The following is a 112,252-nucleotide window of genomic DNA, read 5'->3' on the forward strand; positions in this document are numbered from 1 at the left end:
CAGTCTGGTGGGTCCCCTATGGGCCACAGGTCCTGCCAGAATGGTCTCTGGGCAGTCTTTAGAAACAGTCCTGAGAGTGCAGCCATGCACCCTTCTGGCTCCCTGCCAGTGGTGGAGAAAGCTGCCTGGAAGGACAAATAAGTTGCATCCGACATTTCAGGTTGGTTCAGTGTGGCATGTAGGGCTGTATATAAAGATGCCCCTTTGAGCAGAAGAGGAGATAAAATTCAGGAGCTTTAAGCAGTGACAAGTTCAGCAGCTGAGAGTATCCATGTCAGAGATTTAAAATGAGTGGGCAGAGAAAATAAATACCAAAAATATTTCCACATGTGGAAGAGAGGGGGTATCTCACCTCTTAGACAAACCTCTTCTGGAAACATTTGAAAACTATTTAGTAGAGTTGCAACCTGAAAGAGGAGGAGAATTGCAGTTGAAATGGAGCAAGGAGTGCAGAGCATTAACATTTCTCTCTTGTGCCATTGATTGAACAAACATTTAAATAAACTACATTCTGACAGATTGGCTTCTAGCAATGGATTTAGAGGAAACGGAAAAAGAGAGAATCGTGACAAAACATTTATTTTGCATTTGCTTTGCAAAATGAGAAAACTATGTAGCAGTTTAATAAAACATAGTTTTCCGTTATTATTAACTTAGCTTCATTTACATTACAATACAGTGCAGCTTGAACACTCTGCATATATCCTAAAGATTTCCTGAGAAGACCAGCTTTTAATCAGCTGAGGTATAAAGCTCTACAGTTACACTGAACCAAAGTTACATTGCCAAGGCCACTCAGTGGAAGTTTTCTGAATGTCATTCCTATTACTCATTCATTAAAAATCATTGGCTTTCATTAGAAGCAGGATTGAGCAAAGCACTTCAAAAACCAGAACTCTGATGATTCAATCTGAGGGATCAAAGTATCAGAATTTCTTAAGCTTTGCTTGCATTATCTCAACAAAAGTTGAGTTTGTCAATTTAGTTTAGAAAATCAATACTTTTTAATTTTATTTTATTTTTTCAAACAAAGCAGAAATATGTGTGGTTAAATTCTGGGTGGTTGATCTTATGAAGAATCTCAGCAAACAAAATAATAGGAGCAAGACAGCTGCTGTGACTCACTAGTTTAAAAAGCATTCCCACCTTAAACGCAGTGAGAAAAAGAGGGGAAAACCAAAATGCCCCCCAGAAGAAATATAATAGTAAAAACCTGATTATAAAAGGTGCTTCTTGAATATGTTCTCAAGCTAACACAGCTGGTGGAAAAACTCTGTTTGAAAAAATATTGGAAATGTGATGTGATTAGACAGAATCCATGTGGGTATTTTTTGCTTCTTTTTTGCAGAAGGGTATTCCAATATAGGTTTACCTTACCTTAACAAGATCTCCACTTTGAAACTTCTAAATAAAAAGACTGGTTAGAAAAACTACTGGAAAGGTTGTGCTTCATGATATTAGATTTAGTTTCAGTTTTGAAATTATGACTAAATAGCTTTTAAATTAATGAAAAAAAGACAATCTATTTTTAAAATACACTGCCTTTTTCTGACAATATTGTTTTCACTGTGCTCTTTCTTACTCTGTGGCTGACTTCTCAGAAAAGACAAGATTAGAAGAGGAGAATGGAAGCTGAATAACAGCACATCTTGTTCTTTGGGAAAGATCAGTGAACAAACAGTTATAGACTAGCTACAAGGATAGGGAGAGAAAAATTGTCAGGATTGTGCAAAAATCTATAGCAAAATTAATACAATTTAAGAAATGTTATGAAATTAATCAAACTTTATATCTTTTTTTTCAATTTATGCTAGGTAATAGTTTGTAATTGGAAAATTATTTATTATGGTGACAATTGGGCACAAACAAAAAGCAACACAATGTACTGGTGAAGTGACAGTGCTGTTGTTGTGTTTCCAGGCAAATTAAAGGTCTTTGATGAAGAGCTCTGCATCTTATGCAGTTGATGTGAGTTCTTGGAAAGTAAAGTCATACTGAAGTTGTCTTTCCCTGCTCAAAACCCTGCACCTGCCTACCTGCAGTGCTCGTGTGGAAACCTCTCTTTGGAGGCTAGCAACTGTGTAACAGTAGCATGGTGGCAGGGAAAGGGTTAAGAGGCAGGACTTTCTGATGTCCATGCTGAGATGCTTCACAGTTTCACAGATGGAGGCTGAGATGCCTTTCATAGCTGTCCAAGAACAGAAAAGATTTCCTGTCTCATCAGAGGAAGTGTTATGTCAGATATGTGCAGTAAATGGACTGACTGCAGGTAGAGCAGAGAATCTATGACAGGCACAGTTTTATCTGTCAAGAGTACATTAAGTAGTATTAAAAGGTGCTTCCAAATATTTTAATGATGGGTTTTGTTGGATTTCTCGGATGGTTAATTGATCTCTCTCTCTCTTTCTACAGTGTTTATTACTGTTTTAAATTCAAATAGTAGATGGAGACATTAAGAAAGATTTATATGTGTAAAACCTAGTGAAAAAATGTATTAATGTGTGTCTAAAGCCATATCCATAGCACTAGAAAACATGCTGTTTTTTGCAGGATGGAATTGTCACCCTACTCAATTTTTTGGGAAGTTTTCCATACATTTCAGAAGGCCCTTTAGCTTTTTTTTTTGTTGTTAGAAGGAAATCAATATTTTAATTCTAGTTCTCCTATGAGATGTAGGTTTAAAAAAAAAAAAAAAAAAAAAAAAAAGAAAAATATCCAAATCCTTACCCATGAAAAGATCCAGAAGAAGGATGAGGCAGTTTGCACAAAGAAAGAAGACCTAGATGGTGTCATGGATTAAAATAGCTTTTTTTTGAAAGAGGAAATGAAGTCATTATGAAAAAGATTCTGGGTAGCATAAAACACATGTTCAAAGATGGAGGATTTTCAAATAGAATTTACAGCTTGGGTGTGAACCTGGAAGTTTGCTCTATCTAGATTTTGACCCAGCATGTGAATGGAAAAGCTCTAAATTGAGTAAATTTGAAGTGAATTGCCAAAGACGGAAGAGGAATTAGGAAAGCACGTCCCTTTCAGTGCATGACAGAGAAATTCAATAAATGAGGATTACTAGACTGTCATATTTTTGCTCTCAGCAACATTCCCTCTAAAAATCAAACAGTTCTATAATGATCCCTAATATCTCTGTGCTGCTTCTCGGTGAAAACTGTCAAATATGCCCATAGGTTGCAGCATTTAAATAGAATGGCATCACATTTAAAATGTGTCCTGAGGTACAGCTGAAGAAAATAACAATAATGTTCTTGGTATTAGAAAATAAAACACTATTTATTAAATTAAAATCAGATGCATAAGGTATGTCCTACTTGCAAGAAGGTTAACTGCTGAGTATAGTGTCACTTCACCTGATAATTTCAATCCTGTTAGGACTGCCAAGCACAGACCATTTTTACAGCTCAGTATGAATAATAAATGGGTGGTAAAAAGCCCCAGATGAGGGCACAGCAAATCTCATTGTCTTCTCTTTGCCGTGTGTTGTTTTGTGCAGCTGTTCAGAGCATGTAAAAATAGCTACTGTGCCGTGTTGTGTTGTACATCACTTCTGCTGCGGTGCTGTAAAAATGGGCTGATCAAAGCACCAACTGGTGGAGAGGTAATGTCTGATAGCTGAAGTGTGAACCTTTCTGTTCATTGCAAAAGCTCTTCAGAATGCTGCCCTGGGTTCTTTACAGGGTTGCACACAAGGCTGTGGGCTTTGGTGGCCGAAGTTCTCTAGATTCGCCCACTGAATGAAGCAAATTTTGATGAAATAATTTTAAAATCTGGCTTGTCGTAATTGCAGCTGGAATGAGTTAACTAGAGAAGTACCTAGCATTGAGCAGATGGGCAAAATTGCCATGAATGTATTGGTCTTTAGCTAATTGTTCACAAAAAAACTGAAAACTTGCTAATCCTGCAACTACTTGGTCCTTATTGTTCTTTAATATCAATATCAATATCAAGATCACTGATTTTAGCTGGTATTGGAATAGTAGCTTAAAAACCTTCTGAAGTGAATTTAATATTAAAGTATAGGAAGAGCTGCCAACGGAAATCTTACTTAGAGCCTAGTTCTGCTCTGAAACACCCCCATTCTGGCATCCTTAGGTGTAGTGTCTTGGAGGGGAAAAGGTTGTTCATTTCATATGACTTACATGGAGCAGGATGAGCTTTCCTTAACTGCAACCAGAACAGCAAGGTAATTGCAAACATTTTCAGACAGGCTTGTGAAGAACATAGTTTTTGTTCCCTTTTAAACTTCACTGAGTTTAAGGAATTCACATATACCTGTGTTCTTCAACTTCTAAGGGATCAGTGGGAGTACTGAGCAAAGCAAAGCTATCAGCAGAGGCTGAAATTCACTGAAGACAGTACACAGCTTCACTGGGAAACTCTTATGGGGTCTTCTAACTGAAAAATACCAGTGACTTACATCAAAGACCAGAAAACATTTTCTCCTTCTGGCCATTTCTCATTTGATTCATAGAGTTCTGCTTTATTTCTGTGCGAAGGAGGCTGTGTGCTCAGATTCTTTATATAACTGAGTCTGAAACTCATTTTATGACTCACACTTTGATGCTGACCTCTGCAGCTGCTTGGATTCTCAGCATTTAGAGAGGGAGTATGAGTCAAAAGGCTTTCATTGCAAAGATGCTGTCACATTATCATAGACTCAGGCTGAAACTAATTTAATGAATGAGGATGCTCTCTGTATCAAAGATTACTTCCCATGGTCAGATACATCACCTTTCATCACCAAAGACCAGCAGCAGCTGCTAGTTTTGCTAAGCTAAAACTTACATATATGTGTATGTATATGAAAATGGCAAGGAAAACCCTCTGGTCTCTCTTGAGCAGAGAGCAGGCCTCCAGCAACACATAGGAGGTGCTTTTGCATTTATCTTAATAAATGGAAATTACCTAGTGGCTGTGGAGGCCTGTCAAGTTATCTGTGGGAAATATCTCAGCCTGTGCCAGCCCTGTGGGGTGTTTTGCAGACTCCAGGACATCTAGACAGCTGGTTCATACTGCTGAGGTGATAAAAATGCGTGCATCATTAAGGGGTACTCTGAAGAGCCACAACTTTCCAGGAACAAAGCAGCATCTGTCTCTTCAGTCTGGCATAAAGAAATTAGCATGATTTTTCCTCCATTTTCCTTTCTCTATTACTTTCTATTTAAATTTTGCCCTGGAATTAGAAAAAAAAAGCCCTACAAAAAATGGATGAACCACATGCCAATAGACAGGTCTCCTATCCCCACAGCAAGAAAAATTTATTCCTAAACCCTTCCTGATGGATGTTTCATTAGCTGAACTAGAAAAACCCCTGGGATGGGCTTACATTACATCCCCAGGCAATCTGTCTCAGAGATTTCCATTGCCTTATAACTAGAGAAGGTTTTTGTCCCTAATGTCCACCTTAATCATTGCTGCAGTTTGTGTCCCTCAGTCATATTCCTTCCCATGCTGATGGATTTGAAGACTGGTTCTGTGTCTTTCTTCACTCACTTCCTCTCCTGATTAAACTGTTCTTTTATGTCTTTGCAGAGGCCACATGCCCTAAGAGTTTGATCATTTTTACTATTACAGGTTTTTGTCTTAAATCAGTGAAAAGGGAATTATTTGTATAAAATAATCATGCTAAATATTGTAAAGACCTGACCCTCATGGCTTGATGACAAAGCTTTTTTAATGAAAGTGATGATGCTTAAGTATTACTTAAGGCAATGCAAATGCATTCACACACAGAATACACATAAAGAATTCCACACATATGAAAATCACAGGCAGTCTGCAAAGATAGAGACCCAATGTATATATTCAATATTTCATTCCTGACTGTCTTGAATTGTGGCCCTAGAAAGGCATGAAAATGATGGGTAAAGAAGAACAGCTTATCTGTAACAGCTCTTAGATATATTTAAGTCTCCTAAAGCAGTTTTTCACGAGCAAAAGCACTTTACTAGAAGGTGAAAAATGAATGCTTACAGGAATGCCACTTATGCAATCTGAAAGGAATGCTAATAGAGTTTATTTTGTCAGTGATATTTGTTGTTATCAACTGAGATGTGCCTATGTGTTTGATGGCTTTATGAATTTCCCTGAAAACATTGTTTATCCTGTAGACTTGGATGGAAGTCACCATAAATGTCATCCTCCTTTAGATCCTGACTCTGCAGAACATTTAAGAACATACTTAATTCTGAATAAAAGTTCACTACTTCAGTGAGAAACAAATATGTACTTAGCATTAAGCACATCTTAAAGGACTTTTGCTAAATCACAGTGTTATTTTCAGGTAGTTTCATTTACTTTAGCATTCAATGATTCAGTGCTGTATGATTTATTTCTTGTTACAGTGCATCTTTCATCACTACCTTTCCTGCTCCTTTGTTGTTCAGATGTGCATTGCTGCTATAAATAATGCTGTTGTGTGAATATGAAAAAAGAGTTTCCTCCAGCAACTATCATTGTATACTGTCACAAAGTTTGTGAAGGTTAAAGATTAATGCTTAAATAAGGTACTTAATACTGTTCACATTATATACCATATATCTTCTATGCACTGGCATTATTTTTTCCTCCTTTGCTAAGGGAAGATGTGTTATTGAATAATAATGGTTGCAATAGCTATTTGAAAACACTGAACAGTTGTTTTATAGCTGCAAATGATGCAGACCTTTAAAGTTTGGATCATTTACTGAAGAGATGATGGGTTTGTCTTGCTTTGCTCCTGTCTATTACATAAATTATCTAGATGGAGAATTCATCTTGCTCTGTGCTAATGCTCTGATGCTTTCCCACACCTAAAGGAGGGACTGCAAGTTTTAAGTTTCTTGGAGCTGAGAATACGTAAATGTAGCTGAAGGTTTAAGCAGCACAAAAAAGTGCTCAGTTAGCTGAGCTCAATTTTCTGTCATTTTGTTTGTTGACTTTTAAGATCTTTGCTCTAAGAACCTATGTCTTCTGTCACAAACCATGTGGATCTTACCTGCCGAAATCTGTGCTCTCTGCTCTCCTAGGTGGGTGTCACAATGGCTGATGGAGAGCAGCAGTGCAAAGTCCTCTTGTGAGTTTGTAATTGCTCTGACAAATTGCTGCACTGAGTAGTATCCTTCTATAGATGAGAAGATGTTTCCAGCAAACCCCTGGTAGGAGATTTAGGAGACACTGCCTTTTATGGCATTGACATCTTATGGACAGTAAAAAGAATCATTACTGACTGACAGGCAGAACTTGACAAAACAGCTGCTAGTAAAGTAGGAGGTACGATTCTCTTTCATTGAAAGACAGTGATTTTTTTGAAGTGCTGGATCTCACACACATCAGGCTTAGTGTGTGTTTTCTGAATCCCAGGCAGTTCCAGCAGAGCCGTGCCTGAGCTTGCAGTGTCTCTGTTTGAGTTCAGGAAATCGAAAGCTCATTAACTTCTGGCTCTCAACAGACAGCTGCTCACAGAAGAGCCCTCTCAGATCTTTGGCTTGTCAATTTGTACAAGAGTTTGGAAACAGGAAGTGGAAGAATAGGTACTTGGGGAGTGAAGGGAAGAAAGTTTCCACGAGCTAGAAATCCTGCTTTTTATCTTCCTCCATTTCTAGCTAGGATAATGAAACATGTCTGTGCAGCAGCTACAAACACTTGAAGGTGTAGGTATGCCCATGGATACATGGAAAATTCAATGATGTGGGAGGACTAGGTGTGCAGTAGTGTGACATGCTGTGGTGAGCTTTATGTAATTTGTCAGCTGTGTCCTTCTTTCACCTTTTGGCTGGAGCCATCTGGAACCACCATGATCGGTGTGTCAGTAACCTGTAATCACCTTGAGAAACCCACCCCGCTGTCTTCTGCATCTCTGGGGTATTTTCTTCTGGTTCCAATGGGCAGCATATAGGGCTTCTGTTGGAGATACTGAGGATGAGTGCTGTTGCTGATTTTTAAACATCAGCAGAGACAGTTGTCCTTTATCTTTTTCACAGGTAAAACTCATGGAGTACCTGCTCTTTCTGCTGTCACTGATGGTCTGTCAAGCCTCTATTAGCCTTTCAAAACAACCCATCAATGTTTAGCTGGTTTTCATATGCTGGATTGGTCCTCAAAATTTCACCTGAGTTTGAAAACAAGCATGATGCCTCACACATAGGGAGCAGCTGATTTCTGCCTTTTAAAATGCAGACCCTGTACTGTGTGCCTAATTTTCAGAGAATGCACAGAGTTAAAATGGAAAGCCATGGAGGGAAAAAAGTGTCATGATACTGCAAAGTGCTAGAAACTGATCAGCCACTTGCAAGCTGCTGGATCCAATGTTTCATATGCCTGATTGTGGTATTGGGCTTCTGAGAAAATTGGTTTTGGTAGCATCAATGTACTTTACAATAAAGGCAGGCCATAGGACAGCTGTGTCTATTGATTTTTTAAATATAATCATGGCACAATGATTGTGCACAAATGAAATTGCATCTTGTTTCTTCAGGTTAAGGAACAAACTAAGTTTTCACTGTAAAATGGGAAAAAAAAATCACATTTTCTTTAGTCTCCAAAAGAAATGTAGGTGTCAAGAGGTGGGAAGCTTCATTTTAAAATCATGCTAGTCACAAGCAGCCTTTTTCCCACTGCACAGGTGTAGGGGATTCACCAGGGCAAGTTTGACAATTCCCCTCCTTCAGGTGATTTGGTTTGTTTGCTCCTGCAAGCACGTTCCACGTCCCCAGAGAGTTTTTCCTGCTGCAGCTGAAACCCTGACATCAGAAATCAAATGCAAATGTGTTAATTAATGAGGAGTCTTTATGAAGTGAAGTATATCACCAGAATGTTGGCACTCAGGCAGTGTGGTCACTTTATAACCTGGCTCCACTAGCAGGTATTACCTTGGGTGGCTTTCAGATTGCTCCATGCTGTAAAATTAACTGTTGCTCACCCCTTTCCTTTTAATTGCTGTGTCAGTGAAGGTGCAGAAAGCACTGATAGCTGAACTCATTATTTATCCACTTTATAGTGTTCAGGAGGGACAGTCTGTGGTTTAATGGTCTCTGCTATAAAAAAGCATTTAAAAACTCAGTCACTACATTGCTGCTGCAGGTACTGGACAGAAACCTTAACTTATATGCCATTGGAACTATATACCTCACTTTGCATGACTCTGTTCCCTCAGCTGGGAACTTGAGCCTCCTGGGGAACCCCAAAGTCTGGAGTAGAGCTGTGTTACTTGGGCAAAGGGGCTGAGCCCAGATGAGAAAGGCAGGAGGATGCTCCCTCCCTGTTATCCAGCTCTTCTTACCACCCACCAACTTCTTACCTGGATGACACCAGGAACAGAGGAGAGGAGGAAAAATATTCTGCCTCTGTCCTGAACTGAAGGGTGCTGCTCTTGAGTGATGACACACAAATAAGATCTGAGTTCATCTGCAGGCAAACCACTACAAACCAGTAAGAGGCCAGTGTGATAAAATATTAATGGTGGTTTTGCTTCCACAAGCAGTGCTCAAATTAGCAAAGACTTTCAGCTAAAATAACAACTCAGAGAAATTTCAACTTCAGCACTTTCTCTGTGGAATATTTAATTTTCTTCATTTTACAATTTTTGAAACACTATAGCTTCATCTACTTGTAACGAAACTAAAAAAAGCTGGTACCTGAACTAAAGCAATATAGCTGAAATTTTCTATTTTCATTTCATTATGAGTGAGCTCACACCTCCTGTCCTCATTACTTATTAGCACAGTTGCAAAAACTAGTGCAGAAGAAAAGGTACAGAAGGTGAAATGCATACCTAGTCTCAGCTAGACAGAGCTAAGGATATGCTATGATGTGGTACAGGCTCAGGTTAATTTTGGGCAGGTACCACAATGATTTCACTGTAATTTATTTAATGTGATTGCTGACTTAGTATTCATTATCTAGAGAGTCTGGGATGAATTAATAAAACTTTTTTTTTTTTCAATTACAAAAATGGAATGAGAAGTTTAACATATATATTATACATATGTATAATTTACTGTTCTGTCTTTGAAGTCTAATCTATTTGATAGCCTGGAACACTGATTTTAAATTCAGCTATGCCTAATTATTTGATCTTCTCCTCTGACTCTCTCTTCTTCTCCAAACAGAAGAGATTTATCTTTGGGACAATGTTGGGATTTGAACAGAACAAATTAGATGTTGACTGGACTTTTTTTAAGCATAATTAAAATGCAGGACCAAGTCACACTTCCATGCCTTTAAGAAAACTTTTTATTACATTAAATATTTAATGCTCAGATAGTTAATCCATACTAATCATTCAGAACCATGCAGTGACTGTAAAATTGCAGGCCATCAATCCTTTCCTGAGTTCCTTGGATCTACGATAAACATATGGGCTAAGACTGCCTTATAAAGTTCAGGCAAACACTCCTTGAAGTTGAGCCATGTTTAAAACAGTAGACCAGATCATCCAAGTCTGTTCCCTGCTCCATCCAAGAGATGCTGTTCCCCGCTATTCTATTTGGTAATTACTGGAGTGTGCTCATCAGGAGGGATCACCTGCTCTTTTTGTCCTTACCCGTGCTCTGATGCAGGGCAGGGGCCTTGACCGCTTGAGCAAAGGACACTGATGCTCACCAAACAGGGCAGCAGAAGTGGACAAGCCTTTGCCTTAGACTTCCTGCATGCTGGGACTCAAGAAATGAGACTGGATTTTATGAAAGATGAGATCAAAATTGGATTTTATGAGAGGTGAGACGAAAGACAAAAAAGTCCAATTGAGGTCAAAGACTTTTAAGGACAGAAGCTGTAGAAGAAAATGTGTAAAGTTCTCCAGCAGAGCCTTTGTTTTTGTTTCCTTCTGTAGCTCTTACTTTCAGTTTGTCATCATTGCTTCTTACTTTCCTACACTTCTGGCATGGGTTATGCACCTATTACACAGATTTTTGTGTGATCGGGGTTTTTTTTGGTTTTATTTTGGTTTGGGTTTTTTGTTTCTTTGCTTCATTGTGTTTAGGTTTCTTTAATTTTTGTTTTGTTTTGTTTGGTTTGGTTTTTGTGTTTGTTTTTTTTTTAACTAACTACCCATTCATTATGTGTCAATGATTTTCAGTACAGGAAGCTCTGAAATTTAGCCTGAGTAATTTAAATTTCAACTATCTATCTATCTATCTATCTATCTATCTATCTATCTATCTATCTATCTATCTATCTAGATATTCATATGTGTGTATAAATTTATGTCAATTTACCAGATATTTCATTTTTACAAATGGTACAGTTAAAGGATCACAGGTGTCAAACTCCTAATAAAAGGGAAGGTTAGTTTTGATTAAAAAGTTAAGAATCATAGCTTTTCTACTCTTGATGGCTCAAAAAGAATATTTTTAACATTTTTTTTAACTTACATTTGTTCAGTAAAAAAAAAATCCATTTCATTTTTATCAGTGCTGGAGGGAATTCAGACATGTCTACTGGCATTTTTACCATGAAACAAATAGTGCAAGATTTAAATTTTTTTTTTCACTGAAACTGTCATGGATTTCTGCTTTATAGAGAGAAAGAGATTGGAGAGGGCCAGGCACCAGCAGGTATCCTGTGAGATGCTCTAATTTGTGTCGTTCCTTTCTCAAGGTGGTGAAAGACATTTCCAAACTTTCATACCCTGAGGCAGGGCCAGATTACTTGGATTTTTATCCAAGTTCCCTAAAACACCAGCTGCTAAGGTCTGCAAATAAACAAAAAAACCCAATTGTGTGTGTGCATGCTTCAGTTTTTTGATGACAATCAAGGTCTTTTGTGGAAAGAGAAGTAAAACTTTTCACAGAATGATCATGAAATTAAAAATGCAGCTAGGTCTATCGCTAGCCAGTAGACTTTGTAACCAATTTCACTGTTAAGCCGGTGAAATATGTAGCAAAAGGACAGATTCTTAGTGATGTTCAAGCAGTATTTCTTCAGCTGCTAAGAGCAGATTTTCAAAGTTTTCTAAAGGGGACTCCCATTATTCAATTTTTTTTTTTTTTTTTGACATTTTGAAAGCATGTTAAAATCCTTTCAGCTAGTCCTATGAATAAAAATATAAAATTATTCCTTTTTTTGAAGAAAAAGATATGAAATGAGAAGTCACCAAATACATTTCATTTCTGTAGAGAAAAAAATTCAAAAGCTCTGTATGCATATGAAATTATTTTGCTCATCACCTTCCCAAAGAAGACAGATTTTAATTAATCCTTTCTCTGAGAAAGATATTAAATCCTCATCTAATCCCCGAGCAGCAGTTCATATAAAGTCTGGAATCTTTTTTGCATGTTCGTAACCACAGAAAACATTATTTTCTCCTGAAGCGAATTGTGCTACAAAGGCTTTGAACGCTTTGAGCGTAGAGACATTTTCCTTTTCCTTCATTTAATCTCTCGCTGGCTTGATACATGTGGATGCATAACAATAATTTTTTTTCCCTTCCAATTTTCTTTCTGTTCCAAAGATAAAACCTTAGGAACTCTTCAACAATTTTGCCCTTTTTAAAAGTTCTGAAAACTTAGCTCTGAGCAGCAGGTGCAACGAATGTCTCCCACACTGATTTCTGGTTTGCTTCTAATGACTTCAGCAAATTGGGTATTGTATTTGCTACTTCATATATTCCGCCCACACCTCTGTTATGCACTTGAAACTTCTCGCACTCCTGCTTCCTAGATGATACTTATTATTTTGTCCTGTATTCCTTTAGTACAAGAACAATATTACCTGTTTCAGAGGTATGTTTGGACAGGCACTGGAAATTTCTCAGCTAACTAAAGGAGATGTTGTTTTATCTGTATAGACAGTAAATCATCTCTGCTTATGCATATACGCATATGTGAGAAGAATCCACAGCTTACCTCCCAAAAGCAGCAAGCCAGATCAGCTGCTCACATGCTTGGGCACAACCTGTGAGCTGGAAAGGGCTGAGCCCATTTATTTGCAAGAAGATCTGCTGCTGCTGGTTCTCAGCTTACTGCACATAAAGCAGGGTCCTCAGCTAGCTAGTGAGGGCTGCCTGTGTGCAATGCCATCGTGAGGGAAATCATGCCTACTCCAGAAACATCACCCTAGTTCACATTTCTCCCAGCATTTGTATCATTAAACTCACATTTACAATGGTGAGCAAAGAACCATTAGCATGAGATATCCACATCACTGTCACTTTATTCAAATGCAGATGATCTAAGAGACACAACAGTTTCAAAATACGGGATCATAAAAATGCTGGATTGAGTTTATTTGCCTAGTTAGAATTTGCTGCCTGTTTGGTTGCTGGGGATGTGAACACTTACAGCAACTGTATCCACAACGTTTAAGTGGTTGCTAAATTTTGTATTTTTCTTCAGACAGTCTTGTTTCTTTGAACTGTGCTTTCTGTGTTCAAGTCAGAGGCAGTCCCGTTTCACTCCTTCATTGGATTGGAACCGTAATTGAGTGGTTTTACTTGTGCAGAAATGGAAATGCTAGCAGTTAATTTCCACATCTTTAATGAAAATATATTTCACAGTGTGATCAGGAACATCAATGTACTGTTAAGGAATATCAGAAAATATATGAAGAAGTATGCCTGAAAAATATATTAGCAAAAGACTCTGTTACTTTGGAAATGAAGGTCTGTATCACACCGGACTAATCTACATCTACATTATAGTCTAAAAATAGCTGGTTCACAGAAGACTACTTTTTTTATCTACAAAATATATTTCACAGAAATTTTATACATATTTTTTGCTCCTGATGAATCTTTTTTTTTAATTATTTGCCAAACATTAATGAAATAAAAATTTTACAAAGAAATTTTTTTATGGCACTTGTTTTTCTGGCAAATGAAGTTTTCAAACACCCTGCTTATGCCAGTGTGCAGTGACAGATAAGCATGAACAAAGCCTGGGAGATTTGAGCCATGCTGAGACAGTTTCTTAGGTGGGTTTTTCTTCACTTCTTTCTGGTTCCTGTTCCTTTCCACTGCCCTGTAGTTCAGTGAATTCAAAATAAGTGCTGGAACAAAGCTGCTGGTGTTTGAATAGCTCATCCCTTTTGCTGCCTGAAAATATACATAATCTCTCTTCATGGAGATGACCTGGGATGCAATTGTATATTATGGCAAATATTATCTCCCCCCCCCCCCCGCCCCTCCCCCACATAGTATTTCTGACTTGGGTCATGTCATTTCATGTGTTTATTTTCTGTCTGCACACTGGTTTTGTATGAGAGAGCAGGTGGTAAAGTGTATATTCTTCTGGAGATGGTAAAAAACTGAGCCTCAGTACTTGAGGGTGTTACATTGTCCAAACTGTTCTTCAGGTGCAGTAATGATAGCAGTACAGTGCATTTATTTTACTCAACCTTAGTCTTTTTTAAAGGGAAATTGGGTGTGACTTGCTCCCCTTCCATACAATGACTTTTTAAATTTCTCTGTGTGTGTTTGTGTGTGTGTGTGTGTGTGTGTGTGTGTGTGTAAGGCAGTGAGAAAGAAGCCTGCTACTGAAGAACACTTTTAGTCTGCTCTGTGTAATTACTTCAGCCTTTTTATAAGTGGAATTAAGCCAAAGATCAGTAAGAATTCAACTGGCTGCTCCTGTATTTAATAAATAATAACCCTGCCATGAAATTGCAATTGGTAATAAAAGGTCCTGCAATTCATCTAATGGCTTTCTACCTCTGTTGTAAATCTGTAATTCCACTCTGCTGCTCATCGCTGCAAGACAGAGTGTATTCATTACTCCAGGTACAACTTCTTCTATAGAAAGGAAGAGCAGGGATGCCTGCATTTAAATTTTCTTCTTCCCACACTTGCTTTTCTTCCCAGTACTTCTCTATGGGCACACTTTTTGACCTACATTGTGGTTTGTGCTGGTCTTTTCCCAAGGTTTTAGTGCTGATGGATTAGACCAGTTCCTTTTGTTGTCCTCTTCTTCTCTGTAGCATCTGCAGCACTATTTGATCAGAGATTAAAGGCGGCAGCGTAGTCTGAAAACATGTTCTTATGTATTAATTGCAATCTTTTTGCTATGTTTGGAACTTCAATTTTAAACTTCACCTAGACTTGCAGTTTTTTAACACCTTCTGCTTGTGCTCGGCACAGTTTCAGTTACTGCTGATTTCACTGGCTCCAATCTGGCACTTTAGGACCAATGGTGTGGTCTGATGTGAATGAGGCCTTTTATTTAATTTGACAAACCTAGCTTCCCCAGCTAGCCATGTGTTCCAGGTACCACTTGAAGTTGCAGCACTCACTTCCAGGAGCTGGTAGGCGAGATCACCATCCTTCAGGTTGCCTGCCTATAGTTACAAGTTACAACTTAACTCTAAAAACAAGAAACCTTTTAACCCTTAGAACTGTCAGAGAAAAACCCAACTACTAGAAAAACAATCTGTAAACAGAAAAAAGTGGAAAAAAATTTATAAACAAATGAAGTCCTTGTATGAACTGTCACTTCAAGAGTCCCAGATTTCCATGAGATAGGTGAACAATTGTTCTGGTTACTGCTCCATACACAGCTCTGTGATGACTGTTGACACAGACACTGTGGTCCCAAGCAGGACATAGTGCAGGCTGGACATGTCTGGCAGGTATCCAATGTCCATTGAAATGCACGCATATCCCCGTCCCCAGGTAATAGGATCCCGAGGAGCCCCACCATGTAAGGGTGAAGAGGTCTCTCACCATTACCTTGGGCTAGCTGAACATCACAGGATGATTATAGTGATAAAAAGTGATTCAAAATAACTGGGTTCTGGGACTTTTCTAATACTGTTAAATGGTTCAAAGCATATACAGCTTTTGCTACTCTGCTCTGTGGGGTTTCACCACACATTCCCCTTTTTTGTCGATCTAAGATACATTTTAAAGTGCCACGTGCCCTCTCTAAAATGGCCTGTCCAGCTGCTAAATGGGGAATACCAGTTTGGTGTGACAAACCCCAGAGTTGTAGAAACTGTCTGGCTTTCTGTGTATGCAGGGCCATTGTCTGTTCTGATGATGTGAGGGATGCCCAAAGCCACAAAAGCTGATCTCCCATGTGCAATGGCATCCTGACCTTTTTCTCTTGTGTGTACTGTACCTTATATTGCTGATGAAAAGGTATCAATTGAGACATGTGCATATTTTAAGCGGCCAAATTCAGGGATGTGTGTGACATCAGTTTGCCAGATTTGCAAAGCACGCGGTCCACGAGGGTTTACCACCATCTGCAGTGGTGCAGTGTGACCTTGGCAGCCAGCACAGGTGCTAACAATATTACGAGCCTCTGTGTTTGACAGCTGAAATTGCTGCTCTAAGGCTCAAACACCTTGGTGAAAAAAAACATGTGATGCCTTTGCTTGTGCTAGTATATCTGGTTGTGGTGCTGTTCAAGCAGGGCTGGTGTTGCCCTCTGTGATAAAACCTGGTAAATTTGTGTGACTCCTGATGTGTAAGATATAATAAGGGCAAGTTCTGGCTTGGATAGTAAGGCATGGAGTTTTTACTAAGCTAAATAGTTGTGCATTATCATTTTCCTTTAGTAGTGCTTGGTCTAATCTTTGCGTGATGTCAGCCACATTTGCACAATCAATTACAACACTTAGCAGAGTGTGGGGAAAATGCTGGATAGCCATAGCTACAGCCTGTAGCTCTACTATTTGAGGTGATCCATTCTCATACCCCTCCAATGTTTGCCACTCACCTTCCTCTTTCCAAATGGCCTTTTCTGTTTTCCCAGAATCATCAGTAAACACTGTAACACCTTTTGAGGGTGTTCGACTGTTTAGAGGTTTCAGAGATAGTGCAGTTTCACCACTTAACTTTAGTAATATATGGCTTGGTAAGTGGTAAGTGATTTGTCCTGAAAAATTTTGCACGGCACTTTGCAAGGCTGTACAGCTGGCCAAACACCATTCAGACTGCTCTTGTGTCACAGGAATAATGATTTGTGAAGGATCTCTAGCATTCAGTTATAAACACCTGTGATGACATTTGATGATTAACTCAATTAGCTCAAAGATGGTGGGTCTTTTTTGGTTGGTGAGGTAAAAACGCCCACTCTAGAATGTGCAAAGGGTCAGGCCAGGGTGTAGTCTACTGTCCAATAATACCAATAGGATTAAGATTAACAATAAGAATGAGCACAGTGATAGACACCTCTGGGCATATCCAGTGGACTTGTCTGTTGGTGATAGCTTGCTCTACTGTTTCAAGAGCAGCTTTTGCCTCTGGGGTTAATTTCCTGGGGGAAGTTAATTTAGGATGACCTTTTAGAAGGTCAAATAAGGGTGCTAATTGTAAATTGGTTAATTCTAGATACGATCTGACCCAGTTGATAGTACCCAAATTTTTTGGGCATCATTTAGAGTTTGAATTTTGGTTGAAAATTTAATTGCTTGTGGCTGAGCAGTTTGGTTCATTATTTTGAGTCCCAAATATTTCCAGGGTGCTTGCTGCTGCACCTTCTCTGGCGCTACCTGCAACCCAAATGTTCTTAATGCTTGCATCAGGCTTGGCTGGATCTGTGAGGGTTCCTTTTTTGTTCAGGTTGCAATCAAAATGTCATCCATTAGTGATACCAGTAGGCCCCTGGAAACTGCTCTCTCACCGATGAGAGTGCTTGTGCAACACATCACTGACAGATTGTAGGGCTGTTTCTTGGGGAAGAACTTGCCATTGGTAGCTGTGTGCTGGTGCTGTGTTATTGATGGAAGGCAAACTTTGGGGTATCATCTGGGTGCAGAGAAATAGTGAGAAAACAATCCTGCAGGTCCACAATCAGCGCCTGTGCCCTCCATCACAGAGTTGATTTTTCTTAAGTCATGGAGCAAACTCCATTTACCAAGGGCTCATAGATGGCTCTATGTATCCTTGAGCTAGCTGTTCTTGTACTAATGATTTTAGGGCATCTAGTTTCTCTTTCTCAAGGGGCCACAGTGGTATCCACACAGGCTGAGTGTAAGCCCTTTCAGAGCTGGTGTGAGATACCTTACACACTTTAACACAGTTAAAAATCCATTTTGTTTAAAATGGCCTCTGTTAAAAATCCATTCCCATCCGCACTCCCCATGCAGAAAAAAACATCCCTCCCCCCCAGGTTCAGTGGTGCAGCAGTGATGTAAGGCCGGATTGTAGCTGTTTGGCCCTCAGGATTTTTCACCAACACAGGATTGCTGCTCAAGCAGCTCTGTGTGGTCCCTCCGAGGCCAGCAGAGGGATGGCAGATCCTGCAGGTGTAGTAGGCAATGATGAAGGCCAAATGTTGGCAGACTGATGTCTGCCCCGTGCCAATCATTCCACTGACCTTTATCTGCAAAGGGTTTGCCTCAGGCATTGTAACAGTTCAAACCATAATAGGTCTTGGATCACCCACTACCTGAATTGTAGTTTATAACATTAGTGGCTTCTGTCATCACGAATGGAGGCTGTGGCAAGTATATCTCAGACAGTCCTCTCCCAGGTTAATGAGTTTGGGGACGTTCTTTCACACATCCGAGTTTGCGGCTTTTGTACCACGTGAACAGAGCCCGCTTGTCATAATCCTTTGTTTTTTAAGAAAGAAAGTCCATATTTTCAGAATGGGGTCTTCTGGTGTAGAGGTCCATGCTCCCATGGTCCCGATGGTGATCCCAATCCACAAAGTGGGGTTTGAAACCACACGGCACACTCTGCTGCCTACGGCCGGGATTTCATTGCCATTTTCCACTGCCCACAGCGATGCCCACTGATTTTCTGCTGTCCCACTGCCTGTTTGCAGCAATTATTCTGCTGCCTGCAGCACTATTCCACTGCAGTTCCTGTCTCCCTGCAATACTGTGGTTGCTTGTTGTAAATGGCTGAGTCGGATCCTCACATGGGGCACCAGGTGTTACATGGAGTGGGTGGTTGGAGACAGAGAAAACACACCCCCCAGGATTCTCAAGTGACAGCAGCCTGTTTTGTTGTCCTCACCCTCCTTAAATAGGAGGATTTGAATCTCCCAGTCCAGAAAGCTCACTGGCTTGGCTTAAACACTACCCAGCTCCTGTGCCAGTGAGACGTCTGCAGCTTAGGGTGGAACAGGATTGGGTGAAGTCCCTGTATGTATTCAAATCCATCCTATCATAGCTCAACCCAGGGGCCAGTTTATGGAACCAGGCTGGATTTCTTATTTATAACTGAATTAATTGCTCAGCCACAGACCAGCTGTGATATATACCCAGAGCTAGGGATAACTGTGCAGGCAGGAGCATCCAGGTGAATGGGGAATGACATCCAGAAGGGCCTGAGTTTCTTTTACATGTTTGATTTCCTAAGCTCTTTTGTATGGGACGGGAGATCTCTTGGTCAGGGTCAGAATGGGAATGTGCAAAAGAGCAAGGTTCTTACTATCTTCCCTGAACTCCAAGCCTGAGTCAGCCACTGGATCATCCCCTGCAGAAGAAAAGAGAGGTTTATCAGATCCGGGCATCCTCTGAAATCTAACAGGGGAGTAATTCCTAGATCACTGCAGGCTTGAATGGGAATAATGGAAGTTACCTCTTGGTGCACTCACCAAAGGTAGCAGAAAGAAGGGTAAAGAGTGGGAGAAGAGGAGTATTTCTCTCCCAAAGCAGTTATGATGTGGTTATCCATAGTCTGTAGCTTAAGATGAATTAAGACCCTGTACAGAAGTGACCAGACTAAACTATTTTCAGCTGGAGGGAACCTACAATGATCGTCTTGTCCAACAGCCTGTTAAATTGGTTTTGGTTCAATTAAAAATGGAAAAGGAAAGAAAATTTATTCTAAGCAACAATGTGAAAACAGAATTGAAAAGGAATCCTATTAATGGATATTAAATGCATTATGTGTCAGAAGTAGCTAAGAAGTTGGCTTGTGGAAATCCTAAAGCCAGTTTTCCTCCAATGACCTTCCTGTACTGTGGAAAACAGAGCTTTGGACTGCTGAGGCTCGGGCTTGTGGCTCAGGAGATTTTACAACAAGCTGCTGATGCCAGCTGTAGACAAAATAGGATCTAGGACCTGTGTCTGCACAGCCTCTCGGCCCCCCTCTCAAGGTGCATTGGTGCTCATTGTAGTTAAATGGGACCTTAAGCAGAGGGAGGAGCGGGGCAGGACAAGCATATGGCTGGTGTTTTGTTCCCTGCAGTTGCCTCGTTAATGAGCATACGGTGTGCCGGGCAGTGCAGCCGGACAGGCTGGCTGCATTCCTGCCGGCTGTGCTGGGAGCTGGCCTGGGCTCACCTGAAGCCACCTTTCTCTTTTGGCAGCTTAGCTTGATTTCTGTGCTCTTTTGCCTTTCCAGCTGCAGTGCTTTGAGAAGGGCAGACAGTACCTTGGCAATTGGAAGTGGAAGATTTTGAAGGAAAAATCTTTCTGGTGGTGATGTGAGCTGTGAATTTATTCTACCTACGTACTGGCACCTGTACACATAACTACATGCCAGCACCTGATGGATGCCATACATTTTGGCCACCTGCTCAGCTCCTGAAAAGTTAGAACACTCCAAGTGACTATGTTGACTGTCTCAATATTTTATAGGAATACACATTCATCAGGCATCTGTTTCAGTTCATGGGGCTTGGCTCATTTTTTGTGGAAGCTACTTGCCATTCTAGTCACAGAACAAGAAGAAATTCTGCTCTGCAACACACTAAATGAATAGAGAATCAAGCCCTTGCAAAATATATGATTTTCTTGATGGCAATATTGAGGGGAACAGAGTTAAGGGATTTGAAATCTCAGGGTGTCTGACAGTTCCACTAACACAATATTCATATTTAATGACATTCATCTCCATGTTTTCTTTATCTGCTTGCTTCTTTTCAAAGATAATCCCTTAAGGATTCCTCATTCTTCTGCAAAAGTTTCTTAACAAGAAATGAGAAATGGCTGTATATCCCTTTTGCAAAATGAACCAATCTGGAATAAGACAACAAAGAGTAATAAAGATGGGGGAAAATCTCCTCTTAAAAAAAAATTGTTTAAATTATATAGCAAAGAGAAACAACCAACTTGCATTTTATTATTTATTATAAAAATGCTCAGTGATTTTTGCAACTCTAGTGTTTTACTATGGGTAAAATCTAAGCATTTGCAAAAGATCTAGTTCAAAACCGACATTAAGAGGAAAATTCAACTTTCTGTCAGTTTGGGGATATGATTCAAAGCTAGATAGTGACTTGACAGGTGAGACAGCTCAGCCTGGAGCCCAGCAGAGAACAGTTATCTCATTCTGTGAGATATTTTAATATTTCCAAATTAAGTTTATACAGATTCTGGATGAAAATCAAACTCAAATTTTTCCATCAAAGAGAAGGGCTTTTCAGCTGTAGTTGCTAGCCTCTAACTCCAGAACCAAGAAATTTTGGAATGCAATGAACACAGTGTGGTGTTAGTTGGCCCTGTGGCCCAAGGTGATCCATGTGGTGCAGATGGGACAGGGTCACAACCCTGGAGTCTCTGCAGAGTGTAGCTGAAATTCACACCTCACAAAGAGCATCCTGGGAATGGCTAAGTTTGGCAGTTTCAACATGCTTCTACCAGGTCCTGCTTTGGGATGCAGATCCTGAAACTAAATGCTTGGGAGGAGGTTAAAACCAGCTTCTGAAAGCTTACTTTGACTCCCAAATTTTTAAATCCTAGTTACAGCCACTTCATTCTGGAGGATGGATGTTAGGGGTTTCTGTCTAGAAAATCCAATAACTGTTTATTTAACCTATAAAATACAATTTCTGTTTCAAGTCTTGAAGATTTAGAAATTTGATGTCATCTCCACCTGGAGGGGCTCAAAAATGGTATAAATGTGAGTGCAAATGTGTGGTGGAATACTTGCATCCTAAGTAAGGCACACATGAAACCCTCTGTTTCACACACAGCAATGACCTACAAGAGTCCAGAAACATGGGCATCCCTTCCCAGCTTCATCCCAGGCACTGGGACCACATGGAGATGTTTTTGGTTCCAGATTTGAGGCAATCAATCCAGCCTGTTTGGGTATTGCTTACCTGGGGTGCCCAGGTCTGCATCCCTCTGGATGCATGGTGCCAAAGGAACCCAAAGCACGTGCTGAGCAGCTTGTTAAGTCAAAGGAGAATGAGTTTCTGACAGACAACAGGAACTGTGTCACTAGTGTGTCAGTTCTGCTCTCCCGTGCAGCAGGGATGAGGGCACACCGCTGTAAAGTGGTGCTGTGCTGCCAGAGCCAGCAGCTGAGTCCCTCTGAATTGCCCCAAATGTTTAGCTTTTGGGGAGGAGCTAAGCATTGGGTAGAGCAGGATAAATTTCCTCTTCCAAAGCTGGCATATAAAGATTTGGATAAGCATGTTTTTTTTACAGAAAAGCAATTAACTTGCTGCTCTTTTAGAAGTAAGAAATATCTCATTCTCTTTCTTCCTAAGTCTGATACCATCATTTGTTCTTTGCATTTAATATGATTATGCCTAACTACTCCAGGGTGCCAGAGCTCCAAAGAGTAGAAAACCAAATATTTTTTCAATTTTACTCTGAATGATGCCTAAACACAAAAAAAAGAAATCTACCATAAAGTCTCAGTAAAAAATAACATACACTTGAGCAGACCTTTTCTCTGCCCATTTCAGATGTACCTAATATTTTTAGAAATTTGACACATTAGAAAATTTACACTGTCTGACTTTTGGCAGGTTATCTGCATCATGCACAAAAATGCTGCCACACAGCAGTTTCTGCCAGGGAAGTCAAGATACAGAAAGAGATAGCATAGGAGGAACCAGATATTCCTGCATAGTCCCTCCTCCTACTGCTGCTGAGTTTTGGAGTGTAACATCCTCTGTGATGGCACCTCTGCCTGCCATGGAGCATCTGCAGTGTTGTGCACAAAATCAACCATCTCCACCTATTGCATTTCACAGCTGCTGTGCAGGGAAGACCAGAATTTTTGCATGAGGAATATCAGGCTTAAATAAGCAAAATCACTACTTTTTTACCTGATCTTTAAAAACTTTGATTCATTGATTCTTGTTTCTCCTTTTCTTTTTTTTACCTTTTCTTTCCAGAGTTGCCTACCTACATCTACCACATCACATCACATCAATCACATCAATCTCCCAGTTTTACTTTCTGCAGTTGCACAGGGTTTCCTCTTCTTTCCAGAGGGGAGTGCCATGCCACTCTGGGGAGATAAAAGATAGGCATTGCACATCTGCCCCCATGTTTCTGCACATGCAGTTTTGCTGCACACAGCAACCACCGAATACTCTCTTCACTTTTCAGTGGAACCACTTATGCTCTTAGGTTTTCTGCTCCTTTGCTTCAAGGCTTTATTTAAGAAAACAAAATGTGTGTAGCTTCTGAAACTGAGATAAAGGCAATGGCAAATGAAGAGGCCTCTAAAGCAAGTCCTCTCTATTCTTCTTTCAAATAATCCTTTATTATTGCTTATGGATTTTTAAAATATCTTTCCAACTTACAAAGCATGCTGTGGTGCAGTACTACAATACAGTAACTTTTTTTTAAGAAGTCACTCTAAAGATTGAGAAGGAATAAGAATATTTTATTGTACATTAGATAAAAAACTGTCTTACAATAATAATTGGACAGCATTTTACATTAAGGCAGAGAGAAGACTGGATTTCTCTCCTTGTAAAACTGTCTCAATCTCTTAAAACATTGAAAGCTCTCAGAGACTTTCAAGGTCCCAACTCAGGAAAAAACAAAGTGAGTTACTGGAATCAATCAGCTATTCCTTCAGCACAGAGGAGTTTCTAGGATTTGATCTTGCCTTTTGTAAGTTTCTGAGATTCAATCATAAAATATTTTATTTTGCCATTCATTTCAGAATTTGCTTAATATCACCATGGAGAGTGGGGTGGGGAAAAAAGTTTGAAAACCAAATTTCAAAGAGTTGTTAATGACTTGTAGTGGTTTAAAACCAAAGTATTTTATTCTGGAGAATTAGCTTAATTCTAGATGTGATACCACAGACAGCCCTCGGCTTCAAAGTCTGTGACTAAACAGCATTTTGACAAAACCAGCCCTCAACAAAACACGGCAGTGACAGTAACTGAGAAATACTCATGGGCAGAAAAGCTAATAGTGATGGAAAATCTGAATTAGCCCTCTGTAGACTAGAGAGTACTGGAGCAAGGCATGGTATAACCTTTTGCAGCACCATAAGCACCACTTAGAGAAAGAAGCTGGCAAAGCCACAAGACAAGTCACTCTAGGTTAGCCCTGAGAGCTGGCATGTGGGGTAGATTCTGAGAAGCCTCTTAGTGCCTGTAATATGCTTGAGCTTAACAGCTCTGTAGGAAGGAAAGTGCAAAAAACCCACCAAACCCAAAAGTTCAGTGTAATAAATTTTAACTAGCAAAGAGAATTCTGTAAATATAAGAAAGAAATTTTAGAAGAAGGAAGAAGAGGGCTAAAAAAATGGTAAAATATTTTCAAGAATCTTAGATGCTATCTAAATACTTCTCAGCAGAGTTTCAAAGTCAATCTGTACAATCAGTCAGAAAAAAAAAGCAAAAATATTTCCCCTCTCTTTTATATAATATATATATGAGCATTTCCCCAGTGGCTTTCATCAAAAAATGCCGTGCTTCTATAATATTTCCTTTTATCTTTTTTCTTTATAATGTTTATTTTTTATCTGTTTCATGTTTCCAACCCATGAATCATTTGTCACTGTTAAATATTGATCACTGGTGCATATTAGTCACAGTTTATCGCCTTGTGACTGGTACTGATTATCTGTATTGGCTTAGACTGATTCCCTCCTCTAAATGACTCTGCTGAATGACTCTGATGACTCCAGCATCTTCTGGAGAGTCTGATTATTGCTCAGACACTCAGAGGTTTCTGCAGTCTCTAGAACAGCCTGGTCCAAAGCCCTGGATCCAGGCATGTCCTAACTTGAGAGGGATTAGAGTAAAATTTGGAGCTGAATTTCCCTAAATTTCCCCTATTATTACAGGGTCTGGGAGCTGGAGGGCCCTTTAGTAACCCCCTCTCTTGCTGCTCATGTAGGCAGGGATAGGCACAGTCCCAAGAAGATGAAGGATATGGATGATATGGGCATGTTGTGGAGATTCCTGCTCCAGCACCTGGGGAAAGGGTGTGCTGTGCTAGCAAGAGAGAGGAGTTCAAAGACTCCTGAGCTCACCCATGGCCATCTGTACCTACATAAACATGGGGCTGGGCTTTGCCATGAGCAGGTAAGGAGAGATTGACTTGGTGGGGTGTGAGTGTGAAACGCATCAAGTTCTGCTTAGGATTGCACTGTCACTGAGGCAGAGCATCCTCACAAAGCTGAACAAGTGCTGTATTTACAAGTGACTTTGAGCTCTGGCCAGGGAAGGTGAGTGCACTCTCATCTGTCACCTTGGTGTACAGCTAGCCTGATGCCACTGGAGATGAGCAAAAACATCTGAATAAACAGAGGGTGTATGGGATCAGTGCCCAGAAAATCTGTGAATAGAGAGATAATTGATTACCTCATTCTGAAGAGTCTTGAGCCTCTAAGTATTTAGGAGCTGTGCCTTTCCAGACAGGTTTTCTGTATGGTGAAGAAAGCTCTGCCATCCCGGATGTGCAGCACACTCCAGCTCTTTGCAGAGGTGAGGGAGAGGTCTGTTTATGAAGTCAGGTAGATATTGACAGGTCCCTTAAGACTACAAACTTAATAGGGCTTTGTTAATATGGGAGAGCATGTTGGTGTTTGTTTATGGATATACCATAAGACTGAAGGTAATCAACATCATACTGAGCTCAGCTAAGGTAAGTAAGCAATGCTGCTGAGTGGAATACCCAGGCTCTTGGGCTTGGTGCAGGAAGGAGCTCCATGCTTTTACAGGTGTTCCTGACCCCAAAGCTAACAGCTTGGGGTGCAAGGTAATCCTGAGTCGACAAAGCACATGGCTGGGTCCATGTGTACTGACTTTGTTACTGGCTGTTGCTGTTGGGAAGAACATGTGGATGGCTGTTGTCAGAGTTGTACCAAAAGAAAGCTCAAAGGAATGCCAGCTTGGCTTTGTTTTTTCTTTTTTTTTTTTTTTCTGTCACTCAGCTGCACTGAAGCCCGACACCTCTGGTAGCCAGTGAGAAGCTGGTTTTGTGCTGTGCTTTTACAGGAGAAGCCTGGCTGCATTAACTCTTACTAAAACCAGCACCTAGACAACTTCAGCAAAATCCAGTGATGGAGGTCAACTCCACAGAAGCCAGCAGCAGCTCCCAGGGAGGCACCGGCTGTCTGGATCTTACCCTTGTCACTTTCACTGAAACGGTGACTTACACAGAAGTGGTGGCAGAAGAGGAATGGGGATCCTTTTACTATTCCTTTAAGGTATTACTTTAAGGGGTGCATTACTTTTCTCAAATGCTTGCAGCTTTGGAGCATTTTCAGCATGTGGGGAGGCAACTAAGATTCTTTAACTTTTTTCCCCAGATATTGGTAGGGTTTTTTTTCCTTGCAAAGACAGCTGACAGCATGTGTGAGGCATTTACTGAAAAGCAAAATACTTGTAGGAATTGGACTTCAGATTTACATGCTTAGCTAACTCTATCCCCTTCCAAGAGAGGACAGTACTGATTTTCTGTAGAGGTATTGTAATTATACATGCATCTTTAGTCAAAAGCTTGCATTATTTTAACACATTTTTAATGTAATTTCTTTGATGCATCATCTTGACATAAGGGATTTCTTTTCAATTTTCCAGCTGTAACAAACATTGTACACAAGTGAGACAGGGTTTTTGTTGTTTGGGGTTATTTTAATCATGAGGGACAGGTTCTAATTTGTTTGGTTTTTTGTTTGTTTGTTTGTTTGTTGGTGAGTTGAGTGGGGGTTGCAGTGTCTATTAAATTCTGTTGTGAAGAATAAATCAGATGAGTCATTCAGTAGTGAATGCTGTTGAATTGAATGGGAAGTATATTCAGTCATCTCCAAAACATCACCCTAGCAATATGTAAATGTAGGAAAAAGATTGGAGAAGTTCTGAAGCTCATATTTCCTTCAGATTTCTATGCCTGTTCCTACTACTTAATTTTGTTCTGAATGCCATGTGTCTCTTTATTTTTATGGTATGTTGTACAAGTTCAAGTCATTAAAAAGTCTAGTTAGGACTGCCCTTCTGGACCTCAGCACCAAAGAGATCAAGTTCAGCTGGAAAGATCCAGGCATTTATATTACTTGACAACTTGTGAGGTAAAAGGGGATATATTCAGCATCAATTTTTTTATCTGTGAGAATGGTAGTGCTCTGACACAATCCTAGTGGAATTGGTGGAATTACAGCAGGTTCCCAGCCCTGATTAAGAAAGAGATGATCCATAGTGCCAGTCTTAATTAGTGAGGGTCTCTTTTAATATGCTGCTTCTAATTGCTAAGGTAAAACTTCCTACCTAGGATTTCAACGGTGAAAATTATTTTTTATTCCTTTTTTCCCCCCTCTCCATGTTAGACTCCTAAAATGCTCTTGAAAAAAATCACAAGGGATGAGAAAAATATTTTAACAACTTTCTCTTTATCTCCTGTCTTCTTTTCTCAGTTAGGGCTGTAAATCTGAACAATGTCATGGGAGCAGTATTTTATAATGGTAAAAGTGACAATTAATTCCATGATTAAAAAGTCCCCAGGCAGAAAAATGCTCGTTAATAGGAGAGATTGAGTAAATTACAATAATTAGGGAACCAAGGATAGTCATGCATGCTCATCCATAGCTAAAGGAAACCATTCTGTAGCTGAGGGCTTCTCATTAGACTTGCTCTTGAGTGTCTGCCGGATGCCTGGCTCTGGCACATGCAGCATGAACTTTGCAAGGAGACTCACTGATTTCACATCAATTACTAGCTGTTGATAGGCATGGAAATATTTTGACTCTAGAGACAAGTGACAGCTGGTGCAGCTGTAGGAAAGGAAGGAGAAAGCACCTGCTCTGATGATTACAGTGCAGGGAAGACAGGGCTTCCTGCCAGCAATTTCAGCACTCTGTAAAACCCACATGTGGAAGGTGCTGCTGATACCTGTTGACTGCTGGCTGTCCTCCCCCAGCTCTGCCCTTGTTGTGGCTGCATCCTTGCCCACTCCAGCAAGCCAAGCATCATCGTCTTCCTCTTTACAATGCTGTAGTTAAGCATCTAAAACAATTTAGGTTTCAGTTTGGAACAGGCTGAATGAATTTGAAAAACAGAGTTCAGTGTTCAAAATGCGGCTTACAAATAGGATTTGGATTTTCAAACACACTGTAGCCTGTGGCTGGCTGTGAAGGCAGGGTGGGTGAGCGGTCACTACACAGGTTGAGGCCAGAGCCTGTGTGCAGACATAGCACACAAGCTATTTCTGCTTGGAAAAGGCAGGTGTAACCTACCTTAGCAAAGCAGTCATAGGAAAACATGATCTAAACTGATAAAAGGAGACTAGGGAGTGACACCCCGTAACTGTGTTGATGACTTTTTAATGATTTTACCTAATGACAGCTGCCAGGGTATCTCACATGCTGCTCAAATTACATGAGCATGTGCTGGTGTCTTCTTTTCCTCCTGAGCTGCAAAAAGATGGCCAGTACCCCCCCCAGGTAGTGTCTGTGTTATACTGTGGTGGCAACATGACAAAAGTAAAATAATGTGCATTAGAGTATTTCAGTGCCAGAACGGCTGAGCTGTGAATGCTTCTCTTCCAGAAAAATTTGCACTTCTGTCTGTTCCTCTGCTTAACAACTAAACCTTGTTGTTAAGCCTAAACAGAAACCTGAACAGTTTCAGATTAGAGAATCTTTTGCCAGTTCAGGTTTTGTTGTCTTTTGGGGGGGAAGGTTGAAGGGAATTTTATTGGTTTATTTTATCTCAAAAATTGAATATTTCCTCCACTTAGAGGAATTTAGATTTTCTTCTGGTAGTCATTATTACAGAAGGGCCAGCTGCTTATCAAAGCTTTGCTAATGAAGTCTAATTTGGGGCCATGTGGGCTAACTAAACTGACTCTTGGCATACAGAATGGCAGCTTTTGGGACAGGACTGGGTGTATCCAGGACAATGCATCACTCAGCATTCAAGATGAGCTGGTGCTTTTCATGGCAAAGGCACTGCCTCATTCCCACTGCCATCTAGGTCTCGCTGCTGTGTTATGACAAATTGTCCCTGAAAACCCAGATCATCTTTCTTCTTGGGTGCCTTCCTGTGGGGTATCCAGGTAGGTTACTGACTTAAACTACAAGGAATTCTGCTGGCTGTTTCAGCACCTAATTCAGAACAGATATGCAAATTGGTATTAATTACAGCTCCAAGCTCCCAAGCCAAAGGAGAGTTCATTACAATCCTTTACAATCTTCTTCATATGTGTTCAATCCATGTGTAAAAGGGCTCTAAATATCAATAGCACCTGCCAAATAGAGTAGTCCAGAAAGAGCAGAAATCATCTAAATACCTGTAACTTTAGGACCTTCTTAACTCTGCAAACCTGACCGAGTACAAGCCAGAAACCTGCCTGGAGAAAAGGTGGAATCTCAGAATAGGTTTGGCCCGATTTTGCACAAGGTTTGGGAGGCTTTGTCAAGGTTGGAGGAAGCATCTCCTCCTGCCAGATACTAAACAGCCCAGAAGTTTTCACAATGGTAGGATCATGTGCTTGTCCTCAGAAAGATTGGGTAGGGATCATCTCTGTTTTAAGAGCTCTGCTGAGAAAGAAGATGCCCTGCTTTTACGCAGGAAAGTAAAGGTTAGAGTGCTCAAAAAGAGAAAAAAGCAGCAACTGTGTGTTTTCTCAGCGGGACTGTGTTCCCACCATCATATCCTACCTCCCAGCAGAGATGGGAATCCATCAAGTAGTACTTTTTTTTCCTGCTGTGTAGAGTCTCCACCTGTACAGCCGGACACAAAGGTTTTGTTGTTTACATCCAAGGTTGCTGGGAACCCCAGTGTCCCCCCCTTGCCAAGTGGGAGCCCCAATCACTGGTCCAAATGTTGACACACTCCTGCCTCTCCTCCATGACCCCTGGTCCCTGTGCCATGCAGCAATAGCCCAGCAGTGACACTGAGTTGTTACAGCGTTCAGGAGGAACTGTGTGCCTATCAAAACCATCACAAATTATTTTAAATGTATGAATTTGACTGTACTCCCCCAACATTGCAGCATTCCCTGTACCTGCATGTTTTAGCCCATGTAGCTCAGATATTAAACAGGACAGGACAACCTAGCACAAGCAAGCACTACTCTAAGAACATGGGCTGCTTATTCCTGGAGCTAATGCTCTTTACAAGGCTTGGGGTTTTTAGCATCACCAGCAAAGAGCTGAGGAGACCGACATGCTGAGAGGTTTTGTGGGACTGCCCAGTTACATGGATTTGGCTCCAGGTGTTCTCAGAAACTGCTGAAGTCACAGTCTAATGTCCCTATCCCTTCATCCAAATGTAGGAGTCGCTTTATCTCTTAAAAGTATTTGCTTATGCTATTGCTCACTCTGATTTTCAAGCAAATATCACAGAGCATCCCATCATTGAATACATAATAGGAAAATAATAATGGGTGCTGTCAAATTTCTGGAGTAATCTCTGCAAATGCAATCACACATTTTAGAAAATAGACATATCAAATAATTCAGAGGTAACTTTGCAATCTTTCAGTGGGGGAAAGGAGGAGGATTAAGTTTACAAATAAGGTGTCAGAGACTCCTGAACACAGCCTCTGCAATATGCTGTAATGACTATTGCTATTCCTGAGATGAGAATGATCTCCTTGGGAGACTGCTGCTGCAGTGCTGTTGGCCAGGCTGGCCTCATCCAGTGGCTTAAACACAGCACAGAAGGGCCTGGCAGTATGACAGCCCAACAGGGAGCAACTCTGAGCCAGCTGATTTGGGCTGTTCTACACTAGCAAACCTCATACTATTGTCCCTGTGCTCCACACAGGCACATGTGTGTTTGCACCTGTCTGCATCTCCTACATAAATGTGCCTAGAAAATATAATTTTTTTTACATTTTTTTGAGATATTTAAATTTTACCGATTAGGCAGACGTAATAATTTTAAGTGATTAAGAAAAACAACACTTTGGAGTTTTAATTAGGGATGTCAAAAATCATAAGATTATGAATAGACCTTTGAGTAGTCTAATATTATCTTTCTACATTGAAAATATTCTACAAAAAAAGACATGTACACCATTAAGAATTAATGTTTCCTGATGACATTTAAATCAGGAATATCTGTCTAATTCTGTGGAATTTTCCTAGAGTGCAATGGGTAAAACATCCAGCAATAACTGAGCAGTACTGCCCCATTTATTATCTGTCTTGTACCAAATCACAACAGAATGGCAAATAAGAACTATTTGGTGATAGAACTGATTTGAATTAATCACATTTGTTACTGACTGTCACCACCACACCTATAGAGAATTTTGGGACAGAGTGGAGGCTTGTTCAGCTGCTGAGGTTGGAAAGATCATTGCAATGATCATGCATAAGATTGTGTGCACTGAAGGGACCCTGCTCATCCATGGTGATGAAGTCAGAGCTAAGAAATAGGGTTTAAAACCTAAAACCTAGGTTTAAAAAAAACAGAGGTTCACAAAAAACCCCAAACAATTACTAGATTTCAAAAAGATGAGAAAGTTATCTTGATAACAAAATTGCCCCTTTCCATGAGGAACTGTCCAGATTTAGTGAACAGTGAATTTAGTAAATATCTCAGCTTGTCTGTTTCCCTAAGTCAAAAAGGAAGAAAATATTGTACATCTTTCCCCTGTGTAACACATAAATATAACATATGAGTGGAACACCATATCGACACAAACTCATACAAAACTGCATCTCAAGTTCAACAAAACAGAAAAAATCAACTTGTGTTCCTTCCAGCTGTGTGCTTTTTCCAGCGATAAGGACTCCTTGGGAAGTGACTGTAGCCAGCATATTTGATGTACTGGTGAAGGTTTCATGCAGCAGTGCATCCCAGCTTTGCCAGAATGTTCCATAACCTTGGGCTGGGAGGATAACCCAACTAATCAGTTAGAAGGCAGCCTCTGCACAGGGGATAGGAGGCCTATCAAGCACAACCAGTAGCATTTAAATGAGAAAGCAGCAGTCCCAGAGTCAAACCTGAGGCTGAACTGGTGTTTATGCACTTTGAATCAGGCTCCATTCCAGGCCACACTAATTAAAAAAAACCCAGAAAACTCCCAGAGGGCTTGTTGCCTGCTGAAATGTGTTTCTCTCAAATTCAATCATAATGGAAGCACTTTCAATGACAAAATACAAAACTTAGCTTTGAACTTTCTTTTCTCCCAGTCTTTCTTACCTTCACATGAGTTTTCTCTGGGTTTTTAAGTGTCAATCAAAATGTTTTCCCAAAATTTTCAGGAATATCTTGTGTGAAATCTGAGTAGAAACATCTTCTCAGTTTTGCCTTGCTGGATGGAGAATCTTCTTTCGAAACATATTTGTATTACAGGGGTGGACAACACAACTTCTTGCTGCTTGTGACAGCTATGGCTGAAGATTCCAGTGACCTTCCAGTTTTATGTTTCTTTCTTATTAAGACAAAGCCTATCAGCAAACAAATCAAGATGTTTTCAGCCTTTTTTCCCAGCTTTTTTTTCTTCAGCATTAGGAGATGACATGAATTAGTCATCTGAATCTTCACGTTCAGATCATTAGCATTTGCTGTGTGAAGCTTAGTTCTAGCCCAAGTATCCTGTTTGTTGTGTCTCTTCTTGTAAGATATTTGGTGCCCCCTACTTTTTTTCCTTCTTGACAGTTAGAAATGTTGTCTACAATTAAAGTATACACAATGTACCTACAGCTTTTCTTTAAGGAGATTGCTTTTATGTTGTGGGTTTTTTCAAACCCAACTTGTGTAGAAAGTTTCAGCACGGGAAAAAATATGGATGTTTCCTTGGAATTTTAACCAAGCTTATTATTTTTTTTGTGTGTATTAAAGAACCTTGATCTTGTAGGTGGTGAGCAAAACCATAGTCATGACGCCTTCAGTGGCATCACACGTCATTTCTGGAAGCCCAAAGTTTAAGCTGATAACACCTGGCAGAAATTCTTCATCTCAGGACTTCAAGTAAATATATGGAAAAGGACTCTCAAAGTCCTTCTTAAGATAATTATGTTTTTGCCATTTCCATGCCAGTAGCCTTTACAGCCATACTCATTAGTTGCAGAGCAAATTTTAATTTATGTAAAGATTCCCAGAAAGATCTGAGCTGTTGTTTCTTTGATACAATAAATAATATACAACCTGTGCAAAGCACTAATCTGATTATGTCTAAGTATCTTCTAGTTTTAAGAATATTTGTTTAGGAAATAGGTATATGCATACTTGTGTGTGTGCATAATAATTGAATTAGAGAAGGACTTCTGGAGGTAGCCTGAACGAACCACTTGAAAGCAAATCCAAATTATGCCAGATTTTTCAAGGCAGTGTCTATTTAAATTCTGATTATCTCTAGGGATGGAAATCTCACAACCTTTCTGGGTTCCCATCCTGGTGCTTGCCAACGCTCATGAAGAAACTTTCCTCATAGTGTCATACCAAGATGTCTCATGTTGCAACCCTTGTTTGTGGACTCTTGCCCTTTCATGGTGCACATCTGAGAAGAATCTGGCTCCATCTTCTCTGCACCCTCCTGCCAAATAATTGTAGGCAGCACTTCAACCTCAGAAGGCTCCTCTAGGATTTCTGCTGTGTAGGAATCTGTCAGTATGGAAAAGAGGTGTTTTATTATTTTTGCTTTGTTTGCTTATTTAAAAATCCAGTGAATTGTATCAGAGGTTTAGCCAGTACCTTTAAAACTCCCTAATTAGGTTAATGGATGTATTTCTTTTATTCCCTTCAGTGTTGCAGTCCAAAGTGCAATTTGCCTTAGAGATAAGCTGATTAAAAATCCCTGACAGAAATCAGTCAAACTGCATGGCACCTGTTTGCCTCTAGAAAATTAATTCTGCTGAGTTTTGGTGGGTTTTGGGGTTGGTTTTTTTGTTTGTTTGTTTGTTTGTTTGTTTGTTTTTTGTGGGTTTTTTGGGGGGGTTTTTATCATTGTTTGGTTTTTTTGGTTTTGGTTTTTTTTTTAAGGGCCTTAAGTTTCCATCCTAAATGGGAGATGTTAAAATAGCAAAAACGTCCTGAACATTTTCAGTTTTCAATGTTCAAGATTTCAGATCTTCTACAGTAGGATAAAAAAAATTGCTAATCTAGACTGCTCCATTTTTCTACATGGTCTGCAATTAATGTGATTATTTTAGAGAATGAGAAAAGATTTTTCTCTTTTTTTCTCTCCTTCAAGAAAGTGCAATGCAATCTACTAGTGGTGAACTTGACCAAAAGCATGACAGTTACCCAATTTAACAAGGGGATTTATATATTCTTCTTATGTGTTAAGAGCACTCTTGCAAAATTGCTTGGCTTGCTTCATGATTACAGCTCTCTTACAATCTCAATTGCTGCTACACTAACCCCATAGTTTTTAAAATATACCAAAGGCAAGATCATTTGTGTATTCCCAGAGTTTATCAACTGTCAAGAAAAAGCTGTTCAGAGACTTAAGCTGCTACTGGCTTGTGATATGAGGGATCATGCTTCTTCACCCAGGAGACCAAGAAGATGGTGCAGAAAGACACCAGGTCAGAAGGACCAAGAAGTTACCACAGGCCTGCTATCCTCATATTAAGAGGCCAGTCAGCCACTCAAGTCGTGGAGTTTCTCTCCTTCTCTTATTCTCTTTGCTAATTTCTCACCTGAAACCTATTTTTTTTCCAGGTTGTTTCCCCAACAGCTTCAGCAGCTAGAGCTAAATTGTTTTAGATTGGGCCCCCGTTCAGGCATAAATAATCGTTGTCCATTGCTAGTTGAACTTCCCTTTCTATTAGGCAACTTCTGTAATATCAGACAAAGGCTTTTGCACCTCAAGACATGAGGAACAGCACCTCCACTGGAATGGGCTGTCAGGGATATCCCCATTCCACGGTCACAGCTGGTGCTCCCCAGCAAGAGGGATACAAATCCTGAGGGAAGACTGAGCAAGGAGGTTGGTTGGGGAACACTGGAAGGAGGGATGGCATTGCGGTACCAAAATGCCACCCAACATCTCCAAAAGTATTTAACTATGGTCTTGATTAAAGAGGTTTGCAGGGGTTATCTCTGCCTCAAATATAAAACAGAATATACCTCTTGTTAGACTTATTCCAGCCTCTGGATTCAGAAATTTTATCAGAGAAAGAAAATGACAAGCCTTTTTTTAGCCAAAGAAAAGTGCACTCAATCTTCAGACAGGTTTTCTGGCTTACATTTCACCCATGAAGAGGCATTTTCTTTATTGACTAAACCTGGTTTTAATCTTGGAGCAACATAGCAAAACCCAAAAATGCTCTCTGGATGTTGAGCACTTCCGTGCTCCAAACACAGCAGCCTGGTGGAACAGCAGCATGTGCAATGGTTCGAATCAAACCAAGGAAGTCCTCTTGACTTTCATTTGTTGGTGACCTTAATAATGTCAACAGCATCTCTAGCTTTTCTAACCTGAAATAACTGCTGTATGACACTAGTCTCTCACAACACTCTCATCTAGTGTAATTATCAATGCCCATTTCAAAAGAAGCCCTTGTCTTGGGGAGGTTTGGGAGATATTATTATCTTCCTTTTTATCAGAATGCTTCTGATGTCTGCACAACATATTATTGAGGTATGTTTTGTAAGTTAACTTGTTCAGGACTGTTATTAAGAAATGATTTTTGTTTGATGAACAAGACATGAAACTAAACACTTCTATGTCTAAACAATCTGAAGATGATGAATAAAACTAAGGAAAATTCATCTGAAGTGACATTCAAAGATCCATCAGCTATCTCTCTAATCTAATAACTATTTTTAAGGGCTTCACAGATGTCTTCAATGGCTCAATCAGTCTCTATCTATGATATATTTTAAAGCCTTCTTTTTATTTTTAAATTTTCATCCTGAATTCTGTACTGCAGTTTTGATTTTTTTGTCCAGTCCACAGTAGATCTAAAAAAGAGATTAGTCTTTTACCTTTTTACATAGTCTTTTTGTGTCCTCAAGGCTATGTTCATCTTTTCCTGCAGTTGGCTTTTCCTGGATTTAGCAGCTTGATTCATTCAGTCGTTTTGCCTGACTACATCCTTTATGTCAACTCATTTGTGTTTCTCTCTTGAAGTACCCAGGACTGGGTATGGCCCAGTGGAAAGATCAGAGCAGAGGCACATGAGCCTGGTGTTGATTCCAAAGTGGTGGTGGCTGTTGCTTGCATGGTAGGGTAATGCCATGATATTCTGGGCACTTTGCATGTGTGTTGTGTGTGAGGATTGATGTTTGGAAGGCTGGTCCGACCAAGTGTGATTGCACTCACTACACTGCAGTCCTGCACTTCTCTTTGTTGGACAGCATGTTGCTTTTTTCCCAGAACACGTTTCCAATTCATGAAGATAATTTTGAATTCCAGTCCTAGCCTCTGCAAAGGCCTTTATCACAGTGGGCATCCCATTAATAACCATGGAAGTTTTCAATCTGCAAGTTAACAGAGACTGAGAGAGGCTGCAGTGATTTAAGTTGCCTATTGTTATGGCTCCTTAATCCTCAGGAATGAGATCTTTTCTCTTTTTGTCAGAATGGCAGCTCGCACAAATAGATTAATAGAAATTTTGGCTTTTTTTCTTTGCCTACGCCTCTTCCAGACTTGCCTCTATTTTCAGTGTTTGCATTTTTAAGTTATCTTTGCAGTCTGGTTCAATGTCTGGAGTCTAACATTGTTTAATTGTTAGGCATTGCTTTTAAATTGGCAGAAGGGATGGGATTTAATCCGACCATTTGTACTGTGCTCTTATCCTTCTAACACAGACTCTGATGCTCCATAGCTTTTTCTTCTGTGGGAATCATAAGAAGGTTTGAGTGTCAGATCCTTCTTCTGTTCCTATCTATATCAGTATAATACAGGAATATATTTCCTTTTAAGAAAATGCTCTTCTGATTTTATACCAAGGAAAATGGGAACAAGTCTAGTCCCTTAGTTTTCTTCATGTGAGAAATATGTTTTCTGAAATGGAAAAGCCAAAACAAACCCTGAGGAGAAATCATTGATTTCAAGGACAAAAGTGATGTGAAATCTTATCTTTTATGATTTTATTGTCTTCCAAAAAGACATTTCCTTCCAATTCCTGTACTAAGAAAAGCATCCCCGTAAAGATAGTTTCCACCATATCCCTGCCACACATTTTTAAGGAAATTTGTCTCCAAGAAATTCCAGAGATTTGCAGGTACCCCAAAAAGATGGATTTTTTTTTTTTTTTTTAATCTAAAAGCTAAGTATCTAGCCCACACAGGTTATCTCATCTAGGTCACTCTATATTCAGTGGAGACAACCCATCCCAAGGTAGGTGAGATGAGTGGTGACTCATCTCTGAGACACTGCTATTACCTAGACAATACTAAGACAATTTAGAATATTTGTGCCTCTTTAGAACTTTAAAGTTAGGTGAGATGACATGAATTGTAGATTATGTTGGTGAAAATCATCATGCTGGGAAAAGTGAAATCCTCTCTATGCAGCCTTCATTGTTTGCTTAAACTAATCTCTGGGCTCAGGCACAGGGTGCAACATCAAATTGCTCCTCATCAAGTCTTGCTTTCCTTACATGACCCTGTGATCCACAAGGTAGTGTGGTTCCCTACCTGGAGCAATGCTGAGGCTGGTTCCCAGGAGAGGCTGCTCAGTGGGGGCAGCCCGCTGGGAGGGACAAGGAGGGACAATGGCTGCTGGCCAGGAGTGGGGCTAGTGCTGAGAAGGGACTAAGGCTAATTATAAAGCAGGAACTCCAAGTCGCTGCTCCATTCCTTTCATTTCACCTTCCCCCCACCCATGCTCACAGTGAGCTATTTTCTTTGCAAGCAGAAGGAGCTCTGGTTTCTGCTCACCATAGTGGCTTACAAATGCTTTTAATGAGTGCTCTCCCTGGCTTCTGCTCTACTATCAGCCTAGTCATGTAGCTGGGGTCTTACTGACAGCATCCTTCCCCCAGCCTGCTGAGGCCACATCTGTAGGGCCAGCATGGGGCACCCCTCCTCAGCTGCAGCCCTTACCTGCCTTCTCTATCTTCCCCTAACTCCCATGTTGTGGGTTTGCTGTCTTGAATGGAAAGATCCCAAACGACTGCATTGGCAAAACCTGAAACATTTGCTAGGATGTAAAGATTGGTTGTGCACTCACCAAACAAACAAACGTGGACACACATACAGTGTTGATCCTGTAGCCAGAGCATCCTGATCCTTTGAGAGCACCAAAAGCTTTCTTACCTTGTTTTCTTTGTACACACACCACTAGGGGACGTTTTGTCATCACGTTTCAGTCTCTACACAAGTATACTTTTCTTTAGTGGGTCATGCTTCCTTTTCAGTCTTGGTGCACATCTAGATCATGGAGTGGATGTCTGAATTTCATTAGGGCTTGTGAATGACCCAGACTCACTGAAGTTGGGGAAGAGAGAAGTATTTATTTCCTCCACTTCTCCAAAGGAGCCCATCTATCAACATTCCTTATGAAGTGAGGCAGCTGGTTATTTCACAGCTTGCTGGAGCAGCACAAGAAAGCTGAGAGCTGACTCTCGTTTTAGCACTAAGTGCAGAATACAGACACTGCTAGTGGTTTTGTGAAGAGAGAAGTAATATACAGCCACTGCAAACCAAACTGAAATGAACATCACCAGCAGTGATGCATGTTAAGTATTTTCTGAAAAACAGCAAAAATGTCTTTTAGACTAAATAGTTGAAATCAATTGGCAAAACTCAAATTTCACCCCTGTTTTCCACTCTCATCTCATTTTTCTGAGGATAAGTGACTGTCCATCCACCCATCAGTATGTTTTTTTCCTTTCCTTCCATTGCAGACAGAGCAGCTGGTGACTCTTTGGATTCTCTTTATTGTCACAATTGCTGGAAATGCCATCGTGCTCTTCTCTACCTGGAGGAGGAAGCGGAAATCTCGAATGACCTACTTTGTTACTCAGCTGGCAATCACAGGTAGTGTATGGGAGGGGAAAGGGCACCTGGCCTGCACAGGAATCACCATTAAAATGACGAATAAGAAAATGTGACTTGAGTGGTGAAAAATTCAGTTGCCACCTAATGTCCAGTTGCAGTTTGCCATAAAGCAAATGGATGGCTACTTATCCTAGGGCTCAGTCTGAGTCTGATCTAAAACGATGTTGCTAGATGTAGTAGTCTGCAGCAGCTGCAACGCATTGGTGTCACTGAATCTTATCTTCCAGTCTGAGTTTGCATCTGCATTTCCCAGAAGCTATGTCTCCAGCTGTTGTCATGGAACTGCTTAAATTAAACTAGTTTAAGATGAATCTCTTGTGTTTTTCTACTAAAACTACTCCATCAATATGCTCCTGCAGTGAAGAGTGAAAATAACTTAATGTTGTCCGGTTTAATGAAGTAAAGGAAATATAACAATATAAAGGTGGAGAGGAATGCATTTAGATTTTTTTTTTTTTTAATGGACAAAAGGATGCTGATCCAAGGACCTTGCAGTTTTTAAACAGAATGTGAAATGTACAGAAGCCTGGTTTGTAAAATGTCAGCCTCAGCAAGAAGGAAAGGAAATGAGCATAAGCAGCACATTGTTTCTCTGTGGTCTTGAATGGACTACATTTGTGGGGGTTTAAGTTTCCCAAGGGAAAATATGTGCTGTTTCTATAACAGTGTCCTGCTACTAATCCCTGCTTACAAGACATCTGTGTTGTACTGTTTGTGTATATAGGATATATTTATATGCTTCTATTGCTTTTTTTTTTCTTCCCCTAAGCTATGGTAGGAATTATAGCACTTTTTCACTAAAGAACCATTTAATATATGATTTCCCAACAATATTGCTTCCTCCTTTGTTATCTGTTGTACCTGTGTTTAAACTGGAAAGACAAAGCACTACACTGCCCAATTTTCAACATGCATTTTCGTAAATAAATGAACTCCGTGGTCTCAGCCATGTCTGCTCAGGAGCATGTTCAGTTTGAAGAACTGCTCTTAGCTGAAAGAGACCAGGGTGTGCAAATTGATGCAAAGAGGCAGGCCTGTGACAGGTGTTGGAAGAATCCTTGCAAGGTGAGGAGGTGAAGTTTTGCAGTGACTTCTTTTCTGAAGTGCTGACAGCTGGTTTTCCTGTTTGCCTGAGTCATCTGTAATAAACGGTTTTACTTCTTATCTCAGTCGTGACCTTTATGCCACTTCCTTCATGAGCCAGCAGTATTTTCCATCAGGTAAGGCAGGTCAATACAGCCTCACCCCACAGCCTGGAAGCATCAATCACAGATCAAGCATTAGAGTGTTCACAGAAGTTTCAAAATAAACAGTCTCTGCTCAATGGGTTCCCGATCCCAGATGAATGGAATGTACTCAGGCAGCCAAGCAGAAGTACAGGCAAAGAGAGAAGAGCAGAGAAAGCCCTAGGTGGACATCATCCATTTCATACTTACTACTGGGAGGAGTCTGAGTGGGAATTTTTCCATTTTGTACCCATAGGAAACAGGATTTTTTGTATTAGAGTGGAGGTCCATGAAGAACTATTCACTAGGGGTTTAAGTACTGTCAGCATGAAGGGGAGAGGAAGGCATGGCAAGTGCAGTTTTGAGGGAGCTGAAAGAATCAGTGACAGTGGCAAAGATAACAAGGCAAATATACCATTAGATGTGGGCAGCAAATAGTGCTATACAGCTGATGCTATAATTTGACTGAGATTCGTGTGTTCCACTTGCTCATTCTTCTGACTTCCCCTTCCCTGAAATTATCCTTGACTTTTAAAATTGCCTGAGTTCAACAGTCATTTCATATTACAAAAATTCACATAGAAAACTCACTTGACATTCACATCTGCAACGTTAAAAGAAGTAACTTCAGCTCAAACAGCAAGGCTCCTTTCAAGCAATGTCGATTTCTTTTTTGTGATGCAAGAGTCAGAACTCTAATTTATCTTCCCGCACCAAGACTGCTTGTCAGTATTTTGGCACAAGAAAATGACTTAATTCCTGAAATGGAGCCATTTCACTTTCTTATCTTTAAAAATATTATTAAGAACAAAGCAAGCTGGCAACAGCCATCATCCTTTCACAACAAGTTATGAGGTAGACGCAGAACATGATGAAAACACTTGTCACATTGCTTTGACATGCCAAGCATATTTAAATCCTACCAACTAAGGCCTAATCTCCTGGCAAACAGTTTCTGCTTAGTCAATATTACTACTTCCATCTATTCTGAAGTCCTTAAAATATTTATTATTTCTGCCCAGTAGCAGAAGGAAGAATAATGGATATAGCTTTATCAATGCAGGCATTTCAAAGCCATTTAAAAACTTTTTGTCTATTGATCTATGGCTCAATAGTTGAGTGGTGCCCTCAATTCTCACATTTTTCCACTGATGTAGTACCAAAAATGAAATTAAAATTCAGCCTTTGTGTTAGAATAAACAAGGTATTCAAAGCAAAATTGTGCATAATACATGAATAGGAAGTGAGTGCTGTTGTTCTTCTTGACTGGTTGCCAAGCCAGATGCAGATGAGAAGTAACTGATTGAGGCTTCTTTCAACACTGACAGAATTCAGTGGTTCAACCCACTCCACAAATCTAGAGAATGTTCTTACTGATCCTTTACTACATCATAATTCAACATGGTGCTCAAGGTTGCAGGGATCTGTAGGAAAGTGAGTAATCCCTTCAACTTCAGAATGCTTAAGGATGTTGCTGAAGCCTGGATTCACAATATTTCACATTAAATATACACTTAGACAATGCTTGTGTCAGTACCACATCTAAGTCTATGTCTGACTCTCAGTTCATGCATAAATCTCTTTGAAATTATCTGGGAATTAAGCACTAGGAAATCAGCTAAGAGTTAACAGCTGAGCTGAACAATAGTACTAATCACTCAGCATCAGCTAATTTAACCAAGAGTAATATTGCCATATTTGCCTTGTGTTCACTTTTCAGTTTGCCTTCGGGCATATTCCTCTCCTATAAAAATGTTGTTCTTAGAAACAAGTTTGTCTGTGCAGACTGAAACTAAAGCTAGGTTTCCTACAGATTTCTATCTCCGAGGTAATTTAGTTTCTCAGAAAGAGCAAGCTCTGAAGATTACCCTGTGAGGAGGGTATTTCTAAGCACTTTTCCCCAAACACTTTTCTTCTGAGCTTAGCACAAGTTATGCTTATGGCATAGGTATCTCTCCTGGCAGGAAATCTCTCACATCTTCCCCTACCCGATGGCATTTCACATAACTTCAGTGTCTTAGTGTATTTAAGATGTTTGCCTCCGACTGAAATCACCAAGTGGTTCAAGATCAAAGACTGGGATGAGTTCACAGGCACTGTACAAAGCTGGAAGTATTGAAGTGAAATATTGTTGTTTTCAGAAAAGATGGTTTGTCCACACATTTATATCTGTATAGATCAGCTTACCCAGCTCTACCAAATGAAGGCCTTCTTAAGTTTACTCTCAAAATGTAAAAGCAGAGGACATGAGGCATATATCAAATTATTTGAGTAGTAGTGGATAAGAAATATTATATATGGGCCAAAGAGTTAGTACTTTGTAACAGTAAGAACTGCTATTATTTGACCAATTCCAAAACCAATCAAGCAATACATTAAAAAGTCTATATTTGAATGAAAAGAAATTAATTTATTGGAATGAATGAAAAGAAAGAATTTTCCTTCTCATTATTTTCCATTCAACTTTAACTACTACTGACAGAGGAATGTATTTAAGTTCCTTTTATTGATGAGAAGTAGGTAGTTTATTTAGATCTTTTCCTCCAACATTACCATCCTGAAGTTTGGAACTTGAAATGTCATGACCTTTAGCTCAGTGTGCTTCCATTCCAAGATTTAGCAGAAATAAGTAATTTAGGAACAGTGTTACATTTTGTTCATTGTTAGGGGTAGAAATACATGTAGGCACTTCACTGCATGCCAAATTTTAAGCTATAGTCTGACAGCCTTATTTGGAAATGTGAGCTCACATATGTATTGCTGTGGCTGTAATGAAGAGAGAAAGTAGAAAGAACATCACCTAACTTCTATGGTAGCCTACATATAGACAGGAAAACAAAAGATCTTCTGTAAAGATATGCAGCTGTACAGTCCATATTATGGTATAAATACCAAATCCTGAGGGATGACTTGAGAATTACATTAAAAAGACAAGGAGGTAATTTAAAAAGTGATATAAAGATATTTGTATCATTACCTTCCTTGATTGCTCCCAGAAAGTTGAAGGCCTTGGTCCTCACGAGCTGCACTCATTTTGTTCAGTGTTGGGTAAAAAAGCCAATACACTGAGAACCTGCTATGAGGGCAATGCAAGTGTATATGTGGAAATGGACCCTGCCAAAGCAAAGAGTGCTGCTTTATTTCTGTGCTGCTTCTGCCCAGAGAGAGCATGACTGAGACTGAAACCAGCTGGGCTCAATCACCGACTTCTAGGGGGACTTTGGATTAGATGACTGAAGGCAGAGACTAATTTTCCAGTTAAATGCACTAAATGAGTGCATCTAACTGTGCAACTCCAAGCGCTAAACATGAAGAAATTTTGTCCTTCTTCTCTTCTTTTTTTTTTTTTTTTCCCCCTACATAAAACCAGTAGGGTACTGGATACTGACTGCTTTAATGCACTGTGCCTGTCCTTTAATAATTTTCTTCATTGTTCTATATGACTTGAAGGAATGAAGATGACTTGTTACTCCATGATCTGTAGAAAAGCTTAATATAATAACACCATTACCAAAATTAACATGTAGAACATCATTAACAGATAATGGTCTCTGTTCCAGCTTTTCATCGGGAAAATGATACTTGGAATATTTCTGCACTTTAGAGAAATCATACATACAAATTCATCAGTTTTACAAGTACCTTAGACATCACAGTGATTATGAGCCTTGGAAGTTAATTGCACAGGGCCAATTAGCAGCTAAATCAGCAAGTCACCTTAATGGAGTTGGACTGTTGGCGGCCAAAAAGTCCGAAGAGTTTCCAGTTATACTGGAAAACTTGTCTATCCTGCCAGCTGGGTCTTGGCTGGAACCTGCCAATATGATTTACATGATTTTCCACCTAAGGCACAGAAACTTAATGCACAAAACTGAACTAATTCCCAGAAATTTGTCTTCCTCCTCTTTCCACACTAATTGTCTGCTATTTGTAGGAAAAATATGAAGGCTGAATAAAGGTGAGAGATTTCATCATCCTACCTGAAGAAAACTTAGAGGAAGTTACAATCATACTGCAGAATTTATTGCTAAAATTGAGAGAAGGACATGTGCATTTCTTAGATTCATTATGTCCTAAAACCTCTTGAAAGTGTAATTAATGTAAGGAGACTGTCTCTGCTAATGGATCGTCTGTGTTCTGCACTGTATGCTCCCAACACTGCTGAAAAAGGTTTGTCAAGATTGGGAAGAAAGAGTGTAATTTGTTAATATTTCCTCAGGTACAGACACAGAAATTTTACAGAATACCCAAAGGCATCCAAATTTCCCACTTTTGCGAGCAGCTTGATTCCCAAACACCTATCTGGAAGTCTAAGAACTCTGCAAATCACCTGACTGCACACACGGCTTGAAAAATAGGGAGAGAAATAGATTACATCCACCTTTCCTCTGTAGGCTATGGAAATGATAGCATTTAGTACAACTTTCATTTTGCATTTACAGACTAAATGTGCTTCAATTTACCAAGAGCAAAAATGGTCTCTGGGAGTAAACACAGCAATATTAGTATTGCTTATTCAATGCATCCCATGAAACGATGTGAATTAAAAAAATTGTTGCATGGCTGCATTAGCTGCCTGGAAAAGCAACAATCATTTTTCTATGCTGATTCTGCCAAGAAGATGAATTCAGTAAGAGGAAAGCAACATGGGACTTTAAGAGAGGTATGTATTAGCGTGCCCCCACAAGCTGAAACATAATGCAGGATAAGATAAATGTGATCACAGCCTGCAGTACCCTGTGGCAGCATGAAGCAAAACAGATTTGCTACCCATTGCCATTCCTTGTGATTCAATAACATCTAGGAGAGACTTGAATTCTCCTTTGAACTTTTACTCAGATTTGAAGATGAATCATAGTTCCCTAGTTTGTAATATGCAACTTGGACACTGGTGCTGTACAATTCCAGCTTGATATTATGAATCATCTTTTACTATACTCTAATATTTCTTATGTAAAGAGCCATAAGTATTTCTGCATGTCTGTATGTATTCAATTATCTCTGCATAAATGGTTAGTCAAAACATAGTTTCTATTTTCCCAAGGAAAATATCCAATACATGCATCCCTCTTAAAATGCATTTTCTCCCAAACCAGTCCTGAAGTAGATGGGGTAAAAAGTGGAATATCCTCAGAAAGTAGGAAAGGAAACCAGAAGTGAACTTCAGCATCAAAACTGAGAGACAGGAAGAAGCTTTATGTGAAGGAGATATGTCCTCTTTAGGGGTATCAGGGCCTCTATTTCACAGTGTTTGGCCAGCCAGCCAAAGGAAAATGCTCACAGAAATCAGAGTGGATTTTATGTTTTAGAGGTGAAATCATGAAGCAAGAGGTCTGACATAGAAAACTTGGTATCCTGAAAATACGTTGTTCCAGTCCAGTCTAGTAGTGTAGGAACATTGAATTTGGGACTAGTGCTCAAACAATCCAGGGAGTTACTCTACTTCCCTGTGAGATCTTATTAGACGTTATCCACTGGAGCTCACTGCAGTAGGAAACAGCAGCACTAGCACAAAAAAAAAAAAAAAAAAAAAAAAAAAAAAAAAAAAAAGCTGATGTACAGTAACTACAGGAATAGAATGCAGTGTCCCTCCCATTAGTGGCAATATAAAGGTAATTTGCTACTGGAAGCAAGCATGATCATCCCCTTAAAAACCCTGTAATGACTTTTATTTATACAGCCTACTTTAATCTTACAAATGCAGGAACAAGATGTCCATGATTCATGATTTGTAATTAATGCAATCACAACCCACTAGGCAGACATCCTTAAACAAGTGGTTTTTTGTCTATTTTCTGTGAACAGTGGTCTTCAGATCCCTTTCAGGTAGCAAAAATCACTCTGCAGCTTAAACCCAAGTACAGAGCTGACGTTCAAAGAGGCAAGGAGAACTCATGAAAAAAGTATTTTCTTTCCTTAAAGTACAGTACCTAAATGCTGCACTAAATTGTTCTAGAAGGGGACAGTTTGTGTGTTCATCGTACATAGGAACTCAGTGTGGAATTTTAGGAGCGCCTAGGGATAGAAACTGTACCTTCCTCTGCAAATGCAAAACAGCAGACACTCTCTCTGTGCTTGTCAGTAGTTCCAGTACCATGTTTAGTGTAGGATATGGTCATGTGGGTTTTTTTCACATTCCAGTGGACCACCTGGGACCTGAGAATTTAGCAACAAAGATGATATGCCCTCATTTCATCTGCATCTCAATCACTTTAACACTCTGAAGCCAGACATATCCTTTTTAATTTTTTTTTTTTTGAGTTATGAAGTATTTTCAGTAGATGTGTTGATTCTTGTACAAAGATATGGAGTATTTCCTTATGCATCTTTTAGGGACTATGCGTCTAATAGGCTTCAGTTCATTAACCCTCTTGCTTCTAAAGCAGGGGAAAACCTAACTACAACAGGCCTATAAATATGCAATACAGTGTCCAATGATTATTCCTTTGCAGCATATGTGTATGTTTAAAATCACAAGCAGGCACCAGACTTCTGTTCCTAAGCCAACTGGGAGTCTTTCTGAATGCCATCCCTAAGGTTTGAGGCCCTGTACATCCCCAGAAAGGAAATAAGAAATATCAATATAACATCTCAGTGACAATCCTATCTTCCCAAATTCACCCTAGATCATGCAATTTTAAACTAAGATGGAATCAGTTGTTCTGTTTGCTTTTCCTGGCCAATAAGTCACTTCTGAAAGGATTAAAAGTAATGAATGGACCTTACATGTCCTATCTTTAACAAAGGTACTGTTTTCTCATTTCAACAGACACACACAGCCTGAACTTGATTCCACTTACTCACCCACAGATTTCTGCATAGGAGGTCCACATTTACCATTTCTATTCTTTCAAAAGAAGCTCATTCCTTCATTCCTTCAGATCTTTGCATGCAAATGTTTTGCCTGACATCTGTGTGACTAAAATGAAAGCATTTCCTTTCAGCTGTTTTTTTTTTTTTTTTTCAAGTAGCTTTTTACTCTCCACTTTAACCTGCAATATAATTTCTCTAACCCTCTGCTGACACTTGCACTGTGCAGCTAAGTTACTGCACTGTCACAGCTCTGCTGATACCAGTAAGTCTGTGTGGAGATTATAAAGGTTTGAATGGGTAACTACAGCACTTCAAGGGCTGTAAGACAAATGCAGTATGGTCTGGGCTCATACGCCAGAGCAGCCAAGTGGTATTTAAAAGACCAACAAAATTCTAATCTTGGTAACTTTTCTAGTCAGCCAAGTGAAATAGGCAAGTATTTTCAGATACCTTCCTTGTCTTACAGCTGGGAGGCTGACTACATAGGTGATGATTTACATTTGCAGGTCTTTGACCAAAGCAATTTTAGTCTGTGACCTTCTCCACCTGAGTAATTACTGTTATTTGGAATATTTCACCTTTAGTTTTATACATCATTAATACTGAGATTAGCTCAGCAGGTGAGAGTTTGGTGCTAATAATGCCAAGTTTGGAGGTTTGATCTCTGTATGAGCTATTGACTTAAGAGTTGGACTTTGGGGATCCTTGAGAGTCCCTTCCAACTTAGAATATTCTGTGATTCTGTGTAATAGCAGGGAGGGTGGAGGGCAGATGCCCTGTTAGCCTCTTGCCATGTGTACATAAGTAGGTCTGAAGAAAGCCCACATCTTGACATCAGTCCTGGGAGGAAAAATGGGACATAATTGTCACAGAGATAATTGGATCAAATCTCATGACTGCATTCTTGCACACTGGTATTCATTTTAGGGATTATTCATGCCATCTATTTTAGGCACCTCACTGTAGGTATGTAGATACAAAGTCACCCTTCCCATGCTCAGTTTATAGCCAATAGAGCAAAACACTCCACGCAGCTCTATACTTGGGCTTAAGTTTCACTGACTTGCACAGAAGGCTCCAATTCCTAATTTAGATCTCTAAAATTGATTATATAAATCCCTCCAGTGTTCGTACATCACCAACCATGTCAGGATTACTATTCATTTTTGACAACTAAGAACCTAATCTTCCTCCTTTTCACTCAGACCTCAGAAGGCTCTGACTCAAATCCCATCCCAAAACACAAAGTTTTACAGGGAAGGTATTTCTCAGAACCTTTTCTTTTTTTTATTTTTAAGCACAGCAAGGCATACCAATGTTACCTGATGGAAAGTGCAGGATTATTTATTTTGTGCTCTGGATTGTTTCTTAATTGCCATCTGGAACTTGTCCAAGATTTTCTAGGTGCTGCCCAAAAGACAATTTGTTCATGAAATTACAGAATTGTTTAGGTTGGAAAAGACCGAGTCCAACCTAACACTGCCCACTCCATCACTAAATCATGTCCCTGTGTATCACATCTACATCTCTTTTAAATACATCTAGGCATGGTGATTAAACCCCTTCCCTAGGCAGCCTATTCCAATGCTTGACCATCTTTTCTCTGAAGAAATCTTTCCTAATATCCAGAATAATTTTCCCCTGGCACAACCTGAGGCTATTTTCTCATTATATTGCTTGATACTAGGGAGAATAGACTGCCCCCCAACTTTCTACAGTGTCCTTTCAGGAACTTGCAGATATCTAAATGGGATATGGAACAAAAGTGACAAATTTAAGTGATGAATATTACTCCAAACCAGTTTGGAGTAATACTACAGTGTTAATGTGTTAATGTGTTTGCATTAACACTACAGCTGCATGATTAGCCCTAAAGTAGAATCTTTAGGATCATAGAATAGACTAGGTTAGGAAAGAACTTCAAGATTTTTGAGTTCAGTGCATGTAAGTGCTGTGCTCCACTGTGTTGGTGGAATGGGTCATCTGAAATCGCTGAAGGATGCAATGGAGATCTGATTCTGTTTCTGCACACATGTAATACACACACCCCCACATCCACCCACCCCCACACCATGGCCCTGAAATTAAAAATAAAAAAAACAAACTTGCAGGTAAGCCACATGCTTCTCCACTCCTATTAAGTTATGTTGCAGGCAGTAGCAAGCAAGAAAAAAGAGTGAAGACCTGCTTAGCAAGAACATGATCAGTCAAAATAGGATGAAAATTACATCTGGAAACATCTCCAAACATTTCATTCACAAGTCAACCTTTTTGCTAGTTCCCAAGGAACAGGAATAACAGCACTGAAAAGCAGAAGTGTTTGATTATGCCAGTTTCGTAGAGGTTACTGATAACAAACAAAAGGAATTTTTTCTTGAAAGACATTTTTTTACTTTCATTGTAAACTAGCAAAATAGAACCATAGACAAAACATTATTCAAAAATGCCAGAAACCTGCACATTAGAAGTGAGGAATAAGGGGTTGTCTGCATGAGGAAACAGTCTGCTTTGAAATTCTGGGAATTTGAAGATACATGACAAAAAATGAGATGTTTATTTGTTTCCTAAAAAAAAACCCACAAACAAAAATCCATCTATATTTTGAGATGGTATTGGGTTTTTTTATGGACATTTTCTAGTGTTAAATAGAAGAATGATTTCTACACATTTTCATTTCCAGCTCCAATAGGCAGAGAGAAAATCTCTCTGATATGTGGCTGATGCCACATATGGAAAGGATGGAGAGCCCTCTTAGAAAAATGACTTTTCCATGCTGCAGAGATAGGGACTGTATAATCACTGTTTAATCTAATGTGTTAGGGGAGTGTTGGGGTTACTGCTATATTACTAGTAAGTCCAGAGAAAAAATTTAAGGTATATTAAGTATGGTTATTTAAATGTTCCTTTTGAAACTGTCTCTCCTGCTGATAAGCCAGTTGAAATACAAGAAATGTCTTTTGCTGCTCAGTCATCTTTAATGAAACATGCAAAACTTTTAGAAATCAAGGGGACATTCTTATTTAAACCCTTTTCTTAAGAACTGCAAGGTCACAGCTGTTTGCTCATGGAGGTCAGTAGCAGATTCCTTCTAAAAGGGCTGAAAAGCAGAGTGGCTTTTTCCACCCTTAGCATGGAATCCAGTGTCACCACTCCTAAGGACAGCTTTGTACATAACCCTGGTAAAGTAAGGGTCTTTCAGTGTTTTGTTCATCTTTTTGAAAGGAGAATACCACAAACATTTCCATCTTTCATTCAGAGAATCAATTTAAATTTGGATTCCTTCTTATCCCTGTCAGAAGTGCATGCAGGCAACTCAGCAAGCTTGACACATTTTAAGTACTGAGCTTGTTAGATGGCACGCTCCATTTGAATAATCCTCACAGAACTGGGAGCATGAGACCCAAGAAGACTCTACTACAGTACCAATCCACTCATGGAATCCATGCATCTCCAATCTCTGATGATCTGCTCTGAGGAGATTTTGTAGTGTTGTGTTACTCAAATACCAAATAAGTTTCATTGTGTCAAAGAGTTATTAGTGGCAAATCTCATTGCTCTAAGACAGAAACTCTAATGAAATTTTCATGCACAAAAGACAGCACAGTGATAAAACTATTCACCTGAAATCTTTGCTTTGCCAAGGTGTCTAATCTAATATTAATAAGTGACAACCACATCAGTTGCATATCAACCTAGTTTCTCTGAAGTGTCCTCTCATAATATGCTGTAAAATCTTCTCTCTCAAACACTGGAACTTCTTAGACAAACAAATCAGTGATGTATCCTGTGCCTTTGAAGTCTGGCTGTGAGTGAAGACCGTCTCTAAGTCTCCCTGAATGGGTATGCTGGTACTCACAGCTTGCCAGGTTCAATGGGACACCACAACATGGTACTCATCAAGTGCCTGCCAAATTCCCAGTTTGCCTTCCATGCAGTAAATAAACCAACTGGGTTTGTTCAAAATAGAGCACTTTTGAAAATAGAGCTCTCCTCAGGTATTTTCCAAAGGCAGTCACGTGTCTACCAAAAGCTTGTTAAGCCAGACATTTTTCAGTAGTGTGGGCATGTGGCACCCCAGCTTACTGGGACCTGGTTGTAGAATCCATGAGACAAGATTCAGTGTTGGCTGTCTTCTGAGGCCTTGGAGAAAATGGATGGTTGATGGAAATCAGCACGGAATTGTTTTGCACTGTGTCTGGGGCAGGGAAAAGTGTGTGTATATTGCCTCAAGTATGGATTTTCTGTCAGTAATGGCATTAAAAGCATGTTTTGCACTCTGAACTTACTTTACTGTAAGTGCATACCATGTCCGAAGGCATGGAACATGAAACAACTTGTACACTTTAAAATAAATGTCAGCCCTCTGCCTACTAACTTCTTTTGGTCATGTTGTAGGCATAAACTCCACCAATGAAAGCAACTTTTAAGAGCTCTTTTTGGGAGAGCTCTCACAATCTAGACCAGTTACCCAAATCAAATATCTCCATTCAGACCTGGAAGTGGAGAAGAGGGAGGGGAGCAGTGAAGAAGAGGAAATGAAGGCAGTACAGGTTACTCACTATTAAAGAGGAGTCCCTAATACACCAAAATACACCAGAAGGGGAAGTAATTTCCATTTTAGGCAAAGTTGTGAGTCAATAGAGAAAGTGTTATTTGGGATAAAGCTCTTGAGGCAAACTGAAAAAATAAATCCTATGCTGACAATTTGATACTGACTAGAATGGTGCCTGCTGTCATGGTTTGAGAGGAAGTGAGTTTTTTGGGATGCTGTGGTCAAACCAATAGATGCTCAGATTTGAATATTGGCACCTGGTGTAGCCACTGAGGGCATGGATACGCCTCAGAGAACATAGGAGGGTTAAAAGCTGAGAACTCCTGGGGGAAGCTCACTTGGTTCGGGTTAAAAGCTGAGAACTCCTGGGGGAAGCTCACTTGGTTCGGGTTGGTGAAAGAGAACAGACCTGCCCTGCCCGGCTCCGAGCTGAGTGGGGGACAGGAGGCCATGAGGCCTGAGTGAGGTAGGCCGGGCCTGGGACAGAGAAGGGAGGTGAAGGCCCCTGCAGGATGGAAGGGTGGAGGAGCCCTGAGAGGCTTCGGGCAGCCCACCCCACCCACCCCGAGGGAGAGAAATTTGATAGCACAGCCGGTGTGAAGGGGGGAGGTTGTGGTGAGAAGGTGCCCAGCGTGGGAGTTCTGGACAGGCAGAGCCTGAGACTTTTAACCCTTTTCTTAGATGACAGAAACCTTACAAATGCTGATTCCTCCTGGAGCTGAATGAGGAGAGAGAGCTGACATAAGAGGAAATGGGCCATGTGAGAAGTTGAAAAGAATCTTGGGTGGGAGGTGATGGAGTGGCCTTTGGCTGGACTTTTCTTGTATAGCCATGGAGAGAAAACCATTTTTTCCTGTGGCACAGAAACTGCATTTAAGGGAAGACAATGGCTTGGAGCCAAGAGAGTGCAGTGATGTGATGTGAGTGAGTGGAGTGAACAGAGACGACGGGTGAGGAGGGTGGTGGGGGTGCCCTCCGTCTTCAGAGAAGAAAAAGTAGATGATCTCTGTTCTCAAGACCCCTCAGCCCCAGAGGGTGAAATCTGGGGGGGACAGGTGTCCCAAAAGTGAGAGACTGTGCTCTTTTTGGAACTGGGCAAAGCACCCTTTAAAAAGGAAAACCCTAGAAGCAGCTCTGGTCCATGCGCAGTGGTGAGAGCACTGGGCATGGAAGGAAGATGTCACAATGGCCAATGTTCTCCAGGCGGTGCCACACGTGACATGGAAACATGAGAGATTTCAACTGTGTTTCCTGGGGAAGCCCATGGTGCAAGAGGGACTCCTCTCTCCTTGATGAACTGAGAATTAATTATCTAAAGGGTGGTGATGGACTGAGAGTGGGTGATCTGAGGGGTGAATATATTGGAAATTTGGTGGGGGGAGGAGAATTGTTTTTGGAAAGTTTTCATCCTGAGTTTTATGTGTTTTCTTTTGTAGTTGAAGGTTAATAAAGTTTTTTTTCCCATTTTATTCCTAAGCTGGAGCCTGCTTTGCTCTATTTCTGATCACTTCTCACAGCAGACACTGGGAGGAAGCATTTTCAAGGGGACACTGGCATCGTGTCAGGCTCAAACCATGACATGTGTGAAGGTTTTAGATGTTCCAACATATCCTGCATCCTTTTTGACTGCAATTTACAGAAATACTTCTTAAGGCCACAAAATCTGGACCTTGTAGACAGTATAAAGTTAATGCTTAGTTTACAAAAGAACTAGGCAAGATAGAAAAATATAACACCAATATTTACAGAAAATAATAAATGGTAGAAGAATTCCTCAGCCCACTACAAGTATTAGCAATACTTATTCAGCTGTTGAACTCTACAGCAAGTCTTGTTGCTCTTATCTTTCTGGGGAAAGCTCCAGGTCACCTGCACAGGTTCTGATTTTGTGAGAAATCACATCCTCAGATGTGGATCCAATTCTTCAGGTAAAGGAGAAACCATATGTCTGAATGTTATGTCTGAACATAACATTCATGGATGTTGTTGGGCAAGGCATGACCTTAGGAGATGGGAAGATTGCTGTTTAATGCAGCCTGAAAATAAAGCACTATGCCACTTTTTAGTGAACATCAGAATTATCTTTAAAATGGTTCCTTTGTTATTCTATCTGGTAAAGCACACACAGCATGTGGGCACAGAAAACATTCTTGTCCTCTGTGGCCTCTGCAGGTCTCCAGAACTCTTACCTTGGGAGCCAATTCATGTTAGCAGGGGAGCCAAAGCACCTTTGCAGGACTGGGCATCTCCGGAGCCTCTGTGGTTTGGGAGAACACTCATTAGTAGAAAGGAAATGAGGATTCTCTCAAAAGGTTCCTTGTGTAGGAGATGAGATTATGCCAGAAAGAATGTATGTGCCACTGTCATGGTTTGACGCTGGCGCAATGCCAGTGCCCCCATGAAAATACATTTTCCCTAGTGTCTACTGTGAGATGTGACCAGGAATAGAGCAAAGCAGGCTCCAACTTAGGAATAAAGGGGAAAAAAAACTTTATTAACCTACAACTATATTTAAAAAGAAACACACACAGAACTCAGAATTAAAACCTTTCAAAAACATTCCTCCTCTTCCCACCAAATTGTCAATACATCACAGTGGGACAAAACCTTGGATTCTCAATTCAGTTACCACGCCTCCAATCACCCACTCTCAGTCCATCACCACCCTTCAGATAATCAATTCTCAGTTCATCAAGAAGAGAGGAGTCCCTCTTGCACCATGGGCTTCCCCAGGAAACACAGTTGAAACTTCTCATGTTTCCATGTCACACGTGGCACCGCCTGGAGAACATTGGCCATTGTGACATCTTCCTTCCATGCCCAGTGCTCTCACCACTGCACATGGACCAGAGCTGCTTCTAGGGTTTTCCTTTTTAAAGGGTGCTTTGCCCAGTTCCAAAAAGAGCACAGTCTCTCACTTTTGGGATACCTGTCCCCCCCAAATTTCACCCTCTGGGGCTGAGGGGTCTCAAGAACAGAGATCATCTTCTCCTTCATCGAAGATCCAGGGCACCACCACCACCCTCCTCACCCGTTTTCTCTGTTCACGCACTCCCTCACATCACATCACTGCACTTTCTTGGCTCCAAGCCATTGCCTCCCCTAAAGTCTCTGTGCCACAGGAAAAAAAAATGGTTCTGTCTATGGCTATGCAAGGAAAGTCCAGCCAAAGGCCACTCCATCACCTCCTCCCACCTCAGACTTTTCTCAACTTCTCTTGGACATCTTTCACTTGCACAAACTTGCATCACACTTGCCCATTTCCTGCTGTTCCATCTCTGTCTCTCTCCTCATTCAACTCAAGGAGGAATCAGCATTTGTAAGGTTTCTGTCATCTTAGAAAAGGGTTAAAAGTCTCAGGCTCTGCCTGTCCAGAACCCCCACAGCTGCCCTGGCCATGCTGTCAGCACATGATATCGAATTTCAAGGTGGCAGAAGCTCTCTCTCTCTCTCTGTCTCTGGGGGGGCTGCCCGATGTCTCTCAGGGCTCCTCCACCCTTCCATCCTGCAGGGGCCTTCACCTCCCTTCTCTGTCCAAGGCCCCATCCTACCTCACTCAAGCCTTGTGGCTTCCCCTCCCCCTGCCCACCCGCAGCTGAGCAGGACAGGTCTGACCTCTTTCACAGAGGGAACCCAAGAGAGCTTCCCCCTGGGAGTTCTCAACTTTTAACCCCACTGTGTTCTCAGAGGCGTATCCATGTCCTCAGGGACCACACCAGGTGCCAATATTCAAATCTGAGCATCTATTGGTTTGACGACAGCATCCCAAAAAACTCACTTCCTCTCAGACCAGGACAGCCACCTGCCAGTCACTGAGCTTCCCAGCAAGCCACACTCAGACTCCTGACTTCTTGAACTGGAGGAAGAGTCAGAGTCAAACAAGACCATGGTGACTGGCAGGAGAGCACAAGTTGTCAACTGGAAAGCCACGACACCAACTCCAAGAGAGCACATCTCAATATATTAAAATGCATTAGAAGTATTAAAGCACTTCAGCTTGTGTACTTTAGGAGTTATGAGCACAAAGGGCATTTGCCTTTTAATAATGTTTTTATGAGCTGCCTGAGTGGCTTGCAAGCAGTTCAATATCCACTGCTGCATACCATTACTGCTGTAGTTTCTAGAAGACTGCTTGGGAGATTCAAGAAAGAAAATTACTGTGATGAAATTCAAATTACAATACACAATTGCATTTCTGTGAATCCTCTACCCAGCTAATACAAACAGACTGGAAAAAATCAATTGAACAAGATTGTCAGAAAAACAAAGCCGTGCTTCCAAAACCATGCCCCTTGAAGGTATACTCTTAAATAACTCTGTGCTCCACTTACAAGGTTTATAATGTCAATGTGAATTTGAAAGGATCTGTAAAAGGAAATGGTTTTGATTTCTTCTATTGGACCTCTTTGTATGCAGATACTATCACAAACAAAATGTTTTGCTCTTGCTCAAGACTAATTTGATCATTCTGAAATGTCACAAATGAATGGACTCCTGCAAGAGAGAGTTTTTCATTTTCAACTCTATTTCCAAATCTTTAAACACTCACTCATTAGTATACCAAATACATTTTCAATATGAGTGCTTGGTAGGTTAGCATTGTTTTCAGCTAACAATATTTCCACAATACATTTCTTGTGCCTTGCGGAAAATGTTCTTGAAATGAGAGTGGTTATAAATTCTTCATATTGCTGAATTTATGAAGTCTTGCTGATTATGGCATTTATTCATCACAAAGATTGTTTCCAACTTAAATAATTCTATGATTCTAAGATGCTTGTATAAATACTCACATCCCTTTCTTGACCATTCATTGCTTCAGATGTAGATAAACATACTTGGATTTTCATTAATTTTTTCCCACAGTTACATTTTCAATGTGAATTTTAAATAAACACAAAACTTCATTCATCATTTGGAAAGACATTCCAATTTCAGAAGTACTTTGTTAGGATGTTGATTGACAGGATGTGGAAAAGGCACAAGTCAATTGATTTTAGCTTTCAAATTAGAGTTGTTGTTAACAGTCTTTATAGTCAGTCAATCTCAGTGAATTACCTCAGGGAAAATCCAAATATCTGGTTATTAATCTCAAAGAGTCTCATGCATTTTTGGTCAGGAAAAGAAGGCATTTTGAAAAAACTAATGTCTATTAGGATTTTAGCATGCTGGGGTTTCAATTTTGGGCAGTGATTGCAACCTTGACACAGCTTCTGGCTGGCTGGCTTAGCCCTTAAACTAAAATTCAGATGCACTCCAAATACTTTTGACACTGGTGGGGGAACTTTCACTCCATTCTAGCAAAGCCCTGTGTAGGTCTTGGAGCTTTTTTTGTGTCCTCATATCAGTCTCAGGCTGAACCCTTTGGGAACCCAGGAAAGGAGTCAGAGAAGTCTGAGTTGGCCACACTGACAACATCTGATGCACCTGCTCCGTGCAGTGCCACAGTCCAGATGTGGTGCGTATAGGCACAGCCTTTATTCATATCAGTAACATAGTTTGGGAAAACAGAGCAGCAGCATCTCTACATCTGGCTGCAAAAACAATGGTCCCATTTAATGCCTCTTTTCATAAATTAGTTTCTTCAAAACACCACATTTTTCAAACAAGGCAGAGTGCAAGCAGAGGTGGGGTTTTATTCTTGTTGCATGTAATGAAGCACAGGGAAACATGAAGGGCAAGAGGTGAACTCAGGGTTTTCTGTGGGGCTCCAGAGCAAAACCAGACATGAGGATGGTTTAGGAAGCTGGTTTTGATAACCTCAGGAAGGTTATTTTGATAGCCTTTCCTGTGGCCCAGTGGTGGCCCTGAATATGTTTTGTAGATACACTTGACAGTCAATGAAATGAACCATGCATTTTCTACATCAGCAGCAGTCAGCTTTTGCTGTTCCAATTTATGTCAGTTTACAGGAAGCCTTAATTCTTGTTTTGACAGCTACAGGATTGTTATGTGGTCCTGAAGGACTGATTATGGCTTTCCTATCTTCAGCCTGTTTCAGACATTCAAATCCTAATGACAGTTGTGTTATGTTTGTTTTTGGTTTTGTTTTTAATAAAAGGTGCTTGGCAGATAAATTGTATAATCCTCTGGGTCCAACATTTCAGCATTAAGGGGTGTAATGGATTTCTTTCTGAATTACTTTGAAAATATTACCTCTAAATTTTATGGATTCCTGTTTGATTCCCTGATAGATATCCAGGCAGTATTGTCACCTGGCATAGAGGACATTTATTTTACAGTTACTCTACATGAGAGTTTGACTTCTGTTGTTAAATATAGGTAGGTGTGTGGAGTTTGCTACCTGTCATTCTTCCCGTGCCAGCAGTAAATGCTGAGAAATAGGACTGCATGAGTGTGGTGCTGCCAACAGCATGGCCATAACAACTACACTTTCCGTGGAATCATCACTTAGGATCTCATTAGCTCCCATTAAAAGACATGACTTTAAACTTTTGACATTAAAAGTACAAATACATCATTAGCACCTTTTAGTCCATCATCTGTACTGCAGCATATCTAGTTGCAATTGAGCAGGAATTATTCTGGAAATAGCCTTTGCACGCACTAAAGTTTCATTAAGAAGATTTTCTATTCCCCTCTTACATAATAAAGCAGTGATATTTCTTTATTTAGATTGTCTTTGTGCCACTAACAATAACACTGACACATTTCCTTTTACCCATCTCTGCAAAGGGCTGTAGGATGACACATCCAACATTTTCATGTGGCAGTTCATCACCTGCCAATATGTCCGACTCACGTTCATGTGTTTTACAGGTTTTCTCTGGAGAGTCACTCCCTTTAGCTCCATTGCCTAGCTGGTTGCCAAATGTTTACAAATGATTAACAGGATTTATGGAATTCAGGTCAAAGATACCATGTGGTGCTACAGAGACCTAGTTGCTCTATTAAGACCAAATGCTTAGAAGTCCATTTTGGCCATGTTCTGCTCAATTACAGGACTGAGATCCAGAGCACATGTAATGAATTTTCAGCCTGTTCTGGCACTGCAGCATATTTAATGGAAAACAGCTCAGTGTGCTTTTGCCTGATCTGCCTTTTCCACATGATGATTTTACATGGGAATTTGCCAGTGAAACTAACCAGTGTGCTTTTGTTCATGCTATGAGCAAACACCAGGGGAGACAAAGCAGATACAAAAATGGGAAGGAACACTATTCTACTATTCTGTAAAGGAAAGCCTAAGCTTCAACAAAAATTGAGCTGCAGCATGCAGTGTCACTGCTTGAGCACCATGGGAGTCTGATTTACAGTTTGCTGTGAGGGAAGAAAGAAGGCTTTACCCTTACTACTCCTACCTAAACTAAGTATCTGCATCACAATATCTGAGCCAACTAAGGCAGCATTGGAAGAAGTGTGGGTAATCAATGACTATAGTGACCTGTGTGCCTGAACTACACCAACAGAAAATACTGCTAGGATGGTCCACATTTTTAGATGACAGTAGTCACACAGTTTCTGTTGTGACCAATATATAAACCTGCTGTCCTTCAAATACTTGAGGTAAAGAGTTGGCAAAAGAATCAGTACAGAGGATTCAGAAAAAATAGCAGAAGGCTGCATGTACAAGATGTTGGGGAAGCAAATAATTAAAAATTGAATTGTTTGGTACTTGGTAGCTCAGAAGGTAATTTTTTTCTGGAAAACACTACAAGAATAGGCACAACTTGAAATATATACAGCAGTAATGAATTACAAACAGTGTGATTCCTTTGTCTTTTGTGATTCCTTTGTTTTTCTGTGTTTAAGTAAGACAAATTGATCCACAGGAGTGTGTCTCCTGCATTTACACTGAGACACATTCTCTTTACACAGAATGAACCACTGAACAACTGCATACAACAAAATAATATTTCATCTAGTAGAAAGTGGTCTCATCTACGTGCAAGTAACACAAGATGGGAAGACAAAACTTTGTCCTAGGATTCAGAATTATCACCAACTTCATCTGCCCCTGCATATTCCCCCTAAGGGCAACTGCCAATCCCAAACCACAGCATCTGCAGAGGTCTGAAGAAGGGGGCATTTGAATGAAAATTACTTGCCTTTCTGTTCTGACTGGTTCATAATATATCCTGGTTTTACAAGGAAGCCATTCTCCAGTAATTTCTTCAACTTTGTGAGAGGAGACAGTTTTTCTGAGTAATGAGGCAAAGCCCTCTGTTTTGCCCACCCCTCTCCACTGTATTTGATGTGCTGCTGCTGTTCCCATTATCTTGCCCTGTTTTGGTGGGTGCCATTCTCCTTCTTGGCAGAACTGCTGGATCAGTCCAGCCTCCTCCAGCTCTATCCCCAGAGCAATGATGTGGTAGGAAGAGATATATTATTAAAGGCAAATTAAACATAAACTTAATGCCTTTCACAGTGGCAGGACATGTTAAATTTCAGTTCCTGGAGGGCTGATCTCCAGGTCTTTTGTAAGTGCTGTTTCTTAAGAGGTTGGTACTGTGCAATATATGCTTTTCTCAGCCCTTCATCTTTCAGCCTGGATGAGCTATGGAGTGAGACTGGGGCATCACTGCATCCATCCTTTACAACATCTAACCTAACAAGCTCTGCCTCATCTCATGAGAAAGTGGATCTCAGAGCAGAAATATAAGAAATGCAACAAATAAATTAGGTGCTCACACAGTTCAGCAAAATTTCCTGTCACTTCCAATGAGCCAGAAAGAGAAAGAAAGCACCGCTTCTGCCACAAAAAAATCCACATAGCTTTAACAGGTCAATTGAGCAGGTTTTCTCTTGACGATTTTCAAGTGGGTTTTGTTTCATACATTACATTTGGTATTCTGTTCCAGGCTGCCAGGCTTGAAGGATAAAATGCCCAAGAGCAGCACAGTACTCATTGTTAGCACCTGTGGCAGAACTGCTGCTCGAATGCAAAATGGGTGCTCCAATGCAGGCACCACAATGGAACAAAGCACTTGGGGGGGGTCCTTGCTGATTCCTCACCACAACTTAGGGCACCCCACATTTTGGCTCACACTTTCTGTCCCTTTGCCAGAGATTCTCTGGCAGAGAGCTGGGATCCTTGCACTGTGTTAGCACAATCACATCTGCTTCTTATCAACACTTCTATAATAGTTAAAATCAGGATTGGCAGATTCATGGCAGCTCCAGGGGTTGTCAACCATCCTCCCTTATTGGCCCTGCCTCCAGCATGGTGCCCAGATGCTCTGCAGTACTGGGGAAAGGGGCTGCAAACCACCATAAACTCATCTGAATGCACCTGGAGGGGTTGTGAAGAGGAGCAATAAGTTGTCAAAGCATGAGGGCAACTCTTGCACCCTGGCCCCCTGCACCCACCCTGCTCCACACGCAGCCTCTTGCTGCCCCATGGCTGCATGGAGAGGCCACACACAAGGCTCTCCTGGCTCAGTGTTTAAAGAGCTAAAATGCCATAATTTGAAAAGACATCTTGTAAGTATCTTGTCTTACAGATGCTCAGAGCAGGGACATGACCTATTTCACTATCAGGTCCTGAATGAGAGCAGAGAGCTGGGTATATTTTTTAGGACATGTGGTTACAAAATTATTTCTAGTGCATAAGCATTTCTATTGCAAAGCCACCTGTGAAATTTTCAGTAGAAAGCACAGACTGTGGGAAGAGCGAGAGCAAATGAGCTGCAGGGGTGTCTGAAAGAGGTAGGGCAGCTTCTCCTGCTCTCTTTGCCCTGTGTCTACTTAGGCCACTCTCCAGGACCCCTAAGAACACCTAATTTAAGTTTCTTGCACCTACAGGCCCGTAGAAATATCAGATATGAGTTTTGCTAACTTGCAAGGCCCGTTCACAGCACTGACTCTGGTTAGCTGACAGCACATGAAGTGTTATACGCAGCAGCAAGGTCAGAGAGCAGTGGCTGCCTCATCAGTTCAAAAATCATGGACAGGACCCTTTTTTTGTCATAGGGCAATGAAGCCACTTTTGTTTTCAAGGGTCTATCACTTGGTTACAGGCAGGTGTTAGTGAACTGCTGCCTCTGATGCTTCCAGAGGATATGCTCCTTGGGGAGTGGTGGCTCATGGGAATGTACATCACGAGGTCCAAAAACAATGAGCCACATGAAATGCTCAGCCCTGACCAGCAGCTTGCATCCTTTGTCTTTCCCTACAAAATGTTGTGTTTCCTTGTGCATCTTGGTGCTGTTTTTTTGCAGAACAAAATATACCTCGTTAAAATGGAATCACTCTGTAAGTGACATGAAAAGAGACAGGGTATTTTAGTAATAGGCACAGCTTCACCAAGAAGTCATGGATCACCACATCCAACTTAATAGAACTGTTCTCATCAGGGGAAAATGAAACTGCAGCTGAGATGACATGTGGAGCTTTTTAACCCATCACAGCTGACCAGCAATCTGCTCTCCACTTCTGACAGAAAAGACTTTCATCCTCAGGGTGAGTGTCTTAAGGGAAGAGTGGTGTCAGTAGTAATAATAAAATGATGGAGATATTTTCTTGTAGACTTGCTAGTGCAGATTTTTGTCTAAACCTCCTTAGTTGTAATGAAAGGAATATCCTGAAGTCTGCACAGGTACATCCCTGTGGCAATACCATCAAGTCAGTGAATTTCTATGAACATATTATCCGAGACTGTTGTAACCTGTCTATTCCCAAGCCAGATTGCTAATTACCTCCATTTGCTTTCTATAATGAACTTATTTCTCTGTGGAGGGCTTTTTGACACAAGAATCTGTTTCACTCACACCAACAGCAAGCTGACATTCAGATTTGTCCCTCCAAGGGCAGTGATTTCTTTTTCACATTTCTGAGATCAGTCATATGAGGCAGCACCCACTACCCAAGCTACTACAATCACCTCCTGAACCAAGTGGCTCCTGGGCTCAAAAGCATAGAGGCAATGACTGCACTCACTCATGCCTGTAAAAAAATCCAAAGGCATTTTGCTAAAGTGATGAAACCTGGGTTATGTTGGCCTTTAGGACCCAGGATTTTCACAGGTTGTTTCAGAACCTGACATATTTCCCAACGACAGATGCTGTAGGTCTATATTCAGCATGTTTCAGTCTCCTCTGGGAACAACAGGGTGCTTTTCCTTCTCAGGCATTTTCTTGGCCTTTTTGATAAGTGCTGTCTAAAAATGATGCATTTTGAAACTTTGACACATTTGTAAAGGCAGACACTACTTCTGCCTTTGAGGACTGGCTGTGGCCATGGTGCCAACAGGGAGGAGGCAGATAAAGGTTTGCAGACCTGCCCCGTTGCACAAACCCCACAAACAAAGCTGTTCTTCCCTTCCTCTGCCCAGGCAAAGCCATCTTTACTCCCTACCTCCCTCTACTTTTTCTTATTATTGAAATATCTTGGATTTTTTCTTTTACATTTGTTTATAGAAAATCCACTCTCCCTCAACAGCAAACTTCTTCCATGCCTATCACGCTAGTGCCATGTTCTCTCTTCAACAAAGAAATTGTTTCATCTGTATCCTTCTTTGAACATACATGTGGCATAAAAGTCACATATTATCACTTGCTGGCTCTTTATTTTGTATCAGAAGAGACTATATTTCAATAATTGAATTTCTGCCTATTTTTCTGAGTAATTAAATGGTCTATAACCCCACTGTTGCCTAGCAATGCTGACACAGTACCACAGTAAACACACTGCTGCTTAGAAAAAAAATTTAGAAGACTGTTAAGAAGGCAGTGGCAATGACAAGCTTGTACCCAGCTGTGAGTGAAGGCTGTTTAGGACTGTTTTAAGAAATTATCTTGGTGTCTTTGGCCCAGGAACATTCATCAGAGAAAGAACACAAGTATCTAACACTGGAGCCACCAGCTTTGTAAGGAGTGGTGAGGACACGCAAAGTAACTGAGGACACGCAAAGAACACTGAGGTTTAAAGCAATGTCAGCTTTCTGTACCTGACATTCACCACTCAGGATGGCAATGATGCAATCTAGTGACATGGTTTGAGGTGCAAGCTTGCCAAAAGCAGCCAGGGAATGTGTGATCTGCTGAGATCATTGCTGAAACCAGCTGACTGCCACCACTGACCTCTACCACAGCAATTCAAATTACACGGCAAATGAGGATTTCAAGATGCTGTGGTCATGGATATAATTGCATCTGAGATGATACAAGGGTGAGAAGGCTTCATCTACCAGTGGCAAAAGGTCTGCTGGCAATTCATTATCTCTGTACCAGGTTTAAAGTGCTGGCATGTTAGGGCTTTGTACAAAAAGAGGCTTGTAAGAAAAACTGCTGTGAAGGTGTGAAAAATATAAAGTCTAGTTATTGAAGGTGTGATGAGCATAAGAGAACAGATTAATGAGCAGCATATTTAGTGTCTAAATCCCTAATAAAAGTTTGCACTAAGTACTCGTGTCTCTGGAGAGTATAGAGCAATCCTTTGTCATAATTTGTAGGTTTGCTGCATTTTCCCTTCATGCTGTCTGATCACCAGCACAAAGTACATTATTTACTTGGTAGCCCTAGGTAAAGTCTGCAGGATGAACCCTCGAGACGTGTTCATACTGAGAGAGCCTGGTCCCTTGCAGAGATGGGATAAAAAACACCCTCTGGAGCAGGCAGCAGAGGAATGAAGGATCCTCTGAGAAAAGTTAGTCTGGTACTTTTAGGATTCAAAAGACAAGAAATATTCCTAAAACCTGAGGAGGGCATGAGGGCATTGAGTGGGAGAATGTTTCTATAATTAAAGGGCATTGAGAACCCTGACTAAATTTGGCCCACTCAGGCAGCTGGGTGCATTGGCTTTGGCACACACATGTGTGTTGTGTTCAGGGGCACGTGCCTGGAAGCTCATGCTGAGCCCTCCACAATTCTGAAATTCAGCACAAGGAGCTCTTAAAACATACTGCTGGGGGAGAGGAGCTGAGGCTGGCAGCACAAAAAAAGCTGTGAAGTTTAAGCCTCATTTAAAAGTCTCTGCAGTCACCTGAAAAACCTCACTCAACGGTTCCCAAGGGAAAGACAATTCTGAGTTGTCTTTAAAGCTCCTGAAGTACTTAAGGCTATAGATATATTTGTAGGTAATGACACATGGTGGGTAGAGACCTGTAGCATGAAAAAGACAGAGCTGATATCCACATTCCGTACTTCTGGAGAGGGATCTGCTTCTGCTGCATAAACTTTGCCATGGTTCCTGAGCCTGAGCACTGGCTGGTAGCTGCATGGTGTGGGATGCATGGAGGGCAAACCTGGAGAGTACTTTTTGGCTGAGCATCAGCCAAACAAAGGCTCATTCCCCTGTGGGTCTCCATCACATGAGCCAGTGAAAGGGGGGCCATTCACAGGTTAAAAATCAAACCCCTGATGCAAACTAAAAAGCTGACGTGGGTATAAAGGTGAAAGCGTGTTGCCTGGGACTGCCAAATTTCTCACCTGAAGGAAACCACGAGGACGCAGTCCCATCTCCCACCACAGCTGCAGGATGCGCCTCTAGAGCACTCTCCGATGCACTGAAAAGAGATAGAGAGATGGCTGTGAGAAGAGGGAAATGAGGAGACAGCCGAGGTGCTGTCCCTTCTCCCTCCCTTTGCTCTTCAGAGCACCGAGATTGGCAGGAGGGAGGGCAGCCTCTGCGCCCTCCCCCTCCTGAAGAAAGCCGAGCCCTGATTTAGCACCTGCTTGGCAGATGCTCAGACCATCAAAAGCCGGAGGATGCCCTGAGGTGAAGCTCTATTGATGTGCAATACTTTGAACCAATATATATTTCATTACTGTAGAGAGAGAGAATATGAATCAATAATTCAGGGGTAAGGAAAGGAAAGGGATCGGTTGGAACCACTGCTGGAGGATGCATTTCACTTTTTGAAACACTTAAACTGTGTGGTTTTCAAAGACCACCTTAATTATATACCTACAGTCTTTTCAGTAAAGTCTTAAAGCCACTGTACTCATCAGAGGAACAATCATTCCTCACCCCATCACCCCAATCAATATTTAACATAATGTTTCAAACCACAGACTTCCTTCTGGAGAGTGTTTCTGATCCAGCCTCTCTCTGGAGGCAAGGGAAGAGAGAGAAAATGGGGCTGGGACAAGCTGCGAGAATAAAGAGCCAACCATTATTAATTGAACAGTAGTCATAAGGAGGGAGGCAATGTAGTTACACTAATTTAATTTTGAACTGAGACTTGAAGAAGAAGGTAAATTAAAGAAGAAAATGAGGAGATAAAGGACTACTAATACAGAAAAAATAACCCTGATTTTCCAGTGAAGCAAACCTGGTTGCTTTTTCTGAAGCATTAAGCTGAAATTTCAATTTCCAACTAGAAATATCTGGAATTTCTGCAATTTCAAAGCACTTAGAAGAAACCTATTTTGCAAAATACACACCTGTTTGCCTGGAAATACTGACCCAAACTGTTTTTTCTCAAAAAAATTTTTTTAGTTGTTGAAATAGCTTGTTTCCAAAGGCATAAATTTCAAGTCAAAATCTTCTGATATGGGGGTTAAAATATCTTTATCACACTAAACTTTAGAGAAGGTTTTTGAATGCGTAAAATGGTGATAGCAAAATGAAACACTTTAATTTGTTTTTAAATGTAGACTGAAGCTGTTTCTTCATATTGCTTGATTTTCTCCTGAAAATTGCATGAAAAGTTTTCCTAACCTGTTTTCTCCCTTTGTAGTAACCTGTGCAAGTAGAGCAACATGACATGTTACCTGAAGTGGCACGATATTGGGCTGGTACACATTTTCTTCCATGGACTGCACTGAAAACATTTATATTGTCCAAGTGAGAAAAGTTGGTTTTAAAGGAAAAACTTAATACTACCCGTGTGTTAAACAGGAGTACCAGCTCTTGTGATTCATTTGTAAAGCTTGCATCTCTGTGAGCACTCACTTGTTCAATAAGAAACAGAACAAAGGCTGGAATATCTCTTTAGATTTTCTTGCAGGAGAAAAAAAAAGAAGACGAAAAAAGAAGAAATAGCCTGAGGTGTATTTTATTTGGCAAATATAAAAGTAAAGGCATAAGTAGGTTAACTTCAAGCTGACAAGGCATGGTTAGTCATTAATTAATTAAGTTTGCAAATTAACTCCTGACAGAATTTCCACTAACTTTAGCAGCATTAGGTTGCCACTCCTGGTGATTTCACAGGAGACTTTTTAAAGTGAAATAACAAATAAAGAATAAAGGAGGTTTAGTGGTTCAGTATTTAGCACAGCTGTAATCAAGCTGACACACTTAGACACTAATTATGGGGTGTTTTCTGAGGCTTTCCCAGCTCCCCTAGCATACGGGGCTGAGTGGTCATGGCTTGACTGCCCCTAGGACTGGGGAGCTGATACATCCCAAGGGTCCTACCTGCCTCTGTGGTTCACCTGAAGTCATGTATATGCTTCTGCACTTAATTTCTTTGTAGACTCATTCACAGGACTCATCAACATAATGACAGACATCATTTGGCGCTACACTGGAGATTTTATGGCCCCTGATATCATTTGCAGGGTCGTTCGCTACTTCCAGGTACAAAAACCTTGTGCTTTGTGTCCCCATAGCTGTACACTCTGACAAAAATGCTGTGTAGAAGTTTTTCTAGCAGCAAAAGTGCTAAATGTTGAAAACCTTCATTTAAAGGTTTAACACATTAAAGCATATTAAATATTTTAAATTTTGTGGAGAGGAAAAAGGAAAAATACCTGGGTTAATATACAAGGGGTGGGGGGTGGGGGGGGCGTTCCTTTTATTTTTTTTTTCCCCTGTAAGCTTTGAAACATTCCTAGTTCAGAGTTCTCACTGACATCACCTTCTGCAGTAGATGTGTCTCAACTGTTGTCTTGTTATACTTTCTGCCCCAGGTGGTCCTTCTCTATGCCTCAACTTACGTCCTCGTGTCACTAAGCATAGACCGGTATCATGCCATAGTTTACCCCATGAAGTTCTTGCAAGGAGGTAGGAGAATTTCAGTACCTTGTTCTTGCTGCAGACATTATTGGAATAATTTTTTAGTACTCAAAATTCTAAACCTTGTTGCTATGAATTATTCATTCCTGCTCTAGCTACATTTGAACTCTGTTACAGTTTTCCAAAGGACGAAGTAGCTGTGGTCTGGAGATTTATTGAACTCCACTCAGCCCTCAGCAGTTTTTAAAAGTATTGTGTTAGCAAAGAATGAAATGACATTTTAAAAAGTATAATGGTTTTCATTATATTCCAGCATTTTCAGAAGGTTTTAATAGACAAAAGCTGTCCCTTGTTCCACTATACTGGCTGTAGGAGCTGCAACACCTATACTGTCTATTTATTCATATTAAAAAATAACTTGTATGGAGAATTCACACAATAATTTGATATATCTTAAAAAGATACAGCGTATAGTTTGGATATCTATTGTTTCTTGTTATTTTCTCTGTTTGTTTGGTTTCAGGGTTTTTTTACAGCATTCAGATATATCCTGGCCTCTTAGCTGTACAGTTTAAACAAAATTATTTCTTCCCCATAGAGTCAAATTGTGGTGTTAAGAATGTTGCACTGAGTGAAGAAACAGAAATTGCAGGTGGGGAGGAAGAAGAACAGTTACAAGAGCCATGAGGTCTGGAGGATGTGCTTTAATCAGATGCAAATATCATTCTTGTTTTGGAGTACTGATGGCTTTTGCCAGACGGCTCTATTCAGGGGATCAGATTAATGGTCCTTCCTGGCCTTAAAAACCTCTGAATCAATCACAGTTCAGACAGTGGTGCAGCTTTGGCAGATGCTAAGGCCTGAAAGCTTCAAAAACTTGTGTGAAATTTAGCTTTATATTCCCCAGCATGCAGATCAACTCTTTCAGAACAGGGAGATGGATATCAAGGTTTTCCCAGTGGGCTTTGGGAGGGGTGACGTTGCTCTAGAGCTTCTTCAGGAGAGCTCCTGAACCAGGCAGGGTGGGGGCTCATAAACCTGCTGGCTGAGCAGGATGAGCTGTGGGACAGACCTGCTGGCATTTCTTCTCCATGCATGGTATAGGAGAAGCAGTGCTTGTTAAATTACTGCCTGGGTATAGTAAAGAATTTGATGGTTAATCTTTGAAAAGCACTTTGAAGTTGAAAAAGGAGCCATGAAAAATCACTTCAAATCTTCATAAAAGCCTTTTTTAATGCCATTTCCTATACCTAGACCATAAGGGTTTTTTTGTTTGATTTTTTTTTTAACTGGAGAAAAGCAGATGTTGCCCCAATTGAGGGTAGCAAAATCATCATCTGGGTGTAGCTTTGGTCAGGGGAAAAAGGTCACAAGCAGAGAGAACACTGACAAAACCCATCTGCCTCTTGCAAGGTCTGGCTACACACTGATGCACAAGCAAAGACCATGTTCAAAGGAAAAAATAGGAGAGCTGTAAATCCAAAAGAAGGCTCTAGAGAGGTATATTTAACATAGCAACTTTCTGGAATGTCCATAAAATAATCACCTTTTACACCCAGGTATTCCTTGCAGAGGTGCTGTATGGGCTTTTGAAATGCCCTCTTAGCTATTCTACAGATGGAGAACAAAGAAATTTGCAAATCTTTGTCATTGGTGATGACACAGAGGAACTTCTGGAATAGTTCTGAGTCAACCTGTGGCAAATTTCTTTGCAAAATGAAACACTCGTCCCCCCCAAAATCCTTCAATCAAGAAACAAAAGAGTTCTTTCTTTTTATTGATTTGAAAAATTATGTTTCCATGTAGCCTTGAAGTATCATTTTAGGAGAAAAAAAAAATCAAACATTCCACTTTGAAAATGTCAAACAATTTTTTTAAATTGTGGTTTAGCTACTAGCCTCAAGTCCTGCTAAAAAGCATTTGCAATGAGCTGTTTTTTGCATGGTTTTTAAGAAAACAAACTTCAACAGCTGAATATTTTATACTTTTCAAATACATAAATGACCAGAGAAAATGCAGCATGGGAAAGAAATATGCCTTTTAATCCTAAAGCTTTTACTCTGAGACACCTAATTCTACAACCAAAAGGGTATTAAGAAAAAAATTTAAAATAAAGATCAAAACGAAAAGAAACTGAGAAGTTATAGCAGCAAATATTTTATGAGTACTTCATCACGTTGGAAAGGTATATGCAAACAACATGCAAACTAAACAACAGGTGAAAAAGAACTTTTGAAGAAAATTACAAAACCCAAAATGTGTAAACTGATCCATGTGTGGCTTTGGGCTGAAAACAGTGCTGTCACTGAGATTCTGGAACAGCTCTGCTCTCTCTGGATTTAAAACCTTATTCTAAGGTGGCACTCAGTTTATGAAAGGATTGCATAGCATTGACATTCTGGATGGCAGGAAGCAAGTTCCTTCTAAGAGGTGACCCCCTGTCCCATATTGCTAGGAGCAGAGAGATGTTCTCAAACCCATTGTCACAGTGCAGGGATGGTGGGAGCAGAGCAAAGGGGACAGTCACAAGGAAACATCTTTTAGGAGAGTCAGAGCCAGAGCTCACAGCTGAGGCTCCCACTCCAACCCTGGGAAATAGTCTTGGCCACCACAGTTTGAAAAGCTCTAAAGGAAAATGCTCAGACTGGCCCAATAGAATATTGTATTTCAAAAGTTATTTGTGTTATTTCATTTATAAATGATACAGCTCTAGTTATGTGGTTTGCTGGCATTTTGAGCATATTAGAGCAATAATTAAAAATGCAGCATGAAAAAAGCCCTGCTGGTGAGGCAGAAAATTAACATTATTCCAACAAAACAAAAATCTGCTTACCTATCAGTGCCCTGTAAAGCCCTTTAGGCTAGCAAGGCCATATTCTACCAAATGCAAGGGACATTTAAAAATAAAAATAAATTAACATTGCGGGAAAAGTGTTATGAAACACAAAGAATTATCTCTATTTCCCAATCCAAATTGCCCAGTTCTGTTCAATATACAGTACAAAAAAAATAAGGTTTCTTTTCCAGCCCTGATCATTTTTAGTTAGAAGAACACTGAGGCTTGCATGATTGTAATTAAGTAGTTAGCTCACATTTGAAATGTCCTTTCTGTGAGGAAATATTTTGTGAAATTTATTCTTAATATTCCTTTTGCTAAGTTTATTCTCTTATGCTTTGGGAAATTTCACAGTTCTCTTTTGCCTGTACAATATTTATAGCCTTAATCTAACCCTCTCACTTACGCAGATGTCATCAGAGTTCCCTTAAGCCCTAGATTAGCAAGACCATACTTTCCTGAATGTGGGTAGCATTTAAAAATGAGCAGGATAACTGAGTATTTGTTACTGATGTTTTATAAAGCATAAAATTACTTTTTGAATGTTTCGCCCACATGCTTTTGTATTGCTCTTTGAGCTTCAAGGAGGAAAGACATTCTTCTTGATATGCATAATTTAAAGTGGTTTTCTATTTCACACACAACCTCGGGTATTTTTTAGGACAATGAAGTATTTGAACACCAAAGCTCCCAGATTTAAAAAAAAAAAAAAAATCTGTCCCCATATGTTCCTCTTGCAATCTGGCTGAGGAGGAATAAGCGTCACTGATAATCATGGGCACTCCACAGATAAGCCCTTTTTCCCCACACTTTTCAGCTAGAGCTAACTGGATTTTAGCCAGAAGATGCAGGTTTTTTGAAAACTAAAGCCTTGGAACTTTCTGCTCCAATCCATTGATAATTACAAAATCTTGTGGGTGCCACCAGACATCGTTTCGTTTCCCACTTGCTTTTCCTCACTTGGCAGTGGCCAGAAATCAAGAGGATGCAGTAACCCAAGCCTGCTGGACGTTTTGAGGTCCTTTAGCTCCTGTTCTTCACCATGAAGTGCAGCAGGATCTCCCAGTTCCTGTATTTTGCAGTAGATAAGACAGGGCTGGGCACTTAAGCACCGTCATCTGCACTGTCTTGTGGTTAGCAGTCCACTCCTGGAATGGCTTGGGTTTGTCAGGAGGAGTTAAATTTGATCCCCACCACCACACAGAGAAGGGCAGGAGATGCCCAGGCTCTTCAGGCTCATGTTTCTTTGGGGGGGTAAAGTTGCAGATGGAGCTAAAGGCAGCTGGTTGTGCAATCTTGTTCTGATCCTGAACTGAGGCATTTGCTTTTTTCCTCTTAGGAAATGTTTTGCAGTCTTTCTCACTTCAAGGTGCATCACTAGGCATGCAGTAGGGCAGGTTAGAGGTCCTTCTCATCCATAAGTGATGTTCTCTCAGTGGCACAGAGGTACCATTTGCATTTCATGTTTCTGACTTGCTGGTTCCTGACCAGTGCCTTTCTCATAGTGTTTCAGATTCAACAGGCCCTAAGCATCCTTAAATAAAACTTGCAAAATACAAGCTCCTAATGACATGACAATTTATCATGAGAAAGAGATTAAATCCTTTTTCTCCCTTGAAGTCTTTTCAGCACCAGCCAGCTGCAGCCTAAAATTCCCTTTCTTCACAGAATTTCCTCCTCCTCCCTGCCTTTCTGTCAAGAGTGCTGCAAGGGTTCACTCTCACCAGCAACCCCACTGACACTGTCTGTTTGACTCTGTTCCACAGAAAGGCAGGCAAAAGTGCTTATTGGAGTGGCCTGGAGCCTCGCCTTCCTCTTTTCCATACCCACTCTGATTATTTTTGGGAAACGGCAGCTCTCCAATGGGGAAGTGCAGTGCTGGGCTCTCTGGCCTGATGACTCCTACTGGATCCCCTACATGACAGTTGTGGCATTCCTGGTGTATTTCATTCCTCTGATCATTATCAGGTAAGTCCAAAGCCCAGTCAGCAAATGTGTGATGAATGCTGTTGAGTGTGCAATCAGCTTAATGCTTTAATTTCTAGTCATTCATTAAAATTTCATTTCCATACCTGCTTCATAGCTGTTTTGGTTTTTATCACATAATACACAGGTCATTGTACTTGCCCTGAGTGTTCTCTGTGTGGTATTAACAGCCAGAAACATTTTCTCTGAAAAAAGGAATGAATCTCTAAGTGTGTCCACTTATCTCCACAGCTTCAGGCTTGAAAGATACCTTTATAAACCCAGTATGGATATTTATCCATTATTACAAAAGATAATTTTAATAGAAGAACAGGAAACCGCACTTAGCACTAATTAAACTAAAATTAACTTGAAGTGCTCTCAAGCTTCACAGTGCTCGACAAGGGTTCCTTCACCAGGACTGGAAAGAAATCTCCAAGCTCTGAAGTTTCCAACTACTCCTAAAATAAGAACAAATGTACTTCTTCCAGTTTTGTAATAGGAAACCTAAGCTGCAGATATTTGAGACTGATTTGCCTCAAATCACAAAGACAATCTGCAGAAACTGTATTAAACTGAGGTCAATCAATATTGCAGACTTAGTGATTGGCCTCCCTCTAGAGCACTGCCATTAGCTGCTGTGAAACAGAAGGTAACTAGCCATGAGGAGCCACGGATGCAAAAGAGCAGTCAAAATCAGATGTGGAAGGGGAGTGAGGCTTCCTGACTGTCTCAAAATGCTGCCAGTGTCAGTGACAGTTCTCAGAGCCATTACTTTTCTTTCTTTCACCAGCAAGGTTACAATCGTATTTCTTGGTGTCCATCTCGTCTTGTCAGCAGCAAGAAAGACTTGCTGGGACTCCTTTTTTCCCCCCATAATTTGGTGCTGCTTGGACTCAGAGAGAACTATTTTTGCAATGTCCCTTGACTTTATCTCTTGGTCCAGCTGCTTTTCCAACAAGTGATGAGCCATGACTCTCCCTTAGCTTCCTGTTCATTAGTACCCTGGGTGAGAATGGGGTGCTCAGAGGCTGATCTCTTCTAGATGATGACAGGAGTGACTACATAACCTTGAAGTTTATTACTGTTTTATCACAGAGATTAAGCTCTGCAGCTTTTAATGGCAACAAGTTTATCTCTGATGGAATCAAAACCATGTGGTGCTTGAACTCATCTAGCTGACTTTTTGATATGGATTCAAAATGGACCAGTGTTGCTCCCTAGAGAGAAGGGATGATTTTTACACATTGCTCATAACATGTCAGTTCACTAAACCTTCCAATTTTTGTGCCAGATTGCATAGATATAATTTTTAAAAAATCAAGAAAGTTCTCCTTAAAGAAAAGGATGAAAAGATAGGAAAAACTACTCCCAAGTTATCCTTCCTTGGTGGGATCATTTCTCTGCATGTTTTCCTGTCTCTGAAAGCCAGCCCAGTTTTCAATATACAAAAAAAAAAAAAATTCTTGGGAATATGGTAATATGTGGGTAGATCTGCAGCCCAGCAGTAGCAGCAAAAACAATAAACATACACTACACAGACAAAAAGCAATTTAACAGTGAAAAGAAATGGCACTAGAAAATTCTGAGGCTGGCTGTTACTGTGAAAGGGGCTCTTTTATGAGCTTCCTCAAATAGGCAGCAGTTGGGAAATTCTAGCCAGCATCTTAAGTGTTTCAGGAAAAAAACCCACAGCCTGCACAGTTACCAGTCATTCCACAGGTGTGTGAAACATCTCTTTCACACTCTAACATACCCATAGATTTGCATGGTTTCTGTTACAGACCAGCCACTCCCCTTACACGCCATCTATACTTGTTTGGCAAGAAAAGGCAAGCTACAGAGCAATAAATATTTCAGAGCTGCTGACATTATGCTCCCCTCCTCCCTGCCAAAGAAAGATATTCAAACCAGATCAGCTCTGTGACTTGCTTTACAGTAAATCCCCAGAAGCAAGAAGGTGATGAAGACATGAGGGAAGGAGAAAGGCAGTGAAACTGGCATTTCATGAGATTGCCCTGACATCTGAGACATGAATAAAACATCCTAAATTTTTTGTGGCTTTAACCTTAAGCAACATTCACACAAGAAGTTTATGGCAGTACAGGAGGTAAAACCACTGGTTTTGGAGCCAGGGGCAGCACAGTGTCCATCACCTGGCCAGAAACATTCCTGGTTTCAGTGTTTATTAACATAAATGCTCCTGTGTCCATGCCAGCAGAAGTCAGATTTTGACAGGTCCAAAGTGGTGTCTGGCACTGGAAGGAAGGAAGGGGAGTGGTGCAGGGAAGGATTTATTTTGTGCTTATTCATTTCTAGTTGTCAGTGATACTATTTTCTTCAGAACAGAGAGGATTGTCTGAAACCACAGAAAAAGAGGATTAGCATCAGGGCAAGGTCAGCAGAGACATTATGAAAAAATGCCATGCAGTTTGGAAGGAAATGGCTATTTTTATAACACTTTTTTAAGTCTTAAGCATAAAAGTGAAGGTTGCAGCTTTCCAGCTGTTGTCTCTGTAAAACATCTGGCAACATAGCCTGAAGGTGTGACATCTATTCCTTTAAAAATCATTGGCAGTCCAGGAGTTTAAAGCTAATCCACTGGATGTGGCTGCAGCATACAAATACTCTGATAAGCAGTTTGTGGCTCAAGAACAGCAGGAATGGCTGTTAATACCCCCCAGGGACTCAGTTTCTCTGTAAAAGTTTCGCTCCACCCAATACTTTCAGATGCACAGGAGGTTTGATGATAAATTAGATGCTGTTTCATAAGAGTGAGAGAGATCCCATTTGTTCCAGTTGTGTGTTACTCTGACAAGAGATTATTTATAAAATGAAAGGTGTTATTTAGGAAGGCATTTTTTTTAAATTTAATGACCTTTAGCCCAAGATGTTATTTTTAAAAGGCCACAACATAAAAATGGAGAGAAGATCCATAAATGTGTAACTGAAAGGTCAAGGATCAGTAGAAGAAGCCATGAATACATATAAGCCAGAAGCTAAGTCATATACCACACTTAGTGAGGAAGCAAGGCAGGGTGCACACAGAGGAAAAAAAATAAAACCTTTTCTGCAAAAATTCATATTGTTTGCACAGCTACTTTATTTTCTCTGCTGAAGCACTCTGATTTAGCTGCATGGCAGGTGTCTGATGCAATGTGGGACACTGGCTGCCAGAGTTAATTCTTAATTAGTTCTGCTGCCTGAATCTGCTGAAAACCTAACCTCCAGAGCAAAGCAGTTCACTGATGACAGCACTTTTTCTGGTGCTGTTCATCTGAAGTGCATACAAAGGATAAAATCTTACTTTTCAGGTGCAGGACTTAATTCCACACTAGATATGCTGCTTTGGCTGAGCTGTTTTCACTTGTTACAGTTCAGACACCATCATCTTTTAAGCTTCTCTCATCCAGCCCTCAGCTCTCTGTAGAGCTGATCTCACATGTTCCTGACAGCCTTCAACTAACTCACAGGAGTTGTGTTATTCATAACACTGCAGCCCATGGAATGAATTATTTAGTTGATAACCTTCTGCTCACCATGGAAAACCCTTCCACTGACAAGCTAAACCCCCAGATGTGGCGTGAGCAAACTCTACAGATTCCAAGCCAAAACATGAACCAGAAGGACACAGCATTCTCTCACCCTCACCTCCCAATTTTTAAAAAATGTATAAAGAGAAAGGTAATTTATGAAGAAAACTGCAACAGCCTGAAAGACCTTAATACTTCTGAGGTTTATTCCTACCACTTCTTCACAACTAGAGAATCAGCAATCAGTTATCAAAGAGCTTGTGGTTTTACAGTAAGTTTTTTTATCTGATTATAATACCAATGAAAAAGACCTGAATAATGAAAAGAAAATAAAAAGCTATGATTGGTATTTTTACCCCAAGTGTGTGGATATCTTTGAGAACTGAAAAAAGTGGAGAATATTTGTTCTTTTCATATTAAAACTTCCCTTGTCCCCACTGTCTCAGTGTTGTCCAAGAAGAACAACAGATCCTGAGTCAGGCATTTCTATACAGTGCTTAAAAATTTGGCCTGTTCCCCCTTATTTACATTATTCTACCACTTCTTCAGCAGCTGATATTACCAACCTATGAAACCACAGAAGATTTAAAAAAAAGTAATTAGGGAACCTGCAGTAATTAGCTCTCTCCTCTTCTGGGACAAGTGTCATCAGCTGTAACCAAAGCCTTTCTCCTATTCCGAAGCACACCAAGCAAAGCTGAAACGGTGTCTGTGATTGTTGAAAACCTCTGGGGCACTGTTGAACAGAGGTTAAATATGGCTCAAATCAAGATTACACACTACTCTCCTGCAAATATTTGCACCTGGGCCCCTCAGAACCTGTGATGGAGAGACAGAAGAGCTACTGTGTTTCTAGTCTGCATTGCTACTCTGTGCCAAAACATAATTATGTTCTGGCACTTGAGTATTCAGAAATTCGGTTTTTTAGCTGTTATTCATGATTTCTAAATATATTTTTTATATTTTAATATTATAAATATAATACATAGACATTTACCTAATTGCAAACTCATGTTTTAAAAAAAAACTTGCTAAAGCTCCTCTTGAAGCACAGAGGAAAAAGATATCCATCTGCTGTTTAAAATCTGAACTCCAAAGAGAACATTTGCTTTGGAGCAGCTGAAAAATAATTAGCAGAGAAAAAAAAACCAAAATCAGCTAAAAGGAAAAATATGGAATTAAACCCAAGGCATTGTAATGAAATAAAAAATAGATTAAATAAAAGGTATTTCTCTGAATTAAATCAAATAAAAGGACTGGAAATGCCATTAATATAAATACCAAAGGTCATTTTTTGAACTTGATTCAGTGAGGCCATTCTTTTTTGCCTGCAATTTCCATTTCTAAATAAAAACCCTGGATCTTGCAGACACGTTCTAGTATCTGTCCATCTCTTCACTTACCCATTACATGTGGCTGCAATGGTTTGTTCAGATGAGGTTACTTTTCTCTTTAGACAAATAGCGCTGTAAATTAGCTGCCATAAAAGAAAGCAGCCACATCACTTTGCACAAATAAAGTAAAAGGAACAATAGGCAATACTGGATGATAAATAGAAGTAATTAGCAGGGAGCTTAAGTGCACTTTTGCCATGGTAAAGGCTCATTTACTAGAAAATACTGAGGCTGTGTGGGACGCCCTCATAGTGCAATTATTTATTTCCAAAAAATTCTACAGTTAAAGAGTGGGCAGATCAATAACACTTATGATTGTTAATATCAGTACATAGCTTTACCAGTAGACATTTTATTAAAAAAAAGAAAAAGTGGTCTGTGAATTAAAAATACAGATGGGGTGTGATTATTCACAGTTGCATTTGTATGACTAACCATAAGTTACATATTTACGTGGATAAAAAATGCTGTAATTATCAATGAGGCCTATTAAACAACACCACTAACTAATAGCAGGCTGTGATGAACATGCCTCTTAATCCTTTAAAATTTCGATCAAGCTAAATTGGTTTTGGAGGTGTGAAGAATTTCATTTCTGAGATACACCCATACTGTGAGCCATATTTTTGTATTTTTCTCCCACCTCTCGAGATATGCATTTTATGAGGGTTAGAAAAATCATCACATTTTCAGATCAACAGCATGTCCTTTCTGTCCTGTGGTCTTCAAAGACTGAGCATCTACTTTTCAGTATAGCTTGGATGAATTTTTCATCCAGGTTTGACTTTTCCACCGTAGTACCCTTTGATTAGTCTCTCACCTACAACCTGGGCTGGAAGATCAGTGTGCTGTGCACTTACAGACACAAAGAAGCCTGACAACACCTGGGCTCAAGAGCTGCACATCACATCTCCCAGTGCTTTCAGTGGAGACAAGGGCAAGCAGCATGAAGGCATGTTACATGGGTTAAAAAAAGAGCTTTGTGGCAATGCGTACCACACGGTTTTACATCTTGGTAGTGAAGGCTGAGCAGTTCAGAGTCCAGAGGAAGGGAGCAGAAATTAGGATATGGTTGGAATGGTGCAGACTATATCCAAACACCCCTCTGAATACCAGTTTGTCATTTGTTCTCTGCTACTCTTTGCTTATTTGCCACTTCATTTTTCAAGTGAGAATTATTTTGAGATTTGACCAACCTCGGGATCCTCCTCCAGCCGCCTTTTACAAGAAAAAAAGGAGCAACAAATGTATTCTGAAAAAAGCTGATTTCCCCTCATGAGAAAAATACTACTCTTCCATAAGAGCCCTCTTTTTACTTCCATGGCTTTGAAAGACACATGCAGTTGCCTGTTATGGTCCTATGCTTTAGGTAACTTATTTCTGGAAAGTCCAATTTCTCAGCTCCATGCCAACATTGCTGGGGAAAAAAAATAAAGAAAAAGGGTTAGGCGCTACTACGAACTGGAGTCCCAGAGAGACCAAATTATAAATGAATAACTGTGGCTGGCACAAGAGCTGCTCAGAAGTCTACCTAGCATGAAAACTTTCCTGACACCCACCCTGAGCAGTTTTACACCACCTCTGGTCCACTCTTGATAAGGAAGGCTCCATTGGCTTCAGCTACAGAGAAAACAAAGATGAACAGAAGCAAAAATACCAACACAGATCCACTATGTTGGCATCACTTTATTAAGCTGCTGGTTGAAAACTAGAATTCAACTTTCCCCTGGAGTTCTAAAAATTAAGGATTCTAATGAATCAGCATGTAATCTCATAGGTGAAATGCCAATGAGAAGACAGATGAAGTAACTGTATTTGGCAAAAGACATGCCCCTACCAGACTGCAGCCAAGAGGGCAGAAATTCTGGGGTCAAGGCAAAGCAAGAGAGAAGCCTGGCTTCATAATTCAATCTGTATGGCATTTGGCTGAAAGTAAGGATATTTTGACTACAGAGTTAGACTCCTTTGTCCTGATGCTTAAGAAACAGAATGTTTCCTGCTGGACAAAGGAAAATCTGCATCAGAAAGGGCATTGTCTCAGCTGCAAATAAAGGGGTCAGGATAGAGACAACAGGCTAGGAAAAAATAGACACAGAACTTTTAAGAGTGAGCTGGTAAAATTTTTGAGATGACAATTATCATTATAATACATTCTGATTCATTGGAACAATCAAAGGAGAAGCGTACATGAATTTTCCACCATTGTCTGTAAAAAGTACAAAGAAACTCTTGAGTTTCAAGTGTATGAGCTGTTAAATAAACAGACTCTTGAAAACCAGGAGATAAAAGGAAAATGTTCAAATCAGCTGGGAGCCAAGCTGGACTTTTGAAGGGATTAAGGAGAACAAGCTGTAGTCCATGGCAGATGTGAGCAAGCCCCTCACTGGGCAAGGATGCTACTGCTCCGCTGCACAGCCCACACTGCACCTTGAATTTACAGCTCTCACCTACTGAGCCTGGAAACCAGATGGCTCAAACTTCCACAGAAAGGGAAACCTCCAAACCTTCATCATTTTTTTGAGCAGAAATTCTGCCTTTGCAAGCATGTCTAGCAATTGAGGGTGCTGAAGGAAAAACTCATATATCAGTCTGAAAGGACTAATAAGTATAATGCCTCTTCTGATAACAAAAATAAGCCATATAACAGTAAGACACATTTTTGCTTCTATAAAACACCCTGAAATTATGTTCTTTGTTGCCCCTTTTTCACATAAGGACCACTAATGTTTATGGCAATTAACATCCTCAAGCAGGACATAGGTTTAAACAGCTCTTCATCTTGAAGGAATTATTTTTATCTATTCTATATTAAATCAGTAGAAGTCCAGATTGGCTATTGCACAAGGAAAGTCCATAACTATCCAAGGTCATTGTGTACGAGGGCACTTTTTATCTTTCCTATTGAAAGTACACCAACCTCTCTAAATATACAAATTATGGTAGATCTGGTTTTGAATTATCTAACTCTTCCCATTTATCTGGCATTTCAGTTCTCCTTGATTTCCACCACTGGACCTCGAGACCCAAAACTGAGCACTGCTGTATTTATTTGCATTTCTCATGGATCTTGCCCTTATCAAATTCCCCATGGTGAAATTTTAGTCACCAGCTTCACACCCAAAAAGTAACATCAAAATTGAAGTGTACATGCAGCAAAACCAGGTCCCTCCCTTGCTTCCCTCATCAGAGCTAGTGCTCCAGGGCTGATACTCAGATGGATTTGGTGTTGGCTGGCTCAAAATCACCAGTGAGCTCTTGTCTGAAAGACTTGGCCAAATCACTGCATTCCTCTGAGCCTCAGATTTTACATCTACAAAGCCAGGACAACCATAAGAAATTCCTTCTGAAAAGTACTGTGGGAGAGTCATATCATATTTATTATTATTATTGTCATTTACTGTTATTATTCCTATGCAGTCCCACCACTTCTGTGAACTCCTTACACATAGACAAGTATATTCTTAGAGCACAAATGGCTGGGATGTCTGTTGAATTTATTTTGCCTAATACCAGCAACTTTTCCCCTTCTGCAGCGTCATATACTCAATTGTGATTCGAACCATCTGGATGAAGAGCAAAGCTCAGGCTGTCATCTTATCCAGCTGTCCTGGTGAGTCTCAGCATACCTGTGGCTCCAGCTTTGTGATTCAATTCCAGCTGATCCTCACAAATCTGGGAGTGCTTGGACATGCACAGGTCATGTTGGGCCTGCATTGCTGCAGCAGGAATGGGGTTTCTGTATTCATTCAAAACTCACTTCTACATTATTTACCTTCTTTCCTTTGACACTAAATTCTCTTTAGAGGCATAGTATAAAACATCTGTGAGAAAATGAATAAAAAGTAAAAACTACTTACTCTAGAAGTTAGAATTCCTATTCCTAGAACTTTGTCCATTTCCAGAATAGTTTTTTCCTAGCATATACTTGGCAACACTTTTTCTGTGTCTTCACATGTCCTTGCAAGTCTAAATTTTGCTCAGGATCAGAAATTCCTGGCCACAGAAAGCTATAAAATGATCAGAGTATTCTATCCCAAGACTACACATGCCTCAATGCTTTGGGAAGATCTACTCTGCTTACTTTTCCCCTTTTATTTGGGTGGCTCTGGTTTTGATTGAGCAGACTTGCAAGGGTCCAAATTTCAGGAACTACTGAGGTCCTAAGTGACACCAGGGAAAGATGAGATTGTGTATTCTTGTCCTGCCTGTCAAGGTACACACTGACACATCCACACAGCAGTTCTATTCTTTCACTAGCTGAACTGTTCTTTTCCCAGATGGCAAAACCTCCCGTGGCTACACCAGTCGTGGGTTCATATCCAGGGCGAAGGTGAAGGCGATCAAGTACAGCATTGTAATTATCCTTGGTAAGAGAAAAGCCTCAGAGCTGGTAGCTAGGGAGGATGCTGACATTAGGAAGCTGCCAGACAAAGTAGATGGCTTGAAGAAGGAGCTTTACTCAGACACCTGACTTGCCTTCTGATCTTGTCCTTCCCCTCTTTTCTGGCTGACACGTTTCTATTTTAGGTATCTGACATAACCCTTGAATTAAATTAGATGCACAGCCCCTTGTGCACATAAAGACAGTAAAGAGACAATATCTAAAAGGAACAAAGGAAGAGGTCATCTCTTTCCTATCCAGACTGCCAAAATATTTGGAAACTGAGCTGTCTTTTAGGCTTAGAGACACTGTATGGCCTGTGAGCTGCTGGGGTGGAGCAAGGGAAAGAAGAAAGGTGAGATGTGCAGCAATTGCATTTAATGTCACAGGTGTGTTGCCTGCCAAGATGGAAAGAATGAGCTCTCCTTTCCCAACTGGGCAGCAGATGACTTAGTGCAGGTGTTCTCTGTCTCCCAGGGAAATTACATTATTCTGATGCAATTAGCAGGCTGATATTCTATCTCAATAAATAAAGGCAACATCACACAGAGCTTGTGATTAGCTGCCAGAGACATGCAGGAAAGGAACTAAAGCTGTTTACTCCCAAGGGCTGACAGTCATCCCTTGACACTGAAAAAGAGATTGCTTCTCTTTCCAACACAGTGCAAAATTCAGATTGGAGAATATTGTGATAGCAGCCGCTTGAGTAGCTTAGCTCATTGTCTAGTGGCAGCATCTGCAGACATGAGAGAGGCCAGTGTGATTCATACTTTTCATAAACCCAAGAACAGCTTCTCTGTGTCTGAACTTTTCTGCGTGGCAATCAGAGAAAGCTTTTGGCAGACACAACTACTATTGCAAGGCCATCAGATATTGAGAGCTCACATGGATGCTCAAGTACTTCAGCAGACCTTGATAACATTAGGCACCCAGCATCTCTTGATGTGCAAACAGATTGACACCTAATATCCATGGATTTTTTTTAAGCCACTGCTGCATAGTGAGTGCTATGATCCACACTCTGGCACTGTGTATTGCTATTTTGCATATATCTATGCATAGACACCTCCTGTTTGGTTGTTCTAAAAAACAGGAAGGGAGCTTACCTCTTCCTTGCACTTTTAGTGAGCACTCAGCTAACTGCCAGCGAAGAAATTCTGATTAATGTGACAAGAAAACAGGCACAGGTTTACTCTGCTGTCTCATCTGAGTCAGGATGTGATCATGTGTCTGATTTCACAATTACCTGCATATTTGCAACCCAGGTACTTATAGCTTGGTTGAGTGAACTGCCTGTCCCAGCATTTCTATGCAAATCCGAATTAAAAGCCTTTATGAAAAGAGACGGCATAGAAATTTGTGAGGGACAGATTCCCGATGCCTGCAAATAAAGCTAGATCCGTGGCTAACCTTTTTTCCCTGTCCCTCTGAACAAAAGCAGAGGCTATGAGCAGTACAGTCCTCTATTCCCTTCCTCAAATTCATCTCTCAAATGGCAGTACAGAAATCAGGAGAATCTTCCTGCACACTCCACGCACACAGCGTTTCCATGCCGAGTGACATGTTGGTTTGCCATAATGCAGTGTGAAAGAGTGTCATTCTTTGCTCCTTGGTGTCTGAGAACCTTATTTTAATAGGTGGCTGTGACAGGCAGAGCTGTCACGGAGCAGCACTTTGGCTGTGTGTACATTTAGATTGGCTGCTCACTCCGGGGACCATTAAAAGAGCACTTCACTATAACTGATGATGCTTTAACTGGCTACCTATTTACCCTTTATGTGTTGTGTAGTGTTCAGAAGTGTCTCAATATGTCTAGAGGGAGCACTCTAAACACTTAGAGGAACACACGTAATGTATTTTATAGGCATTAAAATAAAAATAAAGACAAATAAAAGCACAATCTAATAAGTATTCTCTTAAATAAGTTCCTGAATGGGGAGAGGGTTTTTTTTTTTGCAGGAACAAATATTTATATGTTATGACAGTTGCTCCATGAGTGTGTAATTACCTCCCTAAATTGCTAAACTGTCCAGTGTCAAGCTCTTCCTCTCTCTGTCTCATCTGCAGCATTTATTCTCTGTTGGAGCCCTTACTTTCTGTTTGATATCCTGGACAACTTCAACATACTGCCTGAGACCAAAGAGCGCTTCTATGCATCTGTGATTATTCAGAACCTGCCAGCCTTGAACAGTGCCGTCAACCCCCTCATCTACTGCTTCTTCAGCAACAGCCTCTGCCCCCCTTCTGAGTATTGCTCCTTTCCTGTCACTCTGACTACCCCTAAGAAGGGAGGGAACACATAAACACAGTCCCTGAACTGATTAACTATTTTTGACTCCTTTAATTCTGACCATTCTTTATATTTTTTGTAGGGAAAGAAGAACTCAAAGGCTGGGGGGGACTTTCCGGGAAAGGAGCAATGGAGGGCAGGAGATGCAGGTCCTGTCGAAACCAGAATACATCTAGCACAGACAACGTTCTGAAAAGCCACACTGGCACCTGTACAGAGGAAAACAGAGGTCCCCCACAAGCCCTGTGCACGGTGAAGTGGATGGACACTGCCTGGCAAGAGCCTGCACCTTGTGCTCCTGTGCACCTTACAGCACACGTGTTTTGGGTGGGCACTGCAGCCTCACCAATTGCACACTGCAGTGCCAAGCTCAGTATGGGAGGTTTGCATGCCTCTGTTGTGAGGTTTCATCTTGATCCTCTGTTTAAAGCAAGCTGTAATCTATGTGCTCCAAACAGAAAAAAAAAAAAAAAATGTAAATGGTGTCTAGTCAGAGTCTTCTCTAGTTTTCAGGAGTCACTAAAAGCCATCTACTGCACCATCTGGCTCTTATAACCGATAGAGTGTTTACAAGCAATTACAGAGCAAGGACCTCAGCTAAAATGAAAACACAGGCACTTTTCCAATGAGAAAACACCATTGTCACTCTATGTAATTATATCTGGATTTCATGTGGAGTCACTTACACAGTCATAGCCAGAGAAGAGGGGAATGAATGGCTGGGATGCCACATCACCTGGCCCACCTTCTCAGCTCACACCAGCAGCACTGTCCCTGTACCTCTTCCTCCCCTTCCAGTGTGTTATTTCCCTGCTGTCCTACCTTAGCACGTCGGTGTCCCAGCAGGACTCACACATAACACATCTGGACAGCCATTTATTTCTGGGCCACTGAGGAATGGTTCACCAGCCCTCCCCAGACCCCACATGCACCCCACATGCACATCCTTCCACACTTCTGTAGCAAAGGCCCAGAGCAGCTTCTTCAGGATCCCATGGGGAGCTGCCGTGCAGGGCACTTAGCCAGTGCAGATCTTTCTCACCACCCACATGGCAGCATTTCCCTATCCCACACCACTGTAAATCATCCCTGCCACTTAAATCATGCAGGGAACCACACACATCTTTGCACAAACTCAGAGCTGGAAAAAGACCCAAGCAAAACCACAAAACTTGAATTACATTTAGAAAAAATAATCTGTTGATGGTCCAGTCTTGTGAGCTCATTGTAGATTTCACAAAGGACCAATAGTCAGGCAGAACTTTGCTGCTGAGCGCCCAGGCACCTGGGCATCCCCTTTTCCCAGCCCTCTGGGTATCTTCCCACCACACTGTTCTCAAATATAGAGAAAAATTTCTCATGCAGGTGGGGAGGGGTGGCATCAACTTCAATGTTCATTCTACTACAAGGCTGCTTGAATTGTTTGTGTTAAAAATACACTCTAACCAGCTGTATGGCAACTGAGTTTGTTTCCTCTCAGTGAAAAAAATTATTCTTACTTAAGTGGACTCAGTTTAAAAAGGGGTTTTTATTATTATGATCTTTTGCAATGAGTTTGTTCCCTGTAAAGCAAGAACTGAATAAAATTTATTTATAATTGCCTATATTACAAAAATACATTTTACTAAGTAGGAGACATATAAAATCATGGGGCTTTATGTTCTCAGGAAAATAAATAAGGTATCTCTTTTTATTACCACGAAGTTCTGTTATTTAGACTCTATGTCTAAGTTTTGCTACTGCTTAATTAAAACTATGAATCTGCAGCAGCCTTTACTGCAGCGACCTTGGATAGGCTGTAGATAAGAACAAAACAATATTTTCTTCCCATGGGCATGTAATAACTTTCCTAAAATTCAACTGCTTTGTTTAAGCTTCATAGATTGTAGATTTTAGCTTTTTCATCTGATAAATGTACACTCACTACCTACTTTTGAACAATTAATGGAGTTTTTAGACTCAATACCTGGAAATCAGATAACATTTCTGAGCAGTACTTTGATTTGCAAATTTAGTATGACTCAATCCCACTAAAATTTACATAATAGTCACTGGGGTCACCACATAAATTATCCCATCCATCTAAATTAAGTGTATGCATGAGTTAATGTAGGGCTCTGGACTGAAATAAAGTCATTACCAATCTATTTTCAAAGAAACAGCTTTTTGTTTCATTCATTATTGTACTATGTACCATTTACAGGTTGTTATAATTTTTCCTCTGGACATGATTGTGATGCCTTTCCTCATGTGAGAATTCTTCAGTTTAAATAGCCTCACACTGAATTTGTCTGCATCCCTTCCAAGTGCTTAAATACAGAAATAAATAATTCATCTTATTTTCCAAGCTGCTTTCTTGCTGTGCAAGAGATGGCACTTTACTACCTTTTTTCTATTCTCCACATCTTCTGTTGTAAAACTGAGTTTTTCCATTAGTCTGGAAAACACTTGCACTGTCCTCCTTTGTCTCTGGGGAGAGAGATTTAGGGAATTTCATCTGTCTCCAGTATGTTTCTTACTCCTTGTCTGCAGCTCACCCCACATCTGTTGACTGTTTAGTTGCTTAAAGGTACCAGAGCTGCTCCAACAGACCCCACATTTAGGAGGGGGCAGCAAAAGTCAGTGTCGAGGTCTGATTGCCCAGAGATGGGGGCTGAACACAACAAGAAAAGGGCACCCAGCTGGCTTGTCCAGGACAGCCCAGAAGCAGCTCTGGTTTTCAACAGCTTTAACACTTCAAGAGGCATCTGTGAGATCCTTCTGACATTCCCACAGTGAACAGAAATATTCATATGCATGACTGCTAGGACATAAAGCCTTGTATGATGATAAAGTCCTGTTTGACTGTAGATTCCTGAGAAGCATGAAAAATCAGATACTCATCTCTCAGAGAAGTCACATCAAACAGAATAGGACAAGGATACTTTCCAACTAACACTAATCCAAGAAAACATGTATGCTTTCAGTGAAAGTTTCAAATAAAATCTGAATGAGAAAGCTATTTAATTCTCTTTTGGATATTTTTGATGTAATTTAAAGTTCAGTTCTCTTGGACCAGATTTCCATCTCTTGCTAAAGTGTAAAGCAGCATTTTGTCCTTCAGTTTGGTTTTTCCTCGGAAATTTCTGTCTCCTCTTTTTGTTTATTCTTTGAAAATACTAATACAAGGCAGCAAAATTCAATATTGCCCATTTTGACCATTGAAGAACATCAAAGCAAAACTCTACCTAGAAATGTGTTTCACCCTCCTGCACACTGACAAACCAGTGCTAAGAAGTGCAGACATTATCAGTCCAAGAAAAGAAAAATTTAGCCATTACTTTGTTGTTTGTAGGTTTGGGGCTCTTTTTGAAAGATATTTTTCACAGAAATATAATTACACTTTTTGAGATGATACAGAATGATTTGTCTTCCACAGACTAACCAAAAAAAAAATTATTCTTTCACATTTACAATTTTTGTGAGGCATAAATGAATGAAGGTCCATACTCTACCAGTTACCTAAGAATTTAAATACTGTTTTCATGAGAATCAGGCACCTGTCATTTTGGAAGTATGCTTTTGGAGTATAAGCTATTGCAAGCACCAGACCCCTCCTAATAGCAGTCTCTAAAGACACAAAAGCAGAAGTAAAAGCAAGTCTAATACTTATTTTAGTTCAAGTCCTGACATTTGAATAACAGAAATCTTCATGTCTACTCAGATTACATATTTTCTTGACAATTCAAGATGCAGGAAATCAGGAAAATCCCCTCTCAAACCATAGGGCCCCATGAAAACCAAAAGAAAAATAACCTTACTGAACACCCCACAACACTGGCAAGGAATTTCTCAAGATATGAGCAGTTTGGGGTAACCATGAGCTAAGATAAGTGAGAAAAGCCTCTTGGCTCTCTTTGCAATGAATACCCTTGCTGACAAGAGGCCTCAAGTTCAGTGTCCCTTCAGAAGTCCTAATTCCTTGTTTGTGCAGATATGTTTCAAACAAGAAAACAGAAAGCATCACACTACCTGCCACTTCATTTTGCCCTTCACAAGGACTGCATTTACTTTTCATAAACACTTGATGGAAAAAGAACAATGAAAAAAGGAATTGCAGAAAAAACATTTTAAAAAAAAGTAAATACATATATGCTGTGGTCACAAGTGCCTTTTGTCATCAAGAGAGGAATCGTTCCACAAATAAAGATAAACAGGTGTAGAAACTATCTGTGTGTACCTTCCAACACGGAGCCTTGGTGCTTACAGGAGAAGGGATTTTACTTTATTCATCAACCTTGAGAAATGTGATTAATTTGCGGAGTAAATGCAATATTTAGTGAAAGGTAAAATATGCTTCATTTTCTTTAGCAAACTAATTTATTTTACACAGTGTTTAATTTAGATAAGCATTATAGCTGAATGGCTCATTAAATAATCTTTTGTCATTTTTGATGGCATCTTATTCAGAGTATGCATAAAATATGGGGGTAAAGGGTTAGGCATACAAACATATGCATGAATTTACAAATAGACATTGCTGATTCCTCAGGCTGAGTTGGTTACAGTGGTACATAATTAGAATCTTAGTTGTTGATTTAGTCTCAAGCAGGGCAAATGAATATGGGTTAAAATTCAGCAATTTTAATAAACTCAGTAAAAATGAACAGAGTCTGAGACATCACAATGAAGGATCTTCAGGACCAAAATAGCAGAAATGTGATAAGTGCAGCACAATGTTAACAATCAATTGCATCAGTTTCGAGAAATTCTGTTGTAAATTGGGAACCCTTCAGCTGGAAATGTCTGAAGAGAAGAAAACCTTGAGCATCCTCAGCCAGAGGATGCCTGATTACCAACACCACTGTAGTCAGTGGGGTCAGGGAGCTAATATGACCTCCATAGGTATCTGGTGAAGCATTTGTCAGAAGAGCTCCAAGACCGTGTGCGTGTCACTGTTGTTCTCTGATGAGATCACTCGGTGATAAACAAAAGAAAGAGGGAATGTGGAAAAGAACAGTCTGAGCTTTTGGTTTGTTGGGGCTGGTAAAATGGAAAGCTGAAAAGGGATATTTCTGCTGCCTATTAAGACAATAACGTCAGTGGGAAAAGGAGGAAAAGGAAAAAAACTACTTAAAAACATAAGTCTGCAACAAACCCTGCCCCCGGAAAAATCTCACTACAAATAAATTCCTCTAATACAGTGATCAGCCTACCCAGACCTTGTTGCATGGGCAGGAAGCAAGGTTTTGGGTTATAAGAGAGCCCTTCTAGTTTCTGCTATGGCTTTTTATTGAGATCTAAATCCACAGCTAGGCAAGGCAAGGCAAGGCAAGGCAAGGCAAGGCAAGGCAAGGCAAGGCAAGGCAAGGCAAGGCTTTCTCTACAGGATTTTCAAAGGGTTCGGGAGTTGTTCCTCTAATTTTAGATCTTTCTAATGGTCATACCTCTGTAATGGTGCAACAAGGAGACCTAATATGAATAGTATCAAAGGGGATTTCTATTTGGAGGGATAATATCCTCTTAAGTCAAGCTGAGAGAGCTGGAAAAGCCAATGAACTTTCAGGCACGAGCATGCCCTCCCCATTGCTTCCCTGCCAACTCACATCACAGATTTCAGGAAAGTACAAGGTAGCACCTGGCCTTTTTGATTGTGTTCATGCTTTCAGGCTGAGATTAGTACTGATGAGAGCAGAGTTATACAAGCAGTGCTCTTTGAAGCTTAATCCTCTGTCTTCTTTGCCTAAGACACTCACACTCTTCTCACACAGCAACCTTGTGCTGGAGCAGCAGCCCATGGCTACACTGGTTGCTTGCAGACAGCCTGGATCCACTCACCAGTGTCTGGGTTCCCACTGGGTTCCCACTCTACTACCTTCCCACATGGTTTTACAAAGAAGTGACTAAGTGCCTGTAATTGCATAAGTTTTGTATGGAGTGACAGCAGAATTCAGCCTCTTGGGCAGGAAAAACCAATGCCAAAGGGAAAAATTCTTGTAACTATAAGTTGATAAAGTGCCCTTAACTTGAAGGATTTGGGCCCCTTAAATGCTTTATACAGAAAATTAAAGATAAGTCAGACTCCCTTGATTGTGCTAAAAGCTAAAAGGCACTTCATGTAGCTTCTAGGGAGTGAAAGGAGACTTTAAAGTGATCAAGTAGCAAAATATCACCAAGTCCCATTTGGACCTCATGGCTTAATCTTCTCCTTGGGAGGATTATTCCAAGAGTTTTTAAAAACCTAGGCAGGGGAATTAGAGATTTGTATATATGTAATGTAGGTGGAAGAAGCATGCTCAATTTTAATATAGGACCAAAATAGCAATTTAAAGGTGACTCAGCATTATGGTGTTTATGAGATGCTGTGGGTGTCAGAAAATTCATAGTAGAAATTCAAATGTCATCAAGCACTTGGCTATTCCCAGAACATTCACCAAAGAATGGGCTGGTAATGTGGGACAAGGTGTAGGGTCATCTGGAAATCATTACTGTCAATCAAGCTCTTCTAGCAAGTTATTATTTTTGAGAGAACTTTGAAGTTTTTTGCATGCAGAATGGAAAAGAGAGGCACTGCAGCATCACCATGCCCTTGGCTACAGGGTTAAGGAACGTGAGGTCTTCATGTAGCTTCTCAGACCCAAAATCCCCAGGGCTAGAAATAAAGAGATGTTTCCTGACTTCCACTTCCCCATGGTATCCAGCATCCACTCTGTATTATTGAACCCTCAGACTCATCTCATATCTTCCCATTCTAGGGATAAGACCCTCACAGAGGAGCACCCTGGAGTTGTGTTGTGATTTAACCCCAGCTGGCAACTAAACACTACACAGCCACTTGTTCACTCCCCTGCCACAAAAACTTGTAGGCTAAGAACAGCTCAATATTTGAAACAAAGTAAAATATAATAATAGTAGTACTAAATTGAAAAAGAGAGAGAGGAAGAGAGAAAAACAGGTGATGCTCAATAGAGTTGATCACCATGTGCTGACCAACGCCAAAACCTCATCCCCACAACCAGTAATCCTGTCCAGGTAACTCCCCCAGTTTAAATACTGGGCATGACATTCTATGGTACAGATTGTCTCTTTGGCCAGCTGGGGTCAGCTGCCCTGGCCAGCTCCCTCCCAACTTCTTGTGCACCTGCTCAGTGGTCAAGCATGCGACCCTGAGAAGTCTCAGGGCAAGCACCGCTCATCCACAGCCAAAACATCAGTATGTTATCAACATTATCCTCATCCTAATACAAACCACATCACTCTACTAGCTACTCAGAAGAAATTAACTTTATTCCAGGCAAAACCAGGACAAGCTGCCTCTGCTTTCACACCCCTCTGCAGCTCCTCCCTGCCTTCTTAGCCTATCTTACCTCCTACACCAAAATTTTCATGTGGCTTGGGGTTTCTTGTTGAGTCTGGAAAAATGTCTTCATTCTTACAAAAAGGCAAATAAAGAGAGTCGTTTCATGAAAATGGGTCTGACCTGATTCGAGAGGGGGCAAATGGCTCTGCCTCAATTTTCTTAAAGAGCGCTGCTTGGCCAGGAAGAATCACTGCAAGGCACCATACTGCACGCCTACAGTAAACGCTCATTTCAAATTCCAAAGCCGTGGGTGAGATACCTAATTAACAATATATGGAGGCAAGCTGTTGATATGGCTCACACAGGGACACAGATATCAGAAAGGGCCTGGTGGGAATTCAGCATTACACATTTGAACCTGTTTAATATTTTGAGCCAGGTTCTCTGTTTAGGTATCTCAGCAGGTCTTTATCACCTTCTATGAAGATATAGAGGGTTCATTAGATCAGGCCTACATTCATATATCGAGGAACTTGAGTGTGAGCCATTCTGAACCACAATCAATCATCAGAAAACAGGCATAATTTTAATTTTATAATTATGAGAATAATTGCAAAAGATTAGTAGTCTAGCCAGCTGGAGAGTTTGCAAAAGCCTGAAGGAAATTAAGCTGCTATATTTTGAAAGTATCTAATCAATTTAATTTCTTTTCTTAGATAAAGCAGCATGAACTCCAGTTTGCATTGTTGGAGGAGGCCTGTTGGGTGATGAATAAATATTTCTGGTAGATTAACCCAGCCCTATCACAAGTCAGAAAGATTCTTTTTGCTGGTTTCAGTAGGAGTTGATCAGGCTCTGTTCAGGAAGAGCACAAGGCCTGTTTAATGTGTTTACATTTACTATTTCAGGCAGGACTGAACTGATTTAACTGCCACCTCAAAACAAACTGACATTTAAAAAACAGGTTGCAGAGACTTTTCTTCAGGTCGGCCAAGCAAAATGCTAGGAGAAAAATAGTGCACACTGACATAGAATTATCTAACAAAACACCTAAGAAATGGGATGGGAGGAACTACTGAAACGGTGACAGTGGTAAAATAAGTAATGCTTTCTTTCTTCCTCTTTCACAGGTAATTCCTATTTCTTGAAAGAATGCCCGGATACCCTGCTGAAATTCAGTGGATTCAAATTACACCACAGACAGGAAAGACAGGAATATCACAGAATACCAGCAGTCTTGAAGCAGCATGTATTTGATGACACTATGGGACACAGATCTCTCCAGGATTTTTGCACGAAACTCAGGCATCTTCTTGACATTTTTATGGGTTTGGCAGTGGTATAAAATAATTCCTGGATCACCAAGTATGCTCAGAATCAAATCTATAGGAACTAAAGGTAAACTCAGGGAAAAAACAACTCTCTCCCTAGTCAAGATCAGAATTCTCATGGATTTTACTCCTCACCACTGCAAACTGGGATTAAGCAGCATAAAATCCATGCTTTAAAGGTCCCAATAGACAAAATGTCTTAAACTCAATAAAATGTGCTACCCTGCCCTCAGACTGTGACAAAAGTCATAGATAGGCTTTCAAAAGTGGGCTTGGAGTATTTCACAGGTGTCACTCTCTTCATGAAGGGTTTGAGAATCCATTGTTATCTTCTCTTTCATCTTTTTTCTCATCTTCTCACCCTGGGGAAACCCTGGTTTCTGTGGGGTAACTTGTACCATGCACTTTCATCTGCAGCCTGAACACCATACTGCAGAGAGAAGGAATCAGACTGGAAAAAGACCAGGAAATATTTAGTCATGGTCAAAAGCCAAGTCCAAGCCCATCATTTGAGTAGCTCTCTGGGTGGCAGTCTTGTGCATGCATGAGGTTACAGGCAAAAAGTCTGGGGCCATAGTACCATGCTGACCCATATTCAGAGCCAGTTTGGATACCTCTGCATGCTGCTGCACCCAGCTCTATCCTTAGATACTGCCTCTGCAGATACACCACCCTTCTGTCTAGGAGACAGTCACACCAACTCTGACATCTGTCTTTTTAGTAAAGCAAAAGCTTTTGGATAAAAGACTCAGCATGCCTGATTGCTTTGCTGTTTGTTCGAGGAGGAGGTGAGCTTCAGGGTGAAAGCGCCCGAAGTGCTCGTCTCTGCCAAGGCATTCTCACTTAAGATTAACAGCATAGCAGTGTGATTTTAATATTTCTATGGTGTAATAAAAACCACCCACCACTCCATTTCTGCCTCACAAAGCTAATATGACTCAGATAATTAACTCAAAGACAAATGATTATCAAGCTACAGGACATTCACCAGTGGAGTCATTAAACCGTTTAAACACAGAACCGCTGCTCTATTGACTGACAATCTTTATATGATTAGCTGAAATCATTTCATGATCCTTTCAGCCAGCAGCACAAAATATGACTGCAGTTTCCCCGTTTTCCTCTTCTGAATTGCAGCATCAGCTGCCTCTGAAGTTTGAATCACAAAGATTTTTGAAGTTTCTGGTGTTATCTATTAAAGTAATTTATGGTTCATACCATTTCAGGTGGCATACCTGCAAGCAGAGACAGAAGTAGCACTTTTGCTCTAAAGCTGCTTTTAAGTTCTTTAAAGCATTGCTGAAAAGCAGAGGGAGAAAAAAAGGCTTTTCAAGTAGAGTGACTGTCAGGAAAGCTTGTTTACTACAACCCACAGCTACAATCAGAACTGCAGCATGACATTTTGGCATACCAAACCTCCCCATTTAGGGCTTTCTCCTGCCACCCCATTGAAGCTTCATAAATCCCTTACAGTGCATCAGAAATTCCCCTGTCACCATGTTGCTGTGTGTTGAAATCCAGAGCAATCCCCACACAATCCCTGATGGCAGGGGTCTCCTTTCCATCTAATCTTCCAGCTCCACTTGCTATACAGAAAAGGGACAGGAGGAAATGCTGGGGATTAATGGGGGACAGGCAGAGCTGGCTGCAGGTGCCCTCTGCCAGGACTGTGTAGGTAAAGAGGGCATTGAGAAATCACCTTCCACTGAAAGTCCTTTCCCCAGGGCTCTTGCAATTGCTTTGCTACCAAGTGTTATGCAATCTGAACCCTGTAGGCAGATCAAAACAGAAAGTGGAGAAATATCATATTGATCTGATTCAGTATACTTATCAGTGATTTGAAAATATAAAGGAAATCACTTCTGCTAAGCTATGCAGATATCAAACAGATAAACACTGATGGGGGCTGAGCATTCACAAAAGCAGGACAAGGACATTCAGTAAATTAGACCTATACAAAAGATGTATGAGTACAATCAAGCACCAAACTATGCAACAAGGGGAAAAGAATGTCCCCTCTATCTAAAGAAAGTGATGCTGTGGATGCAAAGCCCAAGACTAGAAAGGGACTAGAGATAATAATAATGAACAACAAAGCATGAGCTCCCATGTTATCAGGGCATCAAAGGACATCAGGGACAAGAAACACGGGGTCATTCAATACCCTTCCTCACACAATGGGAAGGACAGACATAAAAATCACGCCTTTTTCAGAAAGCTTTTACAAATTTTGAGTGGTTTTAACTAGTTGAGGGAATTACCATGAGGAAGAAATACTGGATTCCTCATCTTGTTTGTGTTCTTATCAAAGCTGAAGAGCTTCTCTTTTATAAGCACAGTTCAGCAAGCCTTCTTCAGTTTATGGGATTTGTAAAGCAGAGTTATATCTGCATGACTTTGCCTCTTCCCTTCAAGCAATAGCTAGCCATAATGGGTAATGGAAGAAACAGAAGTAAAATGGTTGTCCGGCTTCCAACATGATTTTTGCATCCTGGGTTTAGGATAAAACAAAATAATGATTATTAATGTAGAATCAAAATCAGTCAAGTGCCCCAGTGTCTTCTAGGATATGTTGAAGCGGTGCTGGGAAACCAGTGGCTGAGTGAAGTATGGGTGCAGCAAACTCCTAACCTCATCCCAGCAGGACACAGAGTAAACTGAGCATCTAAACAGAGGAGATGAACAAGACCATGGTTGGGTAGCAGGAAGAAACTCACAGGATTATGAAGGAGATTTCCTGTTCCTATTCTTATCAATGGAAATTCTGACATTGAAATCAAAAGGAACACACAAACATTGTTTGGTTTATCTGGGAGGAAGCCAGGATTTGGACAATATCGTGATACTATTTATACACTGTTGGGACAGTAGTTTTATGAGAACAGGAATGAGGTTCCTCTCTCAAAAAGAGAGGGAAAGAACAGACTGTGAAACCAGGGGCCTGATAAAATTATGCCCTTCTTGACACTAAATTGGTACTAAGGAGTAAAATTCCAGTTTTCAGAAATTTGGTGACACTCCTATCTATTTTGTCATATGACCAAGGAACAAAGAGAACCAGATTCAATGAGAAAGGCAATTACACTTGCAAGCAATCACTATAAATGCATTATAGTAATTAGCATATCAGTATTTGGAATTCATCACTCCTCTCTAACACTTAATCAGTTTAAATCTTTGTAAACTTGACTGAAATGAGCAGCACCTGCAGTAGCTCTGCATGGTTTTCAGATTAAAAATACCATGATTGCTATCTTTGGAAGTAAAAAAATGTCACAGAAAAGTGGCGAAATACCTCTCCCTGCAATATTCATCTGAATGAGTGCCCTGTCATATATTGCTTTTGAGCCTGTCTTCTTTCTCCTTTTCAGATAAACCAAGCCAAGATCACAGCACTGGTAAAACAGGGCATCGGGGGAGATGGTTTCTAACTCCTTTGAGGATGTCAGTTCCTCCTTCTCTTCTTCTAGAAACTGGCTTGATCTAAATCTTTGCATGTAGCAAGTAGGAAAAGAGTAATTTTACATTTTCACAGTGCTGCACAATGATATTACCAATTGCAAATTTAATCTGCAGTGTGGATTGCTTATGGCTCTACAGCTGAGTCACTGTGACTTCTTGGATCTGCTTTTGTAATTTTGAGAAGGATTTATTTAAAAAAAAAAAAAAAAAAGTAGTGCAGGGAAGGGAGGGAGGAAAGGACTAAACTGGCTCATTGGTGCTTGGCAAACACCTGAGTCTTTTTCTCTTGAATGGAGGATTAGTGGGCATTAATCCTTCCTGAAGGCAGTGTATTCGTCTGATCCCCATGGGGAGCATGGTCCACTGTGACTATTGAGATGTACTGCCTCAGAAAAACTTGACAACTGGCCTTGTCTGTGTGCCAGGATGCTTGTAGCCAAGCAGCAATGGGCCAGGCTTCCCCTTGAGAGAACCCTGGCACCTAGACCAGCTAGGAAAAATCTGTTCCCTCCAGAAACAATACTGGGGCTTCAGCATGCTTGAGCTATCCTCAGAAGACAGGCTCTCTTTGGAAGGACATGTATATTTGTCAGCACCTCATGAAGCATCTCGTGGGAGTGCAAGCACAGGGCCCACAAGCACCAGGCCAGCCTGGTAAGGATTTTCACAAGAGTTAACCTATATTAATATTTCATTCAATTTTCATCTCAGTTTTTTTGAGGTCTGAAATTGGAATCACACCAACTAATGGCAAAGTTGTAGTAGCAGCAAAATACAGAATTAAGCCTGTTTTCATTTTTTTGTAATTGGAACAGGGAAGCAATATTGTGGATGTTCAGGGTTTTATTTTTAATAATCTCTCTGTGTTCAACTGCATCCAGGTTTTGTTTAAATATATTGCTCCCTCTTCCCCTTCAAGCTCAGATGGTGGTATTTTTTGTTCAGTGAGACAGATGTGAAAATAATTCATTACCTGATGTAATACTGGAGGCTGAGGAAATGCATTTATGAATGCTTTAGGGAATTTGTTTACATGCACTCACTCATTGTCTGTTTTACCTAGACTGAATGTCTTTTTTTTTTTTTTTCCTAAACAAGACATTTGGAGACATTTTGAAGGTTAATTTAGCATATCTCAAATGTCACCTAAATTCTGACTGATAAAATTGATCTAATTTCTTTTTTACCATCCACCACAACAAACTCTTAGCAACTTATTTACTTAAATTCTTTGGGCCACAGTCTCTGCAAACTGCAGACATCTAGAAGCATGAGTAGAACCCTTGGTTCTGATGGAATAAATCCCAATTCCTTATTTTCCTTTGGTTTCTTCTTCATGATTTCCACAGAAGATGACAGCAGGGCAGACAGTTCCACCTACATCTCCATGCACTTACAGACGAGGGTGCTGAGAAAGAAGGGATGGGCATCCTGGAACAGCATTTAGGCTAACAGCTTGTTAGACCTTTGGGCACCAACTCTATCTATGGGGGGGGGGGTCAAAGACAATGTCTTTTCTCACTGCTGTTGAAGCCAGTCTGAATCTAAGGTGCCTTGTCCCACAGGCTGTCTGAAAGAAAGCTTTATTCTTGTTAGGGTTGTTTTTAGCCAGATAATTTCTGAGAACCACTAGCATGCTGAGAGGTGGTGGGGACATGCTTGTGGAGGACAGGTGGAGGTCAAACTGCAGCAGCCCTGACAGATCAAATCTGCACCAGGACCACTGAAAGGGTGCAGATATCCGTGAGCAAAAATTGCCTGCATACTGTCAAGCCTGATGAGACACCTTTAACTGACAGAAAACTGGGAGCTCCAGTCTTCACTTCACACAAATTCCTGCCTCCCTCCCACACAGGGTGGTCCTGCAAAGGTCTTAACCCTGTAGACACACCAAATGAACAAAGATATGGGTGCTCCAGGTAAGACCTGTCTCTGGCTAGCCTGCACATTGACATTTTTATATTATTTGAAAGTAGACATAAATAACTAGATTTGTTAGGCTGCAAGTTGAACTTTACCTGAACTCTTTGGTTATGTTGTGTAAGTCAAAGATGGATTAAAGTGAAATCTGGAGCTAACAGTCTAAACATTAATAATGGTTAGAACAGACAAAGCTAGCAGCCTAAATATTGCTTAAAAATTAACAGCTAGAGTGGAGAGCCCCTAGGTCATGATATATGAGCTATAACAGACACATTACAACATGGACTGCAGAATCAGCTGAAACTCTCACCAAATCTCGCCTAAGGAGGGATGAAGACAACAACATTGCAACATTTGGTAACAAAACAGGGAACCAACAAAGAGTGATAACACCCCAGATTGTAATTTGTCTGATTGTCCATACTGTCACATGAAGGATGAGGAGTTCAAATTGTAAGGGTGTAATTGCCCAGGGATTTCTCTGTTTGGGGTCCCTCTTAAGAGGCACCTGGCTTGAGCTACCAGAGGCTGAGATTGGTCTGTGTCAAAAAAGTATCTAGTGGAGATGAGAGCCTGGTGACAAAATTTCTCTAACACTGCAAGACAAGGGCAGAGTCAGGCCCCAGTGCCACTTCAGACTTCCCCAAAGCTAACCTCTCACTTCATGCAGGTTGTATCTGTCACCAGACCAGTGCAAGAGACAGATACCAGCTGATGGGTGTATAGCTCTGACCCAACCAGAATTTTCCACCACAACACCTGAAGAATGAATTAATTGCTGACAAACCCACACGGAGGATGGAGAGGTTTGGTCAAAAGACTTGTGAAACCACTGATCCCCACCTTTCAGCCATTTATGTTTGCCAAAGTACATCTTCAGTAGTCCAACAACAGCAGGACATCACCATTGCAAGAAAACAGTCAGACCTACCAGGGTACCTACCTCAGTGACCTCGAGATGACTTCATCAGTCAGTACAGAGTGGCAGGAAACATGAGATGAAGTTGCCTTCCCAACATGTCAGCATCCATCCAAAGGGGCACTCAAGTAAGCTGGCCTGAAACAGATGCAGGCAGATGGTCAAACTCCAAGTTTCAATTATTTACACGTTTATCAGAAAAGCTCAATTCTCACAACTGTTCCTACAACAAAATCGCAAAGAATATTTCTTTTGTTACTGAACGTGACTTTGGTCCATTTTGAAATACCAACTGCAATGAGCAAACTCTGAAATACCAGAGTGAAACAATAGCAGGATAAAGGGAAGGAGGGCATTCAAAGTTACTAGAAGGAAAACTGCAATTTTCCAATTGGCTCACGAACAAGGGTTCACTGACACTCTGACAACTAGAGCTTCAATCAGCCTGCCAAGTCTATTTAATCTAATTTGCTGATGAGATCAGGCCAAGCCTTCCTATTCATTCTGTTCCTTGATCTAATGCTAACCACACATATTGCTGTAGCTTGTGCCATCCATCCCTGTACCCTTGGGACTCTGAGAACAAGTGTGCATACGATGCCTGGTTACCCTTTGGTGATAGCACAGAAAAATCCTTTTTACAAGTCAGTGCTAGTCTAAGCACACCAAATTAATTACCCAAAACACAATATTGAGAAAAGAGCCTTACCATGGTGCAACTTTAGAGAGAAGGAGGCTGATATTGTCTCTGTAACTATAATTACATAAGAGGCATGCAAAGCAGCAACATAATTACTCAGCCCACACTGTAACTGTGCCTTGGAATTGTACAAAATTGATAGTAAGAAAACAACAAATAAAGGCACACAGCAACGCGTGTTTTTTCCAGGTGAGTTAGTCAGTTACTATGTAAAAGACTAACAAGACAGGCCAAGAAAGAGAATTTGCCATAAGGAGGTCAGACCCTGGAAGATTTGGATCTGTGACACATTCCCCTCCCAAATGGGAAACTCTGAGTTTGAGTTCGGTAGATCAAAATTCTCACAACCCTTGTTTAACCCAGTACCAATGATGGCAATGTGGTTTATCCCCTGCTCAACTCTCTCCTCATCTTCCAGGCAAGGAGGGAGAGGAGGAAGGATCGTGAGCACATTTCCAAGAATACAACATTGCTCCTTGCTGGCTGCAGTTTTCAAAGCGAGCCAGATGCTGCACTTCCATACATTGGGTCAGTGTAGCACCAGCAGAGCTCTAATTCAGATGGTACTTCAATATGCAACTTTATCCCACTGATTACCCTTTCTACAAAAGGTCATGCTACCATCTCTCCAGACCCATCCTCCTGCATTCCCTGGGACATTTGCCTCGGGGGGATAAGGTTTAAGAGTAGGGACAATCCTTTGATACGATGGTATGAAATTAACTGTGTTGTCTGTAACACCACTGATGCCAAAACCACATTTAGGCGTGTATTTGAATGGAGACAGGCTGAGCACCAAAATGCAAGTTCAGTCCATTGGTTCCAGGTACTGGACACTGAGTTGCCTGTACTGGGGTAGCCCCTACTTCTCCCTCACCCTTCTGGCCCCCCGTTCACAGCACACTCTATGCCCATGGCACAACATCTCCCAGAAAGTAAGGAAGCCCCTAATCTTGCTAATCTGAGAGCAGAAGCACAAAAGCAAGAGCAGGGACACTTCAGCTCACTAAGAGTCTCCATGCAGAGCTGAAGGAAAACGGTGCCAACCACACATGCACAGAAAATCCTCTCAGCCCCCTCTGCCAGCTACAGCAGCTATTTTTGCTTTGCCATGTAGACTGTGATTTGCACAGACTGCTCAGAATTTTCCCTCAGCTTTCTTTGGGACAGGGATGGACTTTACCTAGTCCTATGTTTGTTGAGCTTGCACAGTCACCAGTGCTAATGAAAAGGATCCAGAAAGGGCCACTGTCCAGACTGATGCACCTTAATCCACAGACAAGGAGGGTCAGTTCCACCCCCACTCAGATTCCTCAGTTGGAAGTGAGTCCAGAGCAACATGAGCAGAAGCATGGCTGTAAGAAGCAGATTTCTTTACTGAACTTTAAAGATTAGATACTTTTCTGAAGCAATTTTTGACCTTCTAAAAATGTCATTTTTATTCATTCAAGCAATTTGCAACATGAAAGTTTAAATATTATTCAGGGGAATCCTTTGTCCTTTTCAAAATGCCGTTACATTCACCAAGACACACATATTTGTTATTTATATGTCTCTTTTTAATTCTATTTTGCTGTAGTACTGAAAACAAAGTTCATGACCTTTAACTACACTTTGAGTTCCTCTTTACTTGCATTGCCTCAAGAATTTACACCACACTGAGTTTGCTGCAAGGCTCTGAGGCTGTTTCTTTACCTTCTTTGAAATATGCTTGTCTGGAAGTAGGAGCCAGGGCTGTGCTTCCCAGCCCCCTCACAGTTCAGACAAGAGCCCCACGCTCCTGCAATGTCACCAGCTGCTCTCGGGGCTGCAGGAGGTGAGGGTCCCTTAGCGATGCCTGGGCATCTCTCTGCTCTCCCTCACACTGGCAGAGCAGTGTTAGGGGTGCAAACACCGCTGTACAGATGCACACGAGGTGTTTTTTCATCTGACCAGGCAGGATACCAAGACCGCTCCACTCAGAGGCATATCTGCCTAAACACTCAGGGCCAGTGCTGCTGCAGCTACTTTGCCTTTGTCATTGGAGCTACTGAGATGAAAGCTTTATGCCTCTGCTTTTATGCAAGCTACAATCTTTAAATCCCTGCCTGCAGAGTCGATAGGCTCCCAGTCCTTCACCCATCCCATCCCTATTTGTACACAGGCAGCAGCACTATGTCAAGAAACATCAGTGCTGCAGGTTTCAGGCTCACTCCTTGTTCTTAGCTGTAAGCCAGCACTTGCAAAAAGAGTGTTTAAATTGACCTAAATCCAAAGGAAAACAACTATTTCCAGAATGGCAAAATTCCATTATTTTTGCATTTCCATTTAAAGTGAGAATTCTTTTCTGGGTTATGTATTAGCATCTCATCTACTTATACAGCATACAAGGGGTAAAATATTGACATAAGAAATTTTACACTGAAATGAGCTATGTTTCTGCAGTTACCTGAGCAAAAACACGTGGAGAATATGAAAAGGCAAGAAAAGCAATTTTCTAGAGCTCTGACATACTGATTTTATACAGATAACAGCATATGAAACCGAGCTGAAAGCAAACCCCAGCCACTCTGGACCATGACTAAGTACCCTTGGATTAAAGTCGATGATGTGCATTCCTTCAGTTCAGTGTTTCCAAATTCCTTGTTGCTGTGGAGCTTCATGCCCAGTCAATTAGCAGATGCTACACTGTGCTGCCAGGTAACAAAGTGATCTCAGTTAGCAAATAAACAAACAGTCTTTCAACCAGACAACTGTCATTCAGGTCTTCTAGGTGCTGGGGAACCTTGAATGTTCAAGATTCCAAAAACTCCTTCAGGCCTTTGTGTAATAGGAGGGTACTGGGTCTGTCCCACTCCGTATGGGCTGCTACTGGGTACTGAGTCATGTTCAACACACCAGTCATTATTTTTTTCAGCACTTCAGTGTCTGGGACAACAACCGCTAAAATCTTACAGCTCTGTACTAGGGAGGTTTACCTTGGATACTACAAAAATTTCTCTGCCAAAAGGGTTGTCAAGTGCTGGAAGAGGCAGCCCGAGGGAGTGGTTGAGTCACCATCCCCAGAGATATTTAGAAAAGGCATAGATGTGGTGCTTAAGGACATGCTTTAGAGGTGGACCTGGCAGTGCTAGATTAGTGGTTGGACTCGGTGATATTAAAGTTATTTTTCAATCTAAAAATTATTCTGTGATTCTAAAACACTTTTGCTCCAGGATAGGCACAGCTGACCAGTGCCAGGGTGGGCAGTCTGTATCCAGTACCTGTCCTGCTGGGTGACACAGGTGGCACCCACCTACAGCAGTACAAAGCCTGCTTGCTTTGTTCAACACAACCTCATACCATAATCAAAAGACTTGTTCCCATACTTCCTAGCAATTATCTCCTGACCTCTCTCTAAATCTCTGGCTATTTGGTGCAGTTCAATCACTTTACATTTTGTTCTGGATTTTCATACCTATGTCAGTGTTAGCTGTTGACAATGCATGAGATGGCATAAGGTTGTTCTCCCCCCTTTTAGCCATTTCTGCAGCCTGAGGCTTTCCTTTACATATCACATAATTCTTTTCTTTATACCTGAGGAAGAGTAGGGAGGGATGCTAAAAAAACAACAAAACCTTTACCTTAGACAGGGTATCTCAGATACAGCTCCACCCTACAATCAGAGCTCATGCCCTCCACCTCTGCATGCACACTCAGGCTGCTGACAGCTCAGGTGATGACTATGTACGTTATTTATCATGCACCTCTCTGTCCCCTCTTAATCAAAACAATCTGAAGGTAAGCTTGAACAATTGTCATGGAACATCCAAGATTTTATAGATAATGGATTCCCTTGCAACAGGAGAGCTCTCAAGCAGAGCTGGTGAGGTATTCAGCTATGGTCAGTTCTCTACCCAGGACACATTCACAACCTCATAATGCATATCTTCACAGATACTCAACTTTGACATCAAAACCAATCCCCACTTTTCACAATTTCAGGCTTTAGGGTGTGACTTTGTAACATACAGCAAGTGTCAGAGAGGGCTTGCTAAAAGTTTTCCAGCATGCATGTTTCCTTCACCTTCATCTCTCAGCTGTTGGCTACATATCTACACACAGTTTGCACAAGCGCTTTGAATTAGCTTTAATTTCAGCAACACCAAGTATCACCTTGACCTGTTTCCTATCTCCTGTTCCCCATAAATGTGCAGGAATGCCTCAGCTAACCAAAGGAGAGGATGGAGAGCCAGCAGACCATGCTTTCTGGCAGCAACAGCAGTTTGTGAAGCTGCTGACATTGGCTTTGTACTCAGAAAGCAGGCAGCCTTTTGAGCTGTCAAAGCTTTCCAAAACAATTGTCTGGTAAAATGTACTCTGAGGACAAAGCACTGTGAGGGTACCATGGATGAAAACTCTGATCCAGCATTGTGCCTAACAGAAACCCACTATTCACATGCCCTTGGACCACACAGCACACGTGTGCATGCCTAGACCCTGGAAAACCCACAAATGTGTCAAAGTTAATCCCTCCAAAACTAGCACGAGCCAAAATTAAGGTTGGGTCTGACAGTTAATTTATTCATTCTTTCTACATGTGGACATAGATTATAGAAGAGAATTGCTACCACAAAGTATATTTGATTTATGCAGCACATGAAATAGGCTGCCCTGATTAATTCTATTTCTTTAGTTTACTTTATCCAAAATGTTCAGTGTATGGCCACACACCTTCTTTACTCCACGCTTTTCAGATGTGCTGCCTTAGATTTCTCTTTCATAGCCATTATCACACCACAAGTTTGCATTAGACACATCAAGGAAATTATGTCCCCAACACCCTTGTGAGGAAGCCCATCCTTCCATCTATATGGACACAGAGGAGGAGTCTCGCATCACCTAGTCTAAGTTGAAACTTTCCAGTCAAATTTCCTTTGCAGCATATTCCACTTGCATTGGTGAAGGGGCCCAAACTAGGAAGCCTTGCTCACCCTTAAGTTTGGTTGACTTTGTTAAACTATCAGCAGATAATAAAGGGGATAAACATGACTCAACCGTGCCTTAGGAAACAACCCACTATACTAGAGGAGCACACATCCCTGTCTCCTCCGGAGCTGCGGGAGCCAGCAGGTCAAATGCAGACACAAACACCCACTCCACGACCTTGCTGTCCCCAGGCCAGTCCCCTTGAACCCGTGCACCTCACACGACCCACAGAAATGTCTCAGCTCCACAGCTTGCCTTCCAAGCCCGCGCTGATATTCATGCCTGCAAGCCTACAGGACCCTGGGTTGGACCTACCTGCAGCCTCCTCTGGCTTTTTGTGGTGCCCTTGGAAACTGGACTGTAGTTCCTGTAGGCCACAGGGTGAATTGCTGGAGTATCCACAGCACTTCAAACAACATTCAGCCAGCCTCCTTTTCTTGTTCCTCCCTGCAGCAGGTGCTGATCCTACCTGTGCTGACTCAGGAAGGGCTGGGAGTGCTCCGTAAGCGCGGCAGCTGGAGCCACTGCTTGCAGGCCCTTGAGCTATGGGGCTGCCATGAAAGGGGCGGGGATGTGCATACACTCCTTGAGTACAACCTGCAGATATGAGGCAGGAGAGGGGCTTTTCTGTCTGGAGTATGAGGATGGAAATAATATCTTAAAATCAGGCAACCAATCTGCCTTATAGATAGCTTGTGGGCATCTCGAGCCTTCCAGTGAAAGGTCTCTCTCTCGCTCTTATGCGTAGAGCTGTGGGAAAAAGCTCTGAAATATAAGCACTTTCCAAGGGGAAAAAAAACCCTAATTAATAGTCCTATGAACAGTAAAGCCTGCTCTCCTTAGCTTTCCCTCCTTTACCATAATAACTCCCTTTTCCCATGTCCTCACTACACCTGCACAGAGAAAACACTGTTTTGGGGCAGAGGTACTCAGGCAGCTGGGTTCTGCTGCTTTTGCAGGGCAGAAGGAAACTCTGACCTCTCTTGCTTTCTTCCTGTGCACATGTTTCACCAAAACCTGTATGAAATATCCTATTAGAGCTCTCCCTCCCCATCAAATATTATTGAATTTAGGTAAGAGTTCAGAAGTTTTTCAGTAGGGCCTGACAGAGTAGGGCTGTTCTGAAGGTCCAGCATCCCAGGCTTCTATGAGTCTTGTTTGACCCAGCCCCTGAAAAAAGCTGGTGGACTGTCCATGTATTTCTCCATGATGCTTTTTCTCCTTGGTCATTCGAAGGTTCCTTCAGCTGTGTGATGAATGAGACTACAAATTCAGCTGATGTAAAAAAATAAATTTATTTTCCCAAATGAGTTTCATCTGCACCAATTCCTGATTTGGTTTATGGCCCTGACTACATGAAATTTCATGCTGGCATGTGAGCTGGCTGGGGGACAATGAATTCATCAGTGGCACTCATGTTTATGCTGTCACGTATGTGGAAATACAGCTTTAGCCAGACTAAATCTTTCCACCATTTTAAGATCACTTACCTTAGAAAGGTTTAGAAACAGATTGCATTTAACATTCTCATGGCTGTATTTTGCATTAGCCATTCTCTCAAAGTCAAATCAGCTTTTCATTTCTTCAAATGTTCATCCTTCATTTTATTTTTAATTCAATGAAAAAGAATAATTTATTGATTTTTTTTCTCTAATTGAATGTGATTGCTGTGTCTCTCTCAGCCTTTCAATCTTTCTCAGCCACGGAACAGTTCTGGGAGGTGGTATTACAGCTTGTACAAATTGTGTGTTTAGACTTCAGTAATCCTGAGGAAGTAGAAAATCTCTACCTCAGGAAAAGTTTAGTTTATCCTTCTCTAAATCCTTCCAAAATCAAACACACATGCTAGTAAATGAATAGGGAAGTTTCATCCAGAGATAAGACTGAACCCAAGCACTCATGAAGCAAAGCCTGAGTAAATGGGTCCCTGGAAAGTGGAAATGTAGACTAAAACCAAGGCAACCTCCCTCAATCGCTGGAGTAGCACTTACATGGCATCTCACCTGGCAGAGATACCTGCCACAGAGGAAACCTGCCTGAACTCTGGCATGCCAGCTGTGCAGGTCAGCATGCTCCGTGGTGACAGCCCACGGCACAGAGCGTGACCTTCCCAGCTCCGAGTGCTGGGAAGGACCTTGCTGGTCACTCACTGCCACCACCCATCTTGTTCTCACAGCTGTGATTTAGGCACTCACAAAGGAGTCAGTGAAACTCATTTATGGGGTCTGTGTCCAAGGGTGCAAGTAATGCCCAGAAAGATTCCCTGCAATGGACCTCTGCCACCGACTGTGGAGAAACAATAGATACAGAGAACTCAACAAGCTGAGACAGCAAGAGGTTTTGGCTCCTCTGCTTTTTACCTTGAACTTGTCTCTCTGCTCACACACCCTCTGCTATCAGCTCAGATGGCAACAGAGAAGGGTGCCCACAGACATGCAGTCACCTTACATGAAAAAATACGAAGGGCTATCAGGAGACCAGAAACTGATTAAATGTGTCTGTACTGTTTGCCCTCAATCTATTTCAAAATTGTGTGCTTCCTTCATCCTTGGTTCTTAATAAATGTAATCTGACCCACCAAAACAGATCAGTGTGATCTGAAACCCTGTCAGAGTATCTTCTGACATTTTGGCCATTTTATCAGAGGAAATTGCTCTGATTTATAAAATGAACAGTAAAATTTTCATGTGTATTTACTGTAATTTCCTGTCACAAATTTGCAGAAGAAAGTTCCATGAGGAACTGTAAGCATTTACAGAGTGGTAGCCACATCAAAAGGTTCATCACTGTTGTGGAATTTAAACAGGGGAGAGGAGAAATAGGTAACTCTCCATTGTAGTTGCCTGCTCTGAACAGAGAGCATTTTAATCCCTTTAGTCACAGAGGGGATGGAATATTACTTTTAACACAAAGGAATTAGGTGAAGCACAGTGGATATAAGGGTTAAAAGTGGTAAAAAGTTGGGGAAAGAAGGAGAAAGCACAGTGAAACAACAGGGAACAGAGGTCCTGCATCTTACCTCACTGACAGCATAGGTAACAGCAACCATGTGCTGCCTAAGAGAGTCTAGATGATTCGAAACAATTCAGAAAACACAGCTGTACAAAGATAAACCAAGCAGTTAAGCTGGTAAACAATAGTGCTATGAAGTGACATCACCAACCACAGGCCATTCAAATTTTGTGGTTTTAAACACACTGGACATATCCTCTTCTGTTTCAAAAACTCTGACAGCAGGAGTAGGCATTGTGCAGGTCACATGTTCATTAAGCACAGCTCTTCACAAAAGCTTTCCAACTGACCTGCTTAGCACAGCAGAGCAACATCCTCCTGTTGCTTCTTCAGTAGCTTGTCTTAATGTGCTTTAACATCAGTCTTGGAAAGAGAACAAAAAAAAGGAGCCTTGGAGTGGAAGGACTCTCCAACTCTTCATGTGGCAGTAAAAAAACAATGAACAAACTCTAGTCCTACATCCAAAACAAAAGGACAGCTTGAAGCAGTGATCACTGAGGATCACACTATCTTTTTAAAATAAAAACTTATTTCTTTCTTGAAAAGCTTTCAAGATTTACTGTTATTACTACTATTACTACTATTTATAACAGCTATTACACACATAGCCCAGAGCAAGCTACTTGTAGGACATCAGTTTCTCTGCCTTCCTCCTGGGGTGAAAGTTTCAGTTTAAGTTGCCAGTTCTGAGTGACTGACTTGACCAATACTTTTTTTCTGGAAGCTGGGCCAGGACTGTACACCCTAAAATGAAGGCACACAAAATAATTCATGACTTTGGAGAAGCCATTCCTTCACCTCTTTTGTAAGCCTTGCGCATTATGTTCCCAGCGATTAAGAATCCCAACAATCCCTCAATTTGTCCAGAGTGCCTCCTCTGTACATCGACTCTGTCACATTCATTAGTCAGACCAAGTAATTTTCCTTTCAAAGGACTGCAGCATGACACAGTTTGTAACATTTGTCCAAAGTGCTCTAAAGATGAAATTGAAGTCCTTGAGAAACTTGGTTTCCACTATGACCTGAAAAAAAGATGTCATGCAGATTTCCAGCAGCCTGAAGAAATTCCTCAGTAAAGCCTATGTGTGGATGTGCTGCTTAGGGTAATAGCAATGTAGTCCTCCCTAAGAACAAATCCAGCTCCTACTAACTCACTGGTTCATGACCACACAGAAGACCACATGCTCTGATCATTGGCATAAGGCAGGCATTGTAACGAGATTTGCTAAAACCAGGTCACTTTTGGAAGACATAAACGTCTTCTCAGTTTCAGCTATACAATTTTTCTCAAATCTATTCTGTTCAGTTTTATCCCATTTCCCAGCAAGAGAAACAGAATAAAGCAAAATGAAACACAGGAAAAAGAAAAAAAAAAAAAAAAAAAAAAAAAAAAAAAAAAAACCACACCAAAAAAACTCAGAAAGAGACATTCCAAATAAAGTCTGACTTTATTGAAACCATGTTTCCTTTAGACAGTCCAGCTGCCCCTCGACATTGCAAATATTTATGCTTTTCAATTTATTTCAATTGGAACTTAGTGCTTCACTACTTCCTTATGTCCAAGGGCAACTTTACAAAACAAGCCATCAGTGCTGACAGGTTTCTTTCTAAATTCAAATATTAATTCAGATGCACATCAAGGGTTCAAAGAGAGTAAGACAATACATGTCACAAGCTCCTAATTCAAAAGCTTTTTTACAATATCTTTTTATTTCAGGCAAAAACTCACAGATGAAACAAACCTGTAGTTCTTCAAGTAAATAGGCAAGATGTCATTAGCTTAAAACTAGTTACAGATTCTGTAAGCACCACTTCCTAAGTTTCATTGGTTTTAAGCATTGAAGGTAGTAAATTCTAAAATTAAAGTTTTGAATAAAGAAGTTGTGGAATACAATTTCTTTTGATCATCTTGTTACCACCTATTCTTTCTCAAAGTAATTGTTCCTTTCATTTTTCAAGGTCAGGCTGGATGAGGCTTTGAGCAACCTGGACAAGTGGGAGGTATCCCTGCTCATGGCAGGGGGTTGTAACTGGATGATCTTTAAGGACCAATCCAACACAAACCATTTTATGATCAAATTATGTAGTAACACAAAAATAGCCAAAGTGTATCAAATCAAAGATTCTTTATGCACCAGCCAGCAGCATGATAACTGCAGCTAAATCCAGCAAGGATCTAGAACAACGAAAATTAAGGTTAAGGAAAACATCTACCCCTAATGCTTTTATACAATTCGTGTTTTTAGTCAAATGGCCTTTGAAATACTCCAGGAATGTAAAAGTTTCTACTCAGTGCATTTACTAAGCTCGATTCTAACTTTAGCTTTTTCAAAAAAAAATTAATAAGCAGTTGAAGATAAATTTCTTCAATGATAGATGCATTAAATTTTAACATTCCAAATAAAAGCAAGACAGCAATTCATACACCATCCTAAAGCTAATTTAGGAAAAAAAATAGGCAGCATCCTACTCTTGGCTATTTTCAGGCTTTGCTACATTGCTTAAGCCAAGAAAAAAGCAGGTTTTTTTAGAAATAGGTAAACTATAAAAGCCAACACTTCAGAAGAGGTTAGGATTTATTTTGCAGAGCTCAGACATAGATACCTACACCAAAACACTAACTGCCTGCAAATAATTTTTGCCAACAGCATCTCAAGACACTCCAGGGACTGGTAGTCAGAGAAGCTGAACAACCGGTTGCTGAGTAACATGAAGATGATACTGCTCAGGTGCTCAAACACAGGGATTGTTAGTAATGGAAGTAAAAATTTGGTGCACTGGCTTTGAAAAATAAGCTTGGTCAAGCCTAAAGAATGAACCAGAGTGATTTGTCTCCTTTCAGGTAAACATTTAAAGGAGAGAGGATTTCCTGTTGCAGGCTCAGTATCACCTTTAAATGCATTCTAATCAGTGTTTTCATATTCTTCGGGATAAAAACTGGACCTCATCCTTCCTACCAAGCAGGTGAAACAAATGCTGCTTGCACTCAAGACTCACTTTAAACATTAATAACCCTGTCAGGGTGGAAGACTGGCCACAGGGATCCTCCCTGAGTCCTGAGCCAGATATGAAATCAATATTATTCATTCACTCGGTGTTTTCTATCCATATCTCTTGATCTATTGGCAATAAGTGTTCTATATATGCTGTAACAGGAAGTAATAAAGTTGTTGAACTGTTACATGATGAACCCACTCAAACAACTAATACTTTCAGACTTTATATGAATTACATCAATAATGGAGAATTACAGCATAAGATCAGGAACAAGACAGTTTGCTGAGGAGATTCTGCCTACCCCTGTAAATCCTCCTATTACTCTGTTCCAACCTAAAAGGTCAGCTTAAAGCTCCACTACAAACAGTTCATCACAATACTTGACTTTGATTTTGTACTGAAATAAAAGTGCTTATACTGTACAGCTACAGCTGAGAACTTACTGTAGCACTGACAGGTTTCACTACCCAAGCAAATTCTGCACAGCTGACCAGCTCTCATATTGAGAACTTCTGCATGCCATGCAGAAAAACAATGCTGATTTCTGACAATCCTATGTTTATACTCTTCCTTACATATCTTTTGCTAAAGGAGTTTTCTTCACTTGGAGCAAGTCCTGCATTTTGGAACTCCATGTCTTAATCATAAAAATTCAAGAGTTTGATTCAAGTTCACTGTTTCAACTGAACTGCGAAAAAAAATCAAAAGAGCATTTTTTTTAAATGGTATATGAATAGAATGAAGTGCAGGGCAGTACTGAACAGGACATAGCACCTTCATTTCACAAAGGTGCTTCATTTGGATTCCATACTGAATATTAAGCTTGCACAATTATCAGAAGTCTGGTACCAAATTCTGCCCATTGAACTGAAGAAATTTAATGCAAAGCAAGCAGTGTTTCAGATTCCAACAGACATTTCAGGCAGATTGTCATAGCTTCACCTAAGCAAGCAGCGAAGCCCCACACAGGCACTTGCTTACTCCTTCACCAGCAGCATCAGGGAGAGCAAAATCAGAAGAGCAAAAGCCAGAAAAGTCGTGGGCTGAGATACAGACAGTTTAAGAGAGAAAGCAAAAACTGCACACACAAGCAAAAATCAAGGAATTAATTTAGTGCTTCCCATGGGCAGGCAAGTGCTCATCCATCTCTGGGAGAGCAAGGCCCCACCACCCACAGCAGTGACTTGGGAATACAAACACCATCACACCTAACATCCCTCCCTTCTTCCACCCTCTCCCCACTTTGTTATACACTGAACATGATGCCATGGTCTGCAATGTCCCTTTGGTCAATTTGGGTCACCTGTCCTGGCTGTGGCTCCTCCCCACCTCCCATGCACCCCAACTTCCCGGCCAGTGTGGCAGTACACCTTGGCTCTGCCAAAGCACAGCCTGCAGCCAAAAGCAGCGCAATGATCCAATATTACTAAAATGTAATGGAAACTGTCTTCAAGTATGGAAGTATTCCAGCTTTGTGCCTAAATTACTTTAAGGCCTGTATGTATTTAAAGCCAAACTTACTTGTGTTACACATTTATCGATTCGGATCTTGCAAAGAGCGAAGCAACTTCAATGAGAGCTAAGAAGCCTCCAGCTTGTGTTTTCTGGCTGAGGTTGCAGTGATAAGTATAATGTCAACATGGTGCTCCTATGTGTTAAATGTTATGTTTTTTAAATAAAAACTCTTTCCTTTGAAACGGAGACCAAATTACTGAGAGGACAGGAAATTCATAACGTAGGACACCTGATTCAAGAATTCACAATTTCTTCCTCACAATCATATGTTGCATTTTTTACTCCATATTTTTTCATTAATAAATTTTATCACATTAATATCAAACAGATGAAAATAATTATTTGGGTTTCAGAGCAGTTTAAAG

The 112,252-nt window shown here is 40.7% G+C and overlaps 1 protein-coding gene across 1 annotated transcript; it reads left to right on the top strand.

Annotated features, from left to right (window-relative positions):
* The first annotated feature begins 26,104 nt into the window (after window positions 1–26,104).
* On the top strand, window positions 26,105–83,978 carry NPSR1 (neuropeptide S receptor 1). Its single transcript, XM_030233440.2, has 9 exons — window positions 26,105–26,251; window positions 38,798–38,930; window positions 66,922–67,025; window positions 67,358–67,451; window positions 72,006–72,207; window positions 80,665–80,741; window positions 81,409–81,498; window positions 83,580–83,760; window positions 83,885–83,978. The coding sequence occupies exons 1-9, from the start codon at window positions 26,105–26,107 to the stop codon at window positions 83,976–83,978; spliced, it is 1,122 nt and encodes a 373-aa protein (XP_030089300.1).
* Window positions 83,979–112,252: the final 28,274 nt, after the last annotated feature.

This window comes from Serinus canaria, chromosome 2 (assembly GCF_022539315.1).
Source record: "Serinus canaria isolate serCan28SL12 chromosome 2, serCan2020, whole genome shotgun sequence".
Lineage (NCBI taxonomy): Eukaryota > Metazoa > Chordata > Aves > Passeriformes > Fringillidae > Serinus > Serinus canaria.

Coding starts and splice junctions, on each gene's coding strand:
- NPSR1 (XM_030233440.2), top strand. CDS start 26,105: ATGGAGGTCAACTCCACAGAAGCCAGCAGCAGCTCCCAGGGAGGCACC. Junction 26,252..38,797: donor CCTTTTACTATTCCTTTAAG/GTATTACTTTAA, acceptor CTTCCATTGCAG/ACAGAGCAGCTGGTGACTCT. Junction 38,931..66,921: donor TACTCAGCTGGCAATCACAG/GTAGTGTATGGG, acceptor ATTTCTTTGTAG/ACTCATTCACAGGACTCATC.